Source organism: Crinia signifera, chromosome 1 (genome assembly GCF_055691185.1).
Source record: "Crinia signifera chromosome 1, ASM5569118v1, whole genome shotgun sequence".
NCBI lineage: Eukaryota > Metazoa > Chordata > Amphibia > Anura > Myobatrachidae > Crinia > Crinia signifera.
In genome coordinates, this window is record NC_139217.1 from 31,305,970 (window position 1) to 31,450,148 (window position 144,179).

Below are 144,179 nucleotides of genomic sequence, written 5' to 3' on the forward strand. Positions count from 1 at the left end.
CCACTCCGCTAGAGGGGGCACCAGGAGGGGAGTGGGAGCGTGCTCTGCGCAGCGCTCTGCTCCTCTCCCCATAGAAGCAGCTGCACCGCTCTCCATCTCTCCCTGCAGCAGCAGCAGCGAAGGCTCATATAAAAATTTACAGTAAGTGGCACTTTTGGGGGCATTGCTTAAGGGATGCTACAAGTGGCGGTATGTGGGGGCATTACACATAAAGTGTGGCTTCATGTGTAAGGGACATTATGTGTGCAGCATCATGTGTAAGCGGCATTATGTGTGCAGCATCATGTGTAAGGGACATTATGTGTGCAGCATCATGTGTAATGGGTACTATGGTGCGAGGCATCATGTGTAATGGGTACTATGGTGTGCGGCATCATGTGTAATGGGTACTATGGTGTGCGGCATCATGTGTAATGGGTACTATGAACCCCCTAGCAATGAGCACGAAGGTAAGCAGCACTTATGTGGCAAATATGTAATGGGCATTACGGTTTGTTATATAGTATTTAATGGGCATCATGATGTGTGGCACAATGTGTAATGGGCATTATGGTGTGTGGCCTTATGTGTAATGGCATTACGGCGTGGGGCTTTATGTCTAATGGGTATTACGGAGTTTGCTAAAATGTGTAATGGGCATTACTGTGTATGGTCTAACGTGTAATACCACACCCTTTCTGTGATGCCACGCCTCCTTCCCATGAGGCCACGCCCCCTTTTGCCACGCGGCTACGCCGCGCAAAGGTCCCTCTTCTTTTACATCTAGATCTGGGACCACCCATTACCATAATTCTAGATTCGCCTATGCACAGCAAAGAGCTGCTTCTCTGAGGTTACATGCTGCGCCTTGTCACCCATGTGCAAGTGAAGAATTCTGTTCTCTGGCCTAGAATTGCAGTTGCTGTAATTCCCGGCACTCCTGCTAAGAATTCCTCTGCCAGGATTCATCCTGCTGACATCCAGTGAGTAAAATACAAGCTTACCAATATCATCTTGCAAACACCTGCTTACGGGTGCCGGATGATGGACCGAAATGGGGATCTTGACAGTCAGTATCCCTATGTTGGGATCCCGACTGCCGGTGCTCCGACAGGGGGGATCCTGACACAAGGGCTATTGCCGATCACTAGCTGGTGGGAGCTGGTGGCTTCCGCTCCCGCCGATAATAGTCCTTGCCGCTGATGACCAGGGGGGTTAGGGGGTGGGGGGGACACATATCACTAACTCACCTGCTCCCCACTCCCTGACCCTGCTGGGATAAGTTCTGGTGCTCTCCTTGGCGGCTCAGTACCGCCCTCCAGTGGCCTGCGCCCTAGGCAAATGTCTAGTGGTGGCGCCGGCCGTGCCTGTTGCGAGCGTAGCGAGGCACCGAGCCCGCAGCATGGAGAGCGCAGCAAGCCCGCAAGGGTTTGCGCTCACCCCCCCTGTCGGAGCACCAGCTGTCAGGATCCCGACGTTGCGATACTGATGATTACTGTATGCAGAGTGTAGACACAACCAGTCTGACAAGGACCTGCGGACTGACCTGCTGCTGTAACTCCCTCATGCTTAGCTGGGTAAGGAGGAGCAGCAGGGTCCTTCCAGCAGTTCCAGTAAAACAGGCTTGCCTACCCTCCCGGTATTGCCGGGAGGCTCCCGAAAATCGGGTCCCCCTCCTGGCCCCACGGGAAGGTCTGCAATCCTCCCACTTTTGCCTGGCAGCCCCCGCACCCCCTTTCTTACCACACTAATTAACGTTTTTTCACGGGTCCGCAGCAAGGGTCGGGACTAAATTGCGTCATTTGCCTGGATTGGGGGTGGGGCTTTCAGTCATCAGCCCCGTCCCCGCCTCCTGACCTGAAGATCCGGCTGTCATCTCCGGGCTTCTCCCGGAGAGGCTTCTCGAAAAGTCGGCAAGTATGCAGTAAAATAAAGGGGAGTCAGGGCCGGCTCTACCATTAGGCATCTTTAGGCAGATGACTAGGGCGCTGGGATCTGGGGGGCGCCACCAAGTCTGCAAATCAAAACATCAAGGATGTCTACGAGGATCCTTGTACTTAATGCAGGTGGTGGTTGTGGAACTTTTAAGACCTCACATCCATTCTTTCCCTTGAGATGTACTTCCCTGCGGTGCTGCCCCCTCCTCCTTGTACTCTGCTGTGGGTGGCAAAGGGGCGCGCAGGGCTTCCAGGGAGAGCAGGGGACTTGCCCACCTTCCAGGGGGTCTAGGAGAACCACACGATTTTTTGGGAGCCTCCCTGCCATTCCAGAATTTTAGGCATGTGCCTGTGGGCACCGACCACTGGAGAGTGTCACTTGGGACCAGGAGTCACTACCCCCCCCCCCCATGGAGCCAGGTGAGGGGCGCCCACACACACACACATACACCACCGTGGAGCCATGTGAGCGACAGTAGTGCTGGAAAAAACCCCAGGCCCCACTGCAGCGGGTGAGTGCTGTCCCCCCACCGGTCGCACTCCAGCCCTCCGCAGTGGTGGTGGTCATAGGAGTGCTCACAGGGGGTGCCGGGTGTGCCCAGGCACCACCTAATGTATACTTGCCTACTTTTGAATACTAGTTTCAGGGAGATTATAGTCGGTAGTATAATTTTTTACAGCGTCCCATTGAGGGGGAGTGTCATGCTCCACCCAAAGGGTGTGTCTAGTTCCATATAAGGAGAGATTGTGAAAAGAGATTGTGAACGTGGCACCTAGAAACGTGGGTGTGTACTGCTACCTCTGAGAGGAATCTTTTAAAATGAAGCACCAGAGTAGCACCAGAAACCTATGGGGGATGCGGTCGGTGGCGGTACAGGGGGGATCGCAGCAGGGATCGGAGATCCCTGCTGCAGTCCCCCTTTGATACATTTAGAAGAAACTTAATATTTGAGGCTAAACCCCGAAAACGGGTGTTTTAGGGGATTTAGCCGCAAATATGGTTTAATAAATGGGCCTGTTAGTAGTGTCTTGTGTGAGATAGGGTCGTATTTTGGATCTGTTTTTTAGATGCATGTAACATAATTTGGAGACAGATTGAATGTGGGAACAAAGGACAGTTCACAGTCCAGGATGACCCCAGGCAGCGAGCTTGTGGGGTAGGGTAGATTGTCGAGTTGTCAACAGTGCTGGAGATAGCATGATGTGATGTAATGACATGGGTAGGTGGGTGAGACAGAGAGTAGGGTTGCCATACCTGTCTGGCATAATGCAGGACAGAGCTGCGGCTGGGGGTACTGTCTAAATTCAGTAGCATAGAAAAAAAATACTATATATTGGGCTGTATTCAAATCTGATCACAGGGCACATTTTCATACCTCCCAACTGTCCTGCTTCCTGCGGGAATGTCCTGTTTTTTTTGGTGGCGTTCCCATGTCCCACACGGGGCCAGCAGTTCCCCGTGGCAGGGGGGGGAGTTGGGAGTTGCCCCCCACCCCTCTGTGTGAATAGACGCTATGCACACAGCATCTATTCATGCCCCCACAGCAGCTAAACCGGGGGCGTGACTTCGCAGGAGCATCATTAGTATAGGCCACACCCCTTCCCACTAGGTCATGCCCCCAAATTTTTTGGCCCACGTACGACACGAACCAGCATCCCTCCTCCTCCCTCCTCAAAGTTGGGAGGTATACATTTTGTTAGGAGGTCTGACCTTGGATAGTAAGAGGGTATAGGCCAGATGTACTAAGCTTCAAAAGTGATAAAAAGGAGAGTGATAATCAGCCAGCCAATCAGCTCCTACCTGTCATGTCACAGTGTTTGAAAAATGTTAGGCAGGAGCTGATTAGCTGGATGTTTATCACTCTCCATTTGATCACTTTTAAAGCTTAGTACATTTGACCCTAAAGGACCATACACACTATGACGACTATGCCCAGCGTGTATGGACAGCGATGATGCCAATCATCGATGCGGGGAAAGCCGCTCAGTCATACCTCCCAACCGTCCCGGATTCGGCGGGACATTCACGATTTACGGCCGATGTCCCGTCGTCCCGGTGCTGCTTACCGCAGTCCCGGCTTCCCGAGGCGGTTGGGAAATATAAACCACGCCCCCACGCTCTCTAGGACGTCACTGTGCCTCCAGCGTATGTGCGCAAGCTGCTGGGCGGTCACAGTGACGTCCTCTTCCTATCCAGCAGCTGCCAACTCTGCGCGTCTGAGTGACGAGCGTGACGAGCGGCGAAAACGGGGGCGTGGCCGGATTTCGCGTCACCCCGTGAGGCCACGCCCCCTTTTCTGTTCGCCGCGCGAACGTCCCGACCTCCCAACTTCAAAAGTTGGGAGGTATGGCTCAGTGCATACACACTGAGCGACTTTCCCCCTGCCCGGCCCCGACGGAGGGGGGAGGACGGCGTTGCATAGCACAGCGCTATGCAAAGCCATCCTGAAAGCCGCTCATCTGCTGGTATAACCAGCAGATGAACGGTTTTCCCGGCGATGACGCGGGAGCGCGCAACAGCGCTCATCGCCGGGCCATACACACTGGGCGGCTTTGAGCTGAAAGCCGCCCAAACTGGGTGTTTTGAGCGACTTCCAGCTCAAAGTCGCCCAGTGTGTACGGGCCTTTAGTGTCCTCTACACTGCTGTCATGACTCCAGTGTCTTCTTTTCTCTCTGGGTTTTTTTTGATCCTCTTGCCAACGGCATTTCATCTCTGTTTTACTAATAACGTCTTTGCCCAGGAAAGTCTTCTGTCCTGCCATTACACTGAGCTCACCCTGCTCACACCAGCTAATATACACTGGAGCAAGGGGCGTATCCAAACCAGTCAAGGCTAAAGAACCAGGAAATCAATGGATGCAATGATGGCTACCTCGCAGCCAGATACCTTCATATGAAGGTAAGTGCCTCTGCTCTGCCAGTGTTTGCTCCTTCCCTGACTAGACTCCTGATTTGTAATAGGGTTGACACATTTAAGAATAAAACTGAGTAAAAAAACAACAAGACACATGATACCAGAACACACAGCAACTAAGCAGGCAATGCAAGTACAATGGAACTCCCAAAGGGGCACATTTATCAAGATCGCATTTACAATGCGATCTGGGCGGAATATTACCGCCCAGGATCGCAGTGTAAAATGCGATTATATCACCTGTATGTATTACCTGCCAGGGCGCAGGGACAGGCTCCTGCCATGCCCGGAGCCGGAAGCCGCTTGGGCAGTGCGATGTGTAGCCATAGGCTACAATGGGCTATCGCCATATCAGAATGGCGATAGCCCAGGGGTGCGAAGCCGGGCTGCCAGATGTTGATACATCGGGCAGCTTCGCATCCCCCATAGAAACCTATGGTGGATGCGGCCGGCGGTGCTGCAGGGAGGATGGCAGCAGGGATCGGAGATTCCTGCTGCGGTCCCCCTTTAATACATTTCAGTGCTACTTAATATTTGCGGTTAACCGATTTAGCCGCAAATATTGCTTGATAAATGGGCCCCTATATCACTATTGCATTTTCTGCCTGTAGTACTAGTATCGGCCACTGAGGGGTGCTCTCACCATACCATATTCTTAGAAGGCAACTCTGATTTATTTCTCCAGAATCAGAATCCGCTTTATTTGGCCAGGAATACTTGCGTATACTAGGAATTAGATTTGGATTGCTGTGCAACAACCAGATAGGTAACAAGTAAACAGTGACAGTACAGATATATATGACACATACAGAAATGCACTAGATGTGTTCTGTTGAGGGTGATGATTGTAAGCTCCTTAGAGCAGGGCCCTCTTTCCTCCTGTTCTCCCAGCACTCTTCTTGCATTTCAATTACAGCTCTCTTTCTCATCTACATTCTATACCTAAATCTATTCTCATTCACTTCCCAATATCTCTATAGCTGTATTGTGTACTAAGAATTGTGCTTTAATTCAGGGTTGCCGACTTTATAATTCTCCTCTCCGGGAGAAGCCCGGAGAGGAGAGTTCCAGCAGCCGCTCAGGGGGTGGGGCTTAAGTGTGATGTCACTAAGCCCCACCCCCATGATGACAAAATGCCGAATTCACGGATCTCCTTGGAGGGGGCGGGGCAAAAATGACGCAATTGTGTAATGCTGCGATCCGGGTCGCAGGGGGTGGGGGTCCCCCCTGAATCCGGGAGGGTTGCCCACCCTTCCGGGGGGCCGGGAGAGGGTCCTGATTTTCGGGAGACTCCCGGCCATTCCGGGAGAGTCGGCAACCCTGCTTTAATTGTGTTATGCCTAGTTCTGTGTACCATGTACTCTTCTAATGTGTTCTATATGTACGGCGCTGCGGACCACTTGTGGCGCCTTATAAATAAAAATATAATAATAATGATAGACACGGACATGAGGAACATATATTTGCTGTGCTGCGCAGCGCCCAGGAAGCCATTCAGTGGCGCCACTTGGTCATTGCAACAGCCAGCTAGGTAAACAAGTAAAAACTACAGATATGGGACAAGACGGGGAGACACGGGGTACATATTGTGGCTGGGTGGCACAGATCCTAGGCAGCAATCAACAATGCCATCTTGACTTCTCTACATCATGGATGGATCCAGAGGCTGTCCCTGTGGGGCTGGGCCAGCATGACAGGGGCACTGGCTGGAGCGGCATCATGGGGGGTGGCGAGGGAAGAAAGTCAGTGAGGTCAGGGGCTGGAGTTGGCCCCTCTCTGCGGTGAGGGCCACTGCAGATGAAATCTTCATCTCAGTCTTATTCTTCAACTTCTTACACTCATAACATTCAAACAAATACATACAGCGCTCATGCCCATCGACCAAACATTATGAATGCACCCGTTGCTGCTTGCGATGGCTGGATCGGTGGATTGGACCGGCGGGTGTAGGGAAGAATTTTGCCCAGTGCACCCGTTCCAAGTGGTGCATTGTGGTCTGTGTAGCGTGCGTCACGTCATGACGTCACGTGGACGGGCCCTTGGACCTGCTCCAGCACTTAGGGGCTGCCCCACTGTTTGGTAGAGATTCCCCGTGCATGCGTTTTACAGATCTCCAGATGCCAGAGACTGCTGCAGCAACTCTGTGGTGGCAGTGGGCAGGGGAGCGGCAGTGGCAGGGGAGCGGTGAATTTTTAATCAATTATGGCAACGTAAGTAACGCCCAAACTGGTCACCACGCACTCAGCTCCTGTAATTACACACCCTAGAAACTGTACCATTGAAAGTATAGAAATGGAGGTGTGACCACACCCCCTTTCCCGTGGCCACGCCCCTTTCTGATTTTGTACCGATTTCTGACCCTTAGATCTTGGAGGGTATGTCATAGGTGCTAAACCTCAGGAGTGGATGTGGAATTCATCGACACACAAGTTATCAACTCAGGAGCGTTGTGTTTCAAACAACAACACCACAGCTGATTTCATTGCCGTCATTAAGCATCAATGCAAACACATTCTAACATCATGGTGGAGGCTTTAACAAACTACAATCTTAGGTTTTTGGCACAGCGCAAGATTAACATTTTCAGCAATTTTGGAAATAAAAAACCCCCAAGGTTTTCCCTGGCAACACCGGGAGGGTCAGCTAGTATTTAAATATGTCAGCGTGCGGTAACCAACTTCAGAACGCTGTTCTGGGCTACTCTGGTTGCTGTGGATAGGGAATGCAATAATACATCTCATTCCATACATCGTATTAGTTATAAGCGACTTCTATTGCAAGGAACGCACATTATCAGCCTGGCCACCGGCGTATTGTGCCCCAGTGCTGGACATGTCAGAACAGATCAGTGCACATTTTTGTCATTACACCTATATACAGCAGGATCCAGCTGCCTCGTATCTATGGGGATGGGACCAGGTCGCATGTTTTGAATCCTGATCCTGTCGCTGACTGAGAGATTACATAGGAGCTGACAGCACCTCTTAAATCACTGTACCTGACACCAACGTCTTATACGGACTTACCGTAACAACCCTGACTATGCACAGGTAAGTGCTCTCACCAGTTTAAATATCATTTTACATCTAGCCCTCCCCTCTGCAGGTACAGTTGGAGTGGAATGTATTGCAGAGTACGGTGCGAGGGGCCATAATACAGAATGGGCCAGGCTACACACAGGTAGACTAATCAGAGGACACTAAATAGCACAAATTACCCATTTACTCCTCAATTGTTTTATATGAGTTGCTGCAACAAACGCCGCTCCATCTGTTATAGCTCTATAGGTGCCGTTCAATTGAAAGGTCGATATATCGCTGGTCCGTCGCCTGGTATGTACCAGTGATATGTGTGTGAACGACGTAGTTCACAGACATATCGTCGCTGGTCCGATTTGCAGACTGTCCATAAGCTGGCTGCACAAGTGCGATGATTGACAGCAAAATTCTACAACCCCGGTCATTCCAGGGATATTCCCAGGACCAACCAGGATTTAAAAACTGCTGATTGGCTCTGTCTACAGCAGGCATGTCCCACGTTGACCCTCCAGATGTTGTGAAACTACACATCCCAGCATGCTTTACAATAGTTTTAGCATTCTCCTAATAGCAAAACTGTGGCAAAGCATGCTGGGATGTGTAGTTTCACAACATCTGGAGGGCCAACGTTGGACATGCCTGGTCTACAGGGTTCCGCCTCAAGGGAGTGACCTGTGGGGCAGACATGGGTCCAGCGTGAAGGCAACATCCCGGGAACAGCATACCCGCCAACATCTGAAGGGCAAATACCGATACAAAATTGGAAAGGAGGCGTGGTCATGGGTAAAGGGGGTGTGGCCTGTGAAAGGGTTATTGGACATCCTACTGAAACACAAGCTATAGTACCTGCCACTGATCCTACAGGGTGCGGCTCCACAATCAAATATATCACAGTGGTGTATTCATATAGCGCAGAGTTATTACACAGTGCTGTACAGAGAATAGTTGCCCGTCCCTGACGCATTGGGGCATGCAGTCTAGGGATGGACATCGCATTGTGATATTTCACTACCATCAATTTGTTTGTTTCAATGGTAGTGTTTTCACCATTCGATGGCGGCATTCCGATGTTTACCACCATCAAATGGTTAATATTTGATGGTGTTCCGATGGTCCCACCCACCAGCCAGCCATGCTGCAGTGATTCTGCGCATGTGTGGCCAGGCTGAAAGATATTTGGGCATGCGCAAGAAAGGGCTTTTTTTGTGCATGCACCAATCATATAAATTTTTTGTCGTATCGAATACATTGTCGGTGACCATCGCATTGAAAGATTCAATGGCGGATGCCCAGCCATCTTTTGATGGTGGGCTTTCAATGTCCGTCCCTAGTGTAGTCTAATCTCCTAGACATACACACAGATGGTGGACACAGATGGAACCATAGCGTAGAGGTACCGGTATAAGGTGTAGTGATCTCACCATCCGATTCTGCCTCCACCCTGACTGACAGCTGATGCATACTGAGCGCTAATGAAAGTCTTCTTCAGGGGTCTGAAATAACTACATGCTGGATGGAAACCTTAAAGCTGTGTACACACGGGACACTTATCACTGGCAATATGGTTGCTGAGCGACCATATTGCCAGCGATTGGACTGTGCACCGGCAAAAAAATCGCCAGGTGCGCGCTCCCATTTTCAGCCGCCTAGTGGTCGCTGGTTGGAGGAGCTAGTTCCTCTGACCAGCGACTGTCTCTTCTCCCCGCAGTGTGTCATTTTCATCAGCGACCATCTCTGGTCGCAGATGAAAACGGGACACTGAGCAATACATGCCAGCGATCATATTGCCCCGTGTGTACGCACCTTAAGGCTTTGCATACATGTGCACTCTCCCTACACCCAAGTGCACACACTGCAATTAGGTGATCAATATGAGTAAAGCTGGATACACAGGCTTCAATTTGTCTCTGTTTTCGATTCAATTTTGCTTATAGAAGCAAAATCGAATCCACATCGAATGGTTTCTCAAAATTGAAAAGAAAAATAGACTGTGCAGCCAAGAAAATATTGAATTCGATCCAGCAAATCGAATGTGTACAATGTACCATGAATGTAAATCGAATTCGATATCAAAATCTAATGAAAAGTACAGATCTAATGCCAAATTGAAAGGGAAGATCTAATGCCAGATCTAATAGAAAATTGAATCTAACATCGAATCTAAAGCAAAACGAAGTGTGTGTACATAGATTCAAGCTAATTAGAAGTGACCACTAGTGAGTAGGGATAGGGACCACTAGTGACTAGTGAGTCAAGCCCTGTACACAGACATCGATTTGCTTTTGATTCGATGTTAGATTTGATTTTCTATTAGATCTGGCATTAGATCTTTCCATTCGATTTGGCATTAGATCTGTACTTTTGCATTAGATATCGAATTCGATATTGAATTCGATATACATTCATGGTACATTGTACACATTCGATTTACTAGATCGAATTCGATATTTCCATGGCTGCACAGTAGATTTTTTTGTTCGATTTTGTGAAAACGGAAGCGCGCATCGAATGGAACGTATATCGAAAGTGACACAAAAACCATTCGATTTCGTTTAGGATTCGATTTTGCTTTTATAAGCAAAATCAAATCAGGAAGAATCGATGCATGTGTACAGGGCTACTGTTTGGGAATTAGTGAGTACAGGCAGTAGGGATAATGGTGCATTGGTGCCCATACAAGGTGAGATTTTCTCTATTTTTCTATTCGATTTTGCTTATAGAAGCAAAATCGAGTAAAAATGTAATGCCTATCGAATGCTTTTAGCAGCGTTTCATGCAGATTCGATTCCGATGTGCATTCACGTTTAGTCTAAATCAAATAGGCAGGCAAGAGTATATAGTAGAAATTGAATTGAAATTGAATCGAATGGCATATTAAATCAAATTTCACATCTAATCGTGTGTACGCACTTAAGTTAGTACGGACAGTAGGGATCATCGAGCACCTGATGTGAGTCTGGGCACTGCAGTAGGGATAAGTGAGCATGGGCAGTAGGAATCACTGAGTAGGGATGAGTGAACACTAGTGAGCACAGGCAGTAGGGATCAGTAAGGGGGTTATTCTAGTCCATTCTTTCTGACAAAATCCTTCTTAGATGGACAAAACCATGTGCACTGTGGGTGGGGCAGATGTAACTTGTGCAGAGATAATTAGATTTGGGTGGGGTTTTTCTTCAAAGTGAGATCTATATTGAAGTGTAAAATCATGCAGTCAGTATTTTCCCTGCACAGAAACAAAATAACTCACCCAAATCTAATTCTCTCTGCACATGTTACATCTGCCCCCCTGCAGTGCACATGGTTTTGTCCATCTAAGAAGGATTTTGTCAGAAAGAATGAACTAGAATAAACCCCTAAGTCGGGATGAGTGAGCACTAGTGAGTACATGCAGTAGGGATCAGTAAGTACAGGCAGTAGGAATCAGTGAGTATGGACAGTAGAGATGAGTGAGAACTAGTGAGCACAGGCAGTAGGGATCAGTGAGTTTGAGCAGTAAATATGAGTGAGCACAGGCAGTAGGAATCAGTGAGTAGGGATGAGTGAGCACAGGAAGTAGGGATCAGTGAGTAGGGATGAGTGAGCACAGGGAGTAGGAATCAGTGAGTAGGGATGAGTGTGCACAGGCAGTAGGGATCAGTGAGTAGGGATGAGTGAGCACAGGCAGTAGGGATCAGTGAGTAGGGATGAGTGAGCACAGGCAGTAGGGATCAGTGAGTAGGGATGAGTGAGCACAGGCAGTAGGGATCAGTGAGTAGGGATGAGTGAGCACAGGCAGTAGGGATCAGTGAGTAGGGATGAGTGAGCACAGGCAGTAGGGATCAGTGAGTAGGGATGAGTGAGCACAGGCAGTAGGGATCAGTGAGTAGGGATGAGTGAGCACTAGGGAGGGAGCACAGGCAGTAGGGATCAGTACGCATGGACAGTCAGTAGGGAGCAATGCAGTGCAGTGCAGTGCAGCAGCAGCAGCAGCAGCACTGAGATGAGACAGATGAGTGAGTTTGTTGATGATGGTGACAGTGGCAGTGACCCTGGAGACAGCGCTGTGTTTATATGGGAATGTACCACGTTTCGCAGCCGCCATCACACCAGCACCGGTCCCCTCCCAGCCCTGCATACACTGCTCCCGATGTCAGCCTCGCACAAACGCGCCCACTGCTAGCACGGAGAGTCAGTTGATTCTAGCACGGGCAGTCCCGGTGCCGTTTTTTTTTTTTTATAAAGCAGTGCCGGTGCCCCCCTAGTGGCAGCGAGAAGTGGTACAGCCCGTTGCCAGGGCAGCTAATATTTCAGGCGCTCGCGCTTTTACTCGGCCGTTATAATATATAGGCGTGACCGTGAGGGTCGGGGGCTCGCCCTGGTGTCGTGGGCTGGGGCAGCGCGTGTGCGCGCACAGCAGCGTAGGTAGCGGTACACATGTCAGTGCCCCTACCTTCAGCCTGTCACTCTCCAAGGAACGCTGGGCCTTGTAGTGCCGCAGTAGGTGTGTGTGTGTGTGTGTGTGGGGGGGGGCTTCTGGTAGACTGCCCGAAGCATGGTGAGGGGATGCGGTGCACTGGAAACTGTCGACATTCGGGTAAAAAAATCCAGTGAAAACCCCCATGTCGACCTTTTAACTGCCGACCTAGACACTGTTGACCTAATGCTTGTGTCGAGCCATTGACCTGTCGCCCTTAACCCATGTCGACATTGTCCCATGTAGACCTTTTCCCATGTCAACCTTTTCCCATGTCGACCTAATGAGTGTTGACCAACTTGCTGTAGACCAAACGATCCCAACCCGCTAATGCATACCCCAGCAATACTGCGCCCTGCCTGCTGTGCCCATGTGCATCATTGTTGTTATATGTAATTATCTGCATTACGCTGGGTACACACTACACTATGGGATTTATTCTGGTAGACTCGCAACTGTGCGAATTTCGCAGACTTGACACAAAAGGGAGAAATATACAAACTCCACACAGAGGGCCGTGGTGGGAACCAAACTCATGACCTTAGTACTTTGCCGCATGAGTTTTTCATGCTGTTCTTTTTAAACTGACATGTTCTTAATTCACTCTCCATGTCGTCAAGGGTGTAACTTACATAAGTGCAAGGGGTGCAGCTGCTATGGGGCCCAGAGCTGACGGGGGCCCATCTTTACAGTCTAAATTATATGTGCTATATACATTTGGTACTTGTTTCCTAGCACGGCCACAATCGTAATGATCGTGTACCTTTAAGTTAAGGTACACGATCCATACGATGGACCCGATTTCCTTTGAAATCAGGTCCATTTTGCCGGCTAGGACACAATATCGGGGGCATTGCGTCGGTCGGGACCATTAACATTGGTCCCGACGCGACCGACGCGATTTCCCCATAGGCTTCAATGTTAAAAAATATTTTAACATTGAAATCGTGTCGGGAAAGGTAAAATATCGGGGGCATCACGTCGGTCGGGACCATTAACATTGGTCCCGACGCGATGCCCCCGATTTTTCCATAGGCTTCAATGTTAAAATATTTTTTAACATTGAAATCGTGAGAAAATGTGAAAAATGTGAAATGGGCCAATTGACCCATTTCACATTATAGATGTCCCCGTCGTCACCCCACGATAGACGCCAACCCGAAGCGTGGCGAGCGCAGCGAGGGGCGGCGGTGCGTGTCCTCCGACCTTTTCATTCCCCTACTATCCACGTCGGCGTGGAGTTGAGAATAGAATAGTGTGGCGAGCGCAGCGAGCCACTGAGCCCGAAGCGTGGCGAGCGCAGCGTGCCCCGCGAGGGGACGCGTATAACTTCACAGGTATACGCGGCCCCTCGCGGGGCTCGCTGCGCTCGCCACGCTTCGGGCTCGGTGGCTCGCTGCGCTCGCCACACTATTCTATTCTCAACTCCACGCCGACGTGGATAGTAGGGGAATGAAAAGGTCGGAGGACGCGCACCGCCGCCCCTCGCGGGCTCGCTGCGCTCGCCACGCTTCGGGTTGGCGTCTATCGTGGGGTGGGGTTTACGGCGTTAAATTTGGGGGGGTTGGGAATATTTTACATTGAATCCAATGTAAAATCGGGTCTCAGGGACCCGATTTACATTTCATTCAATAAAAAAATCGGGTCCAAAATCGGTCGGTCGCGTCGATCGCATCGCATGCGACCAAATCGCATGCGATGCGATCGACCCGATTTTTCCGACACGACCACCCCGATGTAAATCGGGGTGGCCGTGCTAGGAAACAAGTACCATACATTTATTACCATCAGTTGCTAAATAGGTGGTCCTTACAAACTTTTGCTATGGGGCCTAGGAATATCTGGTTACGCCCCTGCATGTGGGAGAATATAAAGTGAAGCGAAGTGAGCCATGCCAGGGCACACGTTACACAGTTGTCGACATTGACACCCCAAAAAGTTTGAAAAACTCATGATGCCCTATTCATGTGTCTACCTTTTTCATGTCCAACTTTTGACCCTATTGCCCTTTCCCAGGTCGACCTTTTGACCCTATTGCATGTTGACCTTTTGGGGTCGACCTACTGGCTGTCTATCTAATAATCCACCCCCCCTTCCCCCCTTTCTTACTATACAAGCACGCAGCTGGTCAACAATTATGTTTAGTTAAACTTTAAGGTCATGTTCATTTTGTTTTGGAGATTGGCAGATTCAGCCATCAGAGGCTGTTAAATGTCCCTCTGGGTGCTTACAGTGCATGCCGTAACACGTGCACACAGGTGTCAGTGGCGTCCTCTGCGTTTATACTATGCATGTACGCAGGTGCTGGATAAAGATACACCGGCATACTGCAGAGACAGACGGAATATGACAGAAAAACATCATCTGGAAAAAGATACATGAAATGTTATACATTATTTGGGTGGAATTTTTTTTTTTTGTTTAAACTAATTTAATTGTGAAAAAAGTAATTAAGAAGAGTTCCTTACAGAATGCCCAAAAGTGAAAATAATAAGAGATCCCTGAAACGCCATCCGGCCAAATGGGCGAGAGAAATCATTGGTACTCTTTACCTAGAACGGCCACAGCGATTTAGATCGCGGGCATCGCGAGAAAAAAAAATTGCGTCGGTCGCATCGCATGCGGCTAAAAACGCATGCGATGCGACCGACGCGATTCCCGCGATTTTACATAGGGAATAATGTTAAATGGATAATTGAACTCAATTTAAATAGGGAACAATGTTAAATGTGCAATTGAACCCAATTTATATAGGGAACAATGTTAAAGGCACCCTGAAGTGTGAAATCCCCCCCCCCCCAATTGTTAACGCCACCCCACGATCAACGTGAACCCGAAGCGTGGCGAGCGCAGCGAGCCCGTGAGGGGCGGCGGTACGCGTCCTCCGACCTTTTCATACCCCCACTATCCACGTCGCGTGGAGTTGAGAATAGAAAGTGTGGCGAGCGCAGCGAGCCACCGAGCCCGAAGCGTGGCGAGCGCAGCAAGCCCCGCGAGGGGACGTGGATACCTTCACAGGTATCCGCGTACCTTCGCAGGCTTCACAGGTATCTCGCCACACTTTCTATTCTCAACTCCACGCCGACGTGGATAGTGGGGGTATGAAAAAGTCGGAGGACGCGTACCGCCGCCCCTCGTGGGCTCGCTGCGCTCGCCACGCTTCGGGTTCACGTTGCTCGTGGGGTGGCGTTAACAATTGGGGGGCCATTTCACACTTCAGGGTGCCTTTAACATTGTTCCCTATTTAAATTGAGTTCAATTATCCATTTAACATGTAAAATCGCGGCCATCGCGGTCATTGTAATTTAACATTATTCCCTATGTAAAATCGCGGGCATCGCGGTCAATATACATTTCACATTATTCCCTATGTAAAATCGCGGTCATCGCACATGCCATTATAAATTAGCCACGATGCCCGCGATTGTGGCCATTCTAGGTAAAGAGTACCATCATTGGGAGTACCAAATCATTCAATGGTCGCCAAAAAATAAAACTCAGGGGCAGATTTATTTAGCTCGGTGAAGTGATAAAGTGTCCCGTTTTTATTTATCACTGGCCAATCAAATCCTAACTCTGAAGTTACAGGCTTGGTTAGAAAAATGACAGGTACAGTTAGGAGCTGATTGGCCTGTGATAAAAACCAGACACGTTATCACTTCACCGAGCTTAATAAATCTACCTCACAGTCTGAACTGAACTGACTGATTTGTGTTGGTGGTCACCGCATCATGTGACGTCAGCCACCCGCCCCCAGCAGTCATTGGTACAAGTGTAAATACTCTCATGCGCAGAGCAAATATGCTGGGGACCAATTATTATTGAATCACCCCCTATTGTACTTACTGTACCATATTATCCCTGTACTCCGGGAGACTTATGATTTAAACCGTATACGGTTAACGGATCAACGATGTCTAGATCAAGAATGACTGTTTAGACGCCTAAAAATGGTCAGCGTGCACTAAATCGACATTGACAGAAGGTCAACACATCCAAAGGCCGATGGCTGACACAAGTTTTTTTACCATTCCAGTGGACGTAGAGGGAGAATAAAGCGCATTGACGCTGCCAGAGCACACGTTATACTTGTCGACATAGACACAATTTTTTAAAAAAACTCGTGTCCACCTTTTCACTGTCGACTATGTTTGTGTCGATTTTCTGTTACTGTCGATCTAGAAACGCTGCAGTCTAACTAGTCACAGTTGACCATTTGTGGTCAACCAAGTCATTGTCAATTTAGACATCGCCGATTTTCTATCAGGCCCAAATCGTCTCAGTTTGAATTCCCCTCAGGGACCACGCATCGGACCTGCTGGCCGTCCGACCACCCGACCTCGGACCTCCTTCCCCATGAGGCAGGGTCTGGCCAGCTGGTGGTGGTGGTGGTGGCGGGCGGGCGGGCAGCGGGGTACTTCCGAGCAGCAGCTGGGAACATGTAGCAGCATTTTTTCGGGCTGTGGGAAGCACTTCTGAGCTGTCGTTAATTAAATCGCTCAGTGGGGTATACTCAATACATTTTGCGAGCTGTGACAGCAAGCAGTGCAGATTGGTCGCTGTCACAGCTCGCAGGGTCAGTGTTCAACTGACCCCCATGCACACGCCATTTCCAAGGCTCACGGCTAAATGCAGCGGGCTCCCTGCATTAGCCGCAAACCTCACTGTTTGGGGGAATCCTCGCTGTCATCATCTGACAGCGAGGGTTCCCCCAGAACATCAAATACAGTGAGTGGCTGGCACGGGGGTTAAACGTTTTCATCGATCCCCGCCGTTTAACCCCCACGGCGGTCGCATTGAATACGGCCCAGTGTTGTTGTTCGGCAGCAAGTGTGTATGCTATGCACAAATATTAATAATAATAAAATAATAATCATAATGACAATAATCATAATAATAATAACAACAGCAATAATAGCAAGGCCGGTATAGAATAACTACACAGGCAGGGGGCCCAGGTCACAGATCACATGACTGGCTGCCTAGGCAACTGCGGGGCATCACGAGGTCGCGCGCCCGCGTTCCCGCTTCCTCCTCCCCGGGACTGCGCCTGTCACTGTCGAGAGAGAGAGAGAGAGAGAGAGAGAGAGAGAGAGAGAGAGAGAGAGAGAGAGAGAGAGAGAGAGAGAGAGAGAGAGAGAGAGAGAGAGAGAGAGAGAGAGAGAGAGAGAGAGAGAGAGAGAGAGAGAGAGAGAGAGAGAGAGAGAGAGAGAGAGAGAGAGAGAGAGAGAGAGAGAGAGAGAGAGAGAGAGAGAGAGAGAGAGAGGCGGGGGCGCGCGGATGAGGAGGAGGAGGCGTCGGGAGCGCGCGTCGCAGTGAACGAGAGGTCAGAGAGAGCCGGGACTGGAGGAGGAGGAGGACGGACAGCAGCATCGGTGTAACGGGGACATGCTGAGGACGGGACACGGCGGGCATACCGTGTGATAGGGGACGGAGACAGCGCCACATAGAGAGCCGGGATCATGGCCCTGCGGAGAGCGGCCCGGTACCAGAGCAGCTCCCCGGCTGTCAGGTATGGCTGCTGCCCGGCTGTGTGTGTGTATGCTGCAATGTCCCGGCATTTGTTGTTGGGGGACTACAAGGCTCAGCGTGCTCTAGTGTTTTTTTTTTTCATATGTGTGTGTGTGTAATATCCTAACCCCCCCCCATCCCCCCAGCATAACATTCCCCTTTGGTGCCCATCCACTAGGGATTCGATACACTGTATGCTGTCCTTTTGCATACGATGTATCGTATGCAATCCCAGTTATGGCTGCTGTATCCGATATATCCTTGTGGCAGCCATGATGATCACATCCTCCAACCCGATGCGCACGAAACCAGGCATCGAATCGGAGGTAAAACACATGAGATTTTCATCTGATTTCTCAGCACAGATCAGTACTTTATACGACCCCTGGTCCCCGCCCGGCCCTCCGCAGGGACGGAGGTCGGAGGTCAGACCCGCATGCTGGTCCGATGTGCGCATGGGACTGCGTATCTGACCTGAGAGGACATCACACTGACCCGATTTGGGACGATTTCTCTGCCAGTTCTGTCGGGAACCTGTATGGGTGCCTTAACCTTCAGGGCTATTTCACATGTAACTGATGGAAAGTTTTGTGCCATGTCAATTTGAGCTGTTGTTGCGTGGTACAACAGTGAAGAGACACGGCAGCCGTCAGTCAGCGGTTATCACGGCTATAACACGGTGGCCGCGCCAAGTATTTGTTACTTTCACTGAAATTAAACAACGTAAAAAAAAAAAAACATCCGGTATTTTGCCGTCAGACAATTTTTTTCTGTGAAATATCCCTAAAGATGGCCATGGATTAGTCCTCTGCGATTCACCTAGAACCGACAATGTATGGTATGCTATAGAGGATTAGCGATACGATAAATGAGCGTTCCCGCATCATTGCCGATGAGCGGCTTTGAGGACGGCTTTGCATAGCCCCCACCCCGCTGACAGCGTATGGACCTTTACTGCCTAGTCCTGACCACCATGCCTAACCAGCTCCGGCATATGCAGGTTCTGTATGCCGACTGTTGGTATTCCGGCGCCGGTATTCTCACCAGTGCTGAGATCCTGGCATTGGTATTCCGATGGCAAGCATCCCAAACAGACCTCTATCCATATACCTATATACAGTATCTATCGGCTGTAATATTGTTTTGGATTTGTGGCACCCAACATAATATGGTATTTCTACAGTCACTTTACCAATTTATCAGGGACATGAAACATGTTGTCCCCAATTCCCCAACTCACCAATACATTTCTGGTGTATGGGGGCCTTAAGTCAATGTGAATGATGACGCCAACCAGCTCCTACTGTAACTGTCATTTGTCTCAAAGTTGGAAGCTGATTGGCAGCACGGATGGTGTAATGGTTAGCATTACTGCCTCACAGCACTGAGGTCATGGGTTCCATTCCCACCATGGCTCTAACTGTGCGGCGTTTGTATATTCTCCCCGTGCTTGCGTGGGTTTCCTCCGGGTACTCCGGTTTCCTCCCACAATCCAAAAATATACTGGTAGGCTAATTGATTCCCAACAAAATTGTGTTGCTTGAAATCTAGTGACCACATTTGCTGACATCGCGCTGGTGTGTAATCTCAGCGGGTAATGCGTTTGGGCCCACGAGTGTACCAGTGGCCTGTTTATTGCTGGTACAGCGGCTGTAATGCTGTTTTGACCTTCAGCCTGTGCTGGGAGAGAATATTTCGGTGTTGGGAGTTTTGCACCAGTGTGCAGCAATGACTGGTCTGTGACAAAGATGATTTTCCTGCCTGTAAAAGGCCTGCGCCTGGGCCTCTGATTGTTTTGGACAGGGAAGCCTGGATACTAGGGAGGGGAGGGACTGAGGAAGTCATCAATTAGCGGGATCTGACTCCTGCTGTCTGAGCCCCCCCTACCAGGCTGCTGGAGAAATCCAAGTCTCTGCAGGAGAATGTCCCCCTCCGAGAATCATTTCTCCAGCACCTTTCAGTTTCTGAATAAATAAATGCACCCCCTTCCCTGCCTGGCACTGCAGTGTCTGCCGCTGACTTGGAAAGGGGTTTTCCTGTGATCTCAGTGCTGATAACAATAAGCAGATTGTCTGGATATGTATTCCTGTGCACGGAATGAAAACAACACAGTCTAAAAGGCTTTATTGTTGTCCGTTGCTGGGATCTGAGATGCTGAGGCGCATGGGAATGCCGCAGGAGTGGTTGGGAACAGCCCCCTATAGAGGTGTCTATCTGAGCAAGCCGGGATCCTGGGTGATCAGCAGTCTCTTGTTCCTATACATAAGTAGGAAGACCCTTTCTGTGAAGTAATTCTTTCTAACATTTCCCCTGAACCTACCTCCCTCCAGTTTCAGTGCATGTCCTCGTGTTTTATTACTTGTTTTCCTTTGAAGAAAATTTCCCACCTGTACTATATCAAGGGTTTTAACATAGTACAGGTGGGAAATTTTCTTCAAAGGAAAACAAGTAATAAAACACGAGGACATGCACTGAAACTGGAGGGAGGTAGGTTCAGGGGAAATGTTAGAAAGAATTACTTCACAGAAAGGGTAGTGGATAAGTGGAATAGCCTCCCATCAGAGGTGGTAGAGGCTAAGACAGTAGAACAATTTAAACATGCTTGGGATAGGCATATGAATATCCTTACAAAGAAATAAGGATTAAAAAGGGTTGAGTTTACCTGAAGGGTAAAAAAGGGGCAGACTAGATGGGCCAAATGGTTCTTATCTGCCGTCAAATTCTATGTTTCTAAGATGTGTGTTAGCAAAGCGGAAAAACATACAATTGGCCAACACCATGCTGCACTGAGATGGGGCAGATGTAACGTGCATAGAGATTCCAATGTCGTGTAGTAAGCAAACCTTTGGCTACCTGTGCCCAGGTTGTGTTATCACTGAGTGTAGGTGAAGAGTAGACACAAGCTCTGCAGAATAGAAACTGGGAAGTGACCTCATTATGCAACTGTTCATGTAGTTATGCGGTGGGTGTACACGCGGCCCGACTCGACGGCCGGCGATACAGATTCGATATTGACGGTTGCCGGGACCCAGGGGGATGCCAACATCGGCCAGGGAGAGAGGTCACGTGGGGAGGATGGCGAATTGCCTGCCAAGTCTGTTTCTGCTTTCGATCCCGATGCTGTAGGGCTGGGCATCGGGATCGAATGCAGTTACCACTGTTCGATTCAATTTAATTTTCGTTTCGATTTGGACTGCCTTATATCATGCTTGCCTACCTGACCCTCTCCATGAGGGAGACAGTGCTCTGTTCCTGGACTTCCCTGGTAATGTACGATTGCCATCACCTGTGGGGAGCTGGGTAATTCATAAGAAAGGTGTTTCACTGGGATGGTGCGACGGATGTGCTGCGGGGAGGGAGGACCGGGGGGCGGGCAGAGGCCGGAGCAGAGAAACAGCCAGCGTTTTATGAACACCCCCATAAAAACAGTGAGATTTCCCCTGGGAATGTAGGGGGGCCGATGCCTGCCGGGGGGGGGGGGGGGTGTCCTGTGTGTCTGATGTCACGTGATGTCATCACCCGCCCCCTCTTAGAAGGACTCCGGATTACCGAAGGGGAGAGAAATCATTTGATGGCCGGAGACCATGGAATTATTTCTCTCCCCTTCGGCTGCGTGCGAGGGGATGTGTTCTCCTACATCCCCTTGCATGGTACCCAGAAGATTAGGAGGAGACCGCTGCCTAGCGACCCAACCTGAATCACCCCACCTTAGGAAAGTATTCAATCCCGGGTCGCGGCTGTTGGTACGTCCTGACAGCCGTGACCCTGGCCTGTTTATGTTTTACTCTACCGCAAAACGGCTGGCGTGATTCAGTGTCCCACCTGCAGATCGTCCAAAGGGGGGGCGTGGCCAAATAACGGCCATGGATTGTTGAGATCCGGCCGTGATCGCCACAATCCATCACTGTTCTCAGGCAAAATGTGCCCCCAAAATGGGTCCGTTCTGCCTAGATGCCTCTTCAATGCTGTTGGTCAAGACAGCATTGAATAGATGCCCGCCACTATTCCCCCCCCCCCCCCCCCCCGTGGCAAATAGCGTCTGGGATTGAATACCCCCCTTAATCTCCCAGTTCTCCCCTTCAATTCAGCAGCTCTACAGAATGTCCGTTTCTTTAGGATGTTTCCGATGGTGATAATTCCGAGTCTCCATGCAGCTGTGGAATTGCATTACATGTTTTAAATTACTCGGGTGTGACGTCTGTATTGCGCGTTCCCAAACTTTGCACTATAGATGGGTCGGTGCTGCGCGCACTGTATGGTTCCTAGCAGCATTGTACCTGCCACAGGCAGGTGTTACTATCTGACAGGTGCATCAGGAGTTTTAAATCTAATTATGATATAATCTGAAATAAGCAAGTGTGCCAAATAGTGTGAGAGCCTCAGCCACAGTGCCCTGTGATGTTCCAGGTTATGGGACACCATATAATTTGAAGTGTGTAATTAGAGCGTGCCGGGAGCAGACAGCTTTGGACATGATGAAACCTGCATAGTATCAGTACGGTGAGGGATGCTGGGATCCTGGGGCACAGGTAAGAGCATAGGAAGCCAGTAGTTGGAGTTCCACAGCGGATATCTGCGGTAGTGTGACGGCTTTATGTTCCGTCAGGCCCGGTTATAGCTGTCAGTTATCACAGTCATCTGGTGCCTTGCAACCGTTATGGAAAAGTGAAGCAGAGACGGGTGCTAGAGCGAGGATGAGCAGAGGAGGTGACAATTCTGCCTAATGTTAGGAGCCAGCGCTTGTGCCATCAATTGGAAAGTTACACAATTCCTATTATTACATGTGTGGATTATTAGCTACAGTGTCTATAGACCGTCGGAAGTCTACATGCAATAGGTTGACATAAAAAAGTCCAAAGGGTCAACATGAGTTCTTCACAAAAAAATATTTTGGTGTCCATGTCGACATGTCCCCCACTGCGTGTAGGGGGAGGGGGATTTGCCGCAATGCAGTACCTGTATTACCATTGCCAATTGGTTTTACAATCTGTATCTAGGTGGCACAAGTGCCTGAGAATTCGTTGTAAAACATTACGTCAGATTTGTTGGCAAGTTACAGAACGTATCACCGTCACCAACTGTTTATTATTTTACACCTTCTAAAGACTTTGTCCTCTTATGTTGGTGTATTTAAAGCTGCATAACCTGTATACAGGCAGAGAACATACTGTATGTTAGTGTTCATTCTAGCACCCACCATCTTTGAAAACCCATGCAGTTCCTCTTCCCTGCCTGGGGTGTTGCTGTCTGCTGTGTATCTAGCACAGGTCTGGTTTGCATATCAGTGCTGATATACAGACCACACTGTGCTAGAAGCCCTACAGCAGACAGCGACACCCCAGGCTGGGAAGAGGAACTGCATGGGTTTTTAAATATGGCGGGTGCTACATTATATTTTACATAAAGCTGTGATCTTGGGAAGGCTCGCTCCCTAGTGTTCCCGCTAGGCTGTTTTAGCGGGGCCCTGCACCCTGCCCAATTTTTTTAAGGACAAAATGCGCCCTGCCCCTCTAGCCATGCCCGGCTAAAAGACCCTGCTGCCTGTTCCACCGGTGTGCCCAGGCAGGTTGCGATGCCGGCGCTTCCCCGGCAGCTCAGGGACTTCCCCTGTAGTGACGGCGGTGGGCGGCCCCCTTTAGTGACGTTGCATCCCGAGCCCGCCCCCTTTAGTGACGTCAGCGAGCCCGGTCTGCCCCCTTGCAGCAGCGATGGCCCTCCAGCTGTTGTTGAACTACACATCCCAGCATGCCCTGCAACAGTTTGGGCATGGTCAAATAGCAAAACTGTGGCAGGGCATGCTTGGATGTGATGTTCATTAACAGCTGGATGGCCAAAGGTTCCCCAGCCCTGCATTACAGTATATAGAGGGTCAGGCTGCAGGGTCCTAGTGCTGGCTACAGATAATACAATGGCTGTGGAATTTACATACAGAAGCACTAAGCGCTTCCAGTGCACATGTCATAATGTACTGTGCAGCGAGGTGATGTTGGAACCCACAGAGCATTAATGCTCTTATCTGCTGCAGGCTACATTGCAGCTGGCGCAGTGCAGAGCATCTAATAGGCCCTTAGAACACGGTGCTGTACGGTGACGTCTGTGTGCACAAGGCCTGAGGCAGAGAGGGGCCGGCAGGGTCTCCTGAGAGCTGTATGTTTCATGTACAGTCAGGTCTGTTTGTAATTTGGAAGGAACATGTGTCCCGGCTCCGCATTGGGCATGACGGTAATGAAACCAATCTGGCTGCACACTATCAGCGGACTGGTGGTTGCGGCTGATCCAGTACACATTGTATCCTTGTCACTGAATTGCGTTATACCTAACCAGTACAATATCATTATGATGCAGCTATTTTGTGGTGCTGCAGCTTAGACCGGCAACTAATAAATGATTGGATCTGTACAGATGACAGACAGGCACTCAGCAGCCAGGGGGAAACTTACAAAGATGGGAGTTGTAGTTCACATGGGCAACCAATCAGAATCCACTTATTTATTTAGCACCGTCTAGATTAGAAGTTAATAGATCGTATCTGATTGGTTGCCCATAGCAACACCCCATGTGAAATAGAATTGCCCTATCTGTATCACGCTTAGCTGGGTGATTTGCAGAGAGCAATAGCTTCTATCTATAAATAGTAAGGTTCTGTGACGTTACAGTGACTTGTTCAGTATCTCCATGGAACTGCTACATTGATTTCACACATAGAGGCCCATTCCTCCAGCTGTGCATAGCGATGTGATGCAGACGTGGTAGGGTCGTGTGCAATGTGGTATTGCCGGAAAGCACGTGTACATGTCTGCACTCTTACAGGCCCCATGTTGGACGCCATTTACCAGACTCAATAGTGTTTTGTACAGGAGTCCTCACTGTGACATCGCCCTCATTCCATACTGCACAGAGCTCTTTAAAGGTGGCCATACATCAGAAAGATATTGTACCCAATCATACAATCTCAATTAGTAAGATGGATTGTGTGCACATCTTGTGTACACAATCATGCAGCAGATGGATTGTATGATGGATTGTGAGTAGATTGTGTCCAAAAACCACCAAGGACTGCCGGGGATTTCAAGGGAAATTGTACACAATCATGAGCGCAATCGATCTTAAGATCGATCTTTCTGATGTATGGCCAGCTTAAGTCCTCTGTCAGCACATGTATAGGGATATGCTGCAGGTGGGATGGGGTTACATGTATAGGGGGAAGAAATAGTTCTTCTGAGCACCCTGGTTACTAATGAAGAGTACTTGCAATGTACACCAGGCTATCTGTACCGTGCTGGGACCTTGCATAGCCGACCATTCAACTTTGTCCTGCTCAGTATGGGGAACTACAGGTTATAAGCAAGGAAGAACCTTGTAGTGAAATCGCAGGCCGTGCCTTGTTCAGAGTTGCCCATTTACTTACTGGAGAAATCCCGACAACCCCTACAGTGCATGTATTGCACAAAGTCCAGGACAGACGGCATCAGGAACGTAGCAGCAATGTGATGGCGGTGAGTGACAGGCGGTCTGATGTCCATCTCATTGTCGTGCTAGCAGAGTTTTGGGGAAAGAGGGTGAGTTCCCAGGCCCACAAAGGTCAGACAGAAACTGCTCCTACTATAGGGCAGATGCAAGTGTTAATGGTGTGCCGATGTGAGCGTGTCAGTGCTTACACATCCAGGTGCACGCTAAGTACACAGCGGAGAGGCTGATACTAGTATTTGCATATAATCACTCTGGCAACAGACCCAAGGCCATCCACCTCTGAATTAGACTTGTAGTGTCCTGGAAAGCAGCGTCTTAGGTGCCGATTCAGACCCGAAATCGCAGCCCATCCCATAAACAAACGGCCGCGCATGGTGCGCTGTGCGCAAGCGTCCACCCGAAGGCAGCGTACGAAGGCCTTCGCTAACTGCTTGCAGGGCGAGCCACACCCTGCAGGTGTTTCGTGGGGCCCCGTCCTCCTTTAAGGGGTGTACACACGGAGCAAATTTGTGCTATTTTCTAAGCAATCTGACTAGATTGCTTAGAAAGTAAGCACAGATCTCTCCGTGTGTATGCTCCGAGAGATTAAATATCTCTTGCTAACTAAGTCAGTGCATGCAGTCAAAATCTATTTAGATTGCTACTGCAAATCTCTCTGTGTGTACAGAATTAGAGATACTGATCGCAATCTCTCATTCTGAACAACTACACGGCCTTTTGTTGCTTAAGCTTTGCACAAATCTCTGCATGTGTATGTGCTCTCCATGGGATATCTTGACACCAGCAAAATTGCTTAGCACAGATCTCGACGTGTGTATGCCCCTTTAGTGTCTCAGAGATGTTACAGTACTGAGCTATACACTGGTAACACCAGTGATGATGGAAATATGGTTACCACTCACCTCTCCCCTACTTGGTGGTAACGTGCACACACATATACTGTATAGTGGCTGTGTGTAGCATTCTTACCCTTTATACCTGCATCCAGTACAGGGCAGCTCCCTGGTGATCACACCTGACGTGCATGGATTTCAGGAGGACATGTATGTGCATGAAGGCAGATATCAGGAGAGAGACTGAGTTATAATGAAAGACAGGGCTCTATACGCAGCTGTGTCTCCGGCAGAGGTGGCCAGTCCTCCGAGGCATTACAAGGAAGCCCCTCCCACCCTGTATAGAGGACATGAGATCAAGCCCCGCCCACCCCGTATAAAGGACATGAGATGGGCAGATAGATTCATGGGGAGAGCCGCACGTGCGGTGTCCACCTGGGCGCCACTGTACAGGTATGGGTCATGGGGTGACATTGTCTGCGTCGGCACAAGGACGATATTGACAAAAGGTCAACATCACGTGTACCGCATACATAATTAAAAAAATAACATTGGGAAAAACTCATGTCGACTTATTCTTGTGTCAACCGTTGTCTTAGCAATGTGTTGACCTATCATTTGGATTCCAATTGGACATCACATCGTTATCCTTCCGTGTTGCATATGAGGGTGGGTTCTAGCACACCGACCGTAGGGATTGTGACAGTCCGTACTCACCACACTGCTGGCTCGGTGACTGGCCACCTATTCTATTCTCCCTTTGGGGTGCTAACGGAGTCCGCACTGACAGAAGGCCACACGGCACACGTACATTAGAATATAGTTACGTTTATAGCTATAATCAGTTGCTGATTGCATCATTTCTGCCCACATGCCAGGGAATGCCCTGTGCCAGGGTCACCAAGGCTTGTTCCCATGTGTTAGCATCATCGCACCACGTTCTTTACCATCCCACACGACCAGATTGGGATCAGATTATTCATGGTGAAGGTTCAATCCGGACGCACTGAGAATTTGTGGACTGGTTCGGGCCAGTTCTACATCAGTGCCGGCATTAGTGAGATAACATGACACTAAGCGGTGCCCCCCCCCCCCATTCATCCCCGCTTGATGCTGCACTGTAATTCCACAGAAAATTCCTAGTGTGCGCAAGCACACATGGCCAATAAAGTTGATTCTATTCTATTCTATATAGTGCGATAGCCCGACAAGGCAAAATCAGCCATATTGGTGACCACAATATGCCGTTCCATTGTTCTAAGAATAAAGTTTTTATTTTATGGTTTTTTTTTTTTCTTCTAATTGTGCCATCCTGAAATGACAATAACGTATGATGGTGTTGATAATTAGGCTTCGTTGTGCGATGGTCATGTTATCACTAGCAGTGGTCGCTCAGATGTATACAGCAATATTATACGCTCACTGGAGTAGGAAGACCCCAATAGCTTATTATAGTGTATAACACAATGCAGAGGCTTGGCAGCGTGTCTTAGCTCGGTGAGACAAGCCGCAGATCATATGTTCGCCATTACTATGGGCAGGCAGGAGTGTGCACTAAGGGGTTGCGTTGCCATCTACGTCGTTCCCTGAGGCCGCCACTCCTACTCTCCTTATCCCAGCTAATAATCCACTTTACAGCCAGTCACCTCTCTTTGGCAGCAGTTTGGAATGTAATGTGATGTTCCTCGCTTTTAATCAAGGCTGCAGATTGCATTAGCTAATTGGAGACTCCTCCATAATTAAAGTAATTTGGTGAGCGCTCCCGGTATCCCTTCCTTTCTGCAGCGTGTCTCCGTGAGATTGCAGACACCCCTGAATTATGTGTTTAGCTGGGTTCCGCATGTGACGAGCGCATAAATCACAGCTGAGTGGATGGGTATTTTCTCAGGTTAATAAAACCCTTCAGGAATTCTGCACCGAGGTCTGTTGCAATGTGAGCCTTTGTTTACTCACACGCCCTGCGGTAATCACATGATGCTGTTGTGCGTTCTGCTCTGTGTGCTGCGTTCTGTGTTCTGTCAGGGGACGCTGCAGTGTCACATGGGGCACCTGCTAACAGCTCGTTATGTGTTGGCCCAACTTATTTATCAGATTAACTGCAAAAATCTTTCCTGGGGCTATTTAACCAAAAACATCAGCAAAGGCAAAAAGTCCTCCTCTCCCCCGCAATGGTGGCCAGCAGCACAGAGCTACTGCGCGGCCAGCCAGATACCGTTCATTTATTATAGAAGGATGGTCAGGGGTAGTGGTCGTTCTAGCAACCTGCATCATCCAAAAATCTGTGCGGTTCCTCATTCCTACCTGTGCTGTCACTACCAAAATACAGATCTGACCGTGCTAGAAGCCACCGCAGTAGAGAGCGACACCCCAGGCAGGAAAGAGGAACTGCACTGGCTTTAGAAGATGCAGTGTGCTAGAATGACCGCTAGGCAATGGTACAGGTACTGCTCACCGCTGCACAGGAGACCTATGTAATAACTAGCATCTATATGCTACCGCTAGGCAGTGGTACAGGTACCGCTCACCGCTGCACAGGAGACCTACAGTATGTAATAACTAGCATCTATATGCTACTGCTAGGCAATGGTACAGGTACCGCTCACCGCTGCACAGGAGACCTACAGTATGTAATAACTAGCATCTATATGCTACCGCTAGGCAGTGGTACAGGTACTGCTCACCGCTGCACAGAAGACCTATGTAATAACTAGCATCTATATGCTACCGCTAGGCAGTGGTACAGGTACTGCTCACCGCTGCACAGGAGACCTATGTAATAACTAGCATCTATATGCTACCGCTAGGCAGTGGTACAGGTACTGCTCACCGCTGCACAGGAGACCTATGTAATAACTAGCATCTATATGCTACCGCTAGGCAGTAGTACAGGTACTGCTCACCGCTGCACAGGAGACCTATGTAATAACTAGCATCTATATGCTACCGCTAGGCAATGGTACAGGTACCGCTCACCGCTGCACAGGAGACCTATGTAATAACTAGCATCTATATGCTACCGCTAGGCAGTGGTACAGGTACCGCTCACCGCTGCACAGGAGACCTATGTAATAACTAGCATCTATATGCTACCGCTAGGCAGTGGTACAGGTACTGCTCCCCGCTGCACAGGAGACCTACAGTATGTAATAACTAGCATCTATAGTCTACCGCTAGGCAGTGGTACAGGTACTGCTCACCGCTGCACAGGAATCCTATGTAATAACTAGCATCTATATGCTACCGCTAGGCAGTGGTACAGGTACCGCTCACCGCTGCACAGGAGACCTACAGTATGTAATAACTAGCATCTATATGCTACCGCTAGGCAGTGGTACAGGTACTGCTCACCGCTGCACAGGAATCCTATGTAATAACTAGCATCTATATGCTACCGCTAGGCAGTGGTACAGGTACTGCTCCCCGCTGCACAGGAGACCTATGTAATAACTAGCATCTATATGCTACCGCTAGGCAGTGGTACAGGTACTGCTCCCCGCTGCACAGGAGACCTATGTAATAACTAGCATCTATATGCTACCGCTAGGCAGTGGTACAGGTACTGCTCACCGCTGCACATGAGACCTATGTAATAACTAGCATCTATATGCTACCGCTAGGCAGTAGTACAGGTACCGCTCACCGCTGCACAGGAGACCTATGTAATAACTAGCATCTATATGCTACCGCTAGGCAGTGGTACAGGTACCGCTCACCGCTGCACAGGAGACCTATGTAATAACTAGCATCTATATGCTACCGCTAGGCAGTGGTACAGGTACTGCTCACCGCTGCACATGAGACCTATGTAATAACTAGCATCTATATGCTACCGCTAGGCAGTAGTACAGGTACCGCTCACCGCTGCACAGGAGACCTATGTAATAACTAGCATCTATATGCTACCGCTAGGCAGTGGTACAGGTACCGCTCACCGCTGCACAGGAGACCTACAGTATGTAATAACTAGCATCTATATGCTACCGCTAGGCAGTGGTACAGGTACTGCTCACCGCTGCACAGGAGACCTATGTAATAACTAGCATCTATAGTCTACCGCTAGGCAGTGGTACAGGTACTGCTCACCGCTGCACAGAAGACCTATGTAATAACTAGCATCTATATGCTACCGCTAGGCAGTGGTACAGGTACCGCTCACCGCTGCACAGGAGACCTATGTAATAACTAGCATCTATATGCTACCGCTAGGCAGTGGTACAGGTACTGCTCCCCGCTGCACAGGCGACCTACAGTATGTAATAACTAGCATCTATATGCTACCGCTAGGCAGTGGTACAGGTACTGCTCACCGCTGCACATGAGACCTATGTAATAACTAGCATCTATAGTCTACCGCTAGGCAGTGGTACAGGTACTGCTCACCGCTGCACAGAAGACCTATGTAATAACTAGCATCTATATGCTACCGCTAGGCAGTGGTACAGGTACTGCTCACCGCTGCACAGGAGACCTATGTAATAACTAGCATCTATATGCTACCGCTAGGCAGTGGTACAGGTACCGCTCACCGCTGCACAGGAGACCTATGTAATAACTAGCATCTATATGCTACCGCTAGGCAGTGGTACAGGTACTGCTCACCGCTGCACATGAGACCTACAGTATGTAATAACTAGCATCTATATGCTACCGCTAGGCAGTGGTACAGGTACTGCTCACCGCTGCACAGGAGACCTATGTAATAACTAGCATCTATAGTCTACTGCTAGGCAGTGGTACAGGTACTGCTCACCGCTGCACAGGAGACCTATGTAATAACTAGCATCTATATGCTACCGCTAGGCAGTAGTACAGGTACCGCTCACCGCTGCACAGGAGACCTATGTAATAACTAGCATCTATATGCTACCGCTAGGCAGTGGTACAGGTACCGCTCACCGCTGCACAGGAGACCTATGTAATAACTAGCATCTATATGCTACCGCTAGGCAGTGGTACAGGTACTGCTCACCGCTGCACATGAGACCTATGTAATAACTAGCATCTATATGCTACCGCTAGGCAGTAGTACAGGTACCGCTCACCGCTGCACAAGAGACCTATGTAATAACTAGCATCTATATGCTACCGCTAGGCAGTGGTACAGGTACCGCTCACCGCTGCACAGGAGACCTACAGTATGTAATAACTAGCATCTATATGCTACCGCTAGGCAGTGGTACAGGTACTGCTCACCGCTGCACAGGAGACCTATGTAATAACTAGCATCTATAGTCTACCGCTAGGCAGTGGTACAGGTACTGCTCACCGCTGCACAGAAGACCTATGTAATAACTAGCATCTATATGCTACCGCTAGGCAGTGGTACAGGTACCGCTCACCGCTGCACAGGAGACCTATGTAATAACTAGCATCTATATGCTACCGCTAGGCAGTGGTACAGGTACTGCTCCCCGCTGCACAGGAGACCTACAGTATGTAATAACTAGCATCTATATGCTACCGCTAGGCAGTGGTACAGGTACTGCTCACCGCTGCACAGGAGACCTATGTAATAACTAGCATCTATAGTCTACCGCTAGGCAGTGGTACAGGTACTGCTCACCGCTGCACAGAAGACCTATGTAATAACTAGCATCTATATGCTACCGCTAGGCAGTGGTACAGGTACCGCTCACCGCTGCACAGGAGACCTACAGTATGTAATAACTAGCATCTATATGCTACCGCTAGGCAGTGGTACAGGTACTGCTCACCGCTGCACAGGAATCCTATGTAATAACTAGCATCTATATGCTACCGCTAGGCAGTGGTACAGGTACTGCTCCCCGCTGCACAGGATACCTATGTAATAACTAGCATCTATATGCTACCGCTAGGCAGTGGTACAGGTACTGCTCCCCGCTGCACAGGAGACCTATGTAATAACTAGCATCTATATGCTACCGCTAGGCAGTGGTACAGGTACTGCTCACCGCTGCACATGAGACCTATGTAATAACTAGCATCTATATGCTACCGCTAGGCAGTAGTACAGGTACCGCTCACCGCTGCACAGGAGACCTATGTAATAACTAGCATCTATATGCTACCGCTAGGCAGTGGTACAGGTACCGCTCACCGCTGCACAGGAGACCTATGTAATAACTAGCATCTATATGCTACCGCTAGGCAGTGGTACAGGTACTGCTCACCGCTGCACATGAGACCTATGTAATAACTAGCATCTATATGCTACCGCTAGGCAGTAGTACAGGTACCGCTCACCGCTGCACAGGAGACCTATGTAATAACTAGCATCTATATGCTACCGCTAGGCAGTGGTACAGGTACCGCTCACCGCTGCACAGGAGACCTACAGTATGTAATAACTAGCATCTATATGCTACCGCTAGGCAGTGGTACAGGTACTGCTCACCGCTGCACAGGAGACCTATGTAATAACTAGCATCTATAGTCTACCGCTAGGCAGTGGTACAGGTACTGCTCACCGCTGCACAGAAGACCTATGTAATAACTAGCATCTATATGCTACCGCTAGGCAGTGGTACAGGTACCGCTCACCGCTGCACAGGAGACCTATGTAATAACTAGCATCTATATGCTACCGCTAGGCAGTGGTACAGGTACTGCTCCCCGCTGCACAGGAGACCTACAGTATGTAATAACTAGCATCTATATGCTACCGCTAGGCAGTGGTACAGGTACTGCTCACCGCTGCACAGGAGACCTATGTAATAACTAGCATCTATAGTCTACCGCTAGGCAGTGGTACAGGTACTGCTCACCGCTGCACAGAAGACCTATGTAATAACTAGCATCTATATGCTACCGCTAGGCAGTGGTACAGGTACTGCTCACCGCTGCACAGGAGACCTATGTAATAACTAGCATCTATATGCTACCGCTAGGCAGTGGTACAGGTACCGCTCACCGCTGCACAGGAGACCTATGTAATAACTAGCATCTATATGCTACCGCTAGGCAGTGGTACAGGTACTGCTCACCGCTGCACATGAGACCTACAGTATGTAATAACTAGCATCTATATGCTACCGCTAGGCAGTGGTACAGGTACTGCTCACCGCTGCACAGGAGACCTATGTAATAACTAGCATCTATAGTCTACCGCTAGGCAGTGGTACAGGTACTGCTCACCGCTGCACAGGAGACCTATGTAATGACTAGCATCTATATGCTACCGCTAGGCAGTAGTACAGGTACCGCTCACCGCTGCACAGGAGACCTATGTAATAACTAGCATCTATATGCTACCGCTAGGCAGTGGTACAGGTACCGCTCACCGCTGCACAGGAGACCTATGTAATAACTAGCATCTATATGCTACCGCTAGGCAGTGGTGCAGGTACTGCTCATCGCTGCACATGAGACCTATGTAATAACTAGCATCTATATGCTACCGCTAGGCAGTAGTACAGGTACCGCTCACCGCTGCACAGGAGACCTATGTAATAACTAGCATCTATATGCTACCGCTAGGCAGTGGTACAGGTACCGCTCACCGCTGCACAGGAGACCTACAGTATGTAATAACTAGCATCTATATGCTACCGCTAGGCAGTGGTACAGGTACTGCTCACCGCTGCACAGGAGACCTATGTAATAACTAGCATCTATAGTCTACCGCTAGGCAGTGGTACAGGTACTGCTCACCGCTGCACAGAAGACCTATGTAATAACTAGCATCTATATGCTACCGCTAGGCAGTGGTACAGGTACCGCTCACCGCTGCACAGGAGACCTATGTAATAACTAGCATCTATATGCTACCGCTAGGCAGTGGTACAGGTACTGCTCCCCGCTGCACAGGAGACCTACAGTATGTAATAACTAGCATCTATATGCTACCGCTAGGCAGTGGTACAGGTACTGCTCACCGCTGCACAGGAGACCTATGTAATAACTAGCATCTATAGTCTACCGCTAGGCAGTGGTACAGGTACTGCTCACCGCTGCACAGAAGACCTATGTAATAACTAGCATCTATATGCTACCGCTAGGCAGTGGTACAGGTACTGCTCACCGCTGCACAGGAGACCTATGTAATAACTAGCATCTATATGCTACCGCTAGGCAGTGGTACAGGTACTGCTCCCCGCTGCACAGGAGACCTATGTAATAACTAGCATCTATATGCTACCGCTAGGTAGTGGTACAGGTACCGCTCACCGCTGCACAGGAGACCTATGTAATAACTAGCATCTATATGCTACCGCTAGGCAGTAGTACAGGTACCGCTCACCGCTGCACAGGAGACCTATGTAATAACTAGCATCTATATGCTACCGCTAGGCAGTGGTACAGGTACCGCTCACCGCTGCACAGGAGACCTATGTAATAACTAGCATCTATATGCTACCGCTAGGCAGTGGTACAGGTACTGCTCACCGCTGCACATGAGACCTATGTAATAACTAGCATCTATATGCTACCGCTAGGCAGTAGTACAGGTACCGCTCACCGCTGCACAGGAGACCTATGTAATAACTAGCATCTATATGCTACCGCTAGGCAGTGGTACAGGTACCGCTCACCGCTGCACAGGAGACCTACAGTATGTAATAACTAGCATCTATATGCTACCGCTAGGCAGTGGTACAGGTACTGCTCACCGCTGCACAGGAGACCTATGTAATAACTAGCATCTATAGTCTACCGCTAGGCAGTGGTACAGGTACTGCTCACCGCTGCACAGAAGACCTATGTAATAACTAGCATCTATATGCTACCGCTAGGCAGTGGTACAGGTACCGCTCACCGCTGCACAGGAGACCTATGTAATAACTAGCATCTATATGCTACCGCTAGGCAGTGGTACAGGTACTGCTCCCCGCTGCACAGGAGACCTACAGTATGTAATAACTAGCATCTATATGCTACCGCTAGGCAGTGGTACAGGTACTGCTCACCGCTGCACATGAGACCTATGTAATAACTAGCATCTATATGCTACCGCTAGGCAGTGGTACAGGTACCGCTCACCGCTGCACAGGAGACCTATGTAATAACTAGCATCTATATGCTACCGCTAGGCAGTGGTACAGGTACCGCTCACCGCTGCACAGGAGACCTATGTAATAACTAGCATCTATATGCTACCGCTAGGCAGTGGTACAGGTACTGCTCACCGCTGCACATGAGACCTATGTAATAACTAGCATCTATATGCTACCGCTAGGCAGTAGTACAGGTACCGCTCACCGCTGCACAGGAGACCTATGTAATAACTAGCATCTATATGCTACCGCTAGGCAGTGGTACAGGTACTGCTCACCGCTGCACAGGAGACCTATGTAATAACTAGCATCTATATGCTACCGCTAGGCAGTGGTACAGGTACTGCTCACCGCTGCACATGAGACCTATGTAATAACTAGCATCTATATGCTACCGCTAGGCAGTGGTTCAGGTACCGCTCACCGCTGCACAGGAGACCTAGGTAATAACTAGCATCTATATGCTACTGCTAGGCAGTGGTACAGGTACTGCTCCCCGCTGCACAGGAGACCTATGTAATAACTAGCATCTATATGCTACCGCTAGGCAGTGGTACAGGTACCGCTCACCGCTGCACAGGAGACCTATGTAATAACTAGCATCTATATGCTACCGCTAGGCAGTGGTACAGGTACCGCTCACCGCTGCACAGGAGACCTATGTAATAGCTAGCATCTATATGCTACTGCTAGGCAGTGGTACAGGTACCGCTCACCGCTGCACAGGAGACCTATGTAATAAATAGCATCTATATGCAATAGACACAATCGCTAAATACAATGGGGGCATTGCTAAATAGGAAAATCCTTGGATGAATTGGCTCAATGGTCTGTAGGTAAGAAATGTCGCTGGGTGTTCCAGCCGATTCTGACATGGGGCTGGCTGTAGTGTTACCCATCAGGCATTGTTTGGCATGAGCTGTACAAAAAGGAAAGTGATTCGACTTTGGTGAGGGTGGCAATACTGAACATGGCTTTTAGGCTGTAATTGTTAATGCTGAGCTTCAGGTCACCTATTGTTTGCTTATTGTGGGTCTGTGTTGTTTATTGTGGACCTGGGCAAGACGGGAAGTTACTGGGACGTGTCGGCCTCTGCTCTCCCCACCTTTCCCTATATTGTTGTATGGTAGGAAGAGAAACAAGTCACTGGTGGTGTTGCTATAAACAGTGACTCTATTATGTGTCACAATGAGGGTTATTTACTAACCATGCTTAATGCTGAACCACAGCCACCATTCACTATTATCGGCCTAGCTTTGTTTGGCACCGGTTTGCACAGTCAGTTAGGGAATAATCTGTTTATTTATTGCTTAATTTGGAAGGTGTTTACATGTAACTAGAGCATTACTGGGATGGAGGTTTGCAGGGTCTTTTTCTATATTATCAGTTATTGTTACCGGTCCTGGTTTTAGTACAATCACCGCTTTATATCGCAATCTCAGGTCCGGCACGTTCACCACATTATACAGCGGGCGACCTGGGTTTAATCTTTCTTGTAACCCGGGTCGAATTGCCATGTTGGTTAACCCGGGGTAAAAGGTGTCGTGCTTTCACAATGCACCTTGACCCGGCAATTACCCAGGTTCTTTTTGCGATATAAAAGGGGTATTTGTAGCACCACTGTACAGAACTTGTGGTCAGGATACCGGCAGCCATAAGACTAACAGCAGCATCCTGATAATGAAATTCCCAACAGCGACTGGGAGAGGATACTAACCCTCTCTCCATATCCCTCCCTACCTTTTGCCTAACACCTTCCCTTAAAGTAGCCCCTATTGCCTAAACCTAACCCACCCTGGCATACTTATGATTGGGATACCGACTGCTGGGATCTTCAGCATTGTCAGGATTCCTGCGCTGGCGCTGTGGCCACTGCCAGGGTCTGTCGTTTCTACCACCGGCATTGTGACTGCATTCCCGTTGTACAATACAGAGCTTGTTGTAATAGTCTGTGGTCATATATATGTGTGCGGATGCATAAGACGGCACGCAAGTTCTAGATGTATCCTCATTAGATCACATGCGCACACTTGTGCAGAGTATCCAGTCTCTTGTCTAATTGACCAGATATGACCATTTCAACATGCAAATACCCAACAGTGCGCAATTATGACTCCAGTCTAGTCTGGGTGGGTGAGTGCGATGTCTCATCAGCTCTGGGTTGATGTGCTGTTGGGGGTCTGGCAGGGTTCTCCAGAGGGAAGAGTTATCACTCCCCAGTAAGTTTTGTAGGTTGGGGAAGACACTTTGTAGAGCATGGTATGTACGTGGACACCTGTGAAGCCCGCGAGGGGACGCGTATACCTGTAAAGGTATCCGTGTCCGCTCGCCACACTTTCTATTCTCAACTCCACGCCGACGTGGATAGTGGAAGTATGAAAAGGTCGTAGGATGCGTACCGCTGCGCTCGCTACGCTTCGGGTTTGCGTTGATAGTGGTGGTGGTACAGCCTGAAAAATTACATTTGGGGGCCATTGAACATGTTTGATACTAATTTCAATGCATTTGGATGCATTTCTGTTAAAAATCGCATGCGATTTAAAAAAAATGCTTAAAAACGGCAAAAATCACATGCCACTACATATGGCATGCGATGGGAGCAGTGAAAGTACACAAGTACCTTTTGTTCTGTTACATGTATCTTTCTCGCTCGCTCGCTCGCTCTCACTTCTCTCCTCTAACGTCTCATGGGGTTTTGTGTTTTTTAGCTGCAGTCGCCTAAGGAGAATACAAGAAATCCTCACGCACTCCAGCAAATCCACTCCGGATGGGATCCTCTGTATACTGGGTATGTGACCGCAGCTGATCAGCCATCTCTGTGGGAGCACAGTCACAGTATGTGCAGGTTACTGGGCAGTTGGACACTGACACCATTTTACCTATTTGGAGTCTTAACGCAACCACAATCCATTTGTATTGGGGATATAATTGAAGTGCAGACTGTCTAAGTCAAGAGGTTTAACAAAACTATTGTATGAAACATTTAGGAATTGCAAGGAAGTTTCAGGGACTGAAATGTAACACTGCAAATAAAAAAAAAAAATGTTTGTTTTTTAATTAATTTGAATCCATTCTTAGAATGTACGCAGCTGTTAATTTGGCCCCTCAGAAGATTCCGTCTATCTCTGTTTTAGTTTTATTTTTAATACTTTCCTCAGGAAAGTTTATAAATAAAAGTGAAATATTGACCGAGGGTCACTGTAGACAAGGGTCACTGTATACAGGCCTGTTATTTTAGTTCTGTGTACGCTATGAATCTTGCATTGTGCACTATGTTTATCAGTGTTTGCTTTCCAGGAATTGACAGCCGTTACAATGAAGGGTGCCGGGAACTGGCGAATTATCTGCTCTTCGATCTGTACAGCCACAGGAATGCTGAGTTTGAAAGGACAGGGTTTCCCGAAGAGGTTCTCGATGGTGAGTTAACGAGCAGTGACTCCGACCATGTCCTTGCCTGTCTGAGGAAACGTGTAACCACTGCTTTCCTGCTCTCTCTCCTAGATCTTATTATCTTAATCAAAGCAGACAGTGTTCACCTGTACTGTAATCCTGTGAACTACACCTACCTGCTGCTGTATGTCAGCTGCTGGAGGAACCTACATTTCCACTGCATGACCGAAAGTGAGGTATGCATTACCTCTATAGCTCCACTAGGGGGCAGCAAAATAAGTATTTGAAAAAGTAGCAATAAATGATACCTTAATATATATATATATATATATATATATATATATATATATATATATATATATATATATATATATATATATATATATATATATATATATATATATATATATATATATATATATATATCCCCATCCTGAGCGAAGGACTGCAGGGGTAAATCAACCACTGTTCACCTGGTCACCTGACCATGCGCTCAGAATGAATTACCTGCCATTTGGTGGAGTTTATAGTCTGTGTAATGAGCATAGTACCTTGTTTTACCTAGTGGGAGCCTTATTTAATCTACGCTTTGTACTAATAATGAATGGGGGTTCCCTTTCTGCAGTACGAAGATGAAGAAGCCGCAGAAGAATTTAAAATCGCCAGTTTTGTGAACATGGTGCGAGACTGCAGCCGCATCGGGATTCCTTACAGCTTCCAAGGTCAGCCTAATTCGTGTTACCGTGTGGTGAAGACGTATCTTATAAGGGTAGCGGATATCTCCTTCCTTGTACCAAATCCCAGGAGACTTCTGTCATTGTGTAACATACACCTGGTGTAGATTATTAGGTTTCTGGTCAAAATCTCTGGAAAGAGTTTACATGAAGTGATGCCACGTGCACATGTTACTGAATATGTAATTGTAGCTCACTTTAGGGCCCCATCCCTTCAGTATCACTTTATCGCACAGTGATATTAACTAATGTGCTTGTAGTATTTAACATGGCTTACCTGCCGGTGGAGGCCCAGCAGTGTCGTCCTACTGTGCGGTGCCTGCAGCCTAGGGCTGACCACAACGGATTTCTGGGTAATACGAAAACTATTGCCACCTGCACATGCGCATCCGGCAGAGAAATGGAAAATGCAGCTCAATGTTGACAAATGTCCGGTCATGTATATTGGAAGGCACAACCAGCTACCTGCAATCTAGTTGGGGTAGAATCACACCAGGGAAAGGACCGAGGAGTGCAAATAGATAACAAACTTGGGTGCATGGCTCAGTGTCATTAAGCGGGATACGGTCGTATTGTCGACAGGTGGCAAGGTCGTCAGGGTTCTAGGTCGACATGTATGAATGTCGACGGGTGTCTAGGTCGACATGGGACAAGGTTGACATGGGTTTAGGTCGACACATGGGGCAAGTTTGACAGGGTTCTAGGTCAACATTGGTTATTTCACTGTTTTTTGAGCCGACATGTGCCAACAGGCAATATTTCATGCCCTACCATCCACTAGGGCGTGGTGGGAGAATAAAATAGTGCCCGATGCATTGCGAGCGATGCGAGGGGCTGCGGTTGACTTCCAACTGTTACATGTCGACTGTGTCGACATTCGGGTAAAAAACCCCATGTCGACCTAAACCCATGTTGAACTTGTCCCATGTCGACCTAAACCCATGTTGACCTTGTCCCATGTCGACCTAGACACCTGTCGACCTTCACCCATGTCGACCTAGAACCTTGTCAAACTTGCCACCTCTCGACCCAACGGTGTTGACTTAATGACTGTCAATCTAAGTGTGGTCGATAAAACGATCCACACCCCATTAAGCGGCATCTAAAGCCGATAGGGTACTAGCCTGTATAAAGGGGCATGGCGGTTAGGGACGACACTGTAATCTTGCCACTCTACAAGGCATTGCTTATGCTTCATCTGGAATTCTGAGGACAATTCTGGGCTCCACACTCCAAAAAGGATGTTCTAGAACTGGAAAAAGGTCAGCGAAGGGCAACTAAGATAATAAGAGGGGTGGAGACCTTGAGGTCTGAGGACAGATTAGCCAAAATAGGAATGTTTACACTTGACAAAATACGTTTAAGAGGAGACCTGATTAACATGTACAAATGCATCAGGGGGAAATGTAAGGCACTGTCAGACAGCCTCTTTACCTGGAGGTAAAGGACGTGTCAGTGACCAGGACACGTGGGCGCCAATTTAAACTAGATGAGAGCTTTCGCACCCTCTGAAGGAAAGGTTTGTTTACGGTTAAGGCGGTTTCACACGCTCCGGCGGACGCGCGGCGGCGAAACTCCGAATGGCCAAAAAGCTGTGCCATACACAGACGTTTACAATGGTTGGGATGGCCACAGGCCGGCAGCGCGGTCCTTTGCCAGTGGTGACATCCGGCTGCAACCGGGCTGCCGTGCTGTGACTGTCCTGTGTGAATGGACACAGTCCTGTCCATCATTAACTACTGTGTATGGTGCGGCTTTTATCTGTGTAGGGTTTCGCCGCCCGGTGTCAGCCCTTATGGAACTCTGCCAGAGGAGGTGATGTTGGCAGACACAATACATACATTTAAGAGAAGGTTGGACCAGTATTTATTGGATTACATTCAGGGTTATAACCACCACACTACGGTTTAGTAGAGGGGACTGGGGGAAAAATAATGTCAACTTAGGCACTAGTTACCTAACTAGGAACACCATAAATAATCCCGGTAGGGAATACGACATCCAGACTGAACCCTCTAATGGGTTATGTAAAAACGGTCTGAACTTGATGGATGTACATCTTTATTCAGCCTTACTTACTGTGTTACTACTGTGCTTCACTGCACAATACTATTCCCAGCGATGGTTGTAAGTGCAGCGATATACCCCATTTACATACTGCCGTCAAACACAAATCTAATCCCTGGGCACTAAGGGCTGTTTCACACAGTACGGTTCCTGCCGCACGGTGAAATCCCGTACGGCCAGGGAGCCGTGCCGCACTCAGCAGTTGTGAATGGACACTATTGTGTCCATTCACACGGGACGGCCACGGCCCGGCCGCACGGCTGCAGCCGGATCCCCCCACTGGAAGGGACGGCTGCCGGGCTGTGGCCATCCCTGCCATTATAAAATTCTGAGTGCGGCGCGGCTCCCTGACCGTACGGGATTTCACCGTGCGGCAGGAACCGTACTGTGTGAAACAGCCCTAAAGGGGGAGCGAGTTCTGCTGCGATTTTCAGCATCAGCGTGACCTTTCACCTGCTGTAATCCTCAGGTCACCTACAAATGTTTGACATGTTCATCGTGGAGAAGTGGCCGATCGTCCAGGCATTTGCACTAGAGGGCATTGGTGGCGGCGGTTTCTTCACCATGAAATACGAGGTACGTAGCGTTTTGTCATCACAGCATTACAGTAACGTGTTTGTCCCCTCTTGTCCGGTGTGTGGTCTACAGACAACTTGTGCTCGTCCTGTGCTTTATATGTGTCTATAACGAATTTCTAGTGTCTGTCTCCCTCTTATATATATTTTCCCTTTCTCTCTCCTGCCCTCTCCCGTCCTCTCTGTTTTACTTGTCCCTGTGTCTCAGGGAATTGGTGAGAGGGTGGGGGCAACATGGACACTTGGTGCTTAGAACCCAGTGTTGGTGTTTTGAAGGAGAAGGAAGACCACTGTCCCCAGCCTCCTGCTCTGTTGGGTAAGGAGCGACGTTACGGTGTGTTGTTATATTGTTGTTCACCACCTGGGGAACATTGCATGCAACACATTCTGAGTGGCAGGGAGGAGCTGGTGGATACGGAGCTTGTGTTACGTCTGTGTGAGTGTCCTGACCTACCCTGTATTTTTCAGCTTATGGACGTGAGCGAGTCCCTATGGAAGGCATACAGCATCATGGACCCTGTGTCTCTGGAGGTGCTGCTGACTGAGGTGAGGTTACCGGTATAATTATTACCTGCAGGTGTTTCATTTGTGGTTGATGGGAACCGGAGAGTAGTGCAGTGTGCCTTGGCATAGGCTTCGGGCATTACCTAGTTATGGCCGTGGGCATTACCTGGTTATGCCCCATCACCTACTTGGTCTGCAGCGGGAGGACTTCAGATCTAAAACACCTTTCACATTATTAGGATAATAACCCTGGTGCGTTGTGTTGTAGGATAATAACCCTGGTGTGTTGTGTTGTAGGAGAATAACCCTGGTGCGTTGTGTTGTAGGAGAATAACCCTGGTGCGGTGTGGTGCGTTGTGTTGTAGGAGAATAACCCTGGTGCGTTGTGTGGTAGGGTAATAACCCTGGTGCGTTGTGTGGTAGGATAATATCCCTGGTGCGTTGTGATGTAGGGTAATAACCCAGGTGCGTTGTTTGGTAGGAGAATAACCCTGGTGCGTTGTGTGGTAGGAGAATAACCCTGGCGCGTTGTGTTGTAGGATAATAACCCTGGTGCGTTGTGTTGTAGGAGAATAACCCTGGTGCGTTGTGTTGTAGGATAATAACCCTGGTGCGTTGTGTGGTAGGAGAATAACCCTGGTGCGTTGTGTGGTAGGAGAATAACCCTGGCGCGTTGTGTTGTAGGATAATAACCCTGGTGCGTTGTGTTGTAGGAGAATAACCCTGGTGCGTTGTGTTGTAGGATAATAACCCTGGTGCGTTGTGTGGTAGGAGAATAACCCTGGTGCGTTGTGTGGTAGGAGAATAACCCTGGTGCGGTGCGTTGTGTTGTAGGATAATAACCCTGGTGCGTTGTGTTGTAGGGTAATAACCCTGGTGCGTTGTGTTGTAGGGTAATAACCCTGGTGTGTTGTGTGGTAGGAGAATAACCCTGGTGCGTTGTGTTGTAGGACTTAGTGGCCTTCCAGCATCAGTGGAGCAGCTTCCTGTCAAACTTTGAAACTGAAATTCCTTTTCTCCTGGAGCTGTCGGAGTCCCAGGCTGGAGAGGTAAGATCTGATGACATGAACTGTATATGTATGTAACCATAGCCGCACAGCATCTGTCTGTAGCTGGGATACATAGTCATAAGCGTGTGATATCAGGATGCATGTAACCATAGCCGCACAGCATCTGTCTGTAGCTGGGATACATAGTGATAAGCGTGTGATATCAGGATGCATGTAACCATAGCAGCACAGCATCTGTCTGTAGCTGGGATACATAGTGATAAGCGTGTGATATCAGGATGTATGTAACCATAGCCGTGCAGCATCTGTCTGTAGCTGGGATACATAGTGATAAGCGTGTGATATCAGGATGCATGTAACCATAGCCGCGCAGCATCTGTCTGTAGCTGGGATACATAGTGATAAGCGTGTGATATCAGGATGCGTGTAACCATAGCCGCGCAGCATCTGTCTGTAGCTGGGATACATAGTGATAAGTGTGTGATATCAGGATGTATGTAACCATAGCCGCACAGCATCTGTCTGTAGCTGGGATACATAGTGATAAGCGTGTGATATCAGGATGCATGTAACCATAGCCGCACAGCATCTGTCTGTAGCTGGGATACATAGTGATAAGCGTGTGATATCAGGATGTATGTAACCATAGCCGCACAGCATCTGTCTGTAGCTGGGATACATAGTGATAAGCGTGTGATATCAGGATGCATGTAACCATAGCAGCACGGCATCTGTCTGTAGCTGGGATACAAAGTGATAAGCGTGTGATATCAGGATGCGTGTAACCATAGCCGCACGGCATCTGTCTGTAGCTGGGATACATAGTGTTAAGTGTGTGATATCAGGATGCCTGTAACCATAGCCGCGCAGCATCTGTCTGTAGCTGGGATACATAGTGATAAGCGTGTGATATCAGGATGCATGTAACCATAGCCGCACAGCATCTGTCTGTAGCTGGGAAACATAGTGACAAGTGTGTGATATCAGGATGCGTGTAACCATAGCAGCACAGCATTTGTCTGTAGCTGGGATACATAGTGATAAGCGTGTGATATCAGGATGCATGTAACCATAGCCGCACAGCATCTGTCTGTAGCTGGGATACATAGTGGTAAGCGTGTAATATCAGGATGCGTGTAACCATAGCCGCACAGCATCTGTCTGTAGCTGGGATACATAGTGATAAGCGTGTGATATCAGGATGCATGTAACCATAGCCGCACAGCATCTGTCTGTAGCTGGGGTACATAGTGATAAGTGTGTGATATCAGGATGCATGTAACCATAGCCGCACAGCATCTGTCTGTAGCTGGGATACATAGTGATAAGCGTGTGATATCAGGATGCATGTAACCATAGCCGCACAGCATCTGTCTGTAGCTGGGATACATAGTGATAAGCGTGTGATATCAGGATGTGTGTAACCATAGCAGCGCAGCATCTGTCTGTAGCTGGGATACATAGTGATAAGCGTGTGATGTCAGGATGCATGTAACCATAGCCGCGCAGCATCTGTCTGTAGCTGGGATACATAGTGATAAGCGTGTGATATCAGGATGCATGTAACCATAGCCGCACCTATATGTCTGTAGCTGGGATACATAGTGATAAGCGTGTGATATCAGGATGCATGTAGGACATATTACTGTTATTTAATCCGTCATTTTGTACAAATGGGATAAAAATGTTCCTTCTTTTCTCTAGCCGCTCAGAAGTTATTTCAGCCATGGGATGCTGTCCAGTCATATTACTGATAACAGGTATGTGTCATTTCTTGTTGTAGCAGCTGAGATATTTGGAGTGTCTGTAACCTCTATCATGTGTGACGCAGCCAACTGACCACTCTTTATACTGATGATTTCGGTTTCAATAATGGTCCAAGGGCTAGCTATAATTTTAGGCCATGAGCCCCCGGAGCTGTGAGGCTGCTCTCAGTCCCATCCTTATGATCCCTCCTGAACTAATACCCCTTAAATTTGCTTATTTTGTTTTCCAGGACTGAGGGGTAGATTTATGAAGCTCGGTGAAGTGATAAACTCTCTGGTTTTTATCACCGGCCAATCAGCTCAACCTGTCATTTTTCAAACCAAGCCTGTAACTTCACAGGTAGGAGCTGATTGGCCGGTGATAAAAACCAGACAGTTTATCACTTCACCAAGCTTAATAAATCTGCCCCTCCGTTTCCATTTGTGATACAGTATACCTTGAATCTGTGTAGTATAATAATGGGGAGAGGAATTACTAATAAACCACTGCCGGGGGGCTGTACTGTTATATATATTTGAGGTATCTGGTTTTTTATTGTTACACGTATGCAGCTTATTAGAAGATTCCTTTGTGTTCTGTAACAAGCCATCCACCTAGAGTTCCCTTCTGTTGTAGTGCCCTCTGCTTTCCCCATCCGCTCCCATACAGTATGCCCAGCTCTGACCCATGATCCGATATGTATAAGGGGCTACCCCAGCTGTGCGGGTGCAGAAGATAGAGATTTGTGTATGTATTGTCTAATGGTTGGGTTCTCTTCCAGTCCCCGCAGGCAGCCCTTTGTCCTGTTTGGCAGCCACTCCACCAGGGAGAACTTGATGCCTGGAAGCTTTATCTTCCCGTCTGAAGGCCATCTCGTCAGGAACACGGGTCCTGGAGGAAGTACAGCCAAACACATGGTAACTGTACATCTCCCTCCCCCCTCCCGGGGACACACTGTAGGCCCCCTTATTCCATGCGGTGTAGTATAACATGTTGTCTACTGACACCTGCAGAAACTGCTGTGCAATAAGTGTGATAACATAGTGTATTTTGCTTGTTAAAATCTCGGGGGAAATTTACTAAGATGGGAATTAAACTTCACATGTGATGTTGCTATTGGCAACCAATCAGAATCTACTTATTTATTTAGCACCCTCTAGAAGATTGTAGAACGGATCTGATTGGTTGCTCACAGCAACATCGCTTGTGAAGTTTAATTCCCATCTTAGTAAATTCCCCTTCTTGTGTGTGTTTATATGTTGGCACACGGATGCGGTTTGGGTGAACATGGTTGTATGACGTCAAGAGATTTTGTTTCGGTTGGATTATTTTATGTAGAGTCTGCCGCTGCTCCCTCTGTGTTGCCGCTAGTGACAGCTGCTCCCTGCATGTTGCCATTGGCGACAGCTGCACCCTTCCTTATACGGGGAGACACCATCAGGCCGTAATATCTTACCAGCTCTGCACAAGTGTTATTAGGTTACAGATGTCTTTGTGTATGTACATTGTCTCACTGAAATGGACTTTTGGGTTGTATTAACAGGTGGTTCAGAGTGTCTCGCCTAAGGGCCCCTTGGCCTGTTCCCGGACTTACTTTTTTGGGAGCACACACGTTCCTTACTTAGGTGAGTTCCTGGTGTAATACCTTTCTCCTCTGCTTGCATTGGTTGCTAGTACTGACTTGCGTAGACGATTGTTACATTAGTTCCTCACGCTGTCCTCAGGTAGCGGGTGCTCACTCCGGCTGCAGTGACTACACCTGACACCTATTTATAACTAACTCTATCCAGACCCCACAGGAAGAATACCATTGGGAGCAATGCCACACTTGGCCATGTGGCCGTGATGTACTGAGGATAATAAGTACCGTTTTACTGCGCTCTATGGGAACGTGTGTAATGTGGGTGGATGCGAGGCATCGGGGTTCCAACCGTTGGAGACTTCTCAGCCGTTACTGACTTGCTGCCTTTGTGTCAACGCTGCACCTCCCCGTTCATTTCCAAATAGTCATTTAAAAATAATTTTAAATATTTTTTTTTTCTCCTTCATCCACTAGGTGGCACTGGAGTTACAGTGGGGAATAGAGGGCGACCACTAGGAGCATGGGCACTTTAAGAAATTTACAAGTGTGGCTGACTCCTCCCCTCTACTTCCCCATCCCAGGCAGTCTTAGAATGTGCCCGGGGAGCTGGGTGCAACAGTTTTGTCCTCTTAGGGCAAATAGAAATTTTTATTTCATTTATGTTTGTTTTTACACCTTTTAACATTGAGGACAGACAGGCAGCTTCTGCCGACTGCCTGTCTGCGTCGCGGGAGCTGCCGGGGGGACCCCAGCGCCACTGCTCGCGGTCTGCGCGGGGGTCCCCGGCTCCTGGGACCGCCGTCCCAGAGTGACTGGACGCCGCTGCATGCGGCCGCGCCTCAGTCCGCACAGCCTCACCGCCGCCGGCCAGCAGGCAGGGTATGTATATCCCGGCTCCCCGCTAGCAGGGGAGTCCGGGCAATGGGCGGTGTAAACAGCGCGTCTTTTTCCGGAAAAGCGCGCCATAGAAGCTGCCGGGGGGACCCCATCGCCACTGCTTGCGGTTTGCGCCAGGGTCCCCGGCTCCTGAGACCTCTGTCCCAGAGTGATGCAGCTTGCGTCACGATCCCTACTCGGAGCTAACCGGGTGGGGAGCGTACAGCGGGGTTTGCTCCCAGTGACCAGGTGCTTCCCCAGCTAAAACGCAGCTTAGGCGGCCATTTTAATATGCTTGGCCCCCATGCATGCTGCTGGAGGCTCCTGACTGCTGCTGCTAGGGAGTCCTGTGCTCCAGCATGTCCTAGTCTCCCAGTAACTGCATCTATGGCTGCAGCTGCTCCCCCAAGTTCTGGGATATCAGACAGTGGGGTTTAGAGCATGGTAGGACAGTATTGGGCTGTATGTAAATTAGGTCATAGCACCCCTGTGTTATATACCATGGTGTTGTTTATGGCCTGTGGCAGCTCATCTCCTTATACTGTCTCTCCTGTCCAGTGATTCTATCTCTGGTTACCTATACCTACTCTCTCTCCCTGTGTGTGTGTAGTGTATACGTATATACTGTATATTGGCAGGTGAAATCTCCAGAGCTCTGCAGAGAGTAACCTGCATGAAAGGTACAACTCAGTTTACACTGTTATCTGAGAACACTGTGATAGACAGCATCTAATATCATCCCATAGGGATAGCCCTGTCTGGCCTCCTCAGATCACTGAGGTGATGTCCCCTTTGTCCTCAGAGGCCACAAGGGGAGATTTTTATGTAGCCTCTGCTTGCAAGCCTTACAAGTGTCTCTTTGCCTTGTACCCCTCATTTCTTACAGAAAGAGATGGTGTCCCTAGCATTATTACAGTCAGAGTGGACATGCAGATTTGGGGGAAGAGTTTGCAGACAGCAGGGTCATACAGAGGACAAGGGCAGCTTCAGCTCTTGCAGTTTTGTTACATTGTAAAGGCCCCCATACATTAGGCCGACTTGTCCTTAGGACAAGTCGGACCCAATACTCCTGTGAGCCGCCCGGCAGCTCCCCGGGAGGCTCAAATACAATTTGGCACTTGATGAGCCAAATTTTACATGTGATAAATCGCTTGCGATTTATCACATGTACGGGGAGCTGCAGCGGGCGGTGAGGGGCATGGGGGCCGGTGGTGATCAGGGGCAGCAGTGGGGCGGGCAGCGGGGGTACTGAGTGCTGACCTGGGGGCGGTGTGGTCAGCAGCAGGGCTCATCAGGGGGACGCCGGAGCGGGGAGCGTGTCCTGACGCTGTAACTAGCCGGCGGCGCCTGTGTGTGATGATCTGGCCGGGCGCTGTGATCATTCACATATATCATTCATTCAGCAGCGCTGCGGGACGGACGGGGCCGGGCAGTGGCGGGTATTATATTTTTAAAACACCTGTCAAATGACTAGCCGTTCTCTGATTGGCTGAGAGCTCTCAGCCAACGGTCAGTCATTGGCTGAGAGCTCTCAGCCAATCAGAGAACGGCTAGTCATTTGACAGGTGTTTTAAAAATATAATACCCGCCACTGCCCGTCCCCGTCCGTCCCGCAGCGCTGCTGAATGAATGATATATGTGAATGATCACAGCGCCCGGCCAGATCATCACACACAGGCGCCGCCGGCTAGTTACAGCGTCAGGACACGCTCCCCGCTCCGGCGTCCCCCTGATGAGCCCTGCTGCTGACCACACCGCCCCCAGGTCAGCACTCACCGCCAGCTAAAGGTCCCAAGTCGGGTGGTCGGACGTGCAGCAGGTCCGACCACCCGACGCAGATCCGATGCGCACGGGACCGCGCATCGGATCTGAGGGGACATCAAAAGTACCCGATTTTGGTCCGATTTCGCCCAGATCCGACTGATCTGGCCTAAATCGGACCAAAATCGGCGAGTGTATGGGGGCCTTAAGATACAGTGCACAGACTCTTGCAGTGCTGTCAGTACACATGCTATGCTGCCATTACAGGTGACACAGAGGTCACTGCCTTACTCTGAGGCCAGGCTACAGTGTACAGATACAGTGTACACATACTGAGGGCAGCAGCAGCCACATCTCTTGCTGGGCTGTCAGTACACATGCTCGGCTGCCATTACAGGTGACACAGAGGCCACTGCCTTCCTCTGAGGCCAGGCTACAGTGTACAGATACAGTGTACACATACCAAGGGCAGCAGCAGCCACAGCTCTTGCTGTGCTGTTAGTGTCCACAGCTCTTGCTCTGCTGTTAGTGTTGTACCACATGTTACGCTGAGATTACAAGTGACACATAGGTCACTGCCTTACTCTGAGGACAGGCTACAGTGTACACATACAGAGGAAAGCCTACAGCTCTTGCTGTGCCGTTACCGTGTTGTGTCACATGCTATGCTGAGGTTACATGTGACACAGGTCTCTGCCTCACTCGGAGGCCAAGTTGGGTACACCAAAGTACAAGGCTTGTATCTGTACTGGGTACACATACAGAGCTGGTACCTGTGTGAGAGTACTGTTTGGTACAAAGCACATAGCCAAACGACTGGGTGTCTGGACTATTTAAAAAAATTACAGACATTTTAAGAATCAGGATGGTTTAAGCAAAATCTGTCTGTTTGTGTGAGCATCACCCAGGCTACCATTGTTTATTACCTTCTCCCTGCAATTGGCAGGGCACAAGAATAAACACAACCAATTTGTACACTCCGATGTTGGTACTTTAACCAGGAATAATGTTCTGTTTAAGGAGAGCTCGTAGCTTTCTGGGTGGATACAGCTGTCATTAGTAAGCCTTATATAATGATTCCAATTGCCAATGAAAATGGCCGTGTCTGTTTCAGCGACGTATAGGTTGGGGCTTTATACTTATATAGTATCACAAGTTCCATATACCATTTATCAATTTACTGCCTCCTATATATGATAGGATGGTGTGTATATACAACTTATATTATAAAGTATGTATATTTACAGATGTTTCGTTTTATTTGGCATATATAATGTGTGCGTGGCCATCTTACTTTCAAACAGTGTTCTGTTACAGGTACCTGTTTGGTTATATATTTTCTAGTGTATCTACAGGTATACACAATATTGCCAAGAAGATGGTTCCATACGTACGCTATGCTTATGCTTGGAAACAAACACCAGTATTTGTTCCAGTCAGCATGGTTTATGATGGTGGTCTTCCCCCCAGATACCTACAAGAGGACATCAAGTCTATGGGTCCGCTTGTCTGTGGTCCCATCAGTCTTATCTCCATAAGCTTTCGCTGTGATACAGGCTGTAGACTCATCAAACTCTGTTTAGCCAGGAGCCATAATTGGACAAGAGATGTTTAGAGCGGCAGAAAGTTCGGTTCCTTTCTCTAGACTCAAGATCAGAGACTTTGGCCCAGCGAATGGACACCTTATCTATGGTGCTTAGGGGCACTGGTCCATCTGCTGAAAGCTGCTGAGGCACATAGGCAGTACCTAGGTCGCATGAAGCTCGCCCCTCTATACACAAACAGGACTGCTCAGCTTGCTCCTTCATCTGGAGCCGATTTGGCAGTTAGGGTAGTGAAGTCAGGGTGTAACCTAGTGACACTGCCATGTTTTATACCGGCTTTTGCCTTGTGGTCTCATAGCCATCGGATACGTCTATATGACATATGTGTCCTTCCGGTACTTCTGAAGAACCTTGGCCATTACAAGAGAAAGGTGACTCTGCCTACGGTGATTTTTCTTCCCAGGTACAGATGACCGGTTACTTCTGGCCCACGGGGTGCCAGTCTCCAAAGGATGGTAGGGCCCCTTGCCCTGCATAGTTTGAAAACCTTTGCTCATATTTGAAGTCACAGCAGTTTGGATGCCTGGCTTCAGATGACACCTCTTCTTTGAGGCCAGGTCAGGCGGGTGCAGCCTGCCAAAGCCACGGCTGTGGCATATATATATATGTGTGTGTGTGTGTATATATATATATATATATATATATATATATATATATATATATATATATATATATATATATATATATATATATATATATATATATATATATATATATATATATATATATATATATATATAATGGGGATAGCAAGCGCAGTCACTGTGCAAGGTACGATATGCGTGGGATTCGGTGTTGAGACTAGGATCAACCCGCAGTTATAAAGGCGGTATTCCTCACTGTAGCCTCTTAGGTGTCTGACTAGTTCAGTCGGCTGGCCGTGCATCAAGGAGAATGGTATCTCCATTTTCCAGTCTTACATAAGCTAATGTCCCGCTAAAGTCGCTCGGAGGTCGAATTGCTGGCAGCTTGGCAATTTCAATTACCCTTCTGCTACACCCGTACATTATGCTCATGTCTTGCTGCTTCATTTATCCTTCTCCCTCTCAGAGGTTGCTTTGGATTCTGCAGCATATTTGAAGATACAAGTTGCTGTACTGTTGATGGCTTCAGCAGGACCTTGCGGTGCCTAGAACACCACTTTAGCGCCTCCTTTGACAGACAAGTATGGCTTTGGTTACTACTGAGTGATCTAACCCCTTGGACTTCTCATCTAAATGGCCTCAACGCATTTTTAATTTGTTATCCTTTTCTGAAATAAGCAGGTATCCCCCTGTGGTGATCCTTATGTTATGTGCTAGCTCGGAAGTGATGTCTGTGCATTATTGACGCTTTTAGCGAACTTACGTTTCTTGGTGTGAGGGGCAAGGCTTTCTCCTGTGCTCAAATTACAAAGATTCAGTTTCTTCTGTTTGTACAGGCCTTGATGGCTCTGGAGACTACTCGCTCCTTTTTTCTTGCACAGAGGTTGCCATTGTTAGTGCAGGTGGAGTCTACAGAGTCTCTTCCTTCTCTGCTACTCCTGGGCATTTAGCCCTGGTCCTGGTTTCCTACACTCTCCATCAGTTGGACACTGAGGAGTTGATCTATCAGACATGGTTTGGTTACAGTTGCTGGTCTTCACATCGACCAGACATGTATTGGCTTAAGCAGCTCTCTCCTGTCTTTCCTTTATTGATATAATTATGAGGGCTTCCTGCATGAAGCATAATTCTGTATAGATCTGCCCTCCCTTCATACGGTTGTGACAACCTTCTATATCAGCAGCCAATTGTCCTTTCCCGTTAGATCTCCAGATATCAGGTATCTGGTTGTAATCCGTACACTCCGAATCTCTGTTGCTGGCAATGCTTCCATCGGTAACTGATGCTCTGCTTTGTGTGATTCGGAAACACCTGGTTGGCGTCTTCACAGACTGTGGTCAGCTGGACGCCTTTTACTCTCCGGCAAGCTTATTTAACTTTTTTTCACGGCATTCACCTTCGTTCTGTGCATTTCTTTGCACTGTTTGACCTTCTTGAGTGGCTGCCTGAGGATTCTCCATTCAGCTAGGGCTGTCACTTGGCTGGATCCATCGGACCTTAGGGGAAGCCTTTGTGGCTCCAGCATCTCAGTCTGGCTGCTTTGCTTTAAAGTTTTCTCAGCGCTGTCCCGCCCGGGTTGGGAGCTTTGGGACGTCCCCACTGTAACTCCAGTGCCACCTAGTGGATGAAGGAGAAAATGGGATTTTGTACTTACCGTTAAATCCTTTTCTCCGATTCCACAGGTGGCACTGGACGCCCTCCCGCGCTGTTTTTCCAGAAGGTTACGGCTAATCGCCTCTTCGGTTAAGTCCCCTGCCAAGGTGGACTCCTTTGTTAGTTGGCCTTCCCTGGCCAGTTATGTGTGTGGTTGATGTTGCTTGAAATTTCTATTTTTCACTTTTCCTGAACTGTTTTGTAGATTAGGATGTGGGATGTTTAACCTCCTCTCGGAAGTAATTTTCTTCCAGCTCCATCCGGGCACAATACTTCAGACTGCCTGGGATGGGGAAGTAGAGGGGAGGAGTCAGCCACACTTGTAAATTTCTTAAAGTGCCCATGCTCCTAGTGGTCGCCCTCTATTCCCCACTGTAACTCCAGTGCCACCTGTGGAATCGGAGAAAAGGATTTAACGGTAAGTACAAAATCCCATTTTTTAACTTTTATATCAATGCAACAAATGTTTAGGCAAATTAGTAATCATGGTGTGTATTGAGTAGTGTCCTATGTATTCTGGTCATGTTTGGGTGTAGTATCCTATGTCTGCATAGGATGTAATAGATGTATTCTGGTCACGTCCTGTGTCAGGTCATGTTGTGGGTGTTTGTATATGGTGACTATCTGCCTGTCTATGTATGCATATGTGTATATATTGTATGTATAGCGGCATGGAAGGTGTAATGGTTAGCATTACTGCCTCACAGTACTGAGGTCATGGGTTCAATTCCCACCATTACCCTATCTGTGCGGAGTTTGTATATTCTCCCCGTGCTTGCGTGGGTTTCCTCCGGATATTCCAGTTTCCTCCCACAATCCAAAAATATATTGGTAGGCTAATTGGCTCCCAACAAAATTAACCCTAGAATGAATTTGTGTGTGTGGTATGGACTCTAGATTGTAAGCTCCACTGGGGCAGGGACTGATGTGAGGTATTCTCACATACCCTCCAACATGACCCATTCCATTAGGTACAAAATGCTCTGCTTCTGGACTTCTTCCTTTAATTTAGGATTGCCTTCACCTTTGCTGGAACACCGTTATCATCGCTGAACTAGTTCAACATAGGTGACTGCAATTACCAATTAAGAAAGAAGTCCAGAAACAGAGCATTTTGTACCTAATGGAATGGGTCATGTTGGATTGTATGATCTCTGTAAAGGGCTACGGAATATGTTTGCGCTATATAAATAACTAATATATACACATATATGTAAATATATTTTTTTTTTACTTGTTTTATTTTTTATCACTTCTAGGTACTGACAATGAGACACACAAGAGAAATGAGCACATGTAAGTGTGTTATCCAATTGTTGTTATAGTGTGCTGGTTATTGTGACAAGATGACCAAGGTACTTGATGGAAGGATTAGAGGGCAAACGTTTAGACCCGGAGTATTACATTACATGGCTACAGTACAGCATACACCTCCTGTGTCAGTGTCATTTACCTATTATTCTCAGTGACAGAAGTAGTGTAACATACTGCCTGGCATTACATGGCTACAGTACAGCATACACCTCCTGTGTCAGTGTCATTTACCTATTATCCTCAGTGACAGAAGTCGTGTAACATACTGCCTGGCATTACATGGCTACAGTACAGCATACACCTCCTGTGTCAGTGTCATTTACCTATTATCCTCAGTGACAGAAGTAACGTAACATACTGCCTGGCATTACATGGCTACAGTACAGCATACACCTCCTGTGTCAGTGTCATTTACCTATTATCCTTAGTGACAGAAGTAGTGTAACATACTGCCTGGCATTACATGGCTACAGTACAGCATACACCTCCTGTGTCAGTGTCATTTACCTATTATCCTTAGTGACAGAAGTAGTGTAACATACTGCCTGGCATTACATGGCTACAGTACAGCATACACTTCCTGTGTCAGTGTCATTTACCTATTATTCTCAGTGACAGAAGTAGTGTAACATACTGCCTGGCATTACATGGCTACAGTACAGCATACACCTCCTGTGTCAGTGTCATTTACCTATTATCCTCAGTGACAGAAGTAGCGTAACATACTGCCTGGCATTACATGGCTACAGTACAGCATACACCTCCTGTGTCAGTGTCATTTACCTATTATCCTCAGTGACAGAAGTAACGTAACATACTGCCTGGCATTACATGGCTACAGTACAGCATACACTTCCTGTGTCGGTGTCATTTACCTGTTATCCTCAGTGACAGAAGTAACGTAACATACTGCCTGGCATTACATGGCTACAGTACAGCATACACCTCCTGTGTCAGTGTCATTTACCTATTATCCTCAGTGACAGAAGTAGTGTAACATACTGCCTGGCATTACATGGCTACAGTACAGCATACACCTCCTGTGTCAGTGTCATTTACCTATTATCCTTAGTGACAGAAGTAGTGTAACATACTGCCTGGCATTACATGGCTACAGTACAGCATACACTTCCTGTGTCAGTGTCATTTACCTATTATTCTCAGTGACAGAAGTAGTGTAACATACTGCCTGGCATTACATGGCTACAGTACAGCATACACCTCCTGTGTCAGTGTCATTTACCTATTATCCTCAGTGACAGAAGTAGCGTAACATACTGCCTGGCATTACATGGCTACAGTACAGCATACACCTCCTGTGTCAGTGTCATTTACCTATTATCCTCAGTGACAGAAGTAACGTAACATACTGCCTGGCATTACATGGCTACAGTACAGCATACACTTCCTGTGTCGGTGTCATTTACCTGTTATCCTCAGTGACAGAAGTAGTGTAACATACTGCCTGGCATTACATGGCTACAGTACAGCATACACCTCCTGTGTCAGTGTCATTTACCTATTATTCTCAGTGACAGAAGTAGTGTAACATACTGCCTGGCATTACATGGCTACAGTACAGCATACACCTCCTGTGTCGGTGTCATTTACCTATTATCCTCAGTGACCGAAGTAGCGTAACATACTGCCTGGCATTACATGACTACAGTACAGCATACACCTCCTGTGTCAGTGTCATTTACCTATTATTCTCAGTGACAGACGTAGTGTAACATACTGCCTGGCATTACATGACTACAGTACAGCATACACTTCCTGTGTCCGTGTCATTTACCTATTATCCTCAGTGACAGAAGTAGTGTAACATACTGCCTGGCATTACATGGCTACAGTACAGCATACACCTCCTGTGTCAGTGTCATTTACCTATTATCCTCAGTGACAGAAGTCGTGTAACATACTGCCTGGCATTACATGGCTAGTAGTAGTAGCAGTAGTACGTTTATTACGGCCAAAGTACAGCATACTCCTCCTGTGTCAGTATCATTTACCTGTCATCCTCAGTGACTGAAGTGGTGTAACATACTGCCTGGCATTACATGGCTAAAGTACAGCATACACCTCCTGTGTCAGTATCATTTACCTGTCATCCTCAGTGACCGAAGTGGTGTAACATACTACCTGGCATTACATGGCTACAGTACAGCATACACCTCCTGTGTCAGTGTCATTTACCTATTATCCTCAGTGACAGAAGTAGCGTAACATACTGCCTGGCATTACATGGCTACAGTACAGCATACACTTCCTGTGTCGGTGTCATTTACCTGTTATCCTCAGTGACAGAAGTAGTGTAACATACTGCCTGGCATTACATGGCTACAGTACAGCATACACCTCCTGTGTCAGTGTCATTTACCTATTATCCTCAGTGACAGAAGTAGCGTAACATACTGCCTGGCATTACATAGCTACAGTACAGCATACACCTCCTGTGTCGGTGTCATTTACCTATTATCCTCAGTGACAGAAGTAGCAGTACATACTGCCTGCGATTACATGGCTACAGTACAGCATACACCTCCTGTGTCAGTGTCATTTACCTATTATCCTCAGTGACAGAAGTAGTGTAACATACTGCATGGCATTACATGGCTACAGTACAGCATACACCTCCTGTGTCAGTGTCATTAACCTATTATCCTCAGTGACAGAAGTAGCAGTACACACTGCCTGGCATTACATGGCTACAGTACAGCATACACTTCCTGTGTCAGTGTCATTTACCTATTATCCTCAGTGACAGAAGTAGTGTAATATACTGCCTGGCATTACATGGCTACAGTACAGCATACACCTCCTGTGTCAGTGTCATTTACCTATTCTCCTCAGTGACAGAAGTAGCGTAACATACTGCCTGGCATTACATGACTACAGTACAGCATACCCTTCCTGTGTCAGTGTCATTTACCTATTATCCTCAGTGACAGAAGTAGCGTAACATACTGCCTGGCATTACATGGCTACAGTACAGCATACACTTCCTGTGTCGGTGTCATTTACCTATTCTCCTCAGTGACAGAAGTACCGTAACATACTGCCTGGATAGTGGGCTCAGTCTCTGCTCTGACTCCACTAAGTCTGGCCTGAGACTAAGGGGGATATTCAATCTCCGTCGAGCATCTCCCGTGGGGGAGATGCTCGACGGGCCCTATTCAATGCTGTCTTCCCCGACAGTATTGAACAGGGTTTTCTTCCAGAACGAGCCCGACATCTCTAGGTGTCGGGCTCGTTCTGCCGAGAACAGCCGTGAAGTGACGAGCTGCCGGCTGCAGCTCGTCACTTCCCGGCCGCAACTCGCGGCCACGCCCCCTTCTCGCCCCGCTGCAGGCGGGACATTGAATCCCGTCTGCGTGTTCTCGGTCGAGCTGACCGAGAACGGGACTGGGTCACGGCAGGCGAGCAAGCTCGCCTGCCGTGACCTGCAGATTGAATATCTCCCTAAATCTTTACATCTCCAGCCAGAACTGACTGCACAGTGTTGTGCCCTGGGGTCTAGCGCCATCCAGTACTCTGATCCCAGGGCTGTAATCCTGCCGCTACCTGGCAGCCCGCGCTCTGATGTAGTATTAGAACAAAGAAGTGTAGCCGATGTTCAGTCTTATTATAGCCCTCTCCACTTCCCTTTGCTCAAGGAGGTGATGGCTGTACTGTAAACATGGCTCATTACCCTTGTAAGTCCGTGTTTGACTTTTGGAAGTGGCCCTCAGGCTGCCCTGAACACTGGTGCACTCCTGTAGTTATGTCACGCTTGCCAATAAGATAACTGCAGGAATGTCCCTGATAAGGAGTGAATTGTTCAGTATATCCTTCTACAACCAATTTATATATAGACTGAGGGGCACATTGTACTTTCCAGTGTGTATCACTGGCTGATGTCCATCTGATATGTATATGTATTGCTGTATGAGTTATGTATATGTATTGCTGTATGAGTTATGCTACTGTCACAGATGCTGTTCACTGCTCTCTTCATAATATTACTGTATTTGCCACTACACGGTGAAGGTTGTAATTCACCCGCACACGCTGCCCACTTACGCCACAGGCCTTCCTAATGACTTATGTTCAGGCTCCACGGATTGACATATGGGCGGAGTCTATTATATCGTTAAAAGGCCCCTATGTGATATTCGGCTAATACTGTGCCCCGTATTCAATGCGGCCGGCGAGGGGGTTAAATGGCGGGGATTGCATAAAACAAGCGTTCCTCACTGTTTAACCTCCACGCCGGCCAATCACCCTATTCAACGCAGCAGGGAAAGCCTTGCTGTCCTCTGACAGCCCAAAAAGCGAGGCTCGCAGCTAACGCAGGGAGCCCGCTGCATTTACCCGCGAGTCTCGCTATTTTAGCGGCCACATATGCAGATTCCCCCTCGCTCCCAAAACAGAGCGAGGGGGAATCGCGTTTGCAGAATAATGACAGGGCTCGCTGTGACAGCGGGCAGGCAGCACTGTTCGCTGTCGCAGTCCAACAGCAGCATTGAATACACCCCTGTGTGTGAGCGTGACCTAGGATTTATTTTACCCTTTTTATGCCCTCCTGTAATGGCATTTTTTCTCTCTCTTTTCAAGTACCATGCTAACGCAGATTTATGCGGCGGTAGTTGATGCTGTGCTCGCTGGGATTGCGTGCTACGTGAAGTCTTCAAGTTTAACAAAGGTAACTTATGTAGAATGTTGTTTGGTTCTATCACTACAGTAATATATGGGTTGTACATTAATGATGGGTACACATTAGGCAACTATTTGGATGATTGTGATGGATCAGAACAACAAATCATGTAAATCGCCCCGTGTGTCCGCTGTATTGCGATGATGATGCGCGTTCCTATTGGTTGTTGGCCGCTTCATCTGAACATGCAGGAAGAATTGTAAATATCATTAACGACAGCCTGGATGTGGCCACTGATGCAATCCTCTGCAAGATTGCACAGTGTGTATGCACTATCTTTTGTTCGGGATATCAAGGCAAATCATTGACGACATTGCAAGTCATCTCGTGTGTATCCACCTTATCTTTCTCCAAGCTGGGCTACATTTTCCCTTTGGTTTGGAGAAGAGGTTCTTGTGTAGTTTCACGGCGCCAGCATGACGCCGTGCTACTTCCGGGTTCTACGCTCGCCAAACTAACTTAACGCCATGCCAACATGGATAGTTCATGCCCCCACTGTCCACGTTGGCATGGAGTTGATTTTATATAGCGTGGCGAGCCCGCAGCGCCGCAAGGGGACTCAGACGCACAGCGCCATGTTGGCGCACCGTGAAACTACACAAGATGCCGGAGAAGATAATATAAATTGCCCTGGGTACATTCCCAGAGCCCTGTAGTCTACAAGGGTTTTTGGCTAATGAAATGTTTCATTTTATCGTGTGTTACAATTGGTTTACATTCTGACCTGGGTGTGAGTAGGGAAAAAGTAGGTGTGGTAGGAGACAGGGGTACAGCAGTACACAGTGGGGGTTACAATTGAAAACGTTTGTGGGTACTTAATGTGGATATAGTTCTTTTAAAACACGCTGTGTCTGATTCAGATCTTATATTTGTGTTTTTATGACAATCTTGAGTTAATATGATTTCAAATAATTATCTCAAATCATTAATGAATGGGAATTGGGTCACTTTGAATTCACAGATGGTTATTGTTGTACTCTACTGAATGGAGTTGTATTATGATGTGCACAGTTGTAGTGGTTTATTTTAATTTACATTGTCCAGTTGCACTAAGATTGCTTAGTCTGTGCGAGGTGCCAGGCAGTGCCAGGAAATACTAGTGTGAGCCTGTATGGCTGATAACACACATAGACCTTGGGTTAAATTGACTAAAGTGTGAGTTTTTAGAAGTGAGATATGTGTTCATTGTAGCACCCGCTATCTTTGAAAACCCATGCAGTTCCTGTTCCCTGCCTGGGGTGTCGCTGTCTGCTGTAGTGCTTCTAGCACAGGTCTGGTTGGCATATCAGTGCTGATGTACAGACCAGACTGTGCTAGAAGCACTACAGCAGACAGCGACACCCCAGGAAGGGAAGAGGAACTGCATGGGTTTTCAAACATAGCGAGTGCTACAATGAACACTATTGATCATAGCAACCAAATTCTACTTCTTTATCAAGCACCTGATTGGTTACTATGGGCAAAATATCCCAATTCTAAAAACTTACACTTGTACCCGTCACGTAAAAGAGAATTACAATCCTCACCCACCGACAAAGAGGACGGGGTCTGTAATGACTACAATGAGACATACGTCATCGGTGGTATACGTATTCCATATCAATACTAGATGCACACTACAGGGCAGCCATTCTGTGGGAGGGGCCTATGAAGTATGCAGCCTATCAGCTAACACTGGTCCAGTGACATCACGCAGGCAATGTCTCCTATTAGCAGTGAATGCATTAGATGCTTTCTCATGTACGCTATGCCCATGAAGAGGACGGTTACATGGTGTGCGGGCTCAGTAATCCCTCACTTACCGTGTCATCTAGTGACTGATGGGACCTTGATGTTGTAATGGGACCTATTTTGTGTTTTCCTCCAGGCAAAGGAAGTGGCGGAACACAATCTCTGGATGCTGCTGGACTCCTTTAATCTGGTTCAGATGAAAGCCGCTTTGAGGTTTGATGAAAGTTATTTTTTTTTCTCATTGTTTAAAAATAGAACATTCATGGGAATCACCATCAGGGACTAAGCAAACTTTACTTCTGTAATAACCGGGTGATTCGTGGTACCCTCTGTACCCCCGGTTTCTGCATGCCACCCCCCTACCTGGAGCATTGCACACACACACATGAGTAATATAGATGCAGGGCTTTGGGAGGAGATAAATATAGCTAAGGAGGAAGACCAAACAGCTAAGGTGCCGCAACCTCTACAGGCCAGCTTAGTACCCTCTGTGTAGGTGGTTCCTATGTTATACATAGTCCCCTTGGATGAACAGCAATGTAACATACAAATCTGCTCTGTTAAGTCACAGTGTCCCTCTTCTTACAGGTCTAAAGTGACATTTCAAATAGAAGCTGTGAACAGTCTGGGCAGGTAACGTGTCATTCCTCTATTGACCTCATCATGCTGGAAGTCACATGACTAACGCTTACGGACTGTTTTTTGCTTACAGGATTGTGCCATTGGACCATAACGATAGCACACATCTAATTAAGACTGTAAGTGACTGTATGCATTTACCTTCTGCATGTGTCCGAGAGCAATCTGATCTGTTATAGGGTGATAAACCTTCTGTAGCAGTGATCCCTGCATGCCTGTATGTGTCTCTCCTCCTGCCTGTCGCCCAATAGTGGTCAACCTAATGACTGTCATCTAAAACTTGTCAACCTAACGACCCCCCCCCCCCCCCCTTGTACTATATATAAATGCAGCAGGAGAGGCGCATATAAACCAGTCCACATACATAAGCTCTGACCCCTGTACTTCTGGGTATGGATTATAGGATCGACGTGCGGTAGATTGAAGTACTTCTGGGGTTTCCACAACCCTAAATGAAAGCACACCTCTATCTGGTGATCAGAGGACAGACAGTGGGGTAAATGTATGACGCTTGGAGAAATGGAATCTTTCCCTATAGAGAACATTGGGGTAGATGTATGAACAGTGATAAGGGAGGAGAAGTGATAAAGTGCCTGACTGTCAAGTTGTAGTCTGGGTTTAAAAAGGAATAGTCAGGAGCTGATTGGCCGGTGATAAAGTGCCTGGTACTTTATCACTGCTTCATACATCTTACCCCATTATGTGCAAGGTGATAATGCTCCAGCCTATCAGCTCCTACCTGTCAATTTACATATTGGAGCTGATTGGCCGGTGCATTATCACCTTGCACATAACGTTCTATTTGGGGTTAGATTCCACTTCTCCAAGCTTCATACAGTTACCCCCAGTTAGCTGCAGGCTGCCGCCAGCTTCATGAGCTGTTCTCATAGGTGCAATCACCTAATTTCCTGCACGATGATGCCTCCAGATCTGCATCCTGCTAAGCCGCTCGCAGGTAACTGAATCTGGCCCGTATCTGTCATCACCTGCTTTTGTTTAGTGTTGGTAGGATTTATTCTAACACTAAAAGTTATACATTGTATGGAATAGCGCGCTGGAGCATTGCTGATCATGGCGTTCGCCTCTCTTCCAGGCTTCCATGGCCGTGTACGACATTCCTGACCTGCAAGGCGGAAGAGGCAATTTGGGGTCCATTGTGTTTTCTGAATCGTTTTTGAAGTCGGAAATTCTTGTACGAGACAAAGGTACAAAGGTTTCTGTCATATTTATAACTCTTATCATTCTGTACCAAATCCTGTACAGGTGTGTCCTCTCTTACTGGGTTCCTGTATGCCGTACGGTGTGAGGCGCCAGCTCGACTAAACCGCTCTGAGGCTTATAGATGTATGAAGAAGTGATGAGGAAGGAGAACCAATCAGCACTGAAGTAACATCTAGAATTTGCATAATATAACATTAGACAGAGCAGCTGATTGGTTGCCATGGGCCACTTCTCCACTGACTCCCTTCTACTCCCTTGTAGCATATTCTTTAGTTGCAGCACCAGCAGATACAGGCACAGCAGAAGTAAGCCGCAGTTACCAAAGACCTAGTTATACAGATTTTGGCGGTCACACACAGATGTACCAATGCCGAACAGAAGTTTGGTCAGTGTAATCTAGCGGTGTCATTTTCTTGGTCTTTCTGGACCTAGACCCTAAGCCGTAGTAATGCTGTAAGATAAATGGTCCGATCCTCATGGCGATTATCTGCGTCCCTAAATGAAGCAGCTCATATGATTTGACCACCTGATCTGACCGTTTCAGGAGCATTTGAACCCAGTGATCAGCTAACGCTATTGGCAGCACACATGTGCAGCATCGGGCTAATCAGCCGACATTGGACATTCGGCACAATGAATATGTAGGTGTCTACCCAGCATAGGAAAGGGCACATCTGTCACCAGCGGAGAAACCATCGCCAGGGTTATCTGTGTACCAGGGGCTGTGTTGGACATGTGCTGTGTAATACAAATCATTCCGGTCTTGCATTGTGCTTACATAAACAGACATACCAGTTCCTCTACTGGTGGGATGTGTTGGGACTGGGTGTGAATATTTATTTTGGTGTGATGCCTTTTTGGGTGGGAGAACACAGTGTATTTCATGGTGCTTGTACTACAGATAAACATGGAAGTGGGAGAGTAAATAAATAATGGGCATGTTTGGCTCTATAATTATACATCGGGTGTTGTTCTCCCGGTGCAGCGCCCAGTGATGTTTCGTCTGTGGGAAGTAAGAACCCAGAAACACGTTGTCATATATTCTACAAACAGTGTATTTTCTTTCACGTCTCTGTGGATTAGCATTACATGTTACACCTTAAACGTAAGGACAGATGTCTGTAAGTATATAGAGTATATATCAGTGATAGGGACCCTTGGCACTCCAGCTGTTGTTGAACTACACCTCTGAGCATTCCTTTCTATGGTTTTGATACTAGACCATGCTAAAACTGTTGCAGAGCATGCTGGGATGCGCAGTTCAACAACAGCTGGAGTGTCAAGGTTCCCCATCACTGTTATATATTGTACACTAAGTACAGATAGCGGACAGGTATGTAACTCACAGATAGTGTGAGCCCATGTATATGTCTGTAAGTGTATAGAGCAGGCATTCCCAACCACGGTCCTCAAGGCACGCAAGTGATATCCATGCTTCAGCACAGGTGACTTAATTCGTACTTCAGCTGAAGCCTGTATATACCTACAATCTGCAGTGTTAGTGAGGACTGAGGCTGGGAATGCCTGGTATAGATCATTGTATCCAACTGTAGTCCTCCAGAGCTAGCAACGGTTTTCTAGGTCTCCTCACAGAATCACAAGTGAAGTAATTAGTTCCAGCTGGACATTGTTTAAAATGTGTCTGTGAGTAATGACTCACCTGTGCACCAGTGAGGTGGGCTGGGAAACGTAACCTGTTGGTAGCACATGAGGACTGCAGTTGGCTACCTCTGGTATAGATTATATAAGGTACAGATATGTGTGTTAACTCCCTATGGTATGTACTGTAGGAGGCATGAGGCAAAACCTAATTCCACTGTACCTGGGTAGTTTGTAGACGGAGACTGACCATTCCATTGCTGTACTGACACATGTCGTCTTATCATTTTCCCAGATGGTGCTATTACATCAGATAATAACCACATCATCCTGACTGCTGCTGTGCCACGCTATCTATCATGGCTGGTTAGTGCTGTGTCTGTCTATGCAAAGTCTTATGTATAAGAGGTATACATGTGCAGCCTGTGTTATAGAGGGCAGGGTATGTGTTACCTCCATCCTATCTATCATCCTCTTGCATAAGCATTACAAGCCTTAAATGATCATAACACTACGTAACTCCCAGCTTAAATTTGCAGTTGGTAACTGTCATGTTTGAAAAATGACAGTTGTGAGCTGATAAATGTAATAAATCTCGTTGATAAATAAAAGTGATTTTTCTTTACATGAAGGAAGCAATAAAATGATCTGACTTATTCAGTTATATGTTTCCACTTACTGACGTTTTTTCCCGGGTTGACAACGTTTTCGCTGAAAGAGGAAAGCGGGGCGGGCCGGCAGTTGACAGGTGTCAGCGAGCGCAGGTGGGGACTGGCAAGGCAGCATGTAGGGACTGTCAGGTGGTCGGGCAGCGGGAGGCACCTGCACAGTGGCCAGCGGGTCAAGAAATATGGGTAGGCTGTTTCCACAGCTTGTTACCTCTGTTTTTCCCACTAAATACCCTGCAGGAGTCCCCGATAAAAATCCCGGGTCACTACACTTACCTTGTCACCATTTCATCCAAGCTCCACTCAAGTCGTTTTACAGTAAGCTAAACCCTTTTTGTTTTTCAGGTTGAAGATAATGAAGTGAAGCTTTCTGAGAAAGCCCAGAATACTGTGAAGGTGAGAACGTCTGAGCGACCATTCGGGCCTCTTAGCCCATTATCCTGATTCCATATGCGCGATGTGAATACTTTGCATTGACTGTCCATGATGCTGGTATAACTGGCCACTGCTGTTTTCCAGGAACATGAATCCTTTCTCGGGAGCTTCCTGTCCGGCGGAGACGGGGCGTTCATGTGTTCCAGCAGCCAGCACATATCGCCTGAGGAAGGTAAGATACCACAGAGAAGGCTTCTCTCCATCTATTCCATTAACAGAGATTTCCTTGTTCATATACAGAGTGGCCATACGTAACATTTCCCATCCCCTGTAGCATGCTCTGGCAACCAGAATGAATCCTATAGATTGTAAGCTTGCAGCAGGGCCCTCCTACCTCTATGTCTGTCTGCTGTTACCCAGTTTGTTCTATCACTGTCTGCAATTGTAAAGTGCGACGGAATCTGCTGCGCTATATAAGACGCTGTAACGGAATCTGCTGCGCTATATAAGACACTAACTGAATCTGCTGCGCTATATAAGACACTGTAACGGAATCTGCTGCGCTATATAAGACACTGTAACGGAATCTGCTGCGCTATATAAGACACTGTAACGGAATCTGCTGCGCTATATAAGACGCTGTAATGGAATCTGCTGCGCTATATAAGACGCTGTAACGGAATCTGCTGCGCTATATAAGACACTGTAACGGAATCTGCTGCGCTATATAAGACACTGTAACGGAATCTGCTGCGCTATATAAGACACTGTAACGGAATCTGCTGCACTATATAAGAACCTGTAGATATATGAGAATAAAAGTAGTTTATAGTGCAAAAAGCTGTAAAAGAATAACAGGACTAACCTGTAAAGAGCACTTACCTTTATTGTGTTACACAGCAATAATACATTTCATACTGTGCAGCACCATACAGATGGGTCCTCCTACCGCTAGTCTCAAAATTAAGCATCAAAATTTGTCAGTTTTCCAGCATTTCCAAGCAAATGGTCAACTGTCATTTGCTCTCATCCATAACCAGGTTTTTGTTCTAACCAGCCAGATCTGAAGATAAATCTGTAGGTGTATGGTCACCTTAACCACTCTGAACAGGGAAAGTTTTATGGTACTGCTTTCCTAGCACGGCGCCCACAATCTAGATTGTATGTGTGGGGCTGATATCTCAAGCATCTCAGGCATCTTATGTGTTTGTGCGGCATAAGATGCATGAGATGATGCAATCGACGAGATTTTTACATTGGAATGTAAAAAGCCCCCAAAACCCCAATTTTAATTGCTAACCCCCCCTCATGGGTGAAATGCCCCCCCCCCCCCCCCCATTGTTAACGCCACCCCACTATTGACGCCAACCCAAAGCGTGGCGAGCGCAGTGAGCCCGCGAGGAGCGGCGGTACGCGTCCTCCAACCTTTTCATACCCCCACTATCCACGTCGGCGTGGAGTTGTTTTTATATAGTGTGGCGAGCCACCGAGCCCAAAGCGTGGCGAGCGCACGCGGAATACATATAAAGTAGTCCGCGGGGCTCACCACGCTTCGGGCTCGGTGGCTTGCTGCGCTCGCCACACTATATAAAATCAACTCCACGCCGACGTGGATAGTGGGGGGTATGAAAAGGTCGGAGGACGCGTACCGCCGCCCCTCGCGGGCTCGCTGCGCTCGCCACGCTTGGGGTTGGCGTTGATAGTGCTGGTGGCGTTAACAATGGTTATTGGGGGATCACGATTTTTTATCTCATGGATCTCATGGATCTTATGAATGCATAAGATCCATGAGATTAAAAAAATCGGGTCCATCGCGTTGATTGTATGCCTTAAGTACCTTAAACTTAAGGCATACAATCAATGAGACGGGCGCCGTGCTAGGAAAGCAGTACCAGTTTTATCATGAAATAAAATAACGTTGTGTCTGCCCTAATATTTTGAATTAAACAGGACTGATAATGGAAGAACAAAATAATACCAGATTTTACATAGATAATATAAAAAAAAATATATATATGTTCATTCGCTTTCATATATAAAACTTCCCTTTTGTAGGTGATATATGCATTGTGAGGAGGGTTAATGTAATGATCTTTCCTGCAGCTTACGGAGGCGTCTTTGTATCAGATACTGATGGCTTGTGCCCTGTTTTATAACCTCATTTGTCACGTTACTTCATTGTTACAAATAAAATAAGAAAATATTCTATATACACTACACCGATAAATACGAGAATGTTGTAATTTAAACTACTATAGACTACCCCTTAATAGCCATTACATACAGATTCTTCCCTTTAAATGACTGTGTAGAGGGCGTCTATCAGAGGACCAATCGGGTTAGTCGTCCCTCATCCGCTATTGTAGTGTTGCACAGCTCCAGGTTTTTCTGGTACTGTCAGTTGAGAGTCTTGCTCCGGGAATAACCACTGTACCGGCAGGCCCCCGGGGATCCTGGGAATGTAGCGGTAACAGGTGTTTTCAGCATCTGGACTTGACCATAATATTTTGTTATTTCTGAGCAGCCCCCACGTGATACACTTTTAATTATTTGTTCATTTCATTTTTTACAGGTAAATTATATTTCTTTTCTGACGGCGTCCTGTTTGTTCACCCCAACCATGGAAGCGTTACAGTACCGAGGAGTCACATGACCTCTGTCAAGTTTCATGACGGTGTAAGTTCCTGCTATCAAAAAGTGATTGTGTAGCATTTTATTAATGCATCCTATATGAAGTGCCTTTCCTCCAAGTCCTGTATCCTAATTCTTATCTGTCTGGCTCTTAGAACATAGGAAGTGATGAGCTTCCTTCAATGCGTTTTAAACTGGAACATCAGGCAATTGCATATGTAAAATAAAGCCTAAAGCTCACCCCAGCCTGTCAATCACTAGGAAGTAGTGACATCACTGAGAGTACAGCATATCCATTTACTAGGAAGTAGTGACATCACTGAGAATGCAGCATATCCATTTACTAGGAAGTAGTGACATCACTGAGAATGCAGCATATCCATTTACTAGGAATTAATGACATAACTGAGAATGCAGCATATCCATTTACTAGGAAGTAGTGACATCACTGAGAATGCAGCATATCCATTTACTAGGAAGTAGTGACATCATTGAGAATGCAGCATATCCATTTACTAGGAATTAGTGACATCACTGATAATGCAGCATATCCATTTACTAGGAAGTAGTGACATCACTGAGAATGCAGAATATCCCTTTGCTAGGAAGTAGTGACATCACTGAGAATGCAGCATATCCATTTACAATGAAGTATTGACACCACTGAGAATGCAGAGTATATGTTTTCTAGGACCCAATGACATCACTTAACATGCAGCCTATCCATGTACTAGTAACATCACAGAGGATGCAGCCTATCCATTTACTATGAACTAGTGACATCACTGAGAATCCTATGGGAAAATTTGAGCGCTAGGGACAGGTGTACTGTGCCGCGTACAGATGGCTGCCTTCTGGTAGAGGCAGCTTTGGGGGTAAACAGGAAAAAAGAACCAGTGGGCGCCTTCTGTACGCTAAAACAATTTATTACACAAATAACACAAAAACTGAGAATGCAGCCTATCCATTTACTATTAAGTAGTGACATCACAGAAAATGGTTCCCTCGCTGTTTAGGCATCTGGCACCTTCTGACTTTATATTTCATATGAGGTGTGGAGGTACTCTCCTGAGGGTGTACAGATATAATCACAGGGAAAAGAGGAAATCACTCCTTTTATGTGCGGGCACTCCTAGAAATTAGTCTTACACGTAACTTGTATTTTTAAATGCTGACTAACAACTTGCTAAGGTTAGTGTATGAACCAAACGGACAAAGACAATAACATGTTTAGTGATCTCAATTAAAATATCTGGGTAGCAAGTGAAACAATGGATTGGGGGTAAGGTAGAGGGAGTTAGGAGTCCGCACACACTTTTCTTTAGAGTATCCCCTATATTTTATTGGGGGGGTTTTGCCTTCAATTACTGGTTATTTAGGCAGCGGGTGCTATCCAGGCAATATGGTTAGAGTACAGGTTCAAAAGAGAGAAGAATTGCTGTAGCAAGTGAAACATAAGTGATGACTATTTCAGTAAGAGTAGCGATACTCAGTCATCCTCACAGCAGGCACGGAATATATATTTCAAATGTTATGTAAAATACAGTTTCATTATTATTATCCTGTATTTATGTGGTTCCATAAGGGATCCGCAGCACCCAGTTACAGAGTACATAAATAGGCAAAACAAGAACGCAGGGTTACAGTACAAGATAATGTAGGACAAGTACTGGATATATAAACATAGCCACATCCGCAAATGTCAATGAATTAAGTATTGGGGTGACAGAAATCCAAATGGAGTATGGAGTCAAAGAGATGGAAAAGCACGTGAGGGAAGAGGGCCCTGCTCATGAGAACTTAAGGTGGCAATACACACGCAGATTTATCTGCAGATCTGGCTGGTTGGAACAAAAACATGGTTATGGATGAGAGCAAATGACAGTTGACCATTTGCTTGGAAATGCTGGAAAACTGACAAACTGTCACTCATCCATAACCAGGTTTTTGTTCCAGCCAGATCTGAAGATAAATCTTAGTAGTGTATGGGCACCTTTACATTGTAAAGGAGAGGTGCAGACTGGCAGGGGTGACACAGATGGGGTATTGGGCCAGTAAGTGTTACAAAGGTAATTGTACTGAACATGGAAAATGTAAGTCTAGGAATTAAATAGCGTCCCATTGTCTCAGCAGAGTTCTTGTGATCTAAATAGCCCAATGTTGTAATCATCTGTACAGTATTTGTCATAAAGACTTTCAAGCAGCGTTTAATGTATCACATGAAAGTATTATGTGTTCACAAGCAGTAAATTATTTGTACCCCTGTAACGCCACCTTGGAGATTGGAGGCGCCCAAACAGGGCAACAGTCCGAGCACCGCACTCTGCTCCCACGCAAACACCTCTGAAGGCTGCGATTTTTTTTTCTGACTTTAGGCCTGATTCAGAGTTGATGGCTGATCAGTGAACTCACAGTTCAACCGATTTATCGATGGACTCCGTATGCTTGAGCCCAAATAGCGCTGAAAATTGCGTATTGATCGTAAACTCAATTTGCCCATGGGTTGACTGACAGGAAGCAGGCGATTGGGGGTGGAAACCTGTCATTTTCTGGGAGTGTCAGAAAACACGCAGGCATGCCAAAGCGTTAAGGGAGGGTCTGTGACGTCAGCCCGTCTCTGTCGCAGAGTTGTGGAATGTCCAGAAGTACTCACATTTGCGGAGAGTGGAAAAACCATTTGATGGGAATCGCGGATGGATCTGCGGTTGGATAGGGATCTGCGGGTGGATAGGGTTCTGCGATATTTTCCCAATTCATATGCAGATCGGCGATCATGTCTGAATCATGCCCTTTAGTGTTTTAGGCCCCTGTCACTCATATCCGCATGCTGTGTTAGCTGTGAAAGTGGCGGCGACCGACCGTCTGTCTGAATGCGTGCCCATATTATCTATCCGTCCAGTGAATGTGCTGTGTAACACTCATCCTTCTGCATTTCCTTCCCAATGATAGAAAATCAGAAGCTAGACAATAGAAGCAGGATACTTTATCTGCAGTCACTGATCTATCCCTTACCGAGCACTGACCTTCCTCCTATTGTGGCTGCCAGCAAAATAGCTGCGTGTTGGTGGTAATTATAGTTTGGACACATCGCCAGCTTTCCTGCTCAATTCCTGAAAGATAAAAATATATATGTGGCCCTTATGGGATTGGGAAACTAGATGAGAGGCTGTAGTCCAACGGTGCCATCGTGCTGCATTGCTTCAGCTCTTGGTAAAGGCCGCTGAGCAGCTGTGAACCATGACAGAGTAGTTGACAAGGAGCTGGCTGTGTCTTGTATATCTTACTGTTGAGTGCTATGCATTATGTCCGATCTGGGCAATTGGCAGTCTCCATAGCAACGATGATTTGTGTCCTGCCATCCAAAGTATGTCGCCTGGTCGGCAACTACAGGTTACTTATCCCTCCCATTACTGTTGTACATAAAGCTGTGAGACATCTGCCGCTGAGCAGCGCACCTGTGTGGTTACAGGTTACTGATCTCTCCCATTACTGTTGTACATAAAGCTGTGAGACATCTGCCGCTGAGCAGTGCACCTGTGTGGTTACAGGTTACTAATCTCTCCCATTACTGTTGTACATAAAGCTGTGAGACATCTGCCGCTGAGCAGCGCCCCTGCGTGGTTACAGGTTACTAACCTCTCCCATTACTGTTGTACATAAAGCTGTGAGACATCTGCTGCTGAGCAGTGCACCTGTGTGGTTACAGGTTACTGATCTCTCCCATTACTGTTGTACATAAAGCTGTGAGACATGTGCTGCTGAGCAGCGCACCTGTGTGGTTACAGGTTCCTAATCTCTCCCATTACTGGTGTACATAAAGCTGTGAGACATCTGCCGCTGAGCAGTGCACCTGTGTGGTTACAGGTTACTAACCTCTCCCATTACTGTTGTACATAAAGCTGTGAGACATCTGCTGCTGAGCAGTGCACCTGTGTGGTTACAGGTTACTAACCTCTCCCATTACTGTTGTACATAAAGCTGTGAGACATGTGCTGCTGAGCAGCGCACCTGTGTGGTTACAGGTTCCTAATCTCTCCCATTACTGGTGTACATAAAGCTGTGAGACATGTGCTGCTGAGCAGCGCACCTGTGTGGTTACAGGTTCCTAATCTCTCCCATTACTGGTGTACATAAAGCTGTGTTTCTCCCTGCAGGACTCTAGCAGTGCCGTGGCTCTCCTGATCATTGAGTATAAAGGCTCGCTGCTCGCCCACCTGCCCATACATTTCAGCGCTCCAGGAAGCTTCATCACATTTGCACTTTTACCCAAGTCCAAGAGCTATCGGGCTTTTTACTCACAGGTAAGGTTTAGGCCAGTACAAACTGGGACTTTACTGATAGGTTACTTGTTTGGTGATGGGCGTAAGCTTCTTATAGTGGTGTGTACATTTACAAGGTTAATGATGACATCTTCACCTGTGAGAATAATGATCGTCTCTAATCCAGCTCTAAACACCACCAAATACATTACATGACTCCTAGCCGGTGATTAAAATTGTTGGTACTTGTTTCCTAGCACGGCCACAAATCTTGGCCATCGGGGGTAATTTTAGTGGCCTGCGACGCGACCGACGCCCCCGATTTTTCCATTGAAATGCATTGAAAACAGTGAAAAATCGGGTCGGTCGCGTCGTGTGCACCTAAAAATGCTTAAATGGTCCAGACGCGATGCCCCCGATTTCCCCATAGGGAACAATGTTAAATGCCTCAATTTACCCGCGATGACCCCGATTTCCCATAGGAAACAATGTTAAATGGATCAATTTACCGAAATCAGCATAGGGAAGAATGGTAAATGGGCCAGAAACCCCCAAAAAACCCACAGAGCAGTGGAATGTCCCCCCAAAAGTAGTTGACGCCACCCCGCCATCAACGTGAACCCGAAGCGTGGCGAGCGCAGCGGTACGCGTCCTCCGATTTTTTCATGCCCTACTATCCACGTCGGCGTGGAGTTGAGAATAGAATAGTGTGGCGAGCGCAGCGAGCCACCGAAGCGTGGCGAGCGGACGCGGATACCTTCACAGGTAAACGCGACCCTTCGTGGGCTTCCCAGGTGTCCGCGTCGGCATGGACACCTGGGAAGCCCGCGAGGGGACGCGTATAACTGTGAAGGTATCCGCGTCCCCTCGCGGGGCTCACTGCGCTCGCCACGCTTCGGGCTCGCTGCGCTCGCCACACTATTCTATTCTCAACTCCACGCCGACGTGGATAGTAGGGCATGAAAAGGTCGGAGGACGCGTACCGCCGCCCCTCGCGGGCTCGCTGCGCTCGCCACGCTTCGGGTTCACGTTGAGCGCGGGGTGGCGTATAGTACTTTTGGGGGGACATTTTTATGTTCAGGGGTGTTTTTGGCCCATTTACCATTGTTCCCTATGATAATTTGGGTAAATTGATCCATTTCACATGGTTTCCTATGGGAAATCGGGGTCATCGCGGGTAAATTGAGCCATTTAACATTGTTCTCTATGGGGAAATCGCGGGCATCGCGTCTGGCCCATCGCACCCGATTTTTTAGCGGCCGCGATGGCCCCGATTTTACCCCCGATGACCGCGATTATGATCGTTGTGGCCGTGCTAGGAAACAAGTACCAAATTGTTCTCATGAATCAAAAAGCTAAAAATGGCAAAGCATAACATGTCAGTTAGTCCCCCTTTGGATTTACAATGTGAATCCATCACTTTATACAGAGCATGTTGTTATGCAATGTCTTCAAGCTAATCACTTTTGTACCTTTTCCACACTTGTGTAGGTTCTGAAGCAATGGCAGCAACAGACTGAGAGTTCAGGAATCACTCTCCAGCTGATTGAGGACCACCGACTCTCTGAGGAACAAAGGAAGATGTGAGTCACGTTTGCTATTGCTGTCTAGGAGTTATTGCACTCATTGATCTGTGAGCGCCCACCTGCAGGTCACACGATTCATTTAGCAATTGGGTTCTCACTAGGAAACCAAGGCTACAGTGTGGGCCATATATAATTGGACAATGACACGGCTTGGAGTTGAGAATATAAAGTGTGGCGAGCGCAGAGAGCCACCGAGCCCAAAGCATGGAGAGCGGACGCGTATAACTTAACAGGTATACGCGTCCCCTCCGGGGCTCGCTGCGATCGCCACGCTTCGGGCTCGCTGCGCTCGGCACACTTTATATTCTCAACTCCACGCCGACGTGGATAGTAGGGTATGAAAAGGTCGGAGGACGCGTACTGCCGCCCCTCGCGGGCACGCTACGCTCGCCACGCTTCGGGTTTGCATCTATCGTGGGGTGACGTTCACAATGGGGGGGGGGGGTGGCATATACAATGAGAAATGGGCCATGTTGGCCCATTTCCCATTGTTAGCTATGTAAAATGTGCTTAATCGCGTCCATCGCATCTTGTGCCATTATAATGGCACAAGACCGTCGTGATGAACGTGATTACAATGTTAAAAATATTTTAACATTGAACCCTATGGGAAAATCGGGTGCATCGTGTCGGTCGCGTCGCGTGCCATGTTAATGCACCCGACCGACGCGATGGCCCCGATTTTGCCTTTGCCGGCAAAATGGACCAGATTTCAAAGGAAATCGGGTCCATCGGGGGTAATCGTGTACCTTAAGTTAAGGTACACGATTACCCCCAATGGTGGCCGTGCTAGGAAACAAGTACCGTTTGGTCTGATTAACTTGTATAAAGTGCCAGCTCCCAGTGGCTACCAATCTATACCCATTGTAAGTTTCACTCCAGTGTCCCCTGTGGATTCTGAGAAAAGGGTTTACCTTTTAGTATCGTCTTCAGCCATTGAGATGCTGTTTGATCACGTTGAGATCAAGTGACCAGACATTGCCCTTTCTTTGTCTTAAAATACTCCTGGGTTGCTATTGCAGTGTTTCGGGTACATGTCCATCTGTAATGTGACGTGCTGCCCGTCCAATCAACTTTGCTGAGTAGATGTATATCCCGACCGCTTCAGAATTCATTCAGCTGCTTCAGTCTTCTATCACGTCATCAATAAACACTATTGGCACGGTATCATTGTATGGCCATGCCATCACACTACCTGCACTGTGTTTTACAGAAGATGTGACATGCTCCGGATCATGAATCATTCCAAGCGTTCGCCATACTTTCCTCTTCCCATCATTCTGGGACCTGTTGATCTTGGTTTCATCTGTCCCAGAACTGCGCTTTTTTTTTCTTTTCTTTAATAGAAGTTTGCACCTTACTGTATGATGATCACTTCGTATTTGCTTTCGTTAAGTCTTCTCTATATGAAAGTAAACCAGGGTTTGCCTGTGGGTTTGTCACATGATAACATTTGCCACTAGGTGGCGGCATTCTGTCAGCCTGTGCAGTTGATGCTTCAAACTCTGCTTGCATCAATGATGAGGGTATCCGGGTGGCTCACGGATCATTCTAGGTAGAGTCGATATGTCGACACCACAAGGCCGACATGCAATGGTCTACACATGAAAATGTCAAAACATTTTTTTTGCGGATTGATCTGGAGTTTTTCATGCGTTACCATCCATGTGAGTGCAGCGATAGGAGGCATCTGGACCGAAGCTTCACCCATCATGTGAGGGTACTTGCCACACCACAGGGACCCACATACTCAGGTGTTGACATTGAGACGAAAAAACCCTGCAAAACTCATGTCAACCTTTTCATGTGACCTTGTGGGCTCTGGCCCGCTCTCTCCCTGGCGGGGCCCACGGGCTCTGGCTCGCTATCTCCCTGGCGGGGCCCATGTGCTCTGGCCCGCTCTCTCCCTGGTGGGGCCCTCGGGCTCTGGCCCGCTCTCTCCCTGGTGGGGCCCACGGGCTCTGGCCCGCTCTCTCCCTGGTGGGGCCCACGGGCTCTGGCCCGCTCTCTCCCTGGCGGGGCCCACGGGCTCTGGCCCGCTCTCTCCCTCCCTATCCGGGCCTACGGGCTCTGGCTCTCTCTCCCTCCCTATCGGGGCCCGTGCGCTCTGGCTCTCTCTCCCTCCCTATCGGGGCCCGTGGGCTCTGGCTCTCTCACCTTCCCTGGCGGGGCCCGTGGGCTCTGTGTCGGTCTCTCCACAAATGCCACTCTCGGTGAAGTAGACCATGTGCAGTGGATGTAATACAGGGATGGGGAACCTTTTGGCCCTCCAGCTGTTGATGAACTACACATCCCAGCATTCATACAGTTTTGCTATTTGGCTATGCTAAATCTGTTGCAGGGAATGCTGGGATGTGTAGTTCAACAACATCTGGAGGGCTGAAGGTTCCCCATCCCTGACTTAATGTATAGGGGAGACCTTCTCTTTAGATGATGGGCCTGCTAGGCTAGTATATTCTCCTCTGTAATTCCCCACCATGTAACTGGATATACATCTACGCTCTCTTCCTCCTGCCATATAATAATAATGGCATCATACCTGCCATATAATAATAATGGCATCATACCTGCCATATAATAATAATAATGACTTCATACCTGCCATATAATAATAATAATGACATCATACCTGCCATATAATAATAATAATGACATCATACCTGCCATATAATAATAATGACATCATACCTGCCATATAATAATAATAATGACATCATACCTGCCATATAATAATAATGACATCATACCTGCCATATAATAATAATAATGACATCATACCTGCCATATAATAATAATGACATCATACCTGCCATATAATAATAATGACATCATACCTGCCATATAATAATAATAATAATAATAATAATAATGACATCATACCTGCCATATAACAATAATGACATCATACCTGCCATATAATAATAATAATAATAATGACATCATACCTGCCATATAATAATAATAATGACATCATACCTGCCATATAATAATAATGACATCATACCTGCCATATAATAATAATAATGACATCATACCTGCCATATAATAATAATGACATCATACCTGCCATATAATAATAATAATGACATCATACCTGCCATATAATAATAATAATAATAATAATAATAATGACATCATACCTGCCATATAACAATAATGACATCATACCTGCCATATAATAATAATAATAATAATGACATCATACCTGCCATATAATAATAATGACATCATACCTGCCATATAATAATAATTATGACGACATACCTGCCAAATAATAATAATGACATCATACTTCCATATAATAATAATGACATCATACCTGCCATATAATAATAATGACATCATACCTGCCATATAATAATTATGACATCATACCTGCCATATAATAATTATGACATCATACCTGCCATATAATAATTATGACATCATACCTGCCATATAATAATTATGACATCATACCTGCCATATAATAATTATGACATCATACCTGCCATATAATAATTATGACATCATACCTGCCATATAATAATTATGACATCATACCTGCCATATAATAATTATGACATCATACCTACCATATAATAATAATAATTATGACATCATACCTGCCATATAATAATAATAATTATGACATCATACCTGCCATATAATAATAATAATAATGACATCATACCTGCCATATAATAATAATGACATCATACCTGCCATATAATAATAATAATGACATCATACCTGCCATATAATAATAATGACATCATACCTGCCATATAATAATAATGACATCATACCTGCCATATAATAATAATAATAATAATAATAATAATGACATCATACCTGCCATATAACAATAATGACATCATACCTGCCATATAATAATAATAATAATGACATCATACCTGCCATATAATAATAATAATAATGACATCATACCTGCCATATAATAATAATGACATCATACCTGCCATATAATAATAATGACATCATACCTGCCATATAATAATAATGACATCATACCTGCCATATAATAATAATGACATCATACCTGCCATATAATAATAATAATAATAATAATAATAATAATAATAATAATAATGACATCATACCTGCCATATAACAATAATGACATCATACCTGCCATATAATAATAATAATAATGACATCATACCTGCCATATAATAATAATGACATCATACCTGCCATATAATAATAATTATGACGACATACCTGCCAAATAATAATAATGACATCATACTTCCATATAATAATAATGACATCATACCTGCCATATAATAATAATGACATCATACCTGCCATATAATAATTATGACATCATACCTGCCATATAATAATTATGACATCATACCTGCCATATAATAATTATGACATCATACCTGCCATATAATAATTATGACATCATACCTGCCATATAATAATTATGACATCATACCTGCCATATAATAATTATGACATCATACCTGCCATATAATAATTATGACATCATACCTGCCATATAATAATTATGACATCATACCTGCCATATAATAATTATGACATCATACCTACCATATAATAATAATAATTATGACATCATACCTGCCATATAATAATAATAATTATGACATCATACCTACCATATAATAATAATAATAATGACATCATACCTGCCATATAATAATAATAATAATAATAATAATAATAATAATAATAATAATGACATCATACCTGCCATATAATAATAATAATGACATCATACCTGCCATATAATAATAATAATGACATCATACCTGCCATATAATAATAATAATAATAATAATAATAATGACATCATACCTGCCATATAATAATAATGACACCATACCTGCCATATAATAATAATGACATCATACCTGCCATATAATAATAATAATAATAATGACATCATACCTGCCATATAATAATAATGACATCATACCTGCCATATAATAATAATGACATCATACCTGCCATATAATAACAATGACATCATACCTGCCATATAATAACAATGACACCATAACTGCCATATAATAATAATGACATCATACCTGCCATATAATAATAATGACACCATACCTGCCATATAATAATTATGACATCATACCTGCCATATAATAATTATGACATCATACCTGCCATATAATAATTATGACATCATACCTGCCATATAATAATTATGACATCATACCTGCCATATAATAATTATGACATCATACCTGCCATATAATAATTATGACATCATACCTGCCATATAATAATTATGACATCATACCTACCATATAATAATAATAATTATGACATCATACCTGCCATATAATAATAATAATTATGACATCATACCTACCATATAATAATAATAATAATGACATCATACCTGCCATATAATAATAATAATAATAATAATAATAATAATGACATCATACCTGCCATATAATAATAATAATGACATCATACCTGCCATATAATAATAATAATAATGACATCATACCTGCCATATAATAATAATAATAATAATAATAATAATAATAATGACATCATACCTGCCATATAATAATAATGACACCATACCTGCCATATAATAATAATGACATCATACCTGCCATATAATAATAATAATAATAATGACATCATACCTGCCATATAATAATAATGACATCATACCTGCCATATAATAATAATGACATCATACCTGCCATATAATAACAATGACATCATACCTGCCATATAATAACAATGACACCATAACTGCCATATAATAATAATGACATCATACCTGCCATATAATAATAATGACACCATACCTGCCATATAATAATAATGACATCATACCTGCCATATAATAATAATGACACCATACCTGCCATATAATAATAATTACATCATACCTGCCATATAATAATAATGACATCATACCTGCCATATAATAATAATGACATTATACCTGCCATATAATAATAATAATAATAATAACATCATACCTGCCATATAATAATAAGGACATCATACCTGCCATATAATAATTATGACATCATACCTGCCATATAATAATAATTATGACATCATACCTGCCATATAATAATTATGACATCATACCGGCCATATAATAATTATGACATCATACCTGCCATATAATAATTATGACATCATACCTGCCATATAATAATAATAATGACATTATACCTGCCATATAATAATAATAATGACACCATACCTGCCATATAATAATAATAATAATAATAATAACATCACACCTGCCATATAATAATAATAATAATAATAATAATAATAACATCACACCTGCCATATAATAATAATAATAATGACATCATACCTGCCATATAATAATAATGACATCATACCTGCCATATAATAATAATGACATCATACCTGCCATATAATAACAATGACATCATAACTGCCATATAATAATAATGACATCATACCTGCCATATAATAATGACATCATACCTGCCATGTAATAATAATGACATCATACCTGCCATATAACAATAATGACACCATACCTGCCATATAATAATAATGACATCATAACTGCCTATCAGATCATTTGGAATCATTCTGACCAATGTGATTCCTGCGTTCCAATGTTATTCCTGCTACCAGATCTATGTACAATGCTGCTCACGCTAATCACTTGTGTTAAGTAAGTTTTTCATTTCCTTTTCAAGCTACTTGAACATGCAGAATGTATACGAGGCCTTATCCTATCCGGCCACAGAAAGATGGAGTCATCGGAAACTGATAACGGCTAACCTTCCGGGCCTGGAGAGGTGAGCTACAGACCAGTTGCCCCCATATAGTAATACATCCCTTCCTAAATCTTATTGGGATCTATGGATTGTTATCATTGGATTTTCCTGGCGGATGATTGGCTTAGCTTACATTACTGTATACTTTGCCGTTTTTAGGCTGTTTTTCTAACTACCCTAATTGTTTTTAAATGATTGTTTTGTATTTATATGGTGTCAAAGGCTCCGCATGTCTGTACATAGGGGTAAAACCTAAAACAAAGGGCTTAATTCAGTCCAGCGATTATTGAACTACTATGCATACGTACTCCTGCATCGCGGGAAATAAAGATGGAAGACTGCATATAGATCGTAATCACAATACCCCTCGGCGTTTGACTGACAGGAAGACAGCGTTTTATTAAAAACAATATAACACCTATTAAATCAAACTTCCGATGGGTGATACAATACATCAACCCAGCACATATATTCAGCATGCGCCATATATTTATAGGTGGCAATTTAGCAACGGGGGATTTCTTCTGTCCGGGCAGCTGCTTTCTCCTCGCAGACAACTGCGACTTCTCAAATTAGCGATCCGTGCCGAATTGGGCCCAAAGTGCATAATACTGTAACTAAATAGTGAAGACAAGAATATAATATATATAGATAGATAAATATAGAGAGATATATAGATAGATAGATAGATAGATAGATAGATAGATAGGCATAGCCAGGGGAAATGTCACTGCTCGGGAGTTCTTCCTCCTGTAGTGTCTATGGGCGTCAAACAGAGGCAGAGGGAAGCGGAGTTGGGTAGTTGCAGAGGCTGATGAGAGGAGTCTGGTTGGACAATGCCAGGGCATTCAGGTAGCATTCCATAAGTAGGGTGTGGCAGGAGAGGGCAAGAACGGGGGGAGCAGGAGAGGGGGCGGTGAGAGGGGCACATTTATTAAGCCTGGTGAAGTGATAAAGTGACCAGTCATAGCGCAGTAGCCAATTGGTCCTAACTGTGACATTAAATGTTTGGTTTGAAAAATGACAGGAGCTGATTGGCTGGTGTGTTATCACCACCTTCTGTATCCCTTCACCAGGAGTATGTGGGAGGGATTGTGAGTGTAAATGTTGAGTATATATGCTATATACCGAATAACAATTCCATGTTGTATTGTTACTATGTCGCCTGCCTGCTGTGATCAGTAATTGCCTCTGTGTCCTAAGCTTCCTGCAGCACCTCTCGGTAAGCAGTGTGGGGAGCGAGCCGGTCCCAAGAACACATCTGCCGGCATTGCTCCAGCACTCAGAGACCATTGCTGGGAGCCACGCAGAGAATGACAAGGTAATTACCCGGAGTGGGAGACATCACTAAGTGCACAGTACGCCCCACATTTACCTGTGCTCGTGTTTCATATGAATGGTTGCTGGTCGCATGTCTTGAATGTGCAAACCACTGACATTTAATACAGTTTACTATTGACCCAGTATACATTCCATACCAGCCGGCTTTTCTTATAGTGGCACTCTAGTCTGTATACCAGCCAGCTTCTGTTACAGCCCCTTTCCAGTCTCAATAGTAGCTGGCTCCACCCACAGCGTCTCTCCAGTCTCTTCACTTGCCGGCTCCACCTTCAGCGGCTGTCCGGCTCATGGCCGCCGAGAAGGGGGGGGGTACTAATTACCTGGTCCGCCCCCCTCTGTCCCTCCTGGGAGGCAGCGACAGCACACACCTACAGCATGTGCCGTGCTGTGCTGTAGCAGACGGACAGCGTGAGAGCTCAATTACACTCCCCCCTCGACTTTAGAGTGTTTTTTCAACCCTCCTTAAGATTTTGGGGCGTGGCCTAATAGCGTGAGGTTGGCACGCCTCCCGCGATTAGGCCACACCCCCAAATTTTACTGGTGCTCGGAATACCTCTCAGTGGCCCTGCCTCTTATAATACAGCCCTGCAGCATTATCACACCGATGGGCAGCCAGACAATTGCTGTATTAGCAGGGGGAGGCTACTGCTGTTGGGATGTAGACTGGGATCTGATCTGGCCATGTCAGTCACTGTTAGTATACAGGGTACAGTATGCTAATTCATATTAATACAGTATGTGTTTATCAATGTCCTCGTCACAATGTGGGTTCTGCTATAGAATATGTTCTCCATTATTTTGGGGGTTTTGATTTTCAAGTCCAGTAGAATATTGTGCTGTACTTGGTGAGTTACTCTGTGCAGATTATAGTGCGGACCCCTGAACCTTTATAAACCAATAAACCTGGGTAATTGGCATCAGTCACATTGGTAATAGGTCTTCCCTGATGTAACTGCATTGTGCCCTTTCCTATCTCAGCATCTGATTACTTACTGGCTATCGTGGTGGGAAACATGTTTATATAGTTAATGTGTGGCATTTATGAGTACATTGTGTTTTTAGGTGGCTGTTAACATTATAACTGGGCTGCCAGGAAGTCACTGCAGTGACCTATGTGATTTTCTTGTGTCCTTCCAAAAAGAATACGGCAGGTAGGTTCATTCTGTAATTGTAATTTCTCAGGTGACAGTCACAGCCCTCAGTGTAACAATGCAGAGGCAGGATTGGGCTGTATTACCTGTATGATGTGTGTCTGTACCAGTCAGTCACAGCCCTCAGTGTAACCATGCAGCGTGGCAGGATTGGGCTGTATTACCTGTATGATGTGTGTCTGTACCAGTCAGTCACAGCCCCCAGTGTAACAATGCAGAGAGGCAGGATTGGGCTGTATTACCTGTATGATGTGTGTCTGTACCAGTCAGTCACAGCCCTCAGTGTAACCATGCAGCGTGGCAGGATTGGGCTGTATTACCTGTATGATGTGTGTCTGTACCAGTCAGTCACAGCCCTCAGTGTAACCATGCAGCGTGGCAGGATTGGGCTATATTACCTGTATGATGTGTGTCTGTACCAGTTAGTCACAGCCCCCAGTGTAACAATGCAGAGAGGCAGGATTGGGCTGTATTACCTGTATGATGTGTGTCTGTACCAGTCAGTCACAGCCCTCAGTGTAACCATGCAGCGTGGCAGGATTGCTGTGTAGAACAGGCTGTATTACCTGTATGATTTGTGTCTGTACCCGTCAGTCACAGCCCCCAGTGTAACCATGCAGCGTGGCAGGATTGGGCTATATTACCTGTATGATGTGTGTCTGTACCCGTCAGTCACAGCCCCCAGTGTAACAATGCAGAGAGGCAGGATTGGGCTGTATCACCTGTATGATGTGTGTCTGTACCAGTCAGTCACAGCCCTCAGTGTAACCATGCAGAGAGGCAGGATTGGGCTATATTACCTGTATGATGTGTGTCTGTACCCGTCAGTCACAGCCCTCAGTGTAACCATGCAGCGTGGCAGGATTGGGCTATATTACCTGTATGATGTGTGTCTGTACCAGTTAGTCACAGCCCTCAGTGTAACCATGCAGAGAGGCAGGATTGGGCTGTATTACCTGTATGATGTGTGTCTGTACCAGTCAGTTACAGCCCTCAGTGTAACCATGCAGCGTGGCAGGATTGCTGTGCAGAACAGGCTGTATCACCTGTATGATGTGTGTCTGTACCCATCAGTCACAGCCCCCAGTGTAACCATGCAGCGTGGCAGGATTGCTGTGCAGAACAGGCTGTATCACCTGTATGCTGTGTGTCTGTACCAGTCAGTCACAGCCCCCAGTGTAACAATGCAGAGAGGCAGGATTGGGCTGTATTACCTGTATGATGTGTGTCTGTACCAGTCAGTCACAGCCCTCAGTGTAACCATGCAGCGTGGCAGGATTGCTGTGTAGAACAGGCTGTATTACCTGTATGATTTGTGTCTGTACCCGTCAGTCACAGCCCTCAGTGTAACCATGCAGAGAGGCAGGATTGGGCTGTATTACCTGTATGATGTGTGTCTGTACCAGTCAGTTACAGCCCTCAGTGTAACCATGCAGCGTGGCAGGATTGGGCTGTATCACCTGTATGATGTGTGTCTGTACCCGTCAGTCACAGCCCCCAGTGTAACAATGCAGAGAGGCAGAATTGGGCTGTATTACCTGTATGATGTGTGTCTGTACCAGTCAGTCACAGCCCTCAGTGTAACCATGCAGCATGGCAGGATTGCTGTGTAGAACAGGCTGTATTACCTGTATGATTTGTGTCTGTACCCGTCAGTCACAGCCCCCAGTGTTACCATGCAGCATGGCAGGATTGCTGTGTAGAACAGGCTGTATTACCTGTATGATTTGTGTCTGTACCCGTCAGTCACAGCCCTCAGTGTAACCATGCAGAGAGGCAGGATTGGGCTGTATTACCTGTATGATGTGTGTCTGTACCAGTCAGTTACAGCCCTCAGTGTAACCATGCAGCGTGGCAGGATTGCTGTGCAGAACAGGCTGTATCACCTGTATGATGTGTGTCTGTACCCATCAGTCACAGCCCTCAGTGTAACCATGCAGCGTGGCAGGATTGCTGTGCAGAACAGGCTGTATTACCTGTATGATGTGTGTCTATACCCATCAGTCACAGCCCTCAGTGTAACCATGCAGAGGCAGGATTGCTGTGCAGAACAGGCTGTTTTACCTGTATGATGTGTGCCTGTACCCATCAGTCACAGCCCCCAGTGTAACAATGCAGAGGCAGGATTGCTGTGCAGAACAGGCTGTTTTACCTGTATGATGTGTGCCTGTACCCGTCAGTCACAGCCCCCAGTGTAACCATACAGAGTGGCAGGATTGCTGTGCAGAACAGGCTGTATTACCTGTATGATGTGTGCCTGTACCCGTCAGTCACAGCCCCCAGTGTAACCATGCAGCGTGGCAGGATTGCTGTGCAGAGCAGGCTGTATTACCTGTATGATGTGTGTCTGTACCCGTCGGTCACAGCCCCCAGTGTAACCATGCAGAGCTGGCTGTGTATAACCTGTTTACGAAAAGTATGCCTAGTTTATGAATGGCTCCTATTTGCCAGGTGGCTTGTGTACCGTCAGCCCAGTGATCATTCTGAGGAGTTCAACAAAGCACAGTTACAGAGATTCCTCTCCAGCATCCTGGATGCACAACGCAATCGCAGCGCCCGGCAGGCCGTCTATTCCCGGAAGAAGATGAGACTCCTCCTGGTTATAGAGGGGTGAGAATTGTTCTGTTATCTCAGACCCTCATGATTTGAAGTAGTCCAAACTAAAATCACATTAAACAAGTTTACAGTTCTAATACATTTGTTTTACAACAAGCCTAAATCTATCAATCTCCAATGGAATCTACAAAATAGTTGTAGATCACAGTCCATCACAACGCTTGTAATCATTCAGGAAGTGCAGGCAGGCGAAGCAGAGCTGTACTCAGTGGAAGTGCAGGCAGACAAGGCAGAGCTGCACTCTGAGGAAGTGCAGGCAGACAAGGCAGAGCTGCGCTCTGAGGAAGTGTGGGTAGGCGAGGCAGAGCTGCGCTCTGAGGAAGTGCGGGCAGGCGAGGCAGAGCTGCGCTCTGAGGAAGTGTGGGTAGGCGAGGCAGAGCTGCGCTCTGAGGAAGTGCAGGCAGACAAGGCAGAGCTGCGCTCTGAGGAAGTGTGGGTAGGCGAGGCAGAGCTGCGCTCTGAGGAAGTGTGGGTAGGCGAGGCAGAGCTGCGCTCTGAGGCAGTGTGGGGAGGCGAGGCAGAGCTGCACTCAAAGGATGTGCAGGCAGGCGAAGCAGAACTGCGTTCTGAGGAAGTGCGGGCAGGCGAGGCATAGCTGCACTCAGGATGTGCAGGCAGGCGAAGCAGAACTGCGCTCTGAGGAAGTGCGGGCAGGCGATGCATAGCTGCACTCTGAGGAAGTGCAGGCAAGGCAGAGCTGCGCTCTGAGGAAGTGCGGGCAGGCGAGGCAGAGCTGCGCTCTGAGGAAGTGCGGGCAGGCGAGGCAGAGCTGCGCTCTGAGGAAGTGCGGGCAGGCGAGGCAGAGCTGCGCTCTGAGGAAGTGCGGGCAGGCGAGGCAGAGCTGTGCTCTGAGGAAGTGCGGGCAGGCGAGGAAGAGCTGCGCTCTGCGGAAGTGCGGGCAGGCGAGGAAGAGCTGCGCTCTGCGGAAGTGCGGGCAGGCGAGGCAGAGCTGCGCTCTGCGGAAGTGCGGGCAGGCGAGGCAGAGCTGCGCTCTGCGGGCAGGCGAGGCAGAGCTGCGCTCTGCGGAAGTGCGGGCAGGCGAGGCAGAGCTGCGCTCTGAGGAAGTGCGGGCAGGCGAGGCAGAGCTGCGCTCTGAGGAAGGGCAGGCGAGGCAGAGCTGCGCTCTGAGGAAGTGCGGGCAGGCGAGGCAGAGCTGCGCTCTGAAGAAGTGTGGGTAGGCGAGGCAGAGCTGCGCTCTGAGGAAGTGCGGGCAGGCGAGGCAGAGCTGCGCTCTGAGGAAGTGCGGGCAGGCGAGGCAGTACTTCCTGGCTGCGCTCTGAGGATGGGCAGCCAGGCAGTAGCAGCAATGGAACTTGTCTACAGAATGAGAGTAAGGGCCAGGTGTTTATCATTTCCTAGCTTACATGGTGAATGTCTAGGGGGAGCCGGTAATATCTGTGCACAGGGATCCTGTGCACCCTACACCCTGTGTCTCCCCAGAGATGTAATGACCGGTGTGGGTGTATTGTCCCTGCCTTCACATATGAGCATTCTTAGCAGCCACTGGTGCACATTATATAGATGCTGCTGTTGGGAGACCCAGGCCTGCAGTGTAAGGACACTTTCCAGGGATACTATCAGGACAGTTGCTGGGTACTATCAGTAGATAATTGCTTTCTTGGAGCTGGGAGCTTTGGCTGCTGACAGCTCTTCATGTGATCAGTTGTCACCTTCTACATCTCCACTTGTCTCTTCTCCCAGATACGCGGATGTCATTGATGTCGTGCAGGCCATCCAAACTCACGCTGACCCTCTTGTCAAGTCCTCCTTCATTGTTGGCGCTGTGACAGCCTGCGTGGACCCCCTGAGCTGTACTATGGAGCACAGGTAAGTGGCAGGACCCTGGCTTCGGTACTTTATGTTCTACTGATCTCCCATTACCCAGTTTTCGCTATATAACTTGCATGTGGCGGTGGGCAGCTGAGTGGGTAGACACATCTGAGCAGTCGCAGCTTCCCGCTGCCACCCATACATACTGCAGGATCATGCTTTCAGAAATTGTACACATACTTTGGTATTCATGCGTGAGCCGATTGACCAGCCCTGCGTTTCCCTCTGACGTTATGTGGCGTCTGTATAGAGGATATGTGTGTTCTGATACAGACATTTATGTCTTCCTTTCTCATTTAGGTTTTATTTTCCTAAATTTCTGGAGCAGTGCTCACAAGGTATGTATCTTATACTCCATGCTGATATTTCCTGCCTTGTAGCACCTGGTTGTCACAGCTGATGGACACAATTACATGTATTGTTGCCGCTCTGTATATTGTAGGTATTGTCAGCAATGTGGTGTTCACCAGTCTGACCTCCGAGCAGCGACACCCGTCCCTGGGGCTCCTCCAGAAACTGCTCCGAACACTCAACCCCGGGGCTGCCTTTATTCTCGCTGAAAAGGGAGTGGTCACCAGGTAATGTGCCTGAAGCCGTGGGTATTCTAGGTAATGGATTGGTCACCAGGTAATGTGCCTGAAGCCGTGGGTGTTCTAGGTAATGGATTGGTCACCAGGTAATGTGCCTGAAGCCGTGTGTGTTCTAGGTAATGGAGTGGTCACCAGGTAATGTGCCTGAAACCGTGGGTATTCTAGGTAATGGATTGGTCACCAGGTAATGTGGCTGAAGCCGTGGGTGTTCTAGGTAATGGATTGGTCACCAGGTAATGTGCCTGAAGCCGTGTGTGTTCTAGGTAATGGATTGGTCACCAGGTAATGTGCCTGAAGCTGTGGGTGTTCAAGGTAATGGATTGGTCACCAGGTAATGTACCTGAAGCCGTGGGTGTTCTAGGTAATGGATTGGTCACCAGGTAATGTGCCTGAAGCCATGGGTATTCTAGGTAATGGATTGGTCACCAGGTAATGTGCCTGAAGCCGTGTGTGTTCTAGGTAATGGATCGGTCACCAGGTAATGTGCCTGAAGCCGTGGGTGTTCTAGGTAATGGAGTGGTCACCAGGTAATGTGCCTGAAGCCGTGTGTGTTCTAGGTTATGGATCGGTCACCAGGTAATGTGCCCGAAGCCGTGGGTGTTCTAGGTAATGGATTGGTCACCAGGTAATGTGGCTGAAGCCGTGGGTGTTCTAGGTAATGGAGTGGTCACCAGGTAATGTGCCTGAAGCCGTGTGTGTTCTAGGTAATGGATCGGTCACCAGGTAATGTGCCTGAAGCCGTGGGTGTTCTAGGTAATGGAGTGGTCACCAGGTAATGTGCCTGAAGCCGTGTGTGTTCTAGGTTATGGATCGGTCACCAGGTAATGTGCCCGAAGCCGTGGGTGTTCTAGGTAATGGATTGGTCACCAGGTAATGTGGCTGAAGCCGTGGGTGTTCTAGGTAATGGAGTGGTCACCAGGTAATGTGCCTGAAGCCGTGTGTGTTCTAGGTTATGGATCGGTCACCAGGTAATGTGCCTGAAGCCGTGGGTGTTCTAGGTTATGGATCGGTCACCAGGTAATGTGCCTGAAGCCGTGGGTGTTCTAGGTAACGGATTGGTCACTAGGTTGATGGATCATGGGCCTGTGTTTCTTCTAGAAAAGTGAATGGTCACTGTGTAATGTACCTTGGTGTTGTGTTTATTCTGGATAATGTCGACCGTGTTCTCTGGTCAACAATGTCACAGCTGACCATTCATAGATTGACACCTTTAAATGTTGGACATTCCCTAGGTCGACATTAACAGAAGGTGGACACTAGAAAAAGGTCAACATTGACATGGTCAACACTGAAAAGGTTGACGCAAGGTTTTCATGTTATTTTTTGTTTAGCCCGACTTGGTTCATACTTTACCATCCAAGTGGGCATAGTGAGAATATAATAATGTGCCAAGCGCAGCGTGCCATGCGTGGAGACGCGCTACACTTATACAGTGCCCATATTGACATAGACACCAAAAGCGTGAAAAACTCAGTGTAGACCTTTACAGTGTCCACTATTTCAATATCGTCCTTTTTCTTGTGTCGACCTTCTGTCAGTGTCAATCTGCGGTATGTGGACCATTAGTGGTTGACCTAGTTACTGTCAAACGGTATCCGGACTGGTCATAGACAGACTCATCATAGACAGTCACAAGGTCGACACACAATAGGTCAACATGTTATAAAGGTCGACATAGAAAATGTCGACATGGTCAAATGTCGACATGCGTTTTTTTACTCAATTTTCAGCCGACGTGCCGACAGGCAGTATTTCATGCCCTACCATCCACTAGTGCATAGTGGGAGAATAAAATAGTGTGCCGAGCACGAAGCATTGCTTATACCATAACCTGTCAAACGCCCCAATACCATAACCAATATATCCTTCTAGAGAAGTGAGTGGTCGCTGTGTAATATACCACGGAGCAGTGTTTATTCTGGATAATCCGTGCAGAGGTCACGAAAAGAAAAACAGACACACTGTACATATATACAGTATACATATATGTGACCACATATATGTATACTGTATATATGTACAGTGTAGTGTGTCTGTTTTAGTTGAATCAAGATTTAAAAACCTTTTTTAATGTTCCATAATAGGTGTAAATATTTGATTGAAAAAAGTTGTCCTAGATCCGAGAGTACCTCTCACACCCGAGTAGTAACACAGCCCCTGCTTACTTGGGTTCCGCACCGTGTCCCAAGTACAGTAGCGGCTGGTCAGCCATTGGCACTGGCTCAGACCCACGTGAACTGCCAGTGATGAGGAACGGACTAGTCATGCCTTTATGTGCCCTTCTCTCCGGCAGAAACGAGGACATTGAGCTGGTCCTTTCTGAAAGCAGCTTCTCCAGCCCACAGATGCTAAGAACACGCTATTTGATGTACCCTGGCTGGTAAGTGTGAGCCGCGGCTGTATACGGACACTGTCTGATACCTGACATTGCTTCTGTACCGGTGCTGTCGGGAAATCAGACTCTTATAGCACCATAGTGAAAGCTTGTCTTTTGTGCTTTCCAGGTATGATGGAAAATTCCTAGCCGGACCCGTGTCGCCGAAGATGGATCATGTCAGCGTTTGGTTCAGCCGACACCTGGAGAAGTCCCTGTTCATGAGCAGATGTAAAGGTGAGCAGGCCACGAGTCGTGTGTGTTATGTAAGAATTCCTTTACCTGAGATACTCTAATAGAGTGCAGCCTGGTAGCCCACTCACGTTTCACTTCCGTATGGTTCTCATCGGAAACCATGGTCAACAGTGGGAAGTTCAACAAAGTTCCCGGGGGAAACCCACTCACGTTCAGGGAGAATATATAAACTCCACACAGTTAGGGCCATGGTTGTGATCTGACCCATGACCTCAGTGCTGTGATGCAGCAACGCTAACCATTACGCCGTCCGTGTTGTCCCAGTACACGGTAGTCTCTATTGAATCCCCATAACAACTGCAAATCGCCAGATTTTATAATCCCAGCTCTATACAGTTGGCAACTTGTGGCTCCCTAGCCCTAGAGGTACTACAAACCCCAGCATGCCCTGCTGCTCAGGTAATAACGGGACAGGTGTGTGTAATAAGCTGTGCATGTGCTCTTTGTTCATAACACCGGTTTTATATTTTACTTTCCAGCCATGAAGTCCTCCGCTAAGTCTTTCCCCTTCTTGGGAAACATATACCATATAATGGGCAGAGTCAAGTTCTCCGGTAAGAATAAAAGGGTTCTACTTGGTTTGTGCTCTGCAGCAGGGCCATAATGAGGGTGTCTGCCCAGGGTGCAATGCTAAGGGTAAGTTTAGGATGCTGCTGACAATCCTCCCCCTGCTCCCTTTACTCTGCTGGCATGTGTAAGCTACTGGGGTCCTGCTACAGCACTGCCCTGTACACTGGGTTGCCCATGTTGATTATAGCATTATTGGACACCATTGGTGTGTCTTCCCCAGAATGTTATGAGGTAAATGTGTAACAAAAAACACATTCTTGTAGTAGAATTGTTGTACTTGCCGGTTTATTCAGTTGTGTACCCCCATGGCTGCCCCTTAGTCATATAATCCTATGCATACACTGTAGACAAAAGTGATTGGACACCTTCGAAAGCTAAATGGTGGACTTGAAGTAAGAATAGGGGGATCATCGTAACCCTGCGCAATCAATCAGCGTCCACCTCCAAGGTCTAATTGAGAGTGCCGGCGTCTGTTGCTGTGCGGACAGCCCGAAAATGTAAGCCTGGGGACAACACTGATAGTCACAGCATGTAGTAGAACTACAAAGTGCAGAAATCTCGTTGAGTCCAATCTCTCTTGTCTACATAGAATTTGATGGCACCTAAGAACCAAATCACCCGTACAGTCTGCCCTTTAGGATTAGTGTATTAGTATATTAGTATGGGGATAGGGTATTTGGGTTAGGGTGTCCAAGAGTTTTACCGGGATTGAATGTGGGGAACAAAGGACAGATGAGAATTGAGAAGGACACCTAGGGGGCGTGGCTAATTAGCAGGACTGCATATGACACCAGTCTGGACGTTTGTTCATGGTATGTCCACACTCGCCATCTATAGGACCGGTTGGAAGAGAACAGAAATTTGCTTCTCTACCAGCCACCTGCCAGTGAGTTCAATGTCAGCAGCCAACCAGCAGGTGTCACCAGTAGAGCATGACAATACGTGATCTAGCTATGAGATACTTTTAAAAGTTTTGTGAGACCCACCCCATGATGACAGCTACTGTATTCTCTTCTCCGCCAGGCTCTGAGCAGGTGGTAGAAGTCTGCCATAACACATTGAGTAACGCTTTGGCTCTAGTCCCATTGGAGGAGAGACCCACCCCTCCGCCTGACCCAAGGCATGACCTGCGAGAGAACACCATACACGAGCAATGTGTCCTAGTGTTCATTGGCTGCTCCCTCAAGGAGGCGGATATAAAGGACTGGCTCCGGCTGTGTGCCAAGCAGGTGAGATGGGAGAAGTGCGCATTGTGTGCACTGGGTGGTGGTTTCCTGTAATCCTGTCCTGAGGGCTTTGTGCGTGTGTGCGGTCCCTGCAGAACCAATATATGTTGTGCAGCTCAGGTCACTCTCGGTGAGGGCGTCCATCGCGCCCAATAGGTGCTTGTTTGAATAGGAAGCCAAAAATTGTATTTGAATTATTATATGTTGTCACATTTGTGCTTTAGGCAACCTGCAGTTATTCAGCAGGTGTGACACTACAAGTCCCAGCAGTGCCTGCTGCTCACAGGTTTCTTATGAGGTGTGCTAAATGTGCCAGGGAGGGGCTGCTAGGAAATGCTGGAAAAGCAGGACATAAGACACAGGGCAGGGGGAGGCTGAGCATGAGAGACACAGGGCAGGGGGAGGCTGAGCATGAGAGACACAGGGCAGGGGGAGGCTGAGCATGAGAGACACAGGGCAGGGAGAGGCTGAGCATGAGAGACACAGGGCAGGGGGAGGCTGAGCATGAGAGACACAGGGCAGGGGGAGGCTGAGCATGAGACACAGGGCAGGGGGAGGCTGAGCATGAGAGACACAGGGCAGGGGGAGGCTGAGCATGAGAGACACAGGGCAGGGGGAGGCTGAGCATGAGAGACACAGGGCAGGGGGAGGCTGGGCATGAGAGACACAGGGCAGGGGGAAGGCGGGGCATGGGAGACACAGGGCAGGGGGAAGGCGGGGCATGAGAGACACAGGGCAGGGGGAAGGCGGGGCATGAGAGACACAGGACAGGGGGAAGGCGGGCATGAGACACAGGGCAGGGGGGAAGGCGGAGCATGTGGCACAGGGCAGGGGGAGGCGGGCATGAGACACCAGGCAGGGGGAAGGTGGGGCATGAGAGATACAGGGCAGGGGGAAGGTGGGGCATGAGAGATACAGAGCAGGGGGAAGGTGGGGCATGAGAGATGCAGGGCAGGGGGAAGGTGGGGCATGAGACACAAAGCAGGTGGAAGGTGGGGCATGAGAGACCGGACAAGGCGAAGGTGGGAAATGCTACACAGGGCAGGGGGACGGTGGGACATGAGACAAAGGGCAGGGGGAAGGTGGGGCAGGGGAAAGGTGGGTCATGAGAGAGACTAGGAAGTCGGGCATAAGAGACAGGGCAGGGGGAATGTGGGGCATAAGAGACAGGGCAGGGGGAAGACAGGACATAAAAGGCGCAGGGCAGGGGGAGGGTGGGGCATGAGAGACAGGGCAGGGGGAAGGCGGGACATGAGAGGCGCAGGGCAGGGGGAAGGCGGGGCATTAGTAGCTGTAAGTTGCACGCATTCTGATGTATATGCATGGGATGTGTAGGCCAGCTGCTGTGCAGATACTCAGACTGCTGTGTACCTGTACGTACACATCTTCCAACGTCACTAATAAGACATCTGTCAGCTCTGGCTGTTATCTGGTTTACGGCGTATAACTACAAAGTCATCCCTGTACTTATAGATGTTCTCAGCTCTCTTACTGATGTACACCCTAACTGCACTGTGTTGTGTCTGCACAGAAACCACAGAAGAAAGCATTAAGAACAAGGAGATCATTATCCGGTCATGAAATCCGGAATATACACGTAAGTCCTGATAAATATGTGATAGACTATTATAAGAATGAGAGAACTATATGTAAGTATCTCCTGGGTTCCGTCTGCAGGCCAAGCGTCACCTGGACCCTCTTCCGGACGGCTATTTTTACAATGGAACTCAGTTTGTGAATTTCCTTGGAGAGAAAATGGATTACCATCCCTGTATCCTTTACACACGTGTTCCATATGGGTGTGCCAGATTCATGTAGTTGTATGTCGATGGGGCATTAACAACCCTTCATTGCAGGAGAATAATATTTGCCATAATGTGTTGTACCTGCCGCCCTGACCCTAGCGTCTTTGTTCTGCTCTCTGGCGCCATCTCTGTCTGAGTCCCAGCACTGCTGTCACCTACTAATCTGATTAATACATGACCTCTCAGACTAATGCATTTAGTGTCATTTTGCTTTGATTTTACCATATGTAAAAGCACTCCGTATGCGATAGACTATAGCGACCCTTCTCTGTAAATCACTCCAGATTTGCAGGCTAGCAACATAACAGAACGCATTTGTATTCATCACATTTAATAAGCAGGGCCCAAAGTCCTACAGCTGCACGAAAAACCCTAAATATTTAACGTGGTTTCATCCTCCCAAGTCTGCAACAAGCTCCTGTGAGCTGATCTTCAATGTCAGAGTGCACAAGAGACATTGATAGTGGTATCAGTGCTGACGGTGTCTGTGCTGTGCTTTAAGAAGGGGTGGCTGGGGGGGGGGGGGGGGTGGCTGTTACTGCAACGTCCTCACTGGTGTGAGACCGCCTCAGTCATGTCCCTGCTTGGACGCCTGTCATTCTAACGTGTTTGGGGGGTGGGCGGGGGTTCACTACAACATCATCACTGCAACATTGTCTCTACTGTCTCTGCTGGGGGCTGTCATTACAGCATAGTCTCTACTGGGGGCTGCCCCTGTCTGGGCTTCTCCCTGATACAACTACTGTATGCTGTGTTGTTATTTTGGGCAGCTGCCCCCGTCATCTCCGCTAGGGAACTGTCCCTTTCATGTCTTTGCCATTAAAGCTTATACATGTTAATGAACTAATTTGCAGTGCACTGAATCTTTGAAGGATGGAACCACATTGAATTAGAGTTTCCATATCGCACTGCAGCTGTTTGGCTCCAGGGTCCTGAATATTCAATTAAATTAGATTAATTCATTAATTGATTTTTTTTTTGGGAGAAAATATCTGTCGCTGCTCACAAAAGTAGACCTAAAAAAAACCTCAAACATGTTACACTTGTGTCTGGTCCCCTGGGGGCTTTGTGATGGCCGCGCCACATCTGGGCATCACAAAGGGGGCATGGGTATAGAGGGGCGTGCAGAGTAATGTCTCTTACACACATACACCAGCACACAACGAGTGGACACCAGAGAACGTAGCAGCAGTCCTGCAATTAGTCAGCTGATGCCAAGGCTAGCTCTCACTGCTGCAGGTTGCACATGGGTGTCCGGGTTCCTTCCGCATTTATCCATTGGTGGTCTTGGAGGAGACTTTCCCAGCGGATAGAGCTGCTCCTCTGTACTATACCGGTAGCAGACTTGCTGTACCCCTCCCGTCCCATATTGAGGGGCTTTCCACATTTGTGCCTCCTGATGTTGGGCGCCGTAAATGGTAGCCAGAGTGTGTGTATTCCAACCTTTCCTTAATATGAGACCACCAGTAATGGACCAGTTCATCTACGATTACATCAAAGATGTAAACCGCGATATAGAGAAACACAACCGGGATCTGGAGCAGCAGGAATACTACGACGTCTTTGGGCAGAAGCTGTGAAGGTCTGCGGTCTCGGTTGATTCACTGCTCAGCGTTACCCGTCATTAGCGGAATGGCTGCAGAAGCAGGCCGCCATCTGGAAGGCTTATATCTAACCTGTTGTGATGTCATTATCCTCTTCTTACAGTCTGCTTCATTCTTGGGAGGGAGTAGGGGGGGGTATATATCAATGTGCACCTTATGTATTCAGTCTGCTCACAACAGCGCGTTCCCTCGCGGGCGTCGTTCTCCGATGTATGTAACGTTGACACAAAAGCCAGCATTTAATGAACCACTAACTACTGCAGGTCCAAGTGTCCTCATGCATTAGCTTAATGTATGCAGATGGCACAAATCCGAATTGTACTGTATTCCTATCTGTAGGCCTTTCTGTTTCATTCCCACGTGCTGGTCTTGCTAGTTTACAGTATTGAATGCTTCTGCTCTGTGTAAGAAAGCACTTGCAAAATGTCTGCTTCACAGAGGGATCGTTCTTGCAACGTGGAGCCGCCGACCTCTCAGCTGGAGGCGGCCATGTTGTGGCCTCCACCAATATTCATAGGAAGACCGGCCATAATTCCCCAAGCACAAGTTGCCTCATCAATGTCTACATGAAGAGGCTCCGGTGAATATTGCTGCAGAGCTCAAACCGTCTGCACCAACTCCTGGTGTGACGGCTCCACCTCAGTGTAAGATACGGCTCTCGCTCCACCTGCCCAAAGATCTATAAAGCCGGGACCTTTCCCCCATCACGCTCCAGTGATTGCGTACCCAGATCCTAAAGTCACTTTCCTCCATAGATATGAGTTTAGGTTGATGCTCAACATTTATAATGCACTAATTGTAATGATACAATACTAGGTAAATGTTGGCTTCTGTCCCCTGCTGTGTGCAATATACTCTATAGGATTAAGTCCATATAGCGGTTTCCGCAGGTGTGCGGGGAACAGGACAGCGCATCTGCTGGCTCCTAGTCCCAGACGCCGCAGGCCCAGACAATCCATTGGGCCTGCAATAAAGTAGCATTTAATGAAGACCATTCCAAAACTAGGTGACCCTCGACCTATGTGAGCCTGGCCCACCACCATTGTTCTTATTCATTTGCATCTTGCTGGCACCTCACGTTGCCCCATAACAGAGCCAGCTACTAATTGGGAAGAAGTGGTACATGTAAAAGTATCTACTATCCCGGCGGGTTAGCCCTTTTTAATAAATGGTTATCTTCCAAATCTCTCTGGCTATTGGAGATTGTGATAAAGCCAAGCGCTGAGGCAGTCATGGGTTCCTGCGGAGTGTATACTATGTCCTACATGCGATGGAGGCCTTCATATTTAGTGCTGCAAATACAGCCCATTCTGTTATTAGATGCAAGTGACAAAGATTGCAGCCTTTACATTCTATGGCCAATAGGTCATGTACAATGTGCCAGTGATGAACTTGGTTGCAATGAAAGTATAGGCTGTACTCTCAGTGATGTCACTTTTTCCTAGTCTACTGATTGGCCGCACTCTCTGTGATCTCATGCAGAGACAGAAGTAATACGTTTAGGAGAGAGATCGCTCCTATCTTTAATTTTTCAAACACAGCCTGTAACAGAACAAGTAGGAGCTGATTGGCTTGGTACTTTATCACTCTCCAATAATTATTTAATTTCTCCCAGGTTCTTGATACTCTGCATTTGCAGTGATGTCACCAGTAGGCTGCATTTTCAGTGATGTCACCAGTAGGCTGAATTCTCAGTGATGCCCCTCCTCCTTAGTCTACTGATAGGCTGATTCCATTGGTTCTTAGTCTACCAATAGGCTTCATTCCCAGTGATGTCATGGGTATCATTCTCTTAAACATTGGCTCAGCCCAGAACATTTTGGCCTTCCTCTATCGCACCTCCTGAATCTAAGGCTGATTCCATTGGTTCTTAGTCTACCAATAGGCTTCATTTCCAGTGATGTCATGGGTATCATTCTCTTAAACATTGGCTCAGCCCAGAACATTTTGGCCTTCCTCTATCGCACCTCCTGAATCTATGGCTACAGAACAGGCTGTGTGTTTGGGAATTCTAACAATAATCTGTTTTATTCTATATTGCTTTTTGTGTAGTGTGACTTTTAATGCCAATGCCATGATTTTAAGCGAAGACCATATATTAACGTGTTGTGGTGTAGATGTAATACTTGTTACCGATCTCTGAGGGTTAGAACATGCCGGTTTGGAGCTGTCCTAGCTGTACAAACCAGCACGTTGCCTCATAGTGACTGCAGAGCTCTGTGCGTTACCTATGCATGGACTCCAGCGACACAGTGCCTCTGACCACGAGTAGGGATTAGCAGCTGTTCCCAAACAATCGATAGTTTATCATTTCATTGGGAGCCCCCACGTACCCGCACAGGTAGGGGGAGATCCCGTTCACAACTGATCTTCAGTAATCTGGATGTGTCCAGTGATCTGTGATGTCATCATTTGGTCACTGAATATTTGCTGGTGTTCTGTACCTTTTTCTCATCCTTCTGGAAAGGTATTAAGATTAAGGATTGATTTTAGGAATATAATTTAGCGGAACCTACAGGCTGTGACGACACTGCTAGTCTCTACCGGAGGATATAATCATTCATGAAAGCCATACAGACGTAGTATAGAGTCGTGTAGCTATATAGCAGTAATTAAAGTAGGCGAGACATCGATTGTATAGAAAATGTCTCCGGTATAATTGTGAACCACTTAGGCCGAGGTGCGACCGGACTCGTCAGGCTGCGTCCGCTACGACGGACGCTTCTTGTCAAAAAATAGTGCCCAGTGCCTACACCTAATATCGACCAACGTGCCACCAACCGGTTCGCTATTAGCGCGGTCGAGGCAAATCCTCAGGCCACCGTGTTGACATCTGTTACGAAACGGCGGAAAAGGCCATATCCTCGAATATTTAGTGTAGGCGGCAGGTACGCTTTAATGAGCACAAATTAGTCGGTTTGACAAGATTGTAACACTCAATGAAACTCTAGCGCACCTTGTATTGTCTAGTGGTTTTGAGCTGTAATCAAACAAAATACCTTTCACCAGACTGATACTACTATTAAGAAATTTGATCTGACTTTGTATCACAAGTCAATCCGATTTACCTCATTTTGTAGCGCAAATCATTTTTTTAGTCACAGCAGGAGACTGTGGTGCTATTGCCAGATAGCGGTGCCTTGCATGCGGCGTGGAAACTGTACGCCCATCTGTTTTTTTGTAATGTCTCCTCCCCCCGATTTTTTACGGGACATACAGTGCTGGTGAAAGGATTTTCAGTTCGCTCAGATTATCCTACGTAAGTTTTGAGCACAACATTATAAATATATATATATATCTATCCTTAGGAATTAAGAAAAAAAAAACTCTTTGGGGACTGACATCTATAGATGACTTGTAAAAAAAAATCTGCTGAGAACAGAGCGGTTCTTCGAAGCGTCTGCAGAGCGAATCGCCGCATTGGCGAGACGTCGTCTCAATGAAACGTGTATATACTGTAACTTCGATAGAAAGAAAAGAAGTTTAGGTTTAAACGTGACCTTAGTTTTAACTACTGTAAATCGAAGCCGTTCCAGTGAGTACAAAATAAAAAGTGCCATTACACTGTGCGATTATCGCTCCCGCCGGCGCGTGAGAACGCAAATAGCGTCCTCAAGGAGTTTACAAGCTTTTGGCCGACCTTCCGTGGCAGCTTGTGTTTTTATCACAGAGTGAGTGTTGTGTCTAGGGTTGCTGAAGTTATAGGAGATGGAAACAAAGTGATAAAGACAATTCCACGTTTGCACCTGGAAATCCCAGGTGGATGAACGTCCACGTCTGCACCTGGAAATTTTCCTTCCTTTTTGAAAGTTTTTTGCGTAAATGGAGATGTTTGCCGTTACAGTTCTATTGCCCAGGCAGATTTGCATAACCATATCCAATGCACAGAGCAGTCTCTCTCTCTCTGTGTTGTATCCAAGGGCGGCTAAAGCTAATCTACCTGGACAAAGAGAATTTTTCAAAGGCGGCACTCCTCTGTTTTCTATTTATTTTTTTAACTGGGAAAGTCGCCCCTGCGTACAGCGGGAACAGCTCGTGGAGAAAACCCGCTCCAGGGGCATTTTCACGGACTTATGTTTTACGTGTTTATTTTGCACAAATCCAAACTGTTGAATACCTTGGTGGTGTTTGAAAATAAAAGCAAAAGGGAAAATTGTACCTTTTAGGAGAATAGAAACTGTGATTTTTAGAATTTTAAATAACGTACCTCAGACCGATAGTGAGAAAAAAAAGCTGCGTCGCTCTTCACAGTTGTGGAAAGCTAACTCTAATAAAGTCTCACTCAACAGTGTGCCAAATTCACTTTATTTCTTATGTTGCTGGGTTTTACCTGTTTGTTTTTTTATTGTTTTTCTTTTTTGTCCACAGACACTACTGTAACTTCAGTAAAACTGAACTGTGTGATTGAAGCTTTTGCTAACTATTGTATTTATTACTACTTAGTATAGAGAATTGTATGAAATGACCTTTCCATTTATTTTTGTATTACTTTTAATGTTTTTACTTGCCATTGAGCAAAATCTGATTTTTACACTTAACTCCGGTGTACCTGCTAGATAACAATAAACTATTTTATTGTCTGTTTCCTGAGTCTCTTGCGTTATTATTGTACCTGACTTACCGCCTGCCTGTCCTCCTTGCTTTTTGTACAAGTGGAAATGGTTTCCACATGTAATACATTTCCCCTGTCTACATGTGTGAATGCACACTAGTCCCGTGTAGTTTGCATTCGCACATACAAAAATCCCAGGTTGATGAACATTCATGTACAAAAACTGGGGTTTTACAGGAGCTGCATGTGCGATGGGTTTGACTGTTGCATACCAGTCACTACGTTCGGTACTTATGTAGTATCTGGGCTGCCGATTTTTTGATTGTATGCCTTAAGTTAAGGCATACAATCAGATGCGATGCGATGCGATATCGCATCGCATCGCATCCGATATCGCATCCGATATCGGATGCGATGACCCGATTTTTCCATAGGAATCAATGTTAAAATGATTCCTATGGAAAAATGGGTCCTTTTCATACCCCTACTATCCAAGTGGGCATGGAGTTGGATATAAACCTGTGGCGAGCGTAGCGAGCCACCGAGCCCGAAGCGTGGCGAGCGAAGCGAGCCCCGCGAGGGGACGGTATTCGTCCCCTCGCGGGGCTCGCTTCGCTCGCCACGCTTCGGGCTCGGTGGCTCGCTACGCTCGCCACAGGTTTATATCCAACTCCATGCCCACTTGGATAGTAGGGGTATGAAAAGGACCCATTTTTCCCATTGAATTCCATGTTAAAATGGACTCAGTCCATTTTAACATTGATTCCTATGGAAAAATCGGGTCATCGCATCGCATCGCATCGCATCGAATCGCATGGTCGCATGCGATGCGATGCGATCTCCCGATCCGACCCGATTTAGAAATCGGCAGCCCAGATACTACATAAGTACCCTACGTTCTACTTCATACCACTCAAGGAATTGTTGAGGTTTGCAAATTGTTCATTAACCCATCCGGACTCTTAATTATACTCCTGCTGGTATCTCTGGAGTTAATAGTCTAGATACTGTAAAGCCTTTTGTGAGCCCTCCAGTGTAAGCCATTGTAGTAGTGTCTTGGGTCGGCCTCCTACTGAGCCACCTGTAAGGTTTGCAGAAGCTGAGCTACAGGGATTCCAAATAATTTTTGAAGACAGCGGTTACTCGCGTAACCCTTGCAGCGTGGAGCGGTCTCTCCGAGCGCCATCTATTCTCAGAGTTGTCATTTGAACGTTTGAGTTGAACTTGTGAAGGTTCTGTGCAGCCTGGAATCAGCAGGCAGGCCTGTGCGCATCGCTTCCATCTAATAAGCTCAGCACAGATGCACTTCAGTGCTCTGCATTTCGCCGCCCTCCATCCCGACGGCTGGTACAAAAGGTGCCAGGTTCTGCTATTAAAGCCAGTGCAGTTATTTTAAGCTCCCCATCTCTGTAATGAATGCTAAAATATGAACGTTCTATCTGCTGGATTTTGCTCACTGGCATAGCTTAAGATGGATTGGCAGCTTCTAAATACAATTCCTGCTCCGAACTGAACGCTGGCTTTGGATAATAGGGATGCACGGAAGGCGGAAATTGTTCTGTTCAGGCATTAAGATTACCTAAGCAGATTTCCCAATGCGTTCTATTACAAGAAAACCCAAAGCTCCAGCGCGTCTTTTCATCTCCGAAGAATAATAAGATGGTAGCAGCCTGTGTGCCACAGGAGCCGTCTCCTACTAAGCCGTAAGACTGCTCTTATTTTAATAGGGGTCCGTTAGATAACTGGTACAGTCTCTGTCACCATAGCGACTTCCTTTTTTGTTACATAAAAAATCCTGGACTATTGCAATTTTTTTTTTACCTCAAAACATAGTTGCTCTGACCCCTCAAGAGACCGGGCCATAATATCTGGAGGAGGGTGAAGTTGGTGTGGATCAGCTTAGAGACCGTGTCTAAGTCGGTAATGCGTAATTGGGTCCACCAAATTCAAGGTCAACTCTTACATTTTGTCAACCACTGAAGGTCAACAAAAATATTAGGTCAACGTTGGGAAGGTCAAGAGTCAAAATGTTGATATAGAGGTTTCACTTTTTTTTTTGTCCCGTATGTTGGCGCGGTCACGGAAAAGTGCACCACTCAGCACACTGTTATATTCTCCCTCCACGCCCTAGTGGATGGTAGGGCATGAAATACCACCTGACTGCTCCAAAAATAGTGTACCACATACCCTTGCATGCTGAGCAAACTTCCTGCCTGGTGCCTCTGTGCTCGGCACAGTGTACTGTTCAAGGACCGCTATACTCATGGATGTGGCCTTATTCATTGCCCAACAGTGATGACATTATTCTTCCAATTAGATAGGTCTTCCATATACATAGATCTCACTTAGGGGAAACACACACACTGGGGTTCACTTATATCAACTTACCTACCGGTCTGTGCACCGTGCTGCAAATATCTATTGGAACATAGGAAAATATACAGACACATTAGGCCGTATTGTGTTGCGAGTCCGGTGGCTCGTGCAGGAAGCTGGCTGAACAATGAAGATTTTTCCGAAGGAGCAATCACAGGGCAACATTCTCCAGGTTTGGAAGGCATTTCCGCTTGGCCGCCGGACTCGCAATGCCAAATGTATGTTGGACAGAATGCCTGGTGTCTCCTCTGGAGCAGAGCTTCCTCAGGGTAGGGACTAGTGATTGGGTAGAGAGGTGATTGGCCAATCTCTGAGAAGAGAGGAAACAGACCAGAGTCTATATAGTCAGCAGCTCAGATTTGGGGGGTCGTTTTGTGTGCAAACAGAACTGTAGATTCTACTGGGATTGGCTGGAGATGAGCACAACATATAATGATTGCAACAGTTCGAATTAATTTTATGGTTTCAACATGGTGGAAGGGGGGGGGGGGGGGGAGAGGAAAGTGGAAATGGTGATCTACCAGCTGCTTGCTCAGAGGTCCAAGAGATTTGGTGGAAATGACCAAGTATATTCTAGTTATCCAGCAAGACCTTTCCCTGCCTAGTGCTCAGGTATGCCAGCAGCGGGAGTCAGGGTGGTAACTAGAGATGTAGGCTTCATGAAGTATCATTGCTAGGGTTGGCATGGGCTTGTATGGTGTAGGAAAGTTGGCAGAGGAAAAAGATAAATATTTTATATTGGGCATCGGATCTCTGGGGGATGGGTTGGCATTACACCTTATGGGGGGGTAATACAGATAGTATTTCCTCTGCAGGGAGGGGTGAATGACTAGAAGCAGCCGAATGCCTCAGTGAATGGATGATATTATACAATTGTTCTGCAATGTCATCTGCTGGGATCAGAGGGGTCTGGGTAGAGAATGAAGGACGCGGAGGAGATGGGTTTGGTTTGTGCTTGTTGGTGAATGAGTTGAAGCACGGACTGTGAGGGAGACGAGTGAAATCGTTGCTGGATGTGTTTGCGGTGGTGAAGTCTGGAAGATATTGGTTGTTTTTTTCCAGACCAACTACAAACGGAGATCGCAAACAATTCTAGATTAGGGAGGGGTCATTATTCTGAGAATCGAGCACCTGATATAACCTTTGGGGATTCTGGAGCAAAAACTAAAAGGGAAAAAGTTGGTCAATGTTCAGTCACTAACAAAGAAAGAATGTCGGTGACTATTCAAACTGACCTATCAGAAATGTAATAATATTTGCGGTACTTGTTTCCTAGCACGGCCACAATCTTAAGTAATCGTGTCCCTTACTTAAGGGACACGATTACCCCCGATGGACCCGATTTCTTTTGAAATCAGGTCCATTTTGCCGGCTAGGAGACAATATCGGGGGCATCGCGTCGGTCGGGACCATTAACATTGGTCCCGACGCGACCGACGCGATGCCCCCGATATTTCCATAGGCTTCAATGTTAAAAAATATTTTAACATTGAAATCTTGTCGGGAAAGGTAAAATATCGGGGGCATCGCGTCGGTCGGGACCATTAACATTGGTCCCGACGCGATGCACCCGATTTTTGCATAGGCTTCAATGTTAAAATATTTTTTAACATTGAAATGCTGTAAAAATTTGAAAAAATGTGAAATGGGCCAATATGACCCATTTCACATTATAGATGTCCCCGTCGTCACCCCACGATAGACGCCAACCCGAAGCGTGGCGAGCGCAGCAAACCCGCGAGGGGCGGCGGTACGCGTCCTCCGACCTTTTCATGCCCTACTATCCACGTCGGCGTGGAGTGAGAATAGAATAGTGTGGCGAGCGCAGCGAGCCACCGAGCCCGAAGCGTGGCGAGGGGACGCGGATACCTTCACAGTTATACGCGTCCCCTTGCGGGCTTCACAGGTGTCCGTGGCGACGCGGACACCTGTGAAGCCCGCGAAGGGACACGTTTACCTGTGAAGGTATCCGCGTCCCCTCGCGGGGCTCGCTGCGCTCGCCATGCTTCGGGCTCGGTGGCTCGCTGCGCTTGCCACACTATTCTATTCTCACTCCACGCCGACGTGGATAGTAGGGCATGAAAAGGTCGGAGGACGCGTACCGCCGCCCCTCGCGGGCTCGCTGCGCTCGCCACGCTTCGGGTTGGCGTCTATCGTGGGCTGGGGTTAACGCGCTTAAATTTGGGGGGGTTGGCAATTTTTTTCATTGAATCCAATGTAAAATTGGGTCCCAGGGACCCAATTTACATTGGATTCAATGAAAAAAATCGGGTCAAAAATCGGTCGGTCGCATCGCATGCGATGCGATCGACCCGATTTTTCCGACACGACCACCCCGATCTGAATCGGTGTGGCCGTGCTAGGAAACAAGTACCATATTTGCAATTAATTTTTTCAAATGCCGCAATTTGCCTGTGTCGGCAGCGTAGGGGAAATGCTCAACCTTTAGTCCCTAGGCATCACCAAGCAATTGTCGAAAAAGTGAGCTACTGTGCAACCTCTAGTCTTTCTGTTTCTCATGGAGCCCTATCCCAATATGGAGTTCCAAGATCTCTACTGAGCATGTGCAAGAGCTACCTTGGGTGGTGTGACACGGTCTCCTGCTTAGCTCCTCTGAGAGACCTGGTTATTACCCGCTATAAAGCTGTTGCATCATCCCCGCACCAATACCCGTTTGCAGCATCCCCGCACCACTACCCATTTGCAGCATCCCCGCACCAGTACCCATCTGCAGCATCCCCTCACCGCTACCCATCTGCAGCATCCCCTCACCGCTACCCATCTGCAGCATCCCCTCACCAGTACCCATCTGCAGCATCCCCTCACCAGTACCCATCTGCAGCATCTCCGCACCAGTACCCGTCTGCAGCATCTCCGCACCAGTACCCGTCTGCAGCATCTCCGCACCGCTACCCGTCTGCAGCATCTCCGCACCGCTACCCGTCTGCAGCACCTCCGCACCGCTACCCGTCTGCAGCATCTCCGCACCGCTACCCGTCTGCAGCATCTCCGCACCGCTACCCGTCTGCAGCATCTCCGCACCGCTACCCGTCTGCAGCATCTCCGCACCGCTACCCGTCTGCAGCATCTCCGCACCGCTACCCGTCTGCAGCATCTCCGCACCGCTACCCGTCTGCAGCATCTCCGCACCGCTACCCGTCTGCAGCATCCCCGCACCGCTACCCGTCTGCAGCATCCCCGCACCGCTACCCGTCTGCAGCATCCCCGCACCGCTACCCGTCTGCAGCATCCCCGCACCGCTACCCGTCTGCAGCATCCCCGCACCGCTACCCGTCTGCAGCATCCCCGCACCGCTACCCGTCTGCAGCATCCCCCTGCTGCTACCCGTCTGCAGCATCCCCCTGCTGCTACCCGTCTGCAGCATCCCCCTGCCGCTACCCGTCTGCAGCATCCCCCGCACCGCTACCCGTCTGCAGCCTCCCCGCACCGCTACCCGTCTGCAGCCTCCCCGCACCGCTACCCGTCTGCAGCCTCCCCGCACCGCTACCCGTCTGCAGCCTCCCCGCACCGCTACCCGTGTGCAGCCGCACCGCTACCCGTCTGCAGCCTCCCCGCACTGCTACCCGTCTGCAGCCTCCCCGCACTGCTACCCGTCTGCAGCCTCCCCGCACCGCTACCCGTCTGCAGCCGCACCGCTACCCATCTGCAGCATCCCCGCACCGCTACCCGTCTGCAGCATCCCCGCACCGCTACCCGTCTGCAGCATCCCCGCACCGCTACCCGTCTGCAGCCTCCCCGCACCAGTACCCGTCTGCAGCCTCTCCGCACCGCTACCCGTCTGCAGCATCCCCGCACCGCTACCCGTCTGCAGCATCCCCGCACCGCTACCCATTTGCAGCATCCCCGCATCGCATGCAGATAGAATTAGATTTGGGTGAGTTATTTTGTTTCTGTGCAGGGAAATACTGACTGCTTTATTTTTACACTGCAATATGGATCTCACTTTGACGAAAAACCCCACCCAAATACGATGTGTGTTAGCGCAGTCTCCGGAGCCCGCTGTGTGTTAGCGCGGTCTCCTGGACCCGCTGTGTGTTAGCACGTTCTCCGGAGTCCGCTGTGTGTTAGCGCGGTCTCCTGGCCCCGCTGTGTGTTAGCGCGGTCTCCTGGCCCCGCTGTGTGTTAGCGCAGTCTCCAAAGCCCGCCGTGTGTTAGCGCAGTCTCCGGGGCCCGCCGTGTGTTAGCGCAGTCTCTGGGGCCCGCCGTGTGTTAGCGCAGTCTCCGGGGCCCGCCGTGTGTTAGCGCAGTCTCCGGAGCCCGCTGTGTGTTAGCGCAGTCTCTCTAGCCCGCTCCTGAGTTCATGCGGAGTTTGGGATAGAAGGATGCCCCTTTTCTAACCATGGCCATGGCTGACGTTATCTCCGCAATGACAAGGTGTAATCAGTAGCGTCTCTGCTGCCGTGGATGCAGTCCTGGTATAGACCAGGTGCTGAGTGTTGGGTGATGTGTGAAATTGCCAGTGTGCCTGTTCCCTAGAGCGCTGCTGCTGTCATCTGAGTCCCTAAAGCCCCTGTTGGCAGATATTTATTTCTGTCCTGGATTTCCAGGAAGGTTGTGCTGATCAGCACAGGCAGGACCGGCTATAAATAATCCCACGGAATAGTTACCATGCAGCAGCTAGTGGTGCAATGTGTGCAAGACGGTGCCTAGGTCAGCGGTGGCCAAAATGGTCCTCGTTTTCCAAATCACCTAGCTGGTGAACAGGTGCAATAATTACTTCTTGTCTCCCTAGCTGGTGCACAGGTGCTGTCATTACTAACTGTGACATGTCCCAGACCACCTAGCTGGGGCACAGGTGTAGTCATTACTAACTCACATTTCCCAGACTCCTTTGCTGGTGCACAGCCATTACTAACTGTCACATTTTCAAACATGCTGCATTAATTCATACTATAGATCAGGGGTGGGGAACCTCAGGCCCGGGGGCAGTATGCGGCCCCTGTACCCGATTTGAGTGGCCCACCCGTCCGGCAGCTTTGCCAGGAGTCAAGTAAAGGGGAATTCTCATGAGAGGTCGCTAGTTCTCGCGAGATTCCTCTTAATCAACAGCAGCCGGAGACTGTCAGCCCTATTCAGCCGGAGCGTGGGACGGCTGCAGCAGGACAATTTGTAAGAGAATTTTTTTCCTTTGGCCCCCGAAGTATTTTAACCCCATACAAACGGCCCTTGGCACAAAAAAGGTTCCCCACCCCTGATATAGATCCACAGGTTCCTTGAAAAACATCAACTGTTGGTAGATCTTTAGGACATGTTTGACCACCCTTGGCCAAGGTAGACAGACAAAAGGTTGACATGAGTTGGCACATTTCATCATGAGGACTCAAAATTAATTTACCGTGTACCCTTAACCGTTCCCAATCCATTCCCATCGTGGATGGTTAGGGTGCCGAATGGGGTCCCGACAGTCGGGATCCCGACGAGCATTCACCCGACGTCGGGATCCCGACTGTCAAAACACTGACAGCCAGGTTCCTGATGGCTGTCGGCTATTTTCCCTCGTGGGGGTCCACGACCCCCATAGAGGGAGAATAGAATAGGTGGCTCGCGTAGCGAGCCCGCAAGGGGCTTTGTTGCGCTCGCCATGCTGTCTGGGTCCAGCCAGTCGGGATAATGACTGTCGGGATCTCGACTGTCGGACCCCTATACCACACCCGATGGTAAAGTATTAAAATGTCCTGCATATGTGTAAATTGAATCTCTGTTCAGCTCTTGATGCCTCTCCCCCCTATTTCTCTTCTGTTCTGTGAATATTGGTCGTCTTCTCTTATCCTGTGTGACTCGGTGCTCGATTAAATGCTCAAACTGTTTAAAGAAATGATGTGCTGCTAAATTAATGAGCTCTGTTCCTGGGAAGTGTTGGTAATTACATTAATTAGGAGTTAGCAGTACATTAGGTGTTACTACACATGGCAGTGCCTGTACTAGCTATTAAGCTGTTGACTTGTCCATCTCCTCTCTTGCTTTAGCACTGATTGAAAACGTTATAAGGAGCCCCCGATGGGGGTTGTATTTCTGATCATTCCGGGACCTGCGGCAGAACCATCGTCCTACACCTCGGAAATACTTATCGCGCCTATTTTCTTCGGGATATCCTGCAAAAATATTTTTATAAAGGTGTAGCCATAAGAAAGGGGGTAAATTATAGGTCCCAGGATGCAACAGTCACTTATGCGGGCACCTGCAAGCAGAGAACCACCTAATTTGCTATGAATGGTAGACGATAAGGGGCGGAGTGGAGGCGTGTCCATGATATAACGTCATGATGACATGATTCACTGCGAAACGCATCATCATCCCCTTCCGACAGCAGGCAGTTATGTACAGGAGTGGGTGGGGCCAACCATCCGGGAGACTTGCCCACTTTTCCAGAGGGTCGGGAGAGACACCTGATTATCGGGAGCCTCCCAGCTGAATGGGGAGGGTAGGCAAGTTATAAGGGTGATGAAAGAAAAATTCCATGTTCCCCCATGTCCATGAGAAATAGTGTATGCAGCTCACAATGGAGTATGGAGGGTGTTGCATATAAAGGTATCTTTACAGGTACCCCTCTTTCACCTTACGAGGATTAAGGAAAGTAATTCACCCCAATTCCATCATAATCTCCAACAGGTTCTGCATATCATACTCAAATTTACTAAGACTGTGCTGTTCTTTGGGGGGGGGGGTACATGCCAATGTCCCAAATTGGAAATCCATATTTTGTATTTGTAACTACAGTATTAATAACCTGAATAACATTAATTTCTACTCATATCCGGTCAGTTTTGACAGCTCACAATATTGTTTCCATCCAGTCCAGGTCAAAAGATTGCACCAAGCTAGCTGGCCGAGTAAGCGGCGGTGGGCAGCATAAACACGTGGCATCTCAACTTCAAACATGGCAATCTAGAAAACAAAGTGGCACCGCAGTAACAGACAGGATGGCAGTCTAATAACTATACAGCCCTATAGAAAGTAACCAAGAATGTTATAATTCATCAAGAGTTTATATTTGTGTGAATGCAGTGGGGTACGTGAACAGGTGTGGTATGGTGCTCCGACAGGGGGGATCCCGATGGTCAGTATCCCGATGTCGGAATCCAGACAGGGGGGAGAGCGCAAAGAATCCCCTTGCGTGCTCACTGCTCTCGCCACCCTGCAGGCTCGGTGGCTCGCTACGCTCACCACAGGTTCTATTCTCCCTCTGTGGGGGGTCGTGGACCCCCACAAGAGAAAATAGCCCCCTGTGAGTCGGGATCCCCCCTGTTGGAGCGGCATCCGGCACCCACATGAACACCAGTGTGCACTGTGCACTAAGGGTTAATAGTGCTCCCTGTATTAGGAGGTGATAAAGGTGACAAAAACTTCAGATGGGTTCTAGGAATAAACAGTAAAATGGGGACCCAGCAAGCTGCCAGTGACCAGTGCCTTTGTCACATCACCTTATGGGACAGATGTACCGGTATCATGTTTTAAAAATAGATAAATGGAGAGTGATAAACAACCAGCTCCTACCTGTCATTTTTTCAAACCCAGCCTGTGACATGGCAGTTAGGAGCTGATTGGCTGACTTTTTATCACTCTCCATTTTATCACTTTTTGAAGATTGATACATCTGGCCCTCTCTGGGGTAGATTTATTAATCCTTGAAAAGTGATACAATGGAGTGATAATCCACCAGCCAATTGGCTCCTAACTGTCACGTTGCAGACTGAAAAACAAGACAGTTAGGATCTGATTGGCTGATGCATTATCACTCTCCATTTTATCACTTTTCAAGCTTAGTACATCTGGCCCAGAGGCTCTTTCTCTCTCCTTCAGAGCGCAGTCACGGAGGTGACACGCGTGTGGAGGTCCCCAGGTAGCTACTTGTGGAGGAGAGAAAGCAGCATGATGTGCCCAGTTACTTCCGATATCGGACTACTTCCAGCAAGGTAGCCTCCTACTCTAGGCTGAAAAGCAGACCAGGGTCCCAACCCAAATGCTTTAACATTTACTGGCTCAGGGGACAGTTGTTACCCTACCCAGCTAGTCACTGACAGTCTGGCACAGATGGCCAGACAGCAGCAGGTGAAATGCAGAGCTGGAGGGGGCAGTAAGTGATATCGCCCTGGCTGCTTGTCAGACCAGCCCGGGCCACCTCTATCTATAATGCATTGGGGCTGGGTTGTAAGTTACAGCTGTGGGTATAATGCAGAGCATCTACTGTCGGGCAACCATGGGCATTATGCAGCGCTTCTACTATTGGCAACCATGGGCATTATGTATAAACATGCATTCGCCTTGCATGCGGGAACAAAATAATTTGGTGGTTGCCGACTAGTGAATGATTTTGCAAGGGCTCACAGATCTTAGACACCTCTCTGGTGTCTTAGATCTTCAGGCTCCCTGTAAGGGAAGAGGGCACTCCCCGCGCCATTGCCGAATTATCATGGGAACACCCATGAAACTCAGGGCGTTCCCTTGGGCACAGCCCCTCACCGCCGCCCCCTGCCTGCACTGCTAGGTAATAATCAATTTGCAGTGTAATGTGAATAAGATTGTGCTACTGTATGGTGTAACTTTAAATGGGGGTACTATTGTGTGGCCACTCCCCTTCCTTGTGAGACCACACCTCTTTTGCTTGCGCTGTCCCTTTGTAAACTATGGGAGGGCACCGAACAGCCTAGCACAGGTTCTGCACAGGAGGGGGGGCTTCACCAGCAATTTGACTTTTGGGGCTGGGTCCCCACTAACCTTGATCGAGCCCTGGTTAAAAGCAGGGCAGCCGAGAGGAATGTCGGGCCCCGGTAACATTTTGGGGGTGTGGCCTAAGTGTGGGAGGTGTGGGCACCTCCCACACTTAGGCCACGTCCCCCAAAATGTTTAGAGGAGGGTGAAAGAAAACTCTAAAAACTGTAATCTCAGCAGCAGCACACACCTACAGCATGTGCTGTGCTGACAGCAGGCTCAGCATGACCTCTCACGCTGTCAGTGAGACACTCATGCTGAGCCTGCTATCAGCACAGCACATGCTGTAGAAGAATGTGCTGCTGTTGCTACCCAGGAGGGACGGAGGGGGAAGGCAGGGGTCAGACCAGGGCCCCTGCGGGGCCCCTCCAGCAAGCCTGGGCCCGGGTAATTAGTACCCGCTCCCCCCCCCTCTCGGCTGCCCTGGTTAAAAGTACATATATAAGAAATGGTCGTGATAAAACACACAAGTATTGACATCGGTTTCTGCTTCCTGTTCCTCATTACTCTAGCAGCAGGGTTTCTGGGCTTTTATTTTCTGGTTGTCACATGCATCCTGCTTCTTTTTCCTAGAGGCTTTCCTCTGGTTTATTCAGCTACTGTTTTATTGTGCACTACAGGGCTGCGCTGCTGGGGAATGCCTGAGATGCTATGTCCAGGTGGTAAGTGGTGGTCTGCAGATCTTTCAGCCATAACCCAGAGCTGCCTACCCTCCTGCATTGTGCAGGAGACTCCCTGAAATAGTCGCAATCTCCCCGACTACCAGAAGAGAATAGCAATCTCCCTGATGGCACAAACCTATATTATGCAGCTGTTACATTTTTGTGGAAAAAAATAAATCAGGGTTCTATACATTCAAATGGGATCATTTGTGTCCTTTCCCTTATTGGTTATAAGGCACAATGGGGCAGATGTATTAAGCCTTAACAAGAGATAAATGCAAGGGTGATAAGGAGAGATAAACGTCCAGCCAATCACCTGCTAACTGCCATGTTACAGGCTGTGTTTGAAAAAAGTCAGCAAGGAGCTGATTGGCTGGACGTTTATCTCTCCTTATCACCCTTGCATTTATCTCTTGTTAAGGCTTAATACATCTGCCCCAATGGTCCCTATAGCTACATGCATTTTCTATATCGTAGCCACTTATATGAACCACATGTAAAAGACATTGCATGAACAAGCCTTGACTCATATCAGGCAGAGTTACCTACTTTCTGGCTGTCCTTCTCCAGGAGAGAGGGCAGCCAGTTCTTTAAGGCAGGGGGGTGGGGCCACTGAAGGGAGGAGCTATGTGAAACAGCAGGTTTTGTGGGCATGGCCAGCACAATCACTTCCTCATGGCGGTGGGTGGAGCTACAATGATGCAATATGCATAATTTGGTCCCATGGAAGACGGACAGTACTTTCCAGGGGAGTGGGAGGGGGAACTGATTTCCAGGAACCCCCCAGCCATTCCAGGCGGGTAGGCAACCCTGGTATCAGGGTCTTATCTTCAACAAATACAGTAGCTCTTGCCCATGCTTTGGGGCTCATCTACATTGGGATGCAAGGCATTGTACTGTATGACGCTCCTCTCAGATGTAGCAGTACATGTCCGCGCCTCTAGGTGCCACTGTCACAATCTCCCTGAGATTCTTTTTCAAAAGTAGGCAATTCTTCCGTAACCCCACCACAGGCTTCTCCTGGTTCTCTGCCTGTCACTTGCACTGGAGAGAGCTGTTGTTATCAGGGATATGTGATCATTATGTCATGTCACTAGCACCCTGGAGAATTGATGGGATGCATCCTTAATGGTGACCGCATGCTCCGGGTGTAGGTGACGAGTGTTCAGTTGTGATTGGCTGCTGATTGGGGTTCCCTTGGTCTTTTACACCCCAATAGTCTTTCACTGAAGCAGGTGCCTGGACTCCCTGCAGCATTACACTGATAGGCTCCTTCCAGTGGGATTTCATCTATTTATACTGATATTTTATTAACGCATAACGAGATTCTTATCTATAGAAAACCAGATATGGCGAAACACGGAGGGGGGAGTGACCGGAAGAGGAAGCCGCACGGACGCACATCGGAGTGTCCCGTGCATGATCCTCTGTACCGAAGAACGGAGAGAGAATACCTAGAGTGCGAGCTGCTGAAGGCGAACTATCCCCGAAAAGCCAATTGCCTCGGAGCCGGGCTCAGGTCAGAGCTGCAGGTTGAGGTAAAGTGGACCGGAGGGGAAAGAAGAAGTAACGCCGACCAGGGACTGAGGAGACGGAAGCACAGCAGTGACCCGACACAGCACGGAAGTAGAGCTGATTACAGCAGCGAGACCCGGAAGACGATCCCGGGCGGGCGATGCACCGGACTGAAGCCGGGTGAAACTGTCGGTGCCGGAGGGACTCACTGCGTTACGCTGCGTCTGCATCTCCACAAGTCCCGCAACCCCCTCACGTGGCGCCCGGAGAGAGGAGAGAAGTGGTTATCGGCGCAGTAGACGCGCCGTCTCGGAGACGCCGGGCACCGGTGCTCTGGGCTCGGAGCCAGACCCCTACCGAACCCCGGGTGTGGAGACCTGGGTGAGCATATAGCTGGGAGAGAATTGGAAGAGCCCACCCGGGATTCGAACCTAGGGACTGACGCTATACAGTGCTCCCACCCACCCCCCTCTTGACGTACTGTCCTCGGAGCCGGGCACCCAGCTGAAGTTGGGAGTTGCGGGTTGAGGCAACGGGGAGAGGGAGCCACGGGAGAGAACTCTTGATACCCTCAGAATACACCGACCTCAGAGCCGGGCACCCGGTTTAACCTGGGAGCCGCAGGTTGAGGTGGTGTCTGTGGGGGATTGAAGGGAAAAAGGCAGCAGCAAGAAGGAGCAGACTACCCAGCATCACGGTAAGACCGTTACAATCTGAAGGGGCATAAACCCCATGTTTTGGAGGGTTGTGTTTAGAGGAGCTATATAGAGCTGCCTTTAAGAAAAGGTGACGGAGTCACAGATGCAAGCCTGATTTGAGCTTGCTGTACGCTGGGACTGAATTGCCCCTGGGGGCTAGCCTTGGCAAGCACTATTCGTCGCACTCTTTAGAGTCCGGGAGATACAGTGGCCAGAGGTAACAGGACTAAAGGTGGTGGAGAACAGCACTGATTTAACCTAAGAGTGAAATGAGCGTATGAAAATGCTACCGCAAATTTCCCTTCAAGATTAGACGCTAGGGTGGAGTGAGGAGAGAGGATTTACAGGGGGAAAGGAGGGAGGGAGAGACAACAACAAAAAGGAAAGAAAGATAACAGAAGCAAGAAATTGGGCAATTGAAGGCAAGCGCTTGTGTATAAATGGTTAAAATGTCGGGTAAAAATCGTAAAACTCCGGCACATGATCAATCAGCTTTTTTTGGTACAAAAAAAGGCAACAAACAGCCTTCTCAACCACCGCCCTCACCACACCTAGTATTGAGTCCCTCCAGCTCAGTTTCTCGATCAGACTCATCGCAACTGGTGGAGCCAGACCCATATGAGGTGCTCATACAAAAGATTACGAAATCATTTAAAACAGAACTAAAAGCGGCTGTCTCTGAGCTGAAGGGAGAGTTGTCATCATTAGGGACTCGAATAGATGCTATAGAACAAAAGTCAGACGAAATATGTAGCTTTCAGCAAACTCTCTCCCAAGAACTAAAAGAAACAAAGTCAGAAATAACTATACTTAAGGACCAAATTGAGGACCTTGAGAACAGGTCTAGAAGGCAAAATTTGAGAATCCGAAATGTGCCAGAATCGGTTGATAACCAAAATTTGCCCAGCTATTTAAAAGGACTTTTCCAACAGATATTGCCAGGATGTAAAGAAGAGGAGCTAATACTAGACAGAGCCCACAGAACGTTGAGGGCTATCCCAAACGCGGACCAACCACCTAGAGATATAGTAACTCGAATACATTATGATCACATCAAGATAAAAATTTTGGACAGCACCAGAACAACCCCATCAATAAATTATAAAGATTCCCCCATATTGATCTTCCAGGATTTGGCCCCCTCCACGCTAAGAAAAAGAAGAGAGATGGGAACTATAACCAGAGCCCTGAGAGAACAGAAAATCATGTACAGATGGGGGTTCCCTTTTGCTTTAAATTTTTTTCACAATGGTAAAAGATACACCTTGAGAGATCCTAAATCTGGCCTGGGGACCCTTAAAGACCTGGGGCTGTGTCCTGGAACTGAAGAGGAGAACCTCAAACTTTCCAGAACAACAACAGACGCAGGAAGGCCTCCGAGAGCAGACTGGTCCCAAAAATGACTTTGATGCCCCCCTCCTTTAAATGTTTAACAAAGAATAGCCGAGCCCCCTCTCTCCCTACCCCTTGATAAGTACTTACATGGAGGGGTCTTCTTAATTATTATTTTTTTTTTTTTCTTTTTTTATCAGATTGCTAATTAAGAAGTATTGATAAGATAACCCTTTGAAGATTACTAGATATATACACGGTTTAGCTTAAATATCACTAAGTAACTGAGCAACAAGGGAGTTTTTCTTTTTCTTTTAGGGCCTTGCGAGGCCGGCCCTTTTTCACAGTAAATGAACCTCACGTGTTTTTTTTTTTTTTTTCCTCACTTTAATTTATAAAAATATATACTCTTTCGCTAATCACTATGCTAAGATACAACATATGTAATGATATTAGTGAAACTTACACGGCCCCCCCTTAGGGGCACTTTGCACCTTAGACGTTATGGAATTTTGGGGGCACAACCCCCCCCAAAAAAAAACCTCTTAGAACACAGGCACTAAAACCTCACTTGTAAACCTTTTTGGTCTTATCTTATAATAATGTCATTTTTCTGGGGTTTTTTTTATTTTTTTTTTATTTTTTTATTTATTTTTCTCGTTATTTCTTTCTCTCCATCCCCTCTGTTCCAATCTTCCCTCTCTTTTGGAAATAGATACAGACGATCAAATTAAAGGGGCAGCATGCCCCAGAAAATATCTAATTGAAGGGGGAGAGGAGGGGTCGAGAGAGAGAGAGTGAAAGAAGAACCAAATTTAACGCTCTATCAGAGCGAATCTGAAAGAATAAGGCAGCCGTTGGAAGCAGAATGTAATAGTCGGTTGAATTACTTTTTATTTACTTATTTAATTTTTATTTATTTATTTATTTATTTATTTAATTATTATTTATTTATTTATTTATTTTTTATTTTTTTTTCTCCCCCTTCTCTATTTCTTTCTCCTCCCCACCCATAGCAGGTATGATACTTTTTACTTTTATTTTATTTTTTCTCCCTCCTCTAACTTTTTCTTTTTTGTCTTAAATAATACGCTAAGCTCAGAAGAGGGAGAGGAAATGAAGGGAAAGGTTTACTGTTAACCCGGATTCTACATACAAACCTCCCCCCTCCTCCCAATCTGTGCGGAGGCCTGCCCTTTTTTAAAAAAAAAAGGGGGACAGTCCCTCGTCGACACAGTTTGGAATCCGTTTAGTTTAAATTAACGGAATTAGGGATGCGGAGAGCCGCATCAAAATGTCTTTGTGTAATGTTATGTCTAAATATGTTTGTCACCCTAAATGTCATTCCTATGTCCCCACCCCCCCCATAGGTGTCCCCAGAACCAGAGCATACAAAAAATGAGTCAGCTTATTACTAGATACCAAAAACAGTATCCCCCATGACACTGAATATAATGACTTTGAATGTTAATGGTCTCAATTCACCACGCAAAAGAGCAATGGCAGCACAATTCTTCAGAAAACAAAACATAAAAATTATTTTGCTGCAAGAAACCCATTTTTTAAATGAACACCCAACCCTGGCCGTGCAGCATTACCCAGAGGCATTTTATGCAACTTTTGAAAAAAAAAAAAAAGGTACAGCCATCTTACTGCACAAATCACTATCTTATAGAATTGACCACGCTTATTCAGATCCCAAAGGACGCTATAATATTCTGGTAATATCTATAGCTAATAAGTTTATAACGCTAGCCTCAGCGTATGCCCCAAATGGGGAACAGGGGAGCTTTCACAGTGATTTCTTTAGGCAGCTTAATAAGAGGTCAAAAGGGAAAATAATTATCGGGGGTGATTTTAATGCTATTGTGGATCCCAAATGGGATAGACAAGCCTTGAATCCACCAAGCCCTACAGTTAATAAAGAATCTAAAAGATTAAATGAAAATATAACAGCTAATAACTTATATGACGCGTGGAGGACTCTATATCCGAGTGAACGCACATACACTCATTATTCGATTCCACATAAAGTATACTCCAGATTGGATTTCTTTTTGGTAGATGCACAAACAGTGGGAGATCTGGTTAAAGCATGGACGATCCCAGTGGTATGGTCGGACCACATGGCTGTCTTCATCTCAATAAACTTGAATAACATAGAAAAGTCCGGCTTTAAATGGAGACTTAATTCATCATTGCTCACCAAACAAGGCCAGATAGAGGAATTAGAAAGAGCGCTAATGGAATACTTTAAATTTAATAGTATAGAGGACTCATCACCAGCAATAATCTGGGAAGCGCATAAAGTGGTAATAAGAGGCCAACTAATTAAATTAGCTAAAGCGCAAAAAATTAAAGATGAGAAATTAATGATAGAACTTGAACAACAAATTAGCGATATAACCTCTAGACATCAGCAAAACCCTAATCAGAGATTGTTAAATAAATTATTAACCCTAAGAAGCCAACTATACCAGCTCTGTGCTGAAAAAACTGCAAAAACAATGAAGTGGCTCCAATATAAATATTATGCAAAAGGAGATAAAGCGGATTCTCTGCTAGCTTATCGTATTCGAAGGCGTAGACAGAGAGATCGTATATACGCGATAAAAGATACGCAAAATAAACTTATTTATGATCCCCGGGGAATAGCACAGCTGTTTAGAGATTTTTATTATGAATTATATAATATTCCCAACCCACTTAGTAAGGCGGAAATGGAAAAAAGATTTGAGGAGTTTGTGGCGTCATGTAACTTGCCATCCTTAACGGAATCCCAAATTGATATATTGGAGGCCCCGATTTCGCTCCAAGAAATTGAAACCACCATCAAATCTCTAAGGAATGCGTCTGCCCCGGGACCAGATGGCTTCCCAGCCATTTATTACAAAAAATTTAGCAAAATTTTGGGGCCACATTTAAAAAATCTTTTTGATGCGGTACTAGTGGGCCACCCAATGGACCCGGCTACTACATTAGCAGAAATAATAGTGATCCCAAAAGCAGATCGAGACTCTACCTGTTGTAGTAACTATCGTCCCATCTCGTTGCTAAATACGGACCTAAAACTTTTTGCTAAGATACTGGCGAACCGTCTCTCGGGAGTAATTGGTTCATTGGTACACCCGGACCAGGTGGGTTTTATCCCGAATAGACAGGCCTTCGAAAACATCAGGAGAGTAATAGACACTATATCAGCTATTAATTCTACAGGTACTCCGGCCCTCATAATGAGCCTGGATGCAGAGAAGGCCTTTGATAGGGTCTCGTGGAGGTATATGGACCAATTGCTCCCGAGATATGGAATCCGTGGCCGTTTCTTACAGGGAATCCAGGCACTATATAAGAACCCTATGGCAGTAGTCTCGATAAACGGCAATAAATCACCGCCCTTTAAAATTAACAATGGGACAAGGCAGGGATGCCCCCTGTCACCCATGATCTTTGCGCTCATGCTCGAACCCCTTGCTGCAAAAATAAGAAACGATCAGGAAGTTGGAGGCACCAAAATTGGGTCAGAGGAATACAAGATCGCATTGTATGCGGATGATATTCTTCTGACACTAACCGATCCGCTACAATCGGTAAATAAATTACTTGGGATAACCTTGGAGTTTGGGGCTATATCAAACTTTAAGATTAACTCAGCAAAAACGGAAGTTTTGGACCTCCATCTTCCACCCAACCTAAAAGAGAGCCTGACATCCGCCCACGCATTTAAATGGAAAAATTCACATCTCAAATACCTTGGTATAAATATTACAAAAACTTACCATCAATTATATGACTCCAACTACCCCAGATTACTGAATGATATTACAAACGATTTAAAAGGATGGGCTAAGATCCAAATTTCATGGACAGGCAGAGCGAATGCCCTAAAGATGAATGTGCTCCCACGGTTGCTATACTTATTTCAGGCTCTCCCCATAAGAGTCCCTCCCTCGATCTTTAAATACATGCACAACCTTTTCTCCCATTTTTTGTGGGCAGGGAAAAAGCCACGAGTACGCTTTAAAACATTACAAAATGGTACTAAGGAAGGGGGGCTGGGGGTCCCTAATTTAAAATTCTATTATTACTCAGCCCAAATTGCCCAATTAGTGATGTGGCACAATAATAAAGAAACACATAGATGGGTACAATTAGAGGCTCAATTAATAAAAGTATCATCTATCTCTACATTACTCTGGGTCCCTAAAAATAAAAGATCTAGTAGGGAAACATTCCCGGTAATTGAATTCGCCCTGTCCCTTTGGGATAAAGTAACTAAAGAATATAAATTGATTAATCCTACAACTACCCTGTTACCAATGTGGGATAACCCTCAATTTCCAGTTAGCAAGGAAGCTGCTTTTAGAAAAAACTGGGCAAAAATGAACATCCTATTCATTAATGAACTGACGGTAGCAGGCAAGTTACCCCCTTTCATAGAAATAGTAGAAAAATTTAACATCTCCCCTCGAAGCTCTTACCAATATAGCCAGATAAATAGTTTTTTTTACCGCTCACAGAGGGCGATAAGTGACCAAGCAAATACAGTGGTTGAAACACTTTGCTTAAAAAGAACGGCAGTTAAGGGCCTAATATCATCTCTTTACCAAGTACTATTAAATTATAAGAAACAGGAGCGTCTCCCACAGGAACTAGCATGGGAGTCTGAGCTTGGGAAACAATTAAAGCAAGAAGACTGGTTGAGGATCAGGAAAAATCTGATCTCAGTCTCCCAGTCAATTCGCTTTAGAGAAAACGCTTATAAAATATACTCTCGATGGTATCTTACGCCGAATAGACTAAACCATATATATGGGGGGGCTTCCAATTTATGTTGGCGGGGATGCGGGGATAGAGGAGATCTCTTACACATCTTCTGGACGTGTCCCCACATTCAACAAACCTGGAAAGCTGTGTTGGAGCTAATCAAACAAATTACTAAGGTAGAGGTACCTAGACTTCCAGAATACATGCTACTTCCTTTAAAAATCTCAGGGATTAAAACATCGACCCAAAAACTTATATGGTTCATACTAAGCGCAGTAAAAATAAAGATAGCAACTCACTGGAAATCGAATAGGACCCCCGCTATGGCAGCTATAAAAGAGATGATCTGGCACCTTTATCAAATGGAATATTTATCTGGTATAGTGGAGGAAAAAAGGGAAGTTTTTAAGGAAATATGGGCACCTTGGGCAGAATTCCATAACACTATGATCTGAGGTTTTCGCACTGATTGAGAGGTAGTAGGCAGAACCATATAGATAAAAGTGAAGAGATCAAGAATCAGTAAATTAGAGGTCTAATCAGGGAACACCTACCCCCCCCCCCCTTCCCCCCTCCTTTCCCCCACCTTGTATCCCCACAAGTCTTATGTGTTCAAGGATGGTTTTATATGAATTATATTGAAGATGAAAATCTTATTAGAGCTGGAATATATTGTTAAAAAAAAAAAAAACCAATGCCTATGTAAAACCGTCTTAATTGTATGTTATGTGAATTAATTTGAAATAAAAAATTTAGAAGTAAAAAAAAAAAAGAAAACCAGATATGGGAGAGAATGTCAAGTTCGCACGGGATGCAGTTACAATCCCGGCGGTCGGGATCCCTGCGTTCAGAATCCCGACCGCCGAAATGCCGACACATTCTCCTTCCGTGAGTGTCCACGGCACCCCTGGAGGGAGAATAAATTAGTGTGCCGAGCGTAGCGAGGCACCGGGCCCGCTGCGTGGCGAGTGCAGCGAGCCCGCAAGGGGGAGCGATCCACGTCCCCCCCCTTGTCGGCATTTCGGCTGTCGGGATTCCGGCGTCGGGATTCTGAACGCCGGGATCCCGACCGCCGGGATTCAATACTGAATCCCACACTTCACTGTTGTCAGCAGCTGCAGCGTCTGTCCCAGAACAATCACCAGTAAGGGCAGCACGGGGTCCAGATAATAGATCAACAACGTTATTGTCAGCAGTCAATAGTTTGACACTTTATGGTCGACATGCACTCCTCAACAGGTGCTTAAGGTTGACAGAATTAAAGGGTTGACATGACAATAATCAATACACAAATATCCATGTGGACATCTATTGGGAATCTGTGGGGTGAGTACAGCAAGCCCATGGGGGTACACATTTGTACTGATGGTTGTCCTGTAACATGAAATATACTTTGGCTAAAAAACAAACAAAATACATTTTTGTATTGATCATTATTATGTCGACCTTTTCACCCTATCAATCTCACCAGCTGTCATTTGTCTCACCAGCTTCATTTGTCAACCATTTATACCCGTCAACCTTTTTTACATGTTGACATTCTGCATTTTGACCATTTGTTGTCGACCATAATATTGTCACTCTGTTATACCACACCAGGGAGCAGTACAATAAGTACTGCTGAGTAAATAAATACTCCGCAGTACTCTTCTTCATTAACACTGACATAAGCATTGCTTCTATTCATTCTTCAATGTGCTTTGTGGACGGGTCTGAGCATATTTCACCTTTTTCTTACCCATCCAGATTGTTGCTTGATAGCTATGCTTAATCTTCAACTGATAACCTATTGAACGTTAGGGGGCGTAAGCAGTTAGGTGCAAATAAATAAACAAAAACAAACATTTATTTTTAATTTTTGCATACAGGGAAACTACTGTACTTGACAGCTCTGTTTTTACTCTGAAACTAGGATGTGTACTGAAACATGTCTTTTCCAACTCTGAATCTCTCTCACATTTTAAATCTGCCCCATCTGCAGTGCAGCTTGATTTCACCAAGGTTCCTATGTTGTTCCTATATTCATAAATTTAAAAAAAAATCTCAGCACCATGAAACGACTTTATGACCAGTCCCCATTACAAATGTACTCTCTAAAACCATTCACTTTACGCCAACCATTCATGGTTCCAGCCACTTGCTACCCTGAAGATGTGTCTAGCCTGGTTTTCAGAGTTTTAAACGACATCACAATATCCATTTCGATGGAGCTTGGCATAAACTTCACAGCTATTTTGATAAGCGACCCAGCAGTGCCGGTGAAAACTCTTCCCTCCCAGACCTTACTCTTTGTGAGGTGAAGTTCCGTCTTCACCGGCCCGATGACAAGAACTTTGCAAGCTCCAGGAATTTTCACTTGAAAATTCTCCCAACTCTCTACAGGCAGGAGCCCAACCCGCGGCTGCAGCAGGAGGCACCCTCGCCTCCATGCGCTATAAACATTTGGGAAAGGAAGTAGGCCCAGGCTGGAGTGGCAGTGGATGACATAATCGCATGCATGGGAGAACTCCTGGGCTCCCTGGCGCTTGGTGAAGATGCCCAGTCTGTAATGTCCAGCCTCCGGAAGGTGAACGGTCAAACATATCTTCTGCTCCACTTGGGTAAGGAGACAATATCTGTCCAGAGGGCACAAACTCGTGGTCCCTCTGCCATTTTCTAGGACGGTAAACACCTCCAAGTCCCACAGAGTGCAGAAGGTGATTTTACACTTGCCAGTCCTTGTACTTATGACTGGAGATGTATGGCTGGGACTGGTGAGACCATGCCGTCTTGTGTTGGTGCCAGGCCCGCAGTGAATACCCAGATTCAGTGGGAATAATTCATTATGGTTTACTGGGTTCCGGCATTGAATTAATATGTTGGCAGCATTCTGGAAGTCCTCTCTTTCCAGCTCCTTCACAAATAAAGACAGCCTGTAGTATCCGTGGAAAGGTAGGAGGACTTTACATCTAAGTTGGCTGTCCTCGATTTGGGAAACTAGGCATTTGTTACTCAATGGCTCGGACATCTCTGGGTGTGTAAGCTGGAATGTAGCCATTAAGGGTTTGGTTGTCTTGAAAATAATATTCAAGGGACAGGTGTCCAAGACAATAAGATCCTCACCAGAGTCGCAGCTGGAGACCCCAAGGTCTTTGGCTGTTTGATGTAAGCCCCAAAAATGAAAAGGGTTTTCTGGGAGCCTTAAGGAAGACTTGGACTGAGGACAGTCAATGTTGTAGGAGCAAACCCATTTGTAGGGACCTGTAGTGCCTGTGGGCCTTGCGAATACCATCAGCTCGTATTGCCCGTGTGATGGAGGAAAGATGCGTAGGGTCATGCAGGTCTCTTGGTTAGTGAGTATACCAAATGTCTTCTCCACAAAACTCCTGCTCTCATTGGAAAGTTTGTAGATCTTATAGCTAACTTCCATCGGGTAATGGTAGCTAAGGGACACTTTGACTTCACCGTTGTCTGCAAAGAAATTGGGTACATATTAACATCTATCCAGGACTGAAAACTAGTAAAACACGTGTAATGGATAAATGACAACACAAAGTTGGATATTTTAGTAAGACCCTCATCCACTCCCTGGTCATCTCCAGACTGGACAACTGTAACCTTTTATCTGACCTTCCAGATTCCTGCCTCGCTCAACCGCAAGCTGTCCTACATCTTGCTGCCTAGCTCAACTTCTTCTTTAAACGTACTATGTCTGCACCCCCTCACCTATAAGCCCTAAACTGGCTCCCCCTCATCTGCCTCCTCTTGCCTGCAGGTCCTACACTGGCTCCTCTTCATCTGCCTCCTCTTGCCTACAGGTCCTGCACTGGCTCCTCTTCATCTGCCTCCTCTTGCCTACAGGTCCTGCACTGGCACCTCTTCATCTGCTTCCTCTTTTCTGCAGGTCCTACACTGGCACCTCTTCATCTGCTTCCTTTTTTCTGCAGGTCCTACACTGGATCCCCTTTATCTTCCTAACCTCTCCTACAGGTCCTACACTAGCTCCCCTTCATCTACCTCCTCTCTCCTACAGGTCCTACACTAGCTCCCCTTCATCTGCCTCCCTTCTCCTACATGTCCTACACTAGCTCCCCTTCATCTACCTCCCTTCTCCTACATGTCCTACACTAGCTCCCCTTCATCTGCCTCCCCTCTCCCACAGGTCCTACACTAGCTCCCCTTCATCTACCTCCTCTCTCCTACAGGTCATACACTAGCTCCCTTTCATCTACCTCCTCTCTCCTACAGGTCCTACACTAGCTCCCCTTCATCTACCTCCCTTCTCCTACATGTCCTACACTAGCTCCCCTTCATCTGCCTCCCCTCTCCCACAGGTCCTACACTAGCTCCCCTTCATCTACCTCCTCTCTCCTACAGGTCATACACTAGCTCCCCTTCATCTACCTCCTCTCTCCTACAGGTCCTACACTAGCTCCCCTTCATCTACCTCCTTTCTCCTACATGTCCTACACTAGCTCCCCTTCATCTTCTTCCCCTCTCCTACATGTCCTACACTAGCTTCCCTTCATCTTCCTCCCCTCTCCTACAGGTCCTACACTAGCTCCCCTTCATCTACCTCACCTCTCCTACAGGTCCTACACTAGCTTCCTTTCATCAGCCTCCTCTTGCCTACAGGTCCTACACTGGCTCCCTTCATTTGCCTCCCCTCTCTTGTAAGTCCTACACTGGCTCCCCTTCATCTGCCACCTCTAGCCTTCAGGTTCTAAATTAACTAACCTTCATCTGCCTCCTCATTCCTACAGGTCCTACCCTGGCTCCCCCCCCCCCCTTCAAAACCCACAAGCTCCTCACACATACAAAGCCCTCACCCATTACTCTCCTAGTTACATCTCTGGCATCAGCTCCCTTCACACTCCTCGTCCCTACAATTCACTCCACAAATGAATGCCACCTCTTACTCCCATATTTTCCCCATGGTGCGCCCTACAACTGGAACTCTCTCCCTCTCACTTTCAGACTCAGCATTGCATTGCCAATGCCAAAATGTTGACTGTCAATAAATATACCACACCCATACAGGGGAGAATTACTGGGATCACTGGCAGTGTCTGTGCCTCAGCGTTGGCACTCAGCGAGGGCATTCATAGCCAATTCTACATAATGGATCTGAGTACCCCCTAACGTAGCAGTGGTGAGTGGTCTCCTGATCCTGGCTCCATATTACATGACATGCACGGATATATGAGAGGCGCGCTCTCTGCTTCCACCTCCTCCTCCGCAGCCAGCTCTCCTCATTTATCCTGTACACGGAATACGCTTGGCTTAGCTTGTCTGTATCTGGCCTAACGCGCCCAGTCAATTTACACAAAAATCCAATTATATAACAGAAGGTTTAGGATGAAACAATCTGTTCGGAGAGAGCTTGTGGGTGTCTGACACAGCCAGGCAGCTTTATCCTGAGTAAGAGATGGGTTTAGCATTGACCTAAACAAGCCTCGTGCAGACGATAGAACGATGGTCATTACACAGCACAGCAGCTGCAGGCTGTACACTAAGGGGGTGATTCTGATTTAATCAGTCAGCCGCGCGTTCGCAAGGAGGACCGATTTTATGTGCATGTGCAGCCGCTGTGAGCGAGCGGCCACATCGCTCGCACACACTGTGTTAAACAGATCGCTATGAATAAGGCACCCTGTGTTACCTGTTGTGAGGTAGAAAACCTCGGGCGAGGAGATGGTAAGACCCAGGCGGAAAAACTCAGATGTCTTGAAAATCCTCTGTTGGAAATCTGTAAAGGAAACGGCGCGTTCCAGCAGCTGCCATGAGGGGTCATCCGGCCAGTGAGTTTCGATGAACTCCTCGGGGGCGGTGAGGAAGAAGAAATCATCGTAACTGCAGGAAAGAGGAGAGTCAGCCCATGCGGGGTCCTCCTGAGGTCGCTGCGCGCACTTAACCTTTCCTTGTCCCTCACACACAGGGCCATAAGGGGGGTGAAGAATCTTCTCAGGATATTCGGAAAAGGGACCTCAGTACAGAAGATTATGGAATTATTGATGGGAAATAATCTCTCATTGTACACAGATTTAGGGTGATTTTTTTCTTTACCTGTCTACAGTAGTTTTTAGGGGGTTATTCGAATTGGTTCGGTCCCCCATTTGTTTTTCCACACGCAACACTGAGAAATTTGCAGCATTGCGTGTGGACCAAAATAAGGTCCTTAGTCCCCATCAGGACTTATGTACTAAGCCTTGGAGAGAGATAAAGGGCAAGCCAATCAGCTCTTAATTGCCACATTGCAGGCAGTGTTTGAAAGATGACAGTTAGTAGCTGGATGGTTGGTACATCTCCCCACAGTCTCTAGTTAGCTACTCATTCATTCTGTATCGTCATGGCCTATACCCCTCATCCCTCACTCACTCCATAGACTCCTCTCATGCTGCTCCCATATTTTCTCCCTGTTCAGCTGAGATATGATAGCGGCACTATTTTACTCCGCAGTCCGGCAAACAAAACATCTGTCATTTTACAAATAAGGGCGTCCACCTTGTAATACAGAGTGTTCATTCTGACCTGGGTATAAATATTCCCTTCTGAAGGTCAACGGTTCCGGCTCCCCAGCAGGCGTCCAGCAGGTGCCACTCTCCAGCCAGCTCCACCGCGTTCCACATGTGGTTAGACTTTGTTCTGTGGAAACGGCCGCCGCCGCTGTACTCTGCCCCACGGCTGAACCCCGATATCTCTCTGCATCTCACTCCTATCTCACTAAGAGGAAGAAAGTTAGCAGCTGTAAAGGATTTTTCATTATTATATCCCAAATCCTCCTCTCCACCCCCCCACCCCCTTAATTACTGCAGCTCAGTATGGGGCCGCTTCGTTCATTCACAGTAAATTACATTTACACCATCAGGGACCGATAAGCTCTCACAGCATACAGAATCTCGGGCCTAGTTCAGACGTGAACGCAGGACAACTTTGTTTCTGAAAATGGGCAAAACGATGCTGCACTGCAGGTGGGGCAGATGTAACATGTGCAGAGAGAGTTAGATTTGGGTGAGTTATTTGGTTTTTGTGCAGGGTAATTACTGACTGCTTTATTTTTACAATGCAATTTAGATTTCAGTTTGAACAACCAAATCTAACTCTCTCTGCACATGTTACATCTGCCCCACCTACAGCGCAGCATTGTTTTGTCCATTATTGCCTACTACTGTATATGCAAGAACAGGCTTCGTATCCCCCAAATGTATAAATTACACTTGTTTTCTAATACATTCATGAGTCCTATTGGAGAGCGCTATATAAATAAAATATTATTATTATTAATTAGAATACATATTAATTTCCTATTTTCACTAATATTGGCAATATGAAATTACAATTAAAACCTAAACCCCCATAATTGATAAATATGCCCCTCAGTAACTTATAAGCGGGGTATATTTTCCTTGAAGGTTTCATTCCTCTCAAGACCTTGAATTCCCAATACATAATGTACATTAGTGTCCCCCAGCCTAACAGGTATCGCATAAATCAATACATTACTTAATGTACATTACATAGTGAATTAGAGATTATCACAAAGAGGGCACTTAGGGATGATTTATAGTCATACTGTTAGGGTACTTGGTACTGATTAATATACATACTGTTACATACTGTACATGCTGTTAGGATACTTGGTACTGATTAATATGGCTTCACTTTAGGCAGAGAAAGTGGTGGATTTTACCTGGGGGTAAAAGCCATCACATACTGTTAGGATACTTAGTACTGATTAATATACATATTGTTAGGATACTTGGTACTGATTAATATACATGCTGTTAGGATACTTGGTACTGATTAATATACATGCTGTTAGGATACTTGGTAATGATATATATACAGCTGTTATACCCAGTTATTATCATTATTTTTCACTTATATAGTGTCACAATGGTTTGATAGCGCCATATATATTGTAGGAACTAAGCTGTGGGGGGGGGTGACTCATGTAAAGAGAGAACCCCTTAGGGTATGACTGAAGGCTGCTCTCCACAGACCCTGCCCTCACCATGGTCATCAATGACCTTCACACCATGGAATCTAATACTCACTTCTCCTCCTTCATCCATCTGCTGGATTCAACACTGTCAGACATCATCTCCTCCTTTGCAAGCCACCATTCCATAGGCTGCTCTTGGTTCTCCTGTTACCCTTCAAACCAATCCTTAGTCCACTCTTTACCTCTAATACCATCTGTATGTGCCATTCCACAGGCTCTGCGGTTCAGTCCTCTCTTGGTTCTCTTGATACCCTTCCAACCAATCCTCATTCTCTACCTCTAATACCACCTGTTCCCCCCATTCCACAGGCCTCTGATGCTCAGTCCTCTCTTGGTTCTCTTGTTACCCGTCCATTAATCCTCAGTCTCTACCTCTAATACCACCTGTTCCCCCCATTCCACAGGCCCCTGAGGCTCAGTCCTCTCTTGGTTCTCCCATTACCCTTCCAACCAATCCTCAGTCTCTACCTCTAATACCATCAGTACCTGCCATTCCACAGGCCTCTGCGGCTCAGTCCTCTGTTGGTTCTACTGCTCCCATTCCAACCAATCCTCAGTCTCTACCTCTAATACCACCGGTACCCGCCATTCCACAGGCCTCTGCGGCTCAGTCCTCCCTTGGTTCTCTTGTTACTCTTCCAACCAATCCTCAGTCTCTACCTCTAATACCACCTGTTCCCCCCATTCCACAGGCCTCTGCGGCTCAGTCCTCTCTTGGTTCTCCCATTACCCTTCCAACCAATCCTCAGTCTCTACCTCTAATACCATCAGTACCTGCCATTCCACAGGCCCCTGAGGCTCAGTCCTCTGTTGGTTCTACTGCTCCCATTCCAACCAATCCTCAGTCTCTACCTCTAATACCACCTGTACCCGCCATTCCACAGGACCTGCGGCTCAGTCCTCTCTTGGTTCTCCTGTTACCCTTCCAACCAATCCTCAGTCTCTACCTCTAATACCATCTGCACCTTCTGTACATACATTCAGGTAATCCTTAATATTAGTGGTTAACCCCCAAAAAAGGTGTTTTGGAGGATATTCTGCTATTCCCTTCTCCTCTGTAATACACTCCCTCACCAAGCCCTACGTCGTCCACTCTCCCCAGCTAAAGGCACACCTTGTCCCTACCACCTGCCAGCCCATCTCCTACCCGCCTCTCTCATTGCTCCTCCCATTCACCTTCTCTCCGTTCCCCCTCCAGTCATCTATCCTCACATGCAATGGTGTAACTACTGTAAGGCAGCCCCAGCTGCCGCTTGGGGGAGCAAGCGGCATTGGGGTCTGTGTGGGCGCCGGCACCCGCTCAATGCACTGACATGCTGCTGCCTGCCACTGCCCACTAACTGAGCACCAGAGGCAAGTCAGCTGCAGCGTGGGTGCGGTCATGGCAGAGACGTCAAATCCACCCACTGATTCATTTGACTGTACACAGAGCCGGCTATTGGCTACTGTGTACAGGATGTGCGGGCGGATGGGCGTGCTGGGGTGGCCTGGGATGCGTCGGAGCCAAGGGAAGCAGCAGTGTCTGCAGGTCTCTCTTCCCACACGCTGGGGAAACATGCTGGAGAGGAGCCGGGGGGGGGGGGGGGGGGTGGCTTCACAAACTTTTTGGCAGGGGGGAGCAAAATTTATAGTTACGCCACTGCTCACATATACAGTGACCATAAACTTTATTCTGCCAAAAATAAAAATGCAGACCCATCCTTTCGTGGTTATTCCTCTGTAATGTAAGTCAAGCTGAACAAATGAGAATATATTTCCACCAATGTCAGTGAATCTGGAAATCTTGCATTGTACCAGTTATGTACCTGCACATTTCCTTACACAGGCCTGCGTACCCGGAGCACACAGCCTTCCTCTTCTCCAATACGTCCTCTGCTCGGTATAACTTCTGGGAGCGGCCGAGATACCCGTCCACGTCATAGCCTGGGAGGAGCAAGACACAGGGTACTCATGACAGGCAAAACATCATACATGGACAATGCTTGTTAGGAGCTATTTAACAACTGTTCCCCTGAGGCTTTTCCTATTGCAACTAAGTGGTAAATGTACTAAGAAAAATTGAAGGTACTTGTTTCCTATCACGGCCACAATCGCGGGCATCGTGTACCTTAAAGTTAAGGTACACGATGCCCGTGATGGACCCGATTTCCTTTGAAATCAGGTCCATTTTGCCGGCAAAGGCAAAATCGCGGGCATCGCGTCGGTCGCCACCGTTAATATTGCCCCCGACGCGATGCCCGCGATTTTGCCATAGGCTTCAATCGCGTCGGTCTTGTGCCATTATAATGGCACAAGATGAGATGGACTTGATTAAGTCCATCTCACATAGGAAACAATGTGAAATGGGCCAATATGACCCATTTCACATTGTATATGGCCCCGTCGTCACCCGACGATTGACGCGAACCCGAAGTGTGTCGAGCGCAGCGAGCCCACGAGGGGTGGCGGTGTGCATCCTCAGACCTTTACATACCCCTACTATCCACGTTGGCGTGGAGAATATGAAGTGTGGCGAGCCCGAAGCGTGGCGAGCGCACGCGTATACCTGTGAAGTTATACGCGTCCCCTCCCGGGGCTCGCTGCGCTCTCCACGCTTCGGGCTCGCCACACTTTATATTCTCACCTCCACGCCGACGTAGATAGTAGGGTATGAAAAGGTCAGAGGACGCAAATCGCCGCCCCCCTCGTGGGCTCGCTGCGCTCGCCACGCTTCGGGTTTGCGTCAATTGTGGGGTGGCGTTGAGGGTGTAAAATTGGGGGTCTACGGAATATTTTACATTGAATCCAATGTAAAATCGGGTCCCAGGGACCCGATTCACATTTGATTCAATTAAAAAATTGCAACGATCGCGTCGGTCGCATCGCATGCGATTTGGTCGCATGCAATGCGACCGATGCAATTTTTCCGACACGACCACCCCGATGCAAATCGGAGTGGCCGTGCTAGGAAACAAGTACCGAATTGAACAGAGATAAAGTACCAGCCTATCAGCACCTCTCATTTTTCAAACACAGCCTGGAACAAGGCATTTAGGAGCTGAGTGGTTGGTAGCGTGGGACTGATTCAGACCCGCTTGCTAGGCGTATATTCAATAAGCCAGGACTTACTTTTCATTTGAACGTTGTCCTCCGAATTCGGGGCGGATGCCGCCGATGTCATGTGACATCAGCCACCAGCCCCTAGCAGGCACGGAGTTACGCCCAGCATTTTTGTGCAGAGTTTTGGCTGCTTTGTCACATTTAGTGCAATATCTCTCTCCACTTTATCTCTCTCTCCAAGCTTTGATGAATACCCCACTGTGTTTGTAAAATAACAGAAGATGATTGGTTGGAACTTTAGCTCTCTCCCAGCTTTGATAAATTCCCCCAGCTGAGAACAGGAGAGAACCAGCCTAGGGAATATGACAGATATTCCATGTAACGTATCGGGGATCACCCTTTAATGTCCAGCGCAGCCTGTACGCCACCAGGTGGGGCAGTAACAATGGAGATACATTTGTTGGCTGTAGGCCTAGATTTTGTGACAGGCCTGGGCCTAATGCAGCACAGTTTTACTCATTGCACTTTATCATATGTATAATGTTTTATTTCTAGGATATAAACATAGTGCTAAATTGTTTTCATTCATTTGTTTTGTACAGAGGAATGCAGGTTTGTAAGGACATGACGGGCTTGTGCAGTAAGTGGGGTATGGGGTGTAAATGTAGAATCATGAAGTGGAGACCAGATCACAGTTGCCTCCCTTACTGCATTCTGCAGGAGACTCCCTGACATAGCAGCAATCTCCCTCTCTCCCTCATTAGTCTAGCAATCTCCCTCATGTCACCTAGCCCACATTACACTGTTACATCATAGTTACTCCCCCTCCTGCATTCTGCAGGAGACTCCCTGACATAGCAGCAATCTCCCTCTCTCCCTCATTAGTCTAGCAATCTCCCTCATTTCTCCTAGCCCACATTACACGGTTACATTTTTGGGGAAAAAAGGAATGAGAGATAGATACATTTACATTGAAGCATCAGCACCATTTCCCAGCACTTTACCAAGTATAGTAGCTCTTAATAACTGCTCTGGGCTCATCTACATTTGGATATAAATAATTTTAAATTACACACCCACACTTTTGGGGGCCACATTTAAAATTTATTTTCACAATCTCTCCATATATGGAACTAGACACGCCCTTTGGGTGGAGCATGACACGCCCCATCAATGGGGCGCTTTGCCAAATTCAATTACCAACAATAATCTCCCTGAAACTAGTTTTCAAAAGAAGGCAAGTATGGCCCAGATCGTAATGTATATACTTACTGATGTTATAGCAAAGCCACATCCAAATTGCTCGAATCTTCTCAATGTTATTTGTGCATGTTTTGGTGATGTTATGTATAATTTCCTTTACTGACGCATTTTCTGACTGAATCTGAAAAACAGGGGCAAGATAACAATATATAAGTACTACAGCTTGTATACTGTGGACACCAACATTTTATTGGTCAACCAATTTTCATGAGAATACGGCCTATCAATAGACTAGGGACATGGAAAAAGAAGGTCAGCCATTCACTATGGACCAGTGACATCACTGAGAATGCAGCCAATCCATTTACCATAAACCAGTGACATCACTGGGAGTGCAGCCTATCCATGCACTAAGGACCAGTGACATCACTGAGAATGCAACCTATCCATTCACTAGGAAGCAGTGACATCACTGAGAATGCAGCCTATATATTTACTATAAACCAGTGACATCACTGGGAGTGTAGCCTATTCATCCACTAAGGACCAGTGACATCCATGAGAATGCAGTGTATCCATTCACTAGAAAGCAGTGACATCACTGAGAGTGCAGCCTATCCATTTACTATAAACCAGTGACATCACTGGGAGTGAAGCCTATCCATTCACAAAGGACCAGTGACATCATTGAGAATGCAGCCTATCCATTTACTAGGAAAAATGACATCACTGAGAGTGCAACCTATCCATCCACTATGAGCCAGTGACATCACTGAGAACACAGCCTATCCATTCACTGGTGCCATTGGCATCACTGAGGGTGCAGTGCCTACATTTATTATGAGCCAGTGACATTACTGAGAATGTAGCCTATCCTTTCACTAGGAACCAGTGACATCACTAGGAGTGCTGCCTATCCATCAACGATGAGCCAGTGACAGCACTATATGCCATATCCAGCCACTAGGAGCCAGTGACATCACAGAATGCAGACTATACAGTCATTAAAAGCAAGTTACATCACTGATAGTGCTGCTATCCAGTCACTAGGAGAAAATGACATCACTGAGAGTGTAACCCCACCATTTTTTAGTGGCCAGTATAATTTAGTTTCACTCGGATGAACACACTTCATTTTGATATTGGAGACAAAATTGAACAAAACCCATATGGGAGTATGGAAATACCTGATTGCTCAGGGAAAGAACATAGTCATCGATGTGGGTAAAACCTACTGCTGGGAACAATTCATCCCTCTTCTTCCTCTTTAAGGGTTTTATCTCAAAAGGATTGCTACTGAAATCACATCCTCGGCCATGGTCCACCAGGGTGTTGTCTGCAGGCTGTTTAGTAAAAACATTCCTGTGGTCTCCAGTACTCTTGGCCACAGAAATCTTTCCTTCGGAACCCTCATGAATATTGACCTTTGTTGACCAGAAATGGAAAACTTCTTTTCTCTTTTCAGAATTTGACACTTCTTTTCTTTGAACGCTTGTGACCCTGAGGGTTCTCGATTTCTGTCCGACAACCATCTGTTGAGTTGTTTTACTGGAGGTTGCATGGTTACTCTTATGAAACTCATGTATGTTCCCATTTTGATAGTCAAGATTTTTGGACTTGGGAGACAAGTTGGTCTCGACATTGGCTTGAAGGACTCGCTCATGGTCTTGATAGGGGTGAGATGGCAATTTTGAAATGTTTTTGTAATTTTTGTTTTTGTTGTCATTTTTGGGCAAAATCATTTTCATGTGTTGGGACTTATCACACTGCCCATTTTCAGCAATTGTCCCATTACCATTAGTGCGGCCCATTTTCATGTGTTTGTGTTCGTACAGTTTGTAACCTACATGGACAAAAACAAAGAACAAAATCAGTATTACACGAGAGAGGGCCTTTTTGGAGTAGATGCTACACTCTAGGTCTTGGGCTCCCTATACTTTTGAGCCACATACTGTATCAGCTGCAAGTTCTTCTATGGGCAATACTGCTCATGGGCCAATAATTTGCCAAATGCAACAGATGAGAGGAAGTCTCACTTTTGTGGAAGCTGGAATGAATTGTGTTTCAGCACTCAAGCTAGTTCATGAGAAAAAGGTTCCACTGATCTAGTTTACTCCCTTTGTGTATCTAATACAAAATTAAAGAAGAACCAAGTGGTGGCTACTGACTTGCAACAGTAAAAAAGTAGGGAGTCCCAACCACCAGTTTTGTAGCAATAGCCCTTGCAGGCCCCAAAGTGGCTCAGGAGCAACAGACCCTTGACAGCGAGCAGAATGTGGTGCAGAGGCAGCAGCCCCTGACAACATGCAGACATGAGGATGTGACGTGACTGTGGTTGCCTAGGCAGTCACATGACAGCAAACTGTAAACCATGGAAATATCTTGAAAGATAAGGCAAGAACAGAGGGCACCACCAATTGTCTTATCACAACCAGACGGAGGGATTTGCTTCATGCTAAAACTACACCCGTCACCTTTTTCCTCTATAATGCTTTTATTAAATACTGAGGCGTCACAAAGGATTTATCACGAGTCATGTCATTGGGTCGTCCTTGGTCCGCCCACTTTGGTGGCTAACGTGGGAGGTGTTGGGGACTTGCCCTCCTGCCTGTACTAGATTAATATCAGCAATACACTGTAGAAAATACCCTGAAGGTCGAAAGGCCTTAGGTCAACACATGGAAAATGGTCGACATGCCTAAGGTCCACAAGGTCAAAAGGTAAACACAAGCATTGGATCGACAATGGGAAGGTTAACATTCAAAATGTCAATATGGTTTATTTTAGCCGACATGTGCCGACAGGCGGTATTCCATTCTCTACCATCTACTGTGGCGTGGCGGGAATATAGAATAGTGTGCCGAGCGTAGAGCGGCACCGAGCCCGAAGAATGGCGAGCGCAGCGAGGGGACGCGTGCAATCATATGATGTTCATATTGACCAGGTCGACACTGAGGACAAAATCCATGTCGACCTTTTGACTGTCTCCCTTCCAATGTCGACCTAATGATTGTGTTGACCCTTTGACCCAGCCGACCTTAGACATGTCAACCTTTTTCCTGTGTCGACCTAAGGCTTGCCGACCTTCAGTGTTTGACCAAATGTATGTCGACCTTCATTTGGTCAGCCCAATGACCCATACCCGCTTGATCAATAGGCCTCTTAGTACTTTGCCTTGTTTTAATGCACTGAGTGATCCTGGCTACTGTATCCTCTCACCACAGGTCAGGTGCACCTAGAGGTGCTGCGACTGTGTGTATCCATGGTTACCGTACTCAGGTGTGTCGCTACACAGATAATACTATATATCCATGCGGAATGCTGATGGATGCCTGCCATAAATAACCAGGTTTCCTAATATTCGCGTGCAGGTGCCAGCTGCAGGGAAGGTTAGCCACGTGTATTAGCAGTGCTGGGACCATCTAACAACCTGTCATCATTGGCGGTCCTACAACAATCCTGCACCCGTATTCCATTATAGTAATTACTGATTATATTATTGCAAGACAGACATCTCTGGCTGCATGGCTATCTGATACAGGATATCTGAGAGCATGTGTTCCCAGACATAGGACACACCTGGTATTCAGAGTATACAGAGGCTCCTGATATATACCTTACACAGCTGTACCGAAAATCTGGAAGCACAGGTAGGTACCGGGCTTGTATCCATCCTGCTGTAAGCGCAGGTAGGTACCGGGCTTGTGTCCATCCTGCTGGAAGTGCAGGTAGGTACCGGGCTTGTGTCCATCCTGCTGTAAGCACAGGTAGGTACCGGGCTTGTGTCCATCCTGCTGTAAGCGCAGGTAGGTACCGGGCTTGTGTCCATCCTGCTGGAAGCGCAGGTAGGTACCAGGCTTGTGTCCATCCTGCTGGAAGCACAGGTAGGTGCCGGGCTTGTGTCCACCCTGCTGGAAGCGCAGGTAGGTACCGGGCTTGTGTCCATCCTGCTGGAAGCGCAGGTAGGTACCGGGCTTGTGTCCATCCTGCGGGAAGCACAGGTAGGTACCGGGCTTGTGTCCATCCTGCTGGAAGCACAGGTAGGTACCGGGCTTGTGTCCATCCTGCTGGAAGCACAGGTAGGTGCACGGCTTGTGTCCACCCTGCTGGAAGCACATGTAGGTCCGGGCTTGTGTCCACCCTGCTGGAAGCACATGTAGGTGCCGGGCTTGTGTCCACCCTGCTGGAAGCGCAGGTAGGTACTGGGCTTGTGTCCATCCTGCTGGAAGCGCAGGTAGGTACTGGGCTTGTGTCCATCCTGCTGGAAGCGCAGTTGGTACCGGGCTTGTGTCCATCCTGCTGGAAGCGCAGGTAGGTACCGGGCTTGTGTCCATCCTGCTGGAAGTGCAGGTAGGTACCGGGCTTGTGTCCATCCTGATGGAAGCGCAGGTAGGTACCGGGCATGTGTCCATCCTGCTGGAAGCGCAGGTAGGTACCGGGCTTGTGTCCATCCTGCTGGAAGCGCAGGTAGGTACCAGGCTTGAGTCCATCCTGCTGGAAGCGCAGGTAGGTACCGGGCTTGTGTCCACCCTGCTGGAAGCGCAGGTAGGTACCGGGCTTGTGTCCATCCTGCTGGAAGCGCAGGTAGGTACCGGGCTTGTGTCCATCCTGCTGTAAGCACAGGTAGGTACCGGGCTTGTGTCCATCCTGCTGTAAGCGCAGGTAGGTACCGGGCTTGTGTCCATCCTGCTGGAAGCGCAGGTAGGTACCGGGCTTGTGTCCATCCTGCTGGAAGCGCAGGTAGGTGCCGGGCTTGTGTCCACCCTGCTGGAAGCGCAGGTAGGTACCGGGCTTGTGTCCATCCTGCTGGAAGCGCAGGTAGGTACCGGGCTTGTGTCCAACCTGCGGGAAGCACAGGTAGGTACCGGGCTTGTGTCCATCCTGCTGGAAGCACAGGTAGGTACCGGGCTTGTGTCCATCCTGCTGGAAGCACAGGTAGGTGCCCGGCTTTTGTCCACCCTGCTGGAAGCACATGTAGGTACCGGGCTTGTGTCCACCCTGCTGGATGCACATGTAGGTGCCGGGCTTGTGTCCACCCTGCTGGAAGCGCAGGTAGGTACCGGGCTTGTGTCCATCCTGCTGGAAGCGCAGGTAGGTACCGGGCTTGTGTCCATCCTGCTGAAAGCGCAGGTAGGTACCGGGCTTGTGTCCATCCTGCTGGAAGCGCAGGTAGGTACCGGGCTTGTGTCCATCCTGCTGGAAGCGCAGGTAGGTACCGGGCTTGTGTCCATCCTGCTGGAAGCGCAGGTAGGTACCGGGCTTGTGTCCATCCTGCTGGAAGCGCAGGTAGGTACCAGGCTTGAGTCCATCCTGCTGGAAGCGCAGGTAGGTACCGGGCTTGTGTCCACCCTGCTGGAAGCGCAGGTAGGTACCGGGCTTGTGTCCACCCTGCTGAAAGCACAGGTAGGTACCGGGCTTGTGTCCATCCTGCTGGAAGCGCAAGTAGGTACCGGGCTTGTGTCCATCCTGCTGGAAGCGCATGTAGGTACCGGGCTTGTGTCCATCCTGCTGGAAGCGCAGGTAGGTACCGGGCTTGTGTCCATCCTGCTGGAAGCACAGGTAGGTACCGGGCTTGTGTCCATCCTGCTGGAAGCGCAGGTAGGTACCGGGCTTGTGTCCATCCTGCTGAAAGCGCAGGTAGGTACCGGGCTTGTGTCCATCCTGCTGGAAGCGCAGGTAGGTACTGGGCTTGTGTCCATCCTGCTGGAAGCGCAGTTGGTACCGGGCTTGTGTCCATCCTGCTGGAAGCACAGGTAGGTACCGGGCTTGTGTCCATCCTGCTGGAAGCGCAGGTAGGTACCGGGCTTGTGTCCATCCTGCTGAAAGCGCAGGTAGGTACCGGGCTTGTGTCCATCCTGCTGGAAGCGCAGGTAGGTACTGGGCTTGTGTCCATCCTGCTGGAAGCGCAGTTGGTACCGGGCTTGTGTCCATCCTGCTGGAAGCACAGGTAGGTACCGGGCTTGTGTCCATCCTGCTGGAAGCACAGGAGCGCCCCAGGCGAGTCGGGGTGGGGGCGCCCCGGTGCCGGGGGGGGGGTATCTTCTCTGGACTGACCGAGGAGTAGAATTCGAGTAAGTAAACAAAATTATAGACTCCCGTCACATAGTAGTAGTAGTACGTTTATTTATAAGGCGCCGCAAAGTGTCCGCAGCGCCGTACATAGCAAACAAAAACAAATTACAAGGTAACGTACAGGGTGTGTTGAAAAATACAGTATAAATAGGGGTATAGCTGGTAGAACTAAAATCAGCATCAGTTCAGAAGTAGGTGTCAAAATTGTCGAGGAGACTGAAAATGAAGTAGAGGAAGGGAAGAACAGGACAGGAGCACAGGTGAGGTAATGAGGTAGGGTGAGTACGTGAGGCAGGAGGACCCTACTCATAAGAGTTAACATACTAAAAATAGGTGGGTGGACGAACGAAATACAATAGGATAAGTAGGAACGGAGGGGAACGGAGGCAGGATAGGAGGATCAAAAGAGGTTAGGAGGAGGGATAGGCTAGTCAAAAAAAGTGGGTTTTGAGGGAGCGCTTGAAGGAGGTAAGGGAATCAGATAGCCTGATGGGTGGCGGGAGGTTGTTCCAGTGCAGGGGGGCAGCGCGAGAGAAGTCTTGGACACGGGAGTGGGAGGAGGTGATTAGGTGAGAGGTCAGTCGGCGGTCAGCGATGGAGCGAAGAGGACGGGAGGGAGTGTGGATAGAGATCAGTGAAGAGAGGTAGGGAGCTGTGGAGGAGGAGAGAGCCTTGTAGGTGGTGGTGAGGAGTTTAAAGAGAACTCGGAAAGGAATGGGGAGCCAGTGAAGAGATAGACAGAGGGGGGAGGCGGAGGTAGAGCGGCGGGAGAGGAAGATGAGCCTAGCAGCAGCGTTAAGAATGGATTGGAGAGGTGCGAGGCAGGTGAGAGGTAGCCCAGAGAGAAGGATGTTGCAGTAGTCAAGGCGGGAGATGACAAGAGAGTGAATGAGAATTTTGGTCGCGTCAGTGGAGAGGAATGGTCTGATGCGTGAGATGTTGCGTAGGTGAAAGCGGGTTGGAAGGAGGGGAGTGGAGATGTAGGAGGGGAGGAGGGAGAGGGTGAGGTCATGGCAGCAGTGATGGCAGTCCTGAGAGAGGAGATTTTGGTTGAAAAGTAGGTAGCAAAATCAGCGGCTACGATGGAGGACGGAAGAGCTGGAGGAGGGGGGAGAGCAAGGAGTTGAAGGTGGCGATACGGACGCCTCTAGTATCTCATCAACTGGAAAGGATATGGTCCTGAGGAGAGGAGTTGGACCAATGCAGAAGAATGCAGAAGATGTTCATGCCCCTCGTTTGATGGAAAAATTCCATCATGAGAATCCTTCCAAACCAAAAGGGATTTCGGTGCCCACCCTAAAAGGGGGGTACTGTCACAAACCGCAGTAAGCATCCCCGTTTAGGACCACAGTCTTTAACTTCCCGATGGTCCTCGCTGCGTGGAAGGTCCGATGTTTGCATTGCTTCAGGTGCATGGCGCGATGTTCCCGGTGTCCTCGTGTGCAGTCAGCGTTGTCCCATGCCGGTCTCCCGCCGGTCCCGGGCAGCATGGGCGCCACCATGACACCTGCACTCAGCTGACTGCATAGACCAATCCCGCTGACCATCAGTCTGACCCTTGACCCACACACCTGTGAAGCAATCAAGGTGTGTCTGTCTTTCCCCAGTATTGATTGGTGCTGCGCCTGGCAGCCAATCACAAACAGGCAAGGGGGATATAGCTCAGGCCCTGAGCATTACTTCCTTGCCTTGAACAATTGCTTTACCTGTTCCCAGTGTCCTCCTGTGTCAGTGAAGTTTCCAAGGCTCCAGGATATCCAGGTTTACCTGCGTTACCTTTCCAGCGATCCCTGCACTTGCAATACTTACCTGGTTGTTTTATCTCCAGAAGACTCCTGTCATTCCATCTCTACAGTCGAGTAGCAGGTGTCCTGCTGAAGTATCACCATTGGCTTTCTAAGCCCATCAGAGACATTTACCACCTTGTCCTGTTATTGCCGACAGCCACTGTCGACATCCCAAGTCGTCCCTCCCCGCAGTTCCCAGACTGCACATATACCTTGGTCTCTTCAAGGTCATTCCCTGAGTTCAGTATTCTCAGTCCCAGCCTGCGTCCAGAGGACCCGGGCAGGGGGCCGCGACCTGCTTGTCAGACGCAGCTAAGACCAAAGTTCCTTGCGGGACTCCCTGGTGAACACCGCTGGCAAGTTAGACTCCGTGCCCCTGTTCCTGGTCTCCGCCAACACTCTGGTTCGCCGTGCTCCTGTCCCTCCGTGTATGTCACACATCAAACCACCAGCGTTTTGCTACCCAGCGCCCTCCACTGGTCCACCACGGTCACAGCCGGGAACACAAAAAACCCCAGTGCTGACAGTAGGTACCGGGCTTGTGTCCATCCTGCTGGAAGCATAGGTAGGTACTGCACCCCAACAAATATAATACACAACCACTGTAGCTTCTGCTTATGATCCCTTTTGGCACTAGTGGGGAAGATTAGGGTCAGGCTGCAGGGGAGGGGGTTAGGGTTAGGCTGCTGCAAAGGAGGGTTAGGGGGGTAGGGGGAGAGGGACTTTTTCACCCAATTCCAAAGCATTGGGTCAAGAAATCAGGTGAAAAGTACCCAAATCGTACACAATTAAGTGTTCACAATGACTACACCCCAAACAGCACATTACCCTCTTGGCTCCGCCCCTGCCCTGCCACTTATCACGCCTACTGCCCCACCCCCCTGCAGCATGTACCAGCCCTGACCTACTGTGGTTTCTGTGTAAGGCTAATTTACGTGAGTTACAGGAAATGCAGTTTGGCTTTAGAAGTTGCTTCTGCAGATGGGAGAGGGTCAATGGTTGCTATTGATGGCAACCGTGCAACTGGCCATCGATGGTGGCATACTATGCAATGGATGACCATCGATGGTTTTACCTATAGATGGTCATCCATTTCTTTAACTGATTAGCCTGTTGGCCAATCAGAGCCTCAAGGCAGGACTTTTCAGGAGTTGGGGGTGGAGCTATACCCCTTGGCCCTTGGGGAGAAAAAAAAATAAACTTATTGGTTATGCTTGCCATCGATGGAGAGAAACGACCTGGTTCTCCCCCATCAATGGCAAAACTATTCTACATCGGCCATAAATCATCGATGATTAAGAATCATCGATGGTCACCCTAGTTTGGAGCTGATTGCTGGGTGGTTAGTTTATTTCTCTCCACTTTATCACTCCCCAAGGCTTAGTACATCTACTGTATACCATAGTTATTCCATTCTCATAAGACTACAGATCACAGAGCTATGGTTTTTACCCAATGTCTGCGGCTCCCGGGAAGGGATTTATACAGCCAATCCCGCTGCTGACAGAGACACTAATTAAGTGGTGTACTCTCATGGCCTCTCACAGCAGATAAATGGGCTTTATACAAAGGTTACAATAACCCTGCAACTTACAGCTAAAGTCAGACACCGGCGACTGTAGAACAGACAGAAATCATTGACAAAGCTCCTGATCGATGGAAAGAAATCTATATACACAAACACGGCAAGTCTAACCTTATTAAGGGCTGCAAACGCAGATACACAAATACCAGGCGGCAGCCAGGAAAATAATTATATTTCTGTGTCTTGTCTGTACCCAGAAATGCTTCATTTTTGGCAGGCGGTCTGGAGGCTGCAGATCCGCAGATGTTAATTTAATTAGGAATTTAATTGCCAAACAGGAGCCAGATTTTATCTGTAGATTTCAGCCGTCATCTAACCTCACAGTTTGGCAAACGGACTCGATCAATTATATATATCAGTATGTGACGCACTGTGATAGGCTTAATGCTGGAGACTATTGCGTTAGTCGCTTGTAAGCGGTTTGAAGCATCGTAGCATAACTCCCAACATGACCCTCTGCAGGAGGGACACATTGCTCTGTTTCTGGACTTCTCCCTTAATTAATGATTGCCAGCACCTGTGTAGAAGCACCTTTCTTATCAATTAACCTGTGTGAAACAGGTGATGGCAATCATATATTATGAGGGAAGTCCAGAAACAGAGCAATGTGTCCCTCCTGGAGAGGGTCATGTTGGGAGGTATGTCCTAGATTCCAAGGGGTAAATTCCGTTGGTGATCGTTTTAAAAGTCTTTGGCAGTTTCGGTCAGTTGATTTAAAGGGTCAATACTATTAAAAGCATGACCATTCAACCAAAACCGCCAAAAGACACGGCAGTATAGAAAGCCCCATTACTTAATCCCCCCCAAGTGTTAATTCCAAAAGTTATATATTAGTAATAACCACAAAAACAACAACAACTGGACAAGTGGCAATCTAAAAACAGGGTATGGGTGAAAACCGGACCAGGACAAAACCCCCGGACCGGACATCAATCTCTGCATTTTGTAGCTTGTAGCCTCTGGTCCGGGGGGTGTCCTGTCCGGGGGGGGGGGGGGGGGGGGGGGGCTGCCTGTGACACCTGTCACCAGGTAGAGGAGGAGGGGTAGAATAAAGTCTCCCTGTATGGTCCGGGCATATAGCAAAAAACGGATGGTCCGGACCACCCAGGGAGGCTGTAATCTCCCCTCTCCCATGTCCCTGGTGATAGCTATCATGGGGATCCCCCCCGGACAAGACACCCCCAGGACAGGACACCCCCCGGACCGGACCCTACAAGCATACAGCATATTTTGATGTCCTGTCCGGCGGTCCGGTTTTGGTTTTTACATAGTCCCCTAAAAACATCATTAGCTATCACTGCCTAAGGAAGCTTCAATGGCGCTCAACAAACTAATTAAAATTGCAGTATGTAATACTATAAAATACTTAAGTCAAAAGGGTTTGGGCAACCTCTCCGCTTAACCTCCCATCCGAGGCTTGATACAATTCCCCCTATAACTGATATGGAGCCATATAATATATATATACTTTATCCCTACTAAGTATCATAGAAAAAAAAAGAGAAAATTAAGGTCATTTTGGCCAAAAATATGGGTCCAATTACCAAAACCAGGTGAGCTCATCAAATGGGTCCCTGAGATTCCTGCATAGTTAAAAAGGCCGTCAAAGTGACAGCTTCTGTAATGTACCGCCAATCTCAATCTTCACAGCTCCCGCTCTCCATATCTAGGTAGGGATGACCATCGATGATTTGAAATCATCGATGGTTTACGGCCGATGTTGAATACTTTTGCCATCGATGTGGGAGAACCAGATGGTTTCCCTACATCGATGGCAAAGGAAAACTGATGTTTCCTGTTTTTTTTTTCAAGGTGCC

The 144,179-nt window shown here is 47.4% G+C and overlaps 1 protein-coding gene across 4 annotated transcripts; it reads left to right on the forward strand.

Moving 5' to 3' along the window:
* The first annotated feature begins 17,589 nt into the window (after positions 1-17,589).
* Positions 17,590-100,648, forward strand: DNAAF9 (dynein axonemal assembly factor 9). 4 transcript variants are annotated; one of them, XM_083185662.1, is made up of 37 exons: positions 17,590-17,834; positions 37,820-37,899; positions 38,409-38,528; positions 38,613-38,737; positions 39,127-39,223; positions 41,772-41,878; positions 42,346-42,423; positions 43,332-43,430; positions 45,096-45,151; positions 45,919-46,054; positions 46,681-46,762; positions 54,457-54,493; positions 59,108-59,195; positions 61,075-61,151; positions 61,527-61,571; positions 61,651-61,696; positions 62,671-62,782; positions 64,693-64,763; positions 65,411-65,461; positions 65,585-65,672; positions 68,013-68,116; positions 72,226-72,372; positions 73,822-73,913; positions 80,621-80,722; positions 81,884-82,022; positions 83,105-83,193; positions 85,645-85,803; positions 87,511-87,636; positions 87,940-87,977; positions 88,082-88,217; positions 90,523-90,609; positions 90,734-90,840; positions 91,338-91,412; positions 92,452-92,657; positions 94,186-94,251; positions 94,332-94,425; positions 95,927-100,648. In XM_083185662.1, the coding sequence occupies exons 1-37, from the start codon at positions 17,785-17,787 to the stop codon at positions 96,037-96,039; spliced, it is 3,525 nt and encodes a 1,174-aa protein (XP_083041788.1). In that variant the 5' UTR covers positions 17,590-17,784; the 3' UTR covers positions 96,040-100,648. The 4 variants fall into 4 exon arrangements, with proteins under 4 accessions (XP_083041788.1, XP_083041715.1, XP_083041875.1 ...); XM_083185589.1 differs by lacking the exon at positions 17,590-17,834 and adding an exon at positions 26,522-26,589; XM_083185749.1 differs by lacking the exon at positions 17,590-17,834 and adding an exon at positions 26,522-26,589 and having other exon boundaries at positions 81,905-82,022.
* Positions 100,649-144,179: the final 43,531 nt, after the last annotated feature.

What these genes read in the sequence shown, in the direction of transcription:
- DNAAF9 (XM_083185589.1), top strand. Translation starts at nt 26,522, where the DNA reads ATGAGATGGGCAGATAGATTCATGGGGAGAGCCGCACGTGCGGTGTCC. An exon ending in GAAGTACAGCCAAACACATG is followed by an intron (nt 46,055 to 46,680) that starts GTAACTGTACAT and finishes TTGTATTAACAG; the next exon opens with GTGGTTCAGAGTGTCTCGCC. An exon ending in ATCGGGCTTTTTACTCACAG is followed by an intron (nt 72,373 to 73,821) that starts GTAAGGTTTAGG and finishes ACACTTGTGTAG; the next exon opens with GTTCTGAAGCAATGGCAGCA.